Source organism: Vitis riparia, chromosome 7, assembly GCF_004353265.1.
Source record: "Vitis riparia cultivar Riparia Gloire de Montpellier isolate 1030 chromosome 7, EGFV_Vit.rip_1.0, whole genome shotgun sequence".
Classification (NCBI taxonomy): domain Eukaryota; kingdom Viridiplantae; phylum Streptophyta; class Magnoliopsida; order Vitales; family Vitaceae; genus Vitis; species Vitis riparia.
The window spans coordinates 3,817,055-3,949,829 of NC_048437.1; the positions used below are offsets into that span (position 1 = coordinate 3,817,055).

Here is a 132,775-nt window from a genome sequence, read left to right on the forward strand (position 1 = left end):
TCAATTGCCTCCCCTCAGTAGACTGAATTTCTTGAGAGATAATCAGCACTACAAGGAAAAAAGAAGCAATTATGAACATAAAATTGGCCATAGAGAAGACTAAAAGGAGAACGAAGAAGAAAGAAGAATAAGAACTTAATTAGCAAGCAAGCAAGATGCCTAGACCCTTGCATCTCCAGGGCTATTTATAGAGCTGAGAGAGGCATTAGTGGGCCATAAGTCCTAACCAGTGGGAGATTCCTTGAGATAAAAATAAACACAAAATTCACTGGGACTGTAACATTATTATTATTATTATTTCTTTTAACACTCTCAAATAGTGTGTGCAGTGAGAACTAGCTAGCTTAGGTGATAGCTAGCTAGAGGGTTGGTCTGTCAACCATTTGCATGCCCCATGCAATAGCACATTTTCAAATTGGTCACTTGTTTTAATAATAGAAAGCTAAAGATCAAGTGTAAAACACACAGCAGAGTAGTCAGTACAGAAAACTCATATATTATATCCATGGATCCAACCAATATATTCGAATCTGGGATCATTACAGCCACATAAGTAAAGCCTAAACCACAAACATTGGAACATGGTGGTCATGCGTGCTGTCTGGCACCATATACTAATGTGTTGGGAATGCAGTTACTAGTATATATTTGGAAGAAAAAGGACTCCAGCCACCACCATTCAGGTTATTATAACATTGTTTTCATTCTCTTTGCTCTTTTCCTCTGACCACGTTCACATAGAACTTGGTGTTGTCAGTCGGACATGGTCAGCATTCCAACCAGAAATCCTCAACTCTGCTGAACCCTTCTTTTACTAATTGTATTTTTTGCAGGCTTTTGAATGTTAGCAAGTCACAGCTTCAGCCTCTAAAAACCTGAAAGTTTATTTGGCTTTTGGAGCATCTTTGTGGCCAGTTGTGTTGGAACTTCTTTTCCCTTCCACCAAATAAATAGAACTGGAAAAGCTTAACAATGTACTTCTGATTTTCTAAAGCAACTAGAGAGGAAATTTTACTGTGTATTCTGATGTGAATTGGGAAGTTGTGGTTCTTTTTTCACTTATGAGTTGAAGATGGTGAGGCCAGCCCATTGAAAGCCCAAATTTACATCACAAGACACAAGTCCTAGACTGTCTTACAAGTGAGTTGGGCCTTCAAGAGCCTATTCTCTTTTTGCATTAATTTGAAGTTGTAGCCATGCCTACAGTTTTTGTAGCTGCAGTTCCATTTTGTTTGAAGTCCCCGCATTCCACCAATCTAGGCCTTCAGCAATCGCCTTTGGCAACCCAAGTTTCGAATATATAAACTTCCCTAATGTGGGAAAATGAGTACAAACTTCATTTTAGTTTATTTTTTTCATGGATTTTTTGCAGCAGACAGAAATTAATCAGAGGTTACCTTGCTCCTGTTGAATTAATAAAATACAAAACCTAGCTAGCCAACGCATAATTCATCATCAATCTTCTAATGAGTTTCTCGCTGAAGTCCATACAAGATTTCAAGCCATACAACGAAGCCATTGAACAATCCACGCAAAATATGAAAACCGAAACCAGAAAGCCTGCAATAGTTTCAGTAATTGCTTATCTTCATTGAAAATGATCAACTGAAATATACATTGTATCTATATATATTCAGCTATGGTACAAAAAGGAAAAGGGAAAAGTGTAGTGGTCAGCGACTTGTTGTGCAAGGGAAAGTGTAGTGGTCAACGACTTGTTGAGCAGGGAAAAGAGTAGGGGTCAACGACTTATTGAGCAAAATAGTATAGAAGCAAAAACGAAAAAAAAAAAAAAACAAAGGCCGAAACAACATGCCAGCATTATAGCCAAATTTTCAATGGGCAAGTAATCCTATCAGCTTCTGTGATGAGAATTAGCAAAGTCGGTTATTGCACCACTTCATGAGTTAGACGACTCGGTGTTTAATAATCAGCCTGGAGGAAATGCTCATACGAGGTTCCCTGGAGTGTCTTGTTGACATCGTCCCAGTTCTTAATGTGAATTGATAGTTCTCCTTTATGTATTTTAACCTGACGGCTTGCTAGGTCCATATGCGGCAACTTCAGAAACTCTAGAATGTCTTCTGTTTTCTGCAACAAACAAGCAGAACGATGACCAACAAGAGGAGGCATGATTACAAGAAATATATGTGAATATATACAAAGCATCACACTATAGTATTGTATGTTGATGTTCGGTCAGAGTGAGCAGTTAAAGATGGAAGCCATACATTTGATGACATCCAAAAAAGAAGAAAGAAAGAAGTGCTCAGAATTCTTGATAGAATGGGAGTAATACGATTTATGAATAGAGAAACAAAAAAATAAAGAAAGAAAAAAATCTATGAGAATTTGGAAATGTTTCAAGAACACATTTGAGGGAGAGGAGCCACCAAAACTTGTTCCCCAAAAATAAGCATTGGCTTTTACTCAGGCATTGTTTTCAGCATAGTTTGAAATCCTTGTCAGCAAATAAATTATTTGCAGTAAGTAAAAAAAAAAAAAAAAAAGGGACTTTAAAAAGGAGTTCCCCAAGAATTTATGGCACATTTCAGGATAATCCTTACAGTGCGGTTCTTGATAAGATCCTCATAGTACAGGATAATGTGCCGGGTGCTATTAAAGTACTCTAAAGCCTTGGCAACTGTCTTCTCCACTTGCTGCAGATCAGTTATCAAAGTTGTGGCATTGATTGTAGGCTTGTATTTTGAAAGCATATCAGCCTACAAAAATTACCAGCAAAGAATTAGAGAGAGAATAAGCGTGTGTGTGTGTGTGTGTGTGTGTGAGAGAGAGAGAGAGAGAGAGAGAATGAGAAAGATATAAAGGCAGAATGTGTCACAAAACCTCATCTGTTGAATGAACATGAGATTTGTGTGTTCCATTCAATACCCTAGCCTCCCGATCATAAGAGTTGGCAAGCACTGAAACCATCCTACGCAATAGATTTCTGCGGAAGAGAAATATTGTAGAAACATCTCTATTTTTGAAGTAGTCCACTATTTCTTTGTGGTGCTCCATCAATCCCTGCATTAACCATAAAGAAAACTCAGGCTCTTCCTACACATTCAGAATTGTTCTGGTTGTAGAAACAGTGTTTCCTCCAACAAAAGAAAACATGAAGCACTACAATCATATATATGCTATATCTAGGCTTATGTCACTAAATATCCCCGCAAGTATGACACAAGGGATTGTCTCGGAAACTGGAAAACCCACTACCAGTTAGTGTCAAAAGTGCAGAAAGTATGAACAATGACTTAATGAATAGCTCTCAAACTGTTGGTGTGATCGTTGGGTATTGTTAGAGAATGAATAATTTCCTTCCCGTGACGCAAGATAATATGCACCTGATGTTCAAATGAAACAAAACTGGAATTGGCAGCACACAACAGTCCAGTTGAAGTATTTCAACACCTGTCTGTTCAACTATGAACAAGTGATAATAATCATAACTAATCGGCACCATATACCCATATTGCATTTGGTAACACAAAAAGTAAATATAGGAGAGCATAAGAGCATTTGAGGTCTGTAAAGGAGAAACTATAACTCCAAAAAGAAGAGAAAAGAGACTCGCATGTTTCTTTCTAGAAAGAATTCAAGAACGATAGGTTTACTTTGTATGCTTTGACACGCATCACAAATAATATGACATACCATCATCTTATGGGAAATCTCAACAAACAACACAAAGACAACCTCCCCCAATTTCTTTATCATTAGAACAAAGTAGAACCAGAGCAAATCCACTTCCTCATTTATTGCTGTCAAAAAATTGCATGTAAAAGATCACAAATTATCTTCTTTTGTGATGTTTTATAAGGCAACACCACCACTTTATTTTTTTTTTGATAAATAAGCAAGCAATAGATTAAAAGGCAAAAAGTCACAAGGCATACAGGGAGTATACACAGCAGCCTAACCCAAACAACACAAAAAACAAACACCCTCACCAGCCCTTAAGTGGACTCTAGCCACTCCAAAAGGCCTAAGAGAGATAAGGACTCCCCACCAATGTACACCCGAGCCCAACTCCAAAGATTACAAACAAAAGAATTTTTGAGCTTCTGTATAGCTAAAGACCCTCCCCTAAAAGCTAACATATTCCTCTCTTTCCAAACCGTCCAAAAAATACACAACGGGATGGAATTCCAAATCTTTTTCCTTTTTTTCCCCACAAAAGGGTCTTTCCAATTGAATAACACCTTTTTAACTATCTCTGGGAACACCCACAGAACCCCAAACAAGGCGAGAATGATCTCCCAGAGGACCCTAACTACTGTACAGTGTAAAAGAATGTGATTTACAGTTTCTTCTTCACAACCACACAAAAAACAATAGTTAGGGAGCTACCACCCCTGTTTTTGAAGCCTATCCAGGGTGAGAATCTTCCCCCAAGTGGCCTCCCAAGCAAAAAAAGCAGCTTTAGTTGGAACCTTATCCACCCAAATGTTCTTCTTCGGGAAAGTGAAGTCATTGGGGTGGTGATGGCAACACCACCACTTTATAAGCCACATTTATTATCAATACTCCATGAGACTCAATTTTTCTTTTAGTTCCTTATGTATCAAGAAACCTATCATAAAACTTCCTAAGAAGGGAATGGAAAAGATGGTCCACCAAATGAAACTGCCAAGTGTACCAAGAACCCTAAATGAGAGTAAGCTTTTTTATGTAACATATCAATAGATGAGAATTCTAATAGCAATGCTCCAACCAAGTAATAATCTTTGCAACTCACATTTAATCATCTAAAGGTACCATCCTTGAACCTATCTATACCAACCAAATTACAATCATGATTTTGTCTGTTTCAATATGACCTCATTTCCTTATCTCACTAAAACGGGTGTTGTAATGCATCACCATTTTGGCTCACCAATCATCCCAAGTGTCACTGACACTCGAGAATGTGCTCATCTGGTATAGTTTTACAGGGAATAAGGAATAAACACTTAATAGTAAATTTGCGGCAAGCTAACCAGTTTGCCCAATACTAACTATATGGTGCACAAGAGAAATAAAAAACACCCCAACTTTCAGTACATTAGGGATTAAAATTTCAAGGTTATCAAGTGATTAGCTGCAACCTCTCTCTGAGGGGTGGGGAGGAAAACAGGTAGCGAGTATCAAAAAGCAGGGGATTTCAGTTCAGCTGCCATCTAAAGAGCTCTATATTACATGAAGGGCATGGTTTTAAAGATTTGCACGTGAGCTGGAGTACCCTGCAGCAGCTGTATAGTCTTCAGAATCGATTCATACTTGATACCCATCTGGACTAATAAGGCCTAAGAGATAAGATGCATTAGAGGTCAGTAGTTTTGTGATCCAGTTGAGGCTTTTTATGATTAAATTACTTCCACGGTTATATATTTTTCAGATATACATATTTAAGTACTCCTCAATGGAAGCAGCCATGTAAAAAGTTCAAATAAGTGAGCTTGGAACTTAAATTTGAAGAAAGTATTTACCTGATTCAGCATCCACTTGAAGCCAACTGCAGCTGAACACTCATTCTTGGAAGCACTACTGAACCAGTCCAAATTGTAAATTTTATCTAGCGTCTTCACAATTGAAGAAATATTTTTCCTCCTATCATAAACATTGAATATCTCACCATTTGAGCTCACATTAATATGACTATTTAATAGTGTCTCAAACCATCCACTTCCTGATCTCTGTAGTGACACTATAGCAAAGAATCTCACAGGATTATTTGCACATTCAGCCCTGCAAGCACACCCCAAATGAAAAATGAGCAAATTCATTTTCACAAGGGAGCCCAAATTCAAAACCTAATGCATCAATTGTAAGTTACCTGCTAAAAGTTCGAGGTTTCGGATAATGCACATTGGGAATTTCTTTCATGTTGAAGCCATTAACATAACAAGAGTTCTTGTCTCTGGTAATACATCAAAACAAAATTTAAGCAAATTGAGAAAACCCCAAATTCAAAATGGGAGGCGTGTAATCTCAATTACCCGATAAAAGTTGAAATTTGTGGTATTTGGATGCTATGATCATCAGAAGGTCTCTCAACAACCCAAAAGTTTTCAAACTTAGCCTTGGTGTGGATGCTTATCTGTTTTAGACAGATTGAGCAGATGTAAACACCACACACCATTGCAAACACCAGAACAGTCATCCTTAACAATTTTGGAGATTTCTTAGGAGGCTTTATGATGAGGGTGTCCTGTGATGAGAAAAAGAAAACAGACCTTTAATGCCCTAACTTTACCAAAAACAAAAAACCAAACAAAACAAAACAAGAAGAAGAGTGAGATGGGTATTTCAGAAACCAAAAAAAAAAAAAATGAAGTTCCTAATTCGCATTCCAGTTAGATTTGAGCAAGGGGAATTAAAGAAAAACATGAGTTGAAACTGGAAACAGAAGTACTACTACTCAAAGAACAACAGCAGTAAAGAACAGAGATAATAGAATATGAGTATTCAAAATAAGCCCACAAACTATGAATACAAGATGTGTTAATTAATTTAAACACTTTCATCATAAGATTTCTAGCATTATTTCTTCAATCCCACCTGGGTATATCTTCAATACACATTTCTTGGAAAAAAGAACCCTCAAAAAAACTGAAAAAAATTCCAAAAAAAAAAAAAACAAAAGAAGAAGTATGGGAAATGTTTTAAAACATCATACATCCCCCAAAATCGCCTGAATATTCACCATATCCACAAATCAACAACAGAAAGCAAACCCATTGAAAAGAGAAAAAGGGTGAGTTTCTCAGAACAACTCAATCCATTTCTTTAGTCAAAGTCAGGGGATGTACCTTGTTGAAGAAACAGAGATCTTCTGCCATTGTTACTCCAGAAAGGAAAAAATAGAAGAATGAAAGCACAAAATGAGTAAATATCAATGGAGCTCAGACTCTCAGTAAGACAGACTTCTCTGAGCTCATACCCCTCCGCAATACTCAGCCTCGGAGTCTTCCTTTGGAACAATGCTTTGTAAAGCGAGCCTTCCCTCTTGTTGCTGGCCAGTTTCACATTTTTCTTTCCCTTTTTTCTTTTTCAAATTTTTCATTTTTTTATTTCCCTAGTAGCTGCCGTCGTACGTGTGTCATTTGCCAAATCCAATTTAGTATCTTCCGACATGAGGGCAACCCCTTGCCGCAACAGGCCTCTTGTCACTTTGACTTTTGTTTGAATCTCGACGGCCGAATCATTTCAAATAAAAAATATAACGATTTTGTTTTTCTTTCTTGGGTTTTTACCATTTTCTTTGTTTTCTTGTCCTCCAACCAGATTTAAAAGGGCTTAAAGAGGGTAATAAAGGGGTTTCAAAGCTACAAACCTCCATTAAATGCAAGTTTCTAACATTACCCAGACTGATTAAACCACAAATTTTCATGGGTTTTGAACTGAATTCCCAAAAGAAACCACTGGTTTTGTTCTTTGATTTGAATAATGAGAGGATTTTACAAAAGAAATGTGGGAAATATCTTTTCCAGTTATTACGCATGTGATGTCAACATTAAAAATGAAAGGAAAAGGAGAGTTTACTTTTCCAGAGAATACTCAGTATTTTGAGTGGCTCAACAGCCTATTGACTGGTTCTATGGAATTTTATTATCGAGCTTAGGGGAAGAAACAAGAGGGCTCATCCAAATCCCTGTCACCTCCCCACCTCCACCAAAAATAGAGAAGACTTGTTACCAATTTTCTTATTTTTGGAGTTTTTATTTATTTTATCACCATTATTTTTTACCTAAAATAAAAACCCACCTTTCCATACCATACTAGAAAATTCTAATCAATTAAAAAACATATGATTATAAGTCTTTTTTATTATTATTATTATTATTAATCTTAGACATTGACTGGCCAAAAAAAATTTTCCTTTCTTTCATAACAAATTCAATACCTGCCCCAATTACCTGATTGTTTACTAGGAAAATGTTTTTTTGATAGAAAATAAAAAATGAAAAGGGTGTGAAAGTGTGACTTTAGGCGTTATGCTGACAGCTATAATAATCATGTTTGGCTTATTTTTCAAGAAATTCATTGATGGAACGGCTATATTTGGGAGAGCCAGAGGGAGGAGGGAGGAGGGAGGGTGGGGACACCTATAATGGTGACATATTTTTATATGCCCCAGAGAGAAAAAAGCTCTTGCCTTTTTATACCGGCATGTGAGAATGGAATGATTTTGGAATTTGGATGTGGGTGCGAAAATGATATGATATGATCACCAAGTTTAGGCGGGTATCTTCAATTATTGTACTTTACTTCTTTTTTTGGTTAAGTAATGGAGTCTTTGCCTTTGATTAGGAAAAAAGGCACATATTTTTTAAGTGGGTGTGAAAAATGTATGTAGGGGAAGGGCTTAGTATTTTTTTAGCTTTAATTTGGAAAATAATGACTTTTTTTGGTGAGGTTGGTTTTGCAGTAGTGTAGCTGCAGGCTCCTCGTTTAGAGGATCATTGCTAGTGCAATTTGGTGACATGTTACTAAATCATTAGCTTTAATCCACTTGCTTTTTTTATCTGAAAGAGGGAACAGGGTTGGTGATTATGGAAAAGGGTGTGGTAAAATTTGCCCACCATGATGAAAGATAATGTGAAAAGGCACAAAAACAAATGTCAAAATAAAGATATGATATGATCCATTGCTAATTTTAAGGGGATTTTTTTTAAAAAAAACTTTTTACTTAATTAAAATCACATGTGAAATTAAATAACCCCCTTCCTCCTTTTTGGCCCACAATAAAAAAAATTAAAAAAAATTAAAAAGAGAAAAAAGTTTGATAAAGGAAAAGGAAAAAATTGAATTTCATCATGTTTGTTCTAAAAAAAGTAGTAGAGGAAGAAAAACAACCCTAAAAAAATCATATTTAATTTTATTATAAAAAATAAATATAACATAATTAAAATTAATTAAAATATTTTTTAATTTTAAATCTTTTTCTTTTCTTTTCTTTTCTTTACTTTTCTTTCCACCTACTTCCTCTATAATTTTTTATCACTCGCATTTCTCTTTAAATTTTTTAAATTAGGAATATGAAAGCAATTTCATATTCCCTTTTCTGTATCAATAAAAAACAAAATATTATAGGATATCCCTTGTTAAAAATTTTAAAAGACCTATTTTGGCTAATTAATTAGGAGAGTAAGATGTGATCAAGAAATAAAATTAAAATCATAGTATGTCCCACTAGGAACAAGTGCCACTATATATAAACCTATATACGAAGCATATATGAGGCAAATAATAGGTGGTGTTGTACCACCATTTAATGAAACTATCCCATTCCTAACCACATGTCGCAACTTGGTTCAAATAGTGCCGGCACCCCCACAAGGGGCGCCATCCCAAATTTGTATAATGGGGTGACTGGTGAGAGCAATTCATGGCATGAAGAGTACGAGAAGTCCAATCATATAACGAAAAGATGTCAAGCATCTAAGTCCTTGATGTGATACATGTCCTTGAACATAAACATAAGCGCAGAAATTTCATGTTCTTGGGAGGAAAAACATTCCAAGACAATTAATTACTTTGTTCTCATCTTTTTGTTTCTCCTCCGTGGAAATTATTACAAGATGGAAGTCTTCATCCTACAACTGCTCGTTTTTATTGACTTGTTCAACCTTCTAGAGGGCCAAAGCGTTGGATAAGTATAAAATCTGGTGGATGTCATCATCATTTCTCGTGGTAGACCTTTTAGATATTTATATAATCTTCATGATTATAAATAAAATATTTATTATTATAATCCTGTAAATTATGTTAATTATTTTACAGTTTTTTCTCATAGCCCAAAACTATAGAGGTAGAAAATTTAATTTTATAATCTCTAATATCCACAAACCATAAGATAATAATTTATTAAAAGCTATAAAATATGATTTGAAAGTTAGGCATGAAAAATGACTTAGGAAGTGTTTATTTTTTTACTAAGAAAAAAATCAAATATTTCAATTAAAAGTAATCTATTGATATCATTTAACATAATTAAAATAAACTTGATAATTTAATTATGATGATTAATATTAATAAGTTACTTTTAATTGATAAAGAATTCAAATATTTTTACTTTTTTATTTAATAAAAAAACAAACCGCACCTAAGAAAACGGAAACTAACCTATTCTTTATTACTCATAAACTTGACTCAAATTAACTATTATTGTAAATTATAAGCTATGCAATTATTTTATTATTTTTTATTATTAAATTTTTATTTAGTCTTTTATTCCAAATTGAATGTCAACTATAGTTTTGATTAAATTATATGTAGAACCATGTAAAAGATAAAAATAAAACTTTCATAGCGAGCTATATTGAACCATGCAAAGACAAGAAGTTCTCATAACCTGAAGTTATAAAAGACTTTTATGCATCACTATAAAACAATAACACCCTTCTCTCTATACATAGTATATGTTATTATTTATCTGTATATATATATATATCTTTGTATGGAATATGTTATCACTTATCCTATGACCCCCTTCTCTCTATATATAATATATGTTATCATCTATCCTATGATGATTTATATACCTCTCTCTCTATCTCTCTCTTATATGTTAATATTTATTATATACCTCTCTCTCTCTATGGTATATGCTATTATTTATCGTATGACCCTTTCTCTCAATATATATTATATGCTATTATCTATCCTATGATGTTATTTATCCTGTGACCCCCTTTTCTCTCTATATAATATATGCTATTATTTATCTTATGACCCCCTTATCTCAATATATAATATATGTTATTATCTATCATATGATGATTTATATACCTCTCTCTCTCTCTCTCATATGCTATTATTTATCCTATGATCCCCTTCTCTCTATAATATATACTATTGTTTATCCTATGACGATTTATATACCTCTCCGCAGAATGAAACTTTAACTTTATATATTCTTATAAAATATGACCACTCATAGCCTAAAAACTATCTTAATTTCATATATTTTTGCAACCTTCAATTTATGAGTGAATTACATGAGTTTTTCATTTTGAAAACCAAATTATTAGACTTCTTAATTTGCTATAATTTGGATTTGATCGTATCTTGGTATTATATTTGTTAATTATAAAAATAAATTTTCAAAAGTTATAAATTTTATGTAGTGGGAAAATTAATTTAAAACATGAAACAATACAACACTAAATGAACATTAATATTTGTATTTGAAATAGTGTTTCATCTTTCAAAAAATGAATAGTAGCAAGTCTTTTGCATTTTATAAATTTGTTTAATTTTGGTTTAGCTTATGTTTAGTTTGATTCATTTAGTCAATACTTGATTTTCATTATATTATTCACTCTTATATCATAGACTATAAATATTAAATAAACTTAAATTTATAACTCTTGATATTTCAAGCCTAAATTGTTTATCCCAATCTCAAACTGTTTATCTTTTATTAGAGTGCACATATATATATATATATATATATATAAAAGATATATCAATACCAAAACGTAATCTGAAATAATATGGCGTTGGTGGTGGGGAATATCATTAGGCTAAGTTTGTAAATGTCTTTTTTTGGCAATCATTTCATTGAACTAGTTATTTGTCTTTAAAAATAAAAAAATAAAAAAAATGTTCACGTTTTGGGGAAAAGAGAAAAGGAAAAGAAGGAAGAGGAGGAAAAAAGGATGGTAAAAAAAGGAAAAAAGGGAGAAGGAAAAGAAGAAAAATAATTTAAAACAAAATCCATTGAAATCAACCAAGAGAATCTTTTTATAAGTCATAGGTTATGAACTTAAATTGATTTTGGATTATAATTAATATTTAAGCTCAAGTTCAAATAACTTATTTATAGAAAGGTTTTTGTTAGTCTTGAAAATATAACTTTTCTTTTAAGAATTTTACAAAAATATTACAATCATTTAACCTAATTTAATTTAATAATATACTAATTGGTTGAAGTATAATAGAAGAAAAGATATTATATTTTGTTTATATTGCCATCTTTTCAAACCATATATTAGAGAGTAAGTGATACTTGTTTTATTGGTGAAAGATTATCTAATTGGAAGAAGAAATAAAAGTTTAGGGTATGTTTGGTAACAATTTTTTTAATTTAAGAAAAAAAAAACTAGAAAATACGTTTGACAACTAAAAACTATTTTCTGTTTTTTATTATCAGAAAAAGAGTGTTTTTAGACAATATTTTTTAGTTATTTTTAATTGTTTTTACTTGTTTGTTGAGAACGATTTTAAAAAATAATTATACAAACATATATAATGATAAAAACTAAAGTTGTGGATATAAAAATTATTTTTAAAAAATAAAAAATAGGCTAAAAACATTTTAAGTTCTCAAACATGTTTTTATTTTACAAAACATTATATAACAGTTTTCAGAAATTGTTCTTAAAAACTATTTTTTAGAATAGTTTTAAAAAATAATTACCATATAAGATCTTAATGTTTATTTTGGAAGCTCTTTTATAGCTCATAATCAAACTTAGAGTGAATATAAAACCTTTTAGAGTCAAAGTTAACATATTGATTTTTTCTTTAAAAAAAAAATTAAATCATACCAAAGTGAATATTAATTTGTTTGAATGCATTTATTGATTGTGTTTAACGACATCGTGAATTTGAAGATTTTGGTAACTAAAAGGACTTTTTTAAATTTTTATTGAATGAAGATATTAAAGTTATTACTTTAAAAATGCACTTAAAAATCTCAAATTGAAAACACATGAAATTTAAAGGACATTCTCGAGGAAAGATCAAATGATTTTTGTATTACATTACGTGGATAAAAAAAAAAATGCATGTATTTGAACATTTTCCAAGTATCAAGTATTTTAGCAGCACCATTACTATCTCACTTAAGGCAATTATTGAAGGATCATTTTCTAAACACGTGATATGCCCCATTTACACTTGTTTTGTTTTTATTTTAATTTTTTATTCTTATTTCTTTATCACCTTTTTTTTACCTATTTATTATTATTATTATTATCTAGCGAGCGCCGCCTGTCACTTCAGTTCTTTGAGACAATGAATTCTTGGAGAGCACATCAACAATGCAGCTTTTGCTTCGAGGATGACAACCCGACCCCGAGGCAATTCGGTGATGTTGATGTCAAGGCATTGAAAGCTTCGCACGATACACTCCATGCACGCATCTTTTCTCACACTACGACATGAATGCAGTTCAAGGCCAGCCAAATGAAATGAACCTGGCCTGCTGGATGAATATGTGCCCAATATGATAGAAACACTAGTTCGATTGCATTGGGCCATATCAAGGGCCGTAGGGAGGGGGTGGGACAACACCTACCGATGGGAATTACTACTTGTACACTAAGGGAAGTTATGCTATAATCAAATGAAACAATGCTAAATTGTTAACCAATCCACATCCTTATTGAAATAAAAGATTTGGAATATGGTTCAATCATCATTGTGATTCCTATGTATATGGATTACACCAACATTTAAAAATTTATTAATCAAAATAAAAAAGATTACAATGCTAAAAGCTTTTTCTTCTCAATTGGGCTCACATTTTAATTTTTAGGTTATTTAATTAAAAGGGTTTTTAAAATAACTCAATTTTTAAAATTTGATTTCCTATCCTTTTTTGGTCTTATTTGGATAAAAATGTTTTTATTATTTTTTTTTATAAAAATAACTGTCTTTTAAAACTCATCTATAAATATTTAAAATGATAAACAACATTTATATAAAAAATAAGTTATTTTTCATGAAAACACCTGCAGGGTTATATTCACAATTTAAGGATTATTATTATTTTTTAAAATATTTCTAAATTTTTCTCTTTTGAAAAGAAATCATAAATCATAAAGAGCAAATTTGTTGTTCAATAGAAAAAGGCTGCGCTACCCCCTTTAAACCCTTGTAAGCTTACTAGGCATCTCAATTCCTACGAACCAGTGAGAAGCTAGACCCTTGGCATCAGTGCTTAAAGCAATAAGACTAATTTCTAGCTTCACAATCCAACACAGACAAATGAACTAAAAAGAATGATGGGAATTTTTACCTTAATTTGAAGCGCAAGTTGGATATCAAAGGTGATTAAGTTGTGGAATGGTTTGAGAGATAGAGCTTGATAGGTGAAAAGAAGAAATTTCTGAACTCAGAGGGTGGTATCTCATGGGTTTACTGAAATAATGGAGAATTTGCAGATTTCTATAATTTGTCTGGATCTGCGCAGTTGCAAAACTCTACTTTCAGATCCTTCTTACCTAGTGGAATGCTTGATATGTGGATTATTCATGCTGGTTTAGGTATGCATTATAAAACAGGAGTCTAATACGCACAACTGAAGTAGGAAGCCTTTGTGTTGTGACATCTTGTTCTGTTCTCAAGATAGTGAGAACACATGGCATGACGTCCATGGTGTCCCGTGGGGGGCTCTGGCTCAGATTGTGGCGGCGAGTGATGTACAAAAGAAAGCAACAATAAAGCTAATCCCTAGATTGATAAGCTCTAGCAATCAACTTGTAGAGTTTCAGCCTCTGATTCAATATATACGTGACTGAAATTAGTTAGAAAAAGTCTATGGTAAAATATAATTTTTAATAGTTTCACTAAAGTCATAAAAAATACCAATTAAACATTTATATATTAAGAAAAAAAAACATATATAATCTCGTATGCCTCCGTAAGGAGAGAGCCTATAGATAAATTTGACATAATGTAAATAAATTGATATCTTAAAAAAATTAAATATCTTAAATTAATAAATTATACAATTTTATCTCTTATTTATATGTTATATAAATTTATTATTTTAATATTATTAATTTATTAATAAATAAAATATTCATTTATAATATCTTGTATCTATCAATTTATATTTGTTGAAGTAATACTAGATTCTTAAACTTAAATATAAATAATTTATTACTAAAATATATATTTTTTATTTTAATAATAAACTATAATTTAATAGTTTTTAATTAGATTTTAAAGTTAAAAAAAAATAATTGAAACCTCAGTTAACAATGAAGATTTTAGTTCAAAAATGAAGTTTCAATTGATAATTGAGACTTCAGTTCAAAAACTAAAGTCTCAATTGGTAATTGCAACTTCAGGTAAAAAATAAAGCATTAATTGTCAATTGATGCTTTAATTAAAATTTTAAAAAATATATATATTTCTGACATGGTTCTTATGAGGCACCAAAAAAACCAATTTGAACATAATTTTCATAAAATGGTTAGATTTAATAATTTTTTTTTAATACATGGGCCATTTTGACCCAAAATTCCTGGATTTGGCTTCAACATGAGAGCATACTAAAGGTCAGTTCATATATATCGTGCACATGCCTAGAGTTGAACTTGGCTCACAGAGACGTGCATGCTCCAGAGAATGCATCATTAAATGATTGACAGATATTATCTAGAAAGGAATTTACATAAGCAGTGATGTTAGGGCATCATCTATGCATAAAATCATGTACCTTCATCACGGAGTGGGGCACATACTGCTACAAGCCGTGCGATTTGGGCCAGAGAATGCAGGGCCCAGCACTTACCAAAGAGCCGCAACTACACTGTTTCAATATGATGTATCGAGATGTAGAGGTGTATCTCCATAATATGATAGTACTGAAATCCAGAGATGGAGGAGACCATTTAAAAGCGTTGGAGAGATTCCTTGAGAGGATCAGGAGATTGATTTCAGATTGCGCAGAGGTTTCAGTCAAGTTGAGCTTGAGGGGATGACAGAAAAATCAGGGCAACATGGTTTGATGCAAGGATAACACTGAAATTCAACATGAGGGAGACCAAAACCGAAGTTCAATTGCCAATAAGAATACTGGAAAACAGGTGAGCAGAGGCCGCCGCAATACTCGGCCGGCCCATGAACATGGTATTGCTTGGTGTTGTTGGATTTATGCTGTCTGCTAAGTCGAGTTGTGGTGTCACAGCAGCTGACTAATTGGTTTCAACCATGAAAAAAATGTTGGGAAAAAGTGGTGATGTTAAGCATTCTAATGTTTCATCACGCTGGCAGCCATCAAGACTTATACCTTTTAATCATGCTCCAGACTTGAAGTCGAAACCAACAGCAGAAAATACAGGTTTCCATAAGCCGGTATGTTGTCAACCATGCTCTTAAGTCTTAACTTGCATAGGTGGAATGGAGGTTTCAGCTCAAGGCCCAACAATTCATCAATTCTTTTCATTTGTATCCAGCGAGGCAGGATAGGGGTTATTCACTTGCAAATGGGAGCCCACTATAACCCACTATGGATTGGGTTCCAGCCCTTGACCTTGTTCATAGCTTGACTCATATGTGTATATATTGCACCTCAGGTTGACAACCTTCACCAATCAAATGTAAGATATTGTTGCTAATGGTTTAACCATTGATCAATGCACTGTGTGCATCATTACCATTGAAAGCACTGACAATCTGAGCAAGAAGTCTAATGCAAGAATAGAGGGGAGAGATGAAGATCATGGAGAGAGAACACTTGGCCTCAGCAGGGAGATGATTCATGGACTAGTTGTGATCAAAGTCTGAGAATGAGGAACAAGAAGTGCCGTTCCTCAGAAGATTTCATCTGTGAAATGGATGAGAATTACGTGGAGGGTGTGAAATTCTCGCGTAGAGATGTAATGCTATATATTCTTTAATGAATTTACTAATTTTTAAAAATAATTTGAAATTAAAATATAACTTAAGCAATTAAAGTATAATTGTATAAATCAAAACTAATCCAAAATATATGATTGATCTGTAATTAAATATTAAATATATAATGAAAAATTTAACTTTTTATTTATTAAAAAAACTTCTCATTTTCAAATTCATTTTAAATAGAATATTATTAATCATTATTATATTTAAGTTATTATAATACATTTTTAACCAAGAATTAGTTATACATTTATCAATATGTTAATATCTATATTTTATAATACATACTAAAATAATATCATTATTAATAAAAACATATAATTTATGATATTATTATAATATTAATATTTATATTTTGCTAAAAATTATTTATTTTTAAATTTGTTTACAATTAAAAGTATTTTTATTTTCAATAAGTCTTGCATTAAATTTAATTAATATTATATAAATTTAAGTTAAAATGTTTTTACAAAATTAAAATATAAAACTTATTTTAGAAAAATAAAATCTATTTATCCAAACAACTTTTTTTTTTGTTATTTAAAAAATGTTTTTAAAAATTACTAACTAAACATCTTTATTTTTAGGAAACATTAACTAAGATGACCAAGTCAATCTAATTTAGAGCTCTTTAGTAAAAGTATATTTTTTTTCTATAGCGTGAAAAATTCTTATAAGAATTTGGAAAAAGTTTTTGACAATATGTTGCATAAGTAAAAAATGCTTTTAATATGAATAAATGATCAAAATAGATATATAATTTAATTATAAAAGGAAATATAATAATAAACCCAAAACTTTTCGTTACAAAAGAATATATAAATATCTATGTTAAAAGAATATATGAATATTTATATTATTAAAAAAAACTAAAAATAATCATTTTTATGATTATAAGAAAATTTTGAAATTTTTTTTTGGTTAAATATATAAAAATAAAAAATGATATAATATTTTTTTTAAAAAAAATAAAACAAATTATTTGATTATATATTATATTTAAAATAATAATTTTTATCACAAAATGAGAGTGACAACTTCTTAAATTGTATTTGTCTAAAATTTTAAGTCAACTATTGACTTTTATACCCTATTGTTTTTGCTCGGAGATGGAGGGTTGGGTTATAAAATATAATTGAAATTGTAATTTTATGATGATTGTGATATGCATGTGTAATCTAGGTTCATGCACCCATATATGTCCACTATGAACATATGTCAATTTTTTTTCCTTTTGTGAGATGGGAATGCTTGTGGGCATTAATTTTTAATTGATATTTTTTCTACATCTTGTACATAATTCACTTTACAAAACTTATCTTTATAAAATGAAGAGTATGTTGGAACAAAGTTTAACAATGTTGAATGAAGATAACGAAAGCCTTTGAAATATAGAGTTCCCATTTGGATGCAAAGGAAAGGAGGGAGAAGGGAGTAAACAAGGAAGAGAAGAGTGAAAGGGAAAGAGGAGAGGGTATCGAAAAATATTTAAAAGTATTTTAGGAATATTTGAAAGTTTCTAAAATGTTTTTTTAAAGAAGCACCTTCCAATACTTTAAAAATAACTTCAAATATTTTTAACTTTAAAAACACTTTAAAAAATTATAATCAAACAAGTTCTTACTCCTATCTACCATGCATCCCCAAACTAATTGGATAGACTTATTTTTATAATGGGTTAGACATAGAATCATTTTAATATGCCGAGTTTGTGCTTAGCCTTAAACAGGAGAATCGTTCTATAAATAATAATTGTTAATTGATATAATATTATCAGAATTTTAAAATCTCAAAAGTCAATTTATGAATGTTATACTCCATGATTGTTTTAATTTATCTTATGGAGCCTATTGCTGACTTCAAAACATTAGTTTTAATTAGTCTGCATACGTCCCATAAAATATAAGCGGAACCTAAATGCAACCAACAATGTATTGAATTAAAAATCAAAGGATATTTCAGACCATATGATGTTTTTTCAGAATGGGTTTTCCTCTTTTAAGATTTGGAGCTACTCTTCTCTTTTTTCCTTTTTTCTTTTTTTCCCTTTTAATTCAACGGGTCAATCGAGATGTTTATTGATAACCTAAATGTGTTTATTTTACTATAAAACGAGAAGTTCATCATCGTGTCATCGTCATTCGTTCATGCGTACACGACCCACTTTCTTGCCAACAAATTACACATTTGTTTTTGTTTTCACACACAATGTCTTTGTTATTAACAACAATTCTTTATTTTTGTCTTCTCGGGTGCCTTGAAGGGCAAGTTCCACACCCCCCGCCCCCCCCTCTTTAATTCTCTTTCTTCTTTTTAGAAGGGTAAAAAAGCTGGATACATAAAGACTTCTACATTTATTTGAATATTTTGTTTTGCAATTAAAAAGATCTTAAGAGAAAAGTGAGACAAATCGTAGTTTGATTTTGGACATCAATTTCTATTTTAAAAAAATTAAATAAAAGGACATTTTATATCAGATCCAAGAAAGCTTAGAAGAGAGAGAAAAAAAAAAGTGAGGCATATTAAAGTAAGATAGACCAAAAGTCTGGATTAGCATTAGAAAGATGAGTGAAGTATAAATGTATATACTCATAATCATCTCACTTATCTTATCCTTTCCCAAATATTTCAACTAGGGAAGAAAAAGACAGGTCTTCTCTTGTTTGGATTCAGCCAGAAGCTTGAATGCTTAACTTGCGGTGATTTAAATTGTGTACTATATATGTCAGATCACCATCTGTTGGCTTCAATATTGCATATAGTTAGTTAAATATAAAGTCAAGTTGAGAACCAAAAAGTAGGAGCCCATCAATATAATAATTTACTCTCCAGAAAAGCTACATTGGTATTAGTCTGAGCCACCCAAAGAAAATTAATAAATATCAATGTTGAAAGCTCATATTCTTTTCAAACTGATCAAGCAACCATGCGTGCCTTAGTTAAGGTCTCAATTCAAATGTATTTACATTTGAGTTGCCAGTCATGCCCCAGAAGGAAATAACTCTTTGGACTTATTTAAGTATATTGAAATAGTGTTAATAATCATAATATATATGGGCTCGGTATATTAATAAAAATGTTCATTCAAAATTCATCAACGTAGTATGCCTCGAGAGCATATTATGTCTAGAAATAGGTCTACAATAAGTTTGACATGCAATATCATGAAGGTTTGGATCTTTAATGAAAACTTTCATTAGATATCAATAAGTTTTCAGATTATTCGATCAAAACCCCATTTAAGAAATCACATGGAATATGATGTTCAAGTTATTGCAGACACTGGGGGAGCCAGCATACGCCCGAGGAGCAAGTGTCCCCTGAAAAACCAAATTTCTACTAAGTCATTAAGTTAATTAGATTTAAAGGTAAAAGAGACCTAACTATTAAACCAAATTTGGATGCTGAAGACACACTGCCCCCCTGAAACAAATTTTTTCTATCTTGCCTCCCCTCCCAACATTTCTGACTCTGGTTGCAGATGGACATTGTTGCAAACGATTATATGATGGCATAATAATATAATCACATTAAAGTTTTCGCTTTAAACTCACGATAATAATCATTATGGCATTGTTTTGAATGGGCTGGTAATTTATTTTTCCATTATTTCACATTCGAGGGTTGCTAATTTTGACCGGACTGTGCTGGAAGTGGAGAAGTAGTAAAGATCTTGTGCGCAGTTTCACAGTTTAATGAAACCGGAAACCAAGTCACCCTCAAATAGGTTCAAAAAGTCAGTTGGCAGTTGCAAGGATTAATAAATGAATATGGTGTCTCTTTCGGACACTAAGGACTTCATAGAAATGAAGGAATGTGGAAAATGGTTTTTTATTCATTATTAATTGCTTTGCACCTGTGGATTGGGAAAGGTAGCTCTTCATTCTTGGTAATCACGGAGCTGGAATTTATTTATATAAATGATTTTGCAGGGTTCATGAGACCAACCCATTCACCTCTTTCAAAAGCCTTCTGAAAAACTCTCTTCTCCACCAACATTAATTTGCTTATTCTTTTCTGATATAATACAGCTCCTTTGTAGTAAACCATTGATGGGTGAAGGAACATCATCATCCCTTCAAATTAAACCTCCTTCTCGTGGAAGTCTCATCGCAATTCTCAGCATTGATGGTGGTGGAGTTAGAGGGATCATCTCTGGGATTATCCTTGCTTCCCTCGAATCAGAGCTTCAGGTAACATGTTCCAACACAAACAAAAAAAGTTCTATTTTCTATTATGCATGACAAGTATTTGTATAGACAAACACTACTACCCTTGATATTCACGTTATGTGGCTGCAGAAGCTAGATGGGGAGGACGCAAGGCTCTCAGATTACTTTGATGTAATCGCAGGAACAAGTTCTGGTGGCCTGATAACAACAATGCTAGCTGCACCAAACCAAAATAATCGTCCACTGTATGCTGCAAGCGAAATCAAGCCTTTTCTCTTTGAACACTCTCCTAAAATATTTCCACCGAGGAGGTACACTAAAAGATAGAATCACAGTTTACTATATATCAGTTGATGATTGTGACTGACCATCCTAAATGTCCTTTTTCGGGTTTTCAAAAACACAGCGGAATCATTGGTTCAGTTGTGAATTTTTTTAAAATTTTAACAGGACCAAAATATGATGGGAAGTATCTTCACAGCCAGATAAACAAGCTATTAGGAAACACGAAGTTGGATCAGACCTTAACAAATGTGGTTATTCCAACTTTTGACATCAAGAATCTCCAGCCTACCATCTTCTCTTCATATCAGGTTATCTCTTTCAACATTCAACCCTGTGCCTTTTCCATTTTATAACTACTTCTTGCAGTCCATAGCCAGGAGTAGTCGTCCATTTTTAAATTAAGAATGGTCTTAAGATGATGGGAAGAAGCTAGAGGCAGAATATATAAAATGGCTTCCAATGTCAACATCTATGATAGTGGATATTAGTTTATGTCACATTCATAGAATTTATCTTTGGACTAGAATTTTGTATTGCAGATGGCAGCTACCCCATCATTGGATGCTAAATTATCGGACATATGCATAGGAACGTCAGCTGCACCGACCTATCTTCCCGCCTATTATTTTGTAAACCAAGATGATCAAGGGAGCACACGAGAATTCAACCTCATTGATGGTGGTTTGGCAGCTAGTAATCCGGTAAAATGCTTTTACTACTTAAATTGGTTGCTGGAAATCAATTGAGATCAAACCTTCACTAACCAATTCATCCATCTTACATAATGGGATGCAATCCATAATTCCAGACCTTGGTTGCAATCAGCGAAGTGACCAAGCAGGTAACCGACAAAAACCCGGATTTCTCACCATTCAAGCCCATAGATTATGGCAGTTTACTCGTAATCTCAGTTGGTAGTGGATCACCAAAGCAAGAGCATAAGTACAATGCTAAGATGGCTGCGAAGTGGGGAATTTTAGGGTGGTTATATAACAACGGGTCCACTCCATTGGTGGATTCCTTTACCCAAGCAAGTGCAGATATGGTTGATTACCACAACGCTGTTGTATTTCAGGCCCTCGGATGCCAAGAGAACTACCTCCGAATTGATGTAAGTTTTTTGGAATTCTTTCTTCTTTTCAAATGAGACCAATTCTAAAACATGTATTGTATGTACAATGCATTTGATCCAACATCCATCGTAATATTTATGGTGATCATTGTGTTCTTGAATGCAAAACCAGGAAGCTACATTAACCGGGGACCTCGCATCAACTGATATAGCAACAAAGAAGAACATGAATGAGCTTGTAAAAGTGGGTGAGGAGTTGTTGAAAAAACCAGTTTCAAGGGTGAATTTGGATACGGGTGAATATGAAGCCATTAAGAATGGTGGCACTAATGAGGAGGCACTCAGAAGGTAGGGACTGAACTTCCATCCTTACTAGAATTTCACGTTGTAATCAATCATATTTTACCAGTCAACATCTAATTTCTATCGTTCTATCATCTGAACAGGTTTGCCAAACTGCTTTCTGATGAAAGGAAACTACGGGAGTCAAATGCTCAGGATGGCCAAGATTCAAACTAGCGCATGCTCTTTCACTTCTAGATTTTCAAGATTAATTCTCAGCCCAACATTAATATACACGTATTTTTGTGGATCTTCATTACCGATTGATTGAATTTGAAGAATAAGAGGATGTTTCTTTTTTTTTTTTGGTTTTTTGTTGAAAGCAATTTGTTTTTAGAATTTAAAATGTTTGTTTTTATTTTTATTTTTTCATGATTTATTATAAGCTTTTTACTAAATAAAAAAAGTCAAAATATTTAACTTTTTCTAACTAAAAAAAAAATAATATATTGATTTTTCTTTATTTTTTAATACTTAATGAAAATAAAATACTACAAAAACAAACAACCTAATACTTAATACTATTAAGCATTGAAGTTCTATTTAGAATTAAGTAAAAAAACAAATACCACCTAAATTTACATGTTATTTATTTCCGAACTACCTACTTAATTAGAAATGGTTTTGGTGGGATGTAAAATTTGTTAGGCTAATTTTTCCAGCCCATGAAGAGTTTTTTAAGGCCATATATCAGGCCACTCATTATGGGTATTTTAAAGCCCAAACATTGGTGCCATCTAGGGTTTCTTTTGGAAATGTTGAAAAACCAAAATTAATTCCCTGTGGAGAGAGAGAGAGAGAGAGAGAGAAAAAAAAAGGAATAAGAGTTGTTTTTCTGAACACTATTTTAGGGCTAAGGGTGCTGATCAAGATGCGAATGTGAAGCTTTTATGGGAGATTCCTTCAACTTTGCGTGTGGAGGTTTTTTCTTTATAACCTTTTGTGAAAAAGTATTGTGGTATAATCTCTAAACTTTCTGAGTATTCTTTGTATTTCTATGAGGATGAATTTTCACTCAAGTATAGATGTATTTCCACTAATCCCCCTTAGTAGAAGCTTATGAGGAGCTGTATTCCCATTATTATTCAAATAGAAGAAATCTTCTTCATGGCTTTTAATCTCTTTTCCATGTTATACATGATGTCATTTAACTTAGATATTCTTGGATTTTGGTTGTTATATATATATATATATATATATATATATATATATATATATATATATATAAATATATATGTGTGTGTGTGTGTGAAATATTCACTATTCCCATAGGTGCCAACTATTCTCCACCTCATTATTTAACAATTGCTATATACCTCATAACAAATGGTATTAGACTCTGGAATTATAGTAGGGATACTTAATTTTGAAAAGGATAAAAATAGAAGAAAGCTAAACCTCAATGAAAAAAAGTTGGACTATGTAGAAGTTCTCAACGAAAATTTTCTCACCATCAAAATCTATCAAACACTCTTAAAGGGGAAAAAGTCACACCTAAGGATATCTCTAACTTGGAATGAAAGAAATAGGCAATGGATTGATACAAGCTCAAACCACCGTTATATATTCCTACTCAAGGGGGAACCAAAGAGTTTATAGGAAGCCAAGTTTTGTAGAGACAACAATACTTAGTTGAGAGCATTAAAAAATGAAGTGGATTCCTCACCAAAAAAAAGAAAAAAAGTAAAAAAAAAAAAAAAGAAAAAAAAACCGGAACTTCCTAATTAATCAATAATCTCTCTAATCATTTCTTATTCTTTATATTTCTAAGATGATGAATTTTTATCTTAAATATTGACATATTTCTATTATTGTCTCAATTGTGTAGAAGTTTGTGAAGACTTGTATTCTCACTTTTATTAAAATGGAAGAAATCTTCTCTATAGGTTCTTACCTTATATAAGAAGGATTTTTTGTATTATCCCTATTGTTATCCTCCTTTTTTGGATTATTGTTATCATGTTTTATTAAATTATTTATTATTATTGTGGAAAAATTTTAAATCGGTGTAGGTAAAATATTCACTATTCCCCACCTTGAGTTATTCTTTAACAACTGTCAAATGCCCCCACCTCATTAAGTCATTCTTCAACCATGGTTTTCTGCCCCCACCAAATTAAGATAAAAGAAATAAACGCGAGGAAAATAAACAGCATTTGGTTTAGTGATATGGAAAAATTGATGTACATGCATGAGTAGGTCCTGTGTCTTGGCTATATCTATCCTCATATGAAGCTGAAAACCCAAAAATAGGTTTTACTAGCTCTCAAAATCAAAACATTGACCCAAAAGATAATGAAAAAGGAAAAAGAAAAAGAAAATTCACCACAAAAACTATTTACTTTGAAACTTTCTGATTGGTAGTCAAGAAAACTAAGAAAAGAAAGGATAAAAAAAATTATTATATCCTCATGGTTGATGACATCTCCCTGTTGCGATTATGAAGTTTTGATTCCCTTATTTGGTACGTCAGAAGCAACTTTATGTTCAAATTTCTCTTTTTTGCTAATTGATTGACATTTATAGTTGCAATAAATCAATGTGAAGAATATCTTTCTCTCAATAATTTGCTATCTACTTTCATTGAATCCATGTGATTAAACTCAATTCAACATGTCTTAGGTAAGCTATTGACAGGTGATTGAATTATCAAAAAGGATAACTATTCTTGTCTATTCATGCATGTGATCATATTCTCATCTCAATGGAAATTGGAAAAGCTTTTGTGAGTGTCCTCACGATTGATCATACTCAAAGTTCAATAATGGCAATTGGAAAAGCTTTTGTGGATTAAAATGTCGTTGAATTTTGAAAAGTAGAAATACAATGTTTGAAAATAATTATGGGGTGGTTAAAGCATTTTATTATGTAAAACTTATGTTAATAGAGCTTCCATAAAAGCATTTTATAGAAAATCATTTTAAGTGTTGTTTGGATACCATTCTTATTTTTTATTTTTAGAAACAAACAATGATAATAACTTTTATATAAATAAAGGTATTCTTTGAAACTAAGTAAGATATTTACTTTCAAAAATTTTGAAATGTTTTTAATTTCCTCAAATTTATATTCTTTATTACCTCAAATTTATACTAAGTCACCTCAAATTTATAAATTAAATTTATACTTTTATATATAGTTATTAGGTATCTTATAAAGAAGTGACTATTATTTTCTAATATTTTAAAAATTAGAAAATGTATGTAAATGAGTACTTAGTATTTAGTTATTAATTAACAATTGTTTTGATAACATTTTCAGTAATATATTATATAATAAGAAATTATTTTTTAAAATTTATCAAACACCTACTTAGGTATTTTAGTATAGTTTATTTTATAAGTTAATCAAGTCTTGTTTTTCAATTTTTTATTGAAATATAAAAAAGTAAAAATTTTAATTTTTATCTACCAATTAAGTCAACCATTTTTTGGCTTCCATTTTTTCTCAAATTTCAGTCAAATTTGAGCTCATTGAGACTTCTTTGAAAGAAAGATAAAAAGGCAAAACTTGGCATAAACGTTTACTTGGATAATTTAATTTATAAGTGTCATAAAAAACATTATTAATATTTTAGGGTTGACTTCAAAAATATAAAAACTTTGACGAACAATTTATCTTTTAGAATCAAGTTTAGATTGAGTATTTTCTTTTTAAGATTGAGAGTCTTATCTTCTCCCTTTTATTTAGTTTAATGGTTCTAGTCGTGTCCTAAATTTCAAGACGTGTATTGATTTATCCTTATTAAGAAACCAGAATATCAAGTCAGAATAATATCACTCAATTGATCCAACCACGACAACCCTTTCTTGTGAAGAAAGGCTTTGGTTGGTTGAAGTTTTTTAATCATTCCAAATACACCCGTTACTTCCACTCAAAAACCCACTTAGAAGTAAAATTTTCCAAATTCTCATTAAAGGAAAATAAATAAATAAATAAATAATAGCGGAAAAAAAAATAGTAGTAAAAAGAACATCATGGGAATATGAGATTGAAAGCTGTTTTTGAAAATAGATTTTTATTTTTAAGAATAAGAAAATATATATATAATAGTTTTATATTCTTAAAAATATAAAGTAAAGTGTTTTTTGAAAATATATTTTAGTTATTTTTATTTATTTTTTGAGAAAATAGAAAATATTTTTTTGTTCTTTAAAAAAAATATATTTTTTGTTCTTAAATTATTAAGTCATTAATTGAATTTATTAAAAGCTTTTAAATATAATTTAATTTAAAACCATATTAAATTACTAAGCATTAAAGATTAAAGCTTTTTTTATATAAAAAAAAACTTTCATACTTATGTATTAATAAATTTTAAGTTGTAACTAAAAAATTATTATATAATTTTTATTTCAATTATTAAGATTGTTTGATAAAACTCTTTTAAATTTTCAAAATTATTAAATTAACCTATTTATCCTCGTACAACTTCTAGTTCTTTTACCCTTGAACACAAAGCACAGAAGTTAAAAAGGCATTCTAAAGAAGCTAGGCAAAAATTAAAATTATCCAAAATGGGACCTAGCTCATCATCTTTGATATGCTGAGTTGCCTGGTGGAAAGAGAGATGAAATGACCCTCTATCATATGATATAGGAAGAAAGTCAGTGACGTGAAGGCATAATGAGATTAATTATGCAAGCAATAATAATTAATTAGACAGAAACCTGGATTAGCAATGTAGAGAAAATAATAATCAGAGTTGACTAGCTAAAAGCATTCAAAGATCGATCCATGATATCATTTTCTTGTACTTAACCTCAAAAAAACATTACTTGTTCAACAGGAAAGGGCACTGGGCACAGGGCACCACACTCCTTCCTTCGTTGAATTCACCTAAAAGCTCAACGTACGTGCCTGTCATTTCAATTATAAAGCATATATACATCAAACTGGTGGCCAAAGTAAATAAACATCAAATGAATCCATGTCCCAGAGAACAACTGTTGGGTCATGGTGAGTGCACAGCAACAGTACACCTAACCTCTATTCATATTAATTAAGATATATGTTTAAAGTAAAAATAAACGAGCTAGTTCCATCCCATGAATTGTTCAAATCGATGTATACATCCAATAGGTGGTGGTGTTCTTATTGGTTATTACACGAAAACGTATGCCCACACTCATCTGTAAGCTAAGTGTCAGAGACTTAGGTTTCTCATAAGTAATTCATGATGATATAAAATACGTATTCTCAAATTAGTAGGATGGACGGGGTCACTGCATTTACTTGTGGTTGAAAGGAAGAAGTATTAATGGGATATGGTACAAATTTTGGCAATAAAATTTCAGCTAGTATGGTATTGTTTGCCTATGTGTGAGTCATTGCCAATTGACCTAGATCAACTATCATTCTACTATATATTATTTTCGGTTTATTGACTTGGTTAATTTATCGATTAATCTATCCTCTTGCAGCCTTGCTTGAGGGCTTGTTAATTTTGATTGAATCAAAGATGTGTTGGCATCGCCGAAGCATTAAACAAGAAGTGAGTGAACAGTTGCTATGACCAAATTCATGGGTCAATGAAATTGGAGACAATCAGCCGCCTTTACTGTGATCAAAAGGAATAAAAAACATTCTATTTCAACCCCAAGACTTCTATTTATACTTCACCCGTTGATCACAGCAACTCATCCTGCTTTCTTGGAAAATTTCAAGAAAAGAATTAACTGTGTACTTTTGCTCATTGAGTTCTGTTCTGAAACTCCTTCACGTACGATAAATCATGGTGGGTGAAACAACATCATCGTCCCTTCAAATTAATCCTCCTGCTCGTGGAAATCTAATTACAATTCTCAGCATTGATGGAGGTGGAGAATCATCCCTGGGATTATCCTTGCTTTCCTTGAATCAGAACTCCAGGTAACAGAAAAAGAACTTAATGTTTTTTTAGTACACATGAATATTTATTGAACATGTGTTCTGAATAATATTTATTGTGGTGCTGTAGAAGCTAGATGGTGAGGATGCACGGCTTGCAGATTACTTTGATGTGATCGCGGGAACAAGCACAGGTGGTCTCATAACAGCCATGTTAACTGCACCAAACCAAGAAAATCGGCCACTGTATGCTGCCAGCGGAATCAAGCCTTTTTACCTTGAAAACTGTCCTAAAATTTTCCCACCAAGAAGGTGAAAGACTGCAATCAAACTCATCGATTCATGGCTTTCAGCCACGCTATTTTTTTATATTTTTTTTTTCAAAGTACGTACTAACCATTTTTTGGGTTTTGAAAATTACAGTGGAATCTTTGGTACAATTGTGAATCTATTTAAAGTTCTAACAGGGCCAAAATATAATGGAAAGTATCTGCACAACCTCCTAAAGAATGTGTTAGGAGACAAGAGGTTGCACCAGACATTGACAAATGTGGTGATTCCAACATTTGATATCAAGAAACTCCAGCCTACCATCTTTTCCTCATACCAGCGCCAACTTATCTTCCTGCACATTATTTTGAAAATCAAGATGATCAAGAGAACAACGAAGAATTCAACCTCATCGATGGTGGTCTGGCTGCTAACAATCCGGTAAAAGGCTTTAACTAAAAGCCACTTAAAGTACTGGTTCTTGGATATTAATTAAGATCAAGTCCTTGACTAATAGACCTTATACATTGGCATCCAAATCATAACTCCAGAGCTTGGTTGCCATTAGCGAAGTGACCAAACAGGTGTTCAACAAAAACCCAGACTTCTTCCCAATCAAGCCCATGGATTACGGCCGTTTTCTTGTAATCTCGGTTGGTACTGGCCCAGCAAAGGAGGAGTATAAGTACACTGCTAAAATGGCTGCCAAGTGGGGAGTTTTGGGGTAGCTATATGATAATGGGTCTACTCCATTGATAACTTCCTTTTCCCAAGCAAGTGCAGACATGGTTGATTTCCACAACTGCGTTGTTTTTGAAGCCCTTCATTCCGAAGAGAATTATCTCCGAATTGATGTAAGCTTTTGGTGCATAACTCTGATCATTTTCTCAACACTTCTCTAATATGAAAAAAAAATATATTTCAATGTTTGGTCTGATGAATCTGTATTGCCCTAGCTAAAACATTCACTTAAAACCTCAGGATGATACCTTAAAGGGAACAGTGGCTTCAGTCGATGTAGCAACGAAAAAGAACTTGGATAGCCTGGTAAAATTGGGTGAGGAGCTGCTGAAGAAACCAGTTTCGAGGGTGAATTTGGAGACGGGTAAATATGAACCAATCAAGAATGGTGGCACTAATGAGGAGGCACTCATAAGGTAAGGTTAAAGATTAAACCAGCATGCTAAACTTACTAGAAGTTCACGATCTAAATTAGCCGGCAAGCATCTGATTTCTTTGTATCACTTTTGCAGGTTCGCCAAGCTTCTTTCTGATGAAAAAAGACTCCGCGAATCAAGCGCTCAGCAAGCCTCAACTTCAAAATAACAAATTAGCTCTTGCTATATGTACGTACTTTGGTGGATCTGCATTTCTTGTACGTAGTCAATTGAATATCTGGAAATAGAATGAGTTAAACATATTATTTATCTCCCCATTTTCCTCCTTGCGGAAGTGGTTCAGGAAAGAATTAAGGGTGAATCATGTCAAAATTAATTTAATTTGAGTATATAATAAATTGTAAAAAGTTAAGGTTCATTTGGTAACTATTTTTGAAAACATTTCTGAAAAATGGTTTTTGAAAACAATTTTGAAAAATTATTCTCTCACTTTTGTATAACAAAAATCTTTTGAAATTTAAAATGATTTTAACATGTTTTTAAATATGTTTTAAAAATCATTTTTATATCTAGTGTTTTATTTTTAATCATTTTTTATATTTGTATAATTATTTCTTAAAATAATCCTAAAAAAAATAAATGAATACAACATAAAATAATTAAAAGATAGTATCTAAAAATACTCTATTTTTTGTTCTTTTAAAATTAAAAAATAGAAAATAGTTTTTAGTTATCAATTATATTTTCTGTATTTTTAGTTTTCGAGAACAAATAATTATTATCAAAACCAATTTCTAAACATGCCCTAAAATTTCCTCTTCTACGACAAGTTCAAAAAAATCAAAATCAAACCATCAAATGGAACCTTGGTGAGACGTTTAATATATTGTCTTTTGAAAAAACTTTATTCCAACGAAATTTTTGAATGTAATGCATACCTTGGGTAGTTTTGTTAATTAGATTTTTAAAAATAACAGATAAATATTAGCAAATTGACAAAATTTTTGTGAGGAAAGCAAGAATGTATTGTAATACCGAGACCCAAGAATTTTGGATAGATTCATAAATTAAATTCTAAAAAATCATATATATATATATATATATATATATATATATATATATATATATATATATATATATATATATATATATAAAAGAAAGGTAAAAATTCTTAATTATATAGCCTGTTTGAAGCCACTATTCAACACATCGTATTCTTTATAAACTCGTTTGTTTCGTGGGCAAGGGACCTTAATTTTATAAGCAGCTAGCATGAGAAAAGAAAAAGGAAACATTATTTATCTATAAAAAAAAATTCATAAGATTTTCACGTTTAAGGCAAGGTTAATTTATACAAAACCTAGATTATCATATTGACTTAGAGCATAGAGATTGACACCTCTTATTTCATTTTTATTTTATTGGTTCTAACAACTTAATTAGTTTCTTGGGTGTGATATTAACAATATAGTTTCGTATATAATAATAATGATGATGCTGATGACGATATTGAGATACATGATGTTAGAATTAAGTATATATTATATATATATATATATATATATATATATATATATATATATATTATATATATATATATGTAGGTGTACACTTTTCACGTTTATATTATTATAATATTTATGGGCTATGCATGAATATTGGTGCATACCTTAATTATACTATGCTGTTCACCAATTTTTTTTTTTTTTTGTCATTTTAGATTTATAATTACCATAAGGTTTTTTTTTTTAATCAACATGTGTTTACCAGGGATGAAACTGCAAGTAATTGGTGGACAATTACTATGATCAAATTTATTTAATGAAATTGGAAATGTTGGAAAGTTTCTTTCCTTTTTTTTTTTTTTTGAGGATAATTTTCTTTTTTGTAAAATAAAATATTTATTGCATTGGATGTTTCATATATAGTTAATTCCTTGTCAAAATAGTTTTGGTGTAAAATAAGGAAAGTGATTAAAATTATGTCAATGAATATTCAATGTCATGAGAAGAAATTTATGAGATGAAACAAACATTAAAAGCCTATACCAAAGAAGCATGAAAAAGGGTGGAAAAAGTATAAATATAAGTAATAAGAGCTAATTGTATCAAAATTTTCTTTATTTTCTCTAATATTATATAAGTAATAGAAAGGCAACATTGTTTATGATTTTGGGTCTTATAAACTTTCTTTTCTAACACGAATTAAATTTTGATCAAGATGAGAGTGCTTTATTCAAATTTTCAATCATATATTATTACTTTTTTATTTAAGAGTCAAAGATTCATACAAAGTTTCTTGTTTTTTGAATGTTTTATTCAATCTTTTATTTCTTTAGTCAATATTTCTTTCCTAAGTAAGATTAAATTTTTTGGAGGATGAATGTAAATTGAATTTATTTTCCTTAAACTCCATATCATCCAAAATAAAATAGGAATTAAAAAAAATTGAAATTAATTTTTACTCTCTTGGATCGGATTGCTATTGAGTAGGAATAATCCAAACATTTTATGGTATTTGATATAAGAGCTTATTTTAAGAGTCATCATTTGGATTACTTATTCCTAAACTTAAAAGCATCATTATTGTACACCAAATAGATGTATTTAAAGATTTTTATTGGTTAAAATATATAATAAACAACCGGTTTATATTTACATCAAATATTTAATTAATAAGAGCATTTTTGGTGTACTTCTAATTAGATCATCACTCTAACTAAAAGCCCATTTGGTAGTGGTTTTTAAAAGCGTTTCTACCCTTAAAAAGCATTGTTTATATATATTTTTTATTTGATAACAAAAATGATTTTTATTATTATTCTTGTTTGATCACCATCTCAAGTAAACATATTTTACCTAATTTATTTGAATGATCTATGGAGAGTAATCTTTTCACTAATTTTTTTTTCATACATAATTATTTCAACCCTCTAAAATTAAGATATTCAAGTATTAAGTATTAAATTGAAGGGGGATTATTGACACAAGATTTTAAATATTTTATAACATCATTATAAATGTTTAACAAAGAACATTTTATTTCTTGTCATGGATGTTGGTAGGGGTGGGGCCACATGGTGCTCAGGAGGAGGGCAAGTGCCCCTCCTTAAATTTTAAAAAGTAATTGATATGATGGGGTATTGAACCCCTTACGTACGAAAAGGTAAAGAAGAAAACTCATTTGTTACAACTACACCACATGGGATGTTCATTAATTTACACCCTTCTAAAATATGTGCTCATATTTTGCCCCTCCTCAATTCATTTTCTAGCTCTGCAACCTGACGTTGATCTTTCATGTAAACTTTATAACCACTTTCTAAGAGTTGACCAAGACGTTCATATATACATTCACACGTGTGATTATTTGCTCCATGTTAAGATATCATGCATGTGTTTTTTTACAAATTTTTTCCAACTTATTTTGTCTTCTTCCACATCTTTTTAAGGAATATGAATTTGACTTATTAATATATTGTTTAATAAATAAAAACTTCCTTTATTTTACTTGGCCATGACTCCTATACTATTTTTATTAATAAGATTTTCTTCCTTCTTTTATTTGAAGAACTTATTGGAAAATTTTCTTATTCCTTATCTTTTTAATCTCTTTTCATGAGCTTGTCTAATAATCTTATAAACTAATCAATGATCATATAATCCAAGTCTTTGAACTCGTCAATTACAAAATAATATAATCATATTTTGAATCTAAAGATTAATAAAATTTTCAATCACGCAAATATCATTCAACCTTTCATCAAATTTTTTTAATGCTCTTGAGAAATTAAGGGTCTCCAAAAAGCCCGCGGCCCACAGCCCGGCCCAGGCCCGGCCCGAGCCCATTTCTGGATGGGCCGGGCCATGGGCTCCAATTTAGGCTTGGCCCGCTAGCCTGCCACTTAAAATATATATATATATATATATATATATATATATATATAAATATTCAAGAAATAGAAAATGCTACATTAATAAAAATATTCATTGCTAACTATTTTTTTCATTGAATATATACGTTACATTTGAAAATGTGGGAAAAGTTTACATCACTACAAAATAATACATCCCAACTAGGTTGGCACCTACTTATTTGTCAATTATTTGTACTTTTCAACCACACAAAAAAAAAAAAAAGGCATACATTTAGTAAAATATTTTAATCATTATCTCTTGGCGGTGATGGCGAACTATCGCAAATCCATGAAGATCTTGATGATTATAGTTTTTCCATATTGACAAACATATTTTCTTCTTGAATAGAATCAAATATCCTTTTATCTGCTATTGCCCAGTCTTTCACACATATATTTGCTTCAATAAAATCCGGCGCTAAGCTACATCGTTTATCACTAACTACTCTTCCACTTGCACTAAAAGCAGCTTCTGATGCAACTGTACTCACAGGAACTGTTAGTACATCACGAGCAATGATAGAAAGCACAAGATATTTGTGTTGTTGTGATTTCCACCATATTAAAATATCAAAATCTTCATCATCTTCAAATGAAATTAAATCAATATTAAGATATATATCTAAATCAGTTGTGTTGTTTGGAGAACTATTTGTTGTCTTCTTTCGACTTTTTAACATTTCTAGAGCTCCTTTATAAAAAGATGATGAACTTGTAGATGTACGTGGTAATTTAATAGAACTAATATCATCACCATATTTTTCTTTATAATAGTTATATAAATTATATAATAATGAATTTATTTCATTTTTTATTTCTTCAAATTTTATTTGGTAATTAAAATAAATAATTGTTAACCATTCATTCAAAGCTTCAAATTTCAATCTAGGGTCCACAATTAAACCAAGATAAAAAATTAAAGGTATCTCTCCCCGATATTTTCTAAATTTTTCTATCATTGCAAATATTGCATCATTAAATATATCCAAATTTAAATATTTTTGAAGTACAATAAAAATATTAGTTATTTGCATGACAACTCGGTTTGAAGATGGATAATATACACCACAAAAATTTTTTTGTTGAAGTATCAAATACTTCAAAAAGATCTCTTAAAAGATTTGCAATATGTCAATCATAATCATTTAATACATCAATATCTGCTTCATAATCATTGTTAATTAATTGTATTTCATATAGTTTTACTACTTTTCTATATTTTGTAATAGTTTGTAAAAGTTTATAAGTGGAATTTCATCTAGTGGGCATATCCAAATTTATATTTCTTTTTTTCATATTTAACATTTTGCAACAATAAAAAAATAATTCATGTTTTGCTTGAGAACTATTAAGACCCGCAACAATGCCTCTAATTTTTTATAATGTATCATCAACGTGTTTTAATCCATCTTTTACAATTAAATTTAAAATATGTGCACAACAACACACATGAAATATTTTACATTGATCTTCTTTTATTTGCCAATATCGTTTTAATCTAGATACTGCTGCATCATTATTAGAAGCATTATCTAATGTTATTGTAAATATTTTATCACGAATGCCAAAATCTATAATTTCATCATTTATTAAAGATGCTATATTTTTATCATTATGTGAAGTATTTATTATTTTAAATGAAATAATTCTTTTATTTAATTTCCATTCATTATCAATATAATGAGCAGTTATACATAAAAAACTACTATGAGTTAAAGATGTCCAAATATCAGATGTTAAACAAATTCTTCCTTCAAATTTTGAAAAAAAAAAATTTTAATTTTCTTTTTGTGTTTCAAAATTTTTTATAAGAATTCTTTTAATTGTATTTCCAGAGCAACCTTGAAACTGAGGATTAACAGCTCGTTGCATTGTTCCCGTAAAATCATGAGTTTCCATGAAATTGAAAGGTTGTTCTGCTTATTATATAACCAATCATTTCTTCACGACAATAAGATTCATCATAAGAAAATGTTTTTAAATTTCCACTTTCATCTTTACCTAATTGCATATAATTTCTAATATCTACATTATTTTTAGTTTTACAATTTTCATGATGCATTTTTAAATGACTTGTACCTGCATTTGAGCCACCACTAAGAAGTTTGTTACAAATTTTACATTTTGCTTTTATTTCTTTTTTATTATTTTTTAAATTTATTTCTATTCTATAAAAAAAATTTCATATATTTGAAGTAAATTTTTTGCTATCACATGCATTAGATGAAGAACAAGAACCACTTACCATAATTATAATTATTGATAAAATATTATGCTAAAAATAATAAATGTAAAATTAAAATGTAACAAATAAATAAAAGTAAAGGTGAAGTATGTTACTAAATTGGAGAATCGAAGCAGAAATTCCTTCAAATTTGAACTCTTTGAACCATCAATGCTTGTTTTTCACCACCAATAATATTGAATAATTTGAGATAAAATGCAATAATTGGAAATATTGTGGAATGGGAGAGAGCTTAAGAGTTGAGAGAATAGAAAAAAATTGAGGGTATTTAATATTTATAGGGATTTAAATATTAGGATTTAATTTAATTTTTTTTAATCAAGACCGTTCAACGGTCATAATATTGAATTGATTGGCAGACATGTTCAACGGTCATGTGAGTCATGTGACCGTTGAACAGCCAGCTCACTTTTATTTTTTTTCAAAAATCATACAACATTTCTAATATATATATATAACTAATGCAAAATAATTACACAAAAGAAGGCTAGCTCAGTTGGTGGCTAGCTCCCTTATGGATCCATAAGGATCCCCTTCCCTTCAAAACTGAAAACTATTTTAATTTTTACCCAAGTCCGCCCAGGCAGCCGGCCCGCCAAGCCCGCCTAGCTTGAGGGCCCACAGGCTGGGCCACGAGCCTTAGATATACCAAGGGCCCAGCCCATTGACCAGTCAACGGGCTCAATGGCCCGCCCCGGGCTGGGCCTTGGGCCTTACTCCTCCAGGCCACCCAGCCCGGCCCATTGGAAACCCTTAGAAATAATTAAATATTGATTCTAATTCTTTAATACTCAAACTTCTAAATTTTTATTTAAGAGTTTAGAAACAAACATTTTCTACCTTATCAACTCTTTTATATGCATTTTGTAATATTTTTCGCACTTTCTTAAAAATAATTGCACCTGAAATCTTCTCAAAGGTATATTTATCTATTATTTGATGAACATGGGTAAAAACATTTTTCTCTTTTTTCCTAATATTTATATTAAAACAAAAAAAGAAAAATTAATTTACTTTTAGGGTAAATTGGTTTCATCTCATAACTCGTTATACTTACTTCACAAGCTTTTATGCATTTTGATATATACTTTAATTTTTGTAATTGTCTTTGTTAAGTATAGGGACTTAAAATGGATATATCTCATTTGCCTTTTTATTATGATTTTAATAACATATTTGTTGGTACAACATAGTTAAACATATACAAATAGTTATATAAAGAGATAATTAATGGAAAAAATTAAGAGAAATTTATTATGGATTTTAATTACTCTACTTCAACCATGGTACAATATTTTATTGATAGATGCTTATACCCAATAAAATATAAACTCTTAATAATAAACATATGGAAACCTTTGATGATGGATCAATTGCTCAAATATAAAATTTAAAATTACCACTAAAATTAAATTATATTTTAATTAACTTTTAAAACCAAATCAAAACTGATTTTTAAGAATTTAAATTTACTTTCCTAGGCACTATATTGGAGATCAACAATGTCACTCTATGCCAACTCTTGACTATGATAGATTTGGAAATAGGCCTAGGTTGGTTGAGGTGTGAAACATCATAAAAGTCTAGGTTCACACTTGACGCTCTCCTATGATAGCTTTGGGAATAGGCCTAGGTCGGTACAGGTGTGAAGCATGAAATGTCATAAGAGTCTATGGTCACACGTGATGTGGTCCTAAGATAGGTTTGAACATAGGCACAGGTAGGTAGGGTTACGATGGTAAAATGTCGTAGAAGATTTATTAATGTTAGAACTACCTAGCGGAGCCTAATCTGATTTGATTCACCATTTAGAACCTGGTTCAATTCATCATTTGCGTTTAAACCAACGTTGAACCGGATCAACGGTTGGATAGCGATTCGACTGAGAACCTAGATTTTTTTAGGCAAAAACCCAATCTAACAGATCCACACAAAGACATAAAACTTGTTGGATTTTGTTTTCAAGAATAATTTTTTGTTTTTTAAAATAAAATAAAAAATAAAAAATCACATTGGATAATTAAAAATTATTTTTTATTTATGTTTTTAAAAATAGAAAAAAACTTTTAATTATTTTCATTTATTTTGTAAAAATTATTTTAAAAATAATAAATAATTAAAAATAAAATGCTAGACATAAAACTTATTCTTAAAATATATTTAAAAATATTTGAGATTTATAATCAAAATTTTATTTTACAAAACATAAAAAAAATAATTTTCAAAAACTACCACATTTTCCTTTACTAATTTTTATGCACCCTGACCCAATTGGCCTAGGCTATAGATTGTACCCACAAGATGTTATATGCACCTTAATAAGTAAATATTTTAAAGTGTTCTTTATTACCATATAAAATATATATTCATGATATCATTAATTTAATCTCAATTTAACTATATAACTAATCATTGAATAGTAAATCGATAATTTTTTCAGTTCAATAATCTATCATGTTTTGACCTATTGATTACATTTAAATAATAATTATTAAATTTTTCCAAAAAAAAAAAAAAATTCAAGTTAAGGATGTTAAACCATATGAGAAAAATTTTCAAGAATGCCCTTACATTTAAAAATTTTCCGAGTCCTCCATTTTATTTTAGTCTAATAAGTCTAATTGTGCCCTTGATTCAAAAATTTTCATTTATTTCTTCTTGTTGTCGGCAAGTCAAAATTTCTAACATTTTTTTTTTTTTGGTGATGATCAGTGATGAGTGATGTGATATAACTTTCCAAGGAAAATGTGAAAATGGAAGAGAAATATAAAGAATACACGGAGTACGTACACCTTAAGATAAGATCAGGAAAACCCTAGATTATCATTTGAAAGGATGAGTTGCTTAAAAGCATACACATAGATACATGTGATCTCACCCTAATTTACTGGTTTCCATAAGATGACTTCATTAATTAGCTAATAGCATCCTAAATTATATGCATATCAAGCTGGCTGCCATGGGTAACATCCAATGAATGATGATATTCTGCTCCAGAATAAACAATAATCATCTCATGATCTCGACGTAAACGACCTGTCTTCATCACATTGACGCCATGGGAGCAACATGCATCCTCACAATTCACGAGTCTGTTTATTACTAGTCATAATCAATGCAGACTTCTAGTTGTGTTATTTAATTGATTATCATCTACCAGTCAAAAGGGATCGATCTCCAAGAAATTTTATATATACTTAGTGGTTGGTCACAGCAACTAATTCAGCTCTTTCTGAGAACTTCAAGATTTCAAATTATAATGTCTCTTCAAATCAAACCTCCTGCTCAAGGAAATCTCATTACAGTTCTCAGCATTGATGGAGGTGGAATCAAAGGAATCATCCCTGGAATTATCCTCGATTTCCTCGAATCAGAACTCCAGGTATGAAGGAGGACAAAGGTGCATGTTTTTTTAGTACAAAAATGACTCATATGTAGTACGGTTTTTGTAATGGATTCAACATTTTGGTGCTGCAGAAGCTAGATGGGGAGGATGCAAGGCTTGCAGATTACTTTGATGTGGTTTCAGGAACAAGCACTGGTGGTCTCATCGCTACCATGTTAACTGCACCGAACGAAAATAATCGTCCATTATATGCTGCAAGTGGAATCAAGCCTTTTTACCTGGAAAACGGTCCTAAGATTTTCCCACAAAAGAGGTATGAGATGTGATCCAAGTCTCTAGGCATGATGCTTGGTTGCTTACTGTCCCTTTGTAATTATGACTGGCTTTCATTTTCTCCTTGGTTGGTTGAAACCACAGTGGGATCTTGGCTTCGGTTGAGAATCTATTCAAGGCTTTCACAGGCCCAAAATATGATGGGAAATATCTACACAGCCTCCTCAAGGATAAATTGAAAGACACAAGGTTGCACCAGACCTTGACAAATGTGGTTATTCCCACTTTTGACATCAAGGAACTCCAGCCCACCATCTTCTCCTCATACCAGGTTCTTCTTTCATTTGTGACTTCGTTAAGAATTTAATTAATCGCTTACAATATTTCCAAATGAGAAGGGCCATACAGGTGTTTGATTAGAGTTTCCTCATGCAGGTGACAACCACCCCATCCTTGGATGCTAAATTAGCAGACATATGCATAAGCACATCGGCTGCGCCAACATTTTTGCCGGCCTATTATTTTGAAAACCCAGATGAGAAAGGAGGAAAAATGCGAGAATTCAACCTCACTGATGGTGGTGTGGCTGCTAACAATCCGGTAAAATGCTTTAATTACAAAATCTAATTAAAGTGGTTGTTGGAAATGAATTTGAGATCAAAGCCTTTACAGATACATATATATATGACCTTAATTCTGTTTTGGCATGTCTAAATCATATTATTCCCAGACTTTGCTTGCCATTAGTGAAGTCGCGAAACAGGTATCCAACAAAAACCCGGATTTCTCCCCATTCAAGCCCATGGAATATGACCGTCTTCTGGTAATCTCACTCGGCACTGGCTCAGCAAAAACGGAGCACAAGTACAATGGTAAAATGGCTTCAAAGTGGGGATTGGTAGAGTGGTTATACAATGGTGGAAATACTCCATTAGTGGAATGCTTTGCCCAAGCAAGTACTGATATGGTTGACTTCTACATCTCTCTTGCTTTTCAAACCCATCAATACGAAGAGAATTACCTCCGCATTGATGTAAGCAAACGCATGCATCCAGATAAAAAATTACATGAATTTCCATCTTTCTGTCCAATAATTCTATTTTAATTAGTGATTTGTACACATTATTAATTCCTTAATTATAGAATTTATGCACCTCCATGAATATTAACACCCAGGATGATACCTTAACCGGGACTTTAGCTTCACTTGACGTAGCTACAACAGAGAATTTGAACAACCTTGTACAAGTGGGAGAGAAGCTGTTGAAGAAACCAGTTTCAAGGGTGAATTTGGAGACAGGCCAATATGAACCAGTCAAGAATGGCGGGAGTAACGAGAAGGCAGTCAGAAAGTAAAGATTAATGAATTGGATGCAAACCAATATCCTTCAAGAATTCATATATGATTTCCAATATCTTCTTGTATAAATGCTAATTAATCATCCTTTGAATCACTTTTGCAGGTTTGCCAAGAAACTTTCTGATGAAAGGAGACTCCGTGAGTCAATGGCTCAGCCCGCCCAGGATTTAGAATAATATGAAATGGATGTTGATCTATCATTATTGACCAGTTCTTCACCGCACATGTGCGTGCTTGGTTAGTTGGATTTTATTGTTTGTCAATCCCACGTGGCCAAATTTTTATATGCAACTTGGAATAACAGCATCAAATAAACGACGAGATTTGGTTTCTCGCTTTTTAAAACCACATCGTTTTGTTTAATGTTCTTTAAATTGCTTCCTTCTTCTATTTTAATGTTGTGAGACAGTTTAGATTGTTAAAAACGAAAATAGATATAATGGAAGTTTTTCAGCTTCAGATATTTTTGTTTTGAGAATTAGTCTCCGACGGATAAATGGAGATGCTTAGTTTAATATTCTTCGGAGTATTTTCAGTTTTTGAAGAGTTCTGATTTTGTCCTGAATCCAATCCCATCTTGAATGACATTGAACAACTTAATTTATGATTTGGATTGAATTAAGAATGAAACATGTCTAGCCCGGATTCAACTTAACAACCTGAAACACTATTGACTATTTACATAAATTTTATATCTTAGATATACATATTATCCACTCTCTACAAGATTTAAAATTCTCAACCCGTCAAATCCACAACAACCGATGAGCACCAATAGGAAATTAGAGACTCAAAACAGTTATTGAGTACAACTTTAAAAACCCAAATTCCCATATGGCTGTCGAGAAACAAGCACCCATCGCACGCCTGCAATTCTAAGATTCCAGAGATCTGACGGTACCGGGTGTGATTCCCACTACATCCAAGAAAATATCAGAAAAATCACATTTCACAGAAGCAACCAAAGTTACCAAATACACAAAGGCCAAAACAGAATGCCAAGGTGGCCACATTCATCTGAGCACACCCAATTAAAAAACCAAAAAACCAAGGCATAAAAAACAGACTACGGCATGGGGCTCCATTCAATGTATGGGCCATTCGCAGAGGTAAGAGCACGGGAGACATAGAAAGACATGCAAGGGCAGCCTTTGACCAAAATTTGATACGGCAAAGAAAAAGAATCGGAGTTGTCATTCCAAATCTCAAACAAACAACTGTAACGGAAAGAAGGAAATGACTACCACTTGTCTCATTCCCTATAAAATGAAATACACGACCCCGCATCTCTTAGTTTACTTGATTATGAGTTAAGAAGACTCCTCCCAAATGAAGATTGGATAAAAAAATTTCAATTGAGAAAAACTGAGAAACGCAAGGCAAAGGATTTCATAAAAACAAAAATCAAGCCTCCAGTCCCACTTCCTCCAATACCATTCAAATCAATCCAATTAACTTATTTCGTTACGGACAGCTTCCCTGGCAAAAACACCTTATGATATTGTACAAAGGAATATGTGTTACAACTTCCTTATCTACAACGACAATCTTTGGCTCAAATTGAATAAAATAATGCTCTGATTAAAATAAAACAAATAGATCGGATTTTACTACACTTTTACAAAACAAACTAAGAAAATATTTGCTGAATAACAGTCTCGGCATTTCCATTATACTGTGCAAGAAGATGGATAGCATCAGCCCTAGGCAAAGCAAGAAACTCCTGCACCAACCAAAACAACACGAATTAACAACTGAACTTGATAGAAGCAGACAACTGTGATAAACCTGGGGTCGTAAACCTTGAAAAATTGGTTCCAGATTTAGGACAATGTAAAATGATAGACACAAAAAATGATTTCCAAAGTGTATATATGCTTTTATCCTTACAAACACATCTATCTTTTGCTCCCACTCTTTCTTGTTGAAAGAATAAATTAAAATCTGAGAATATTATATTGAAGGTATTAAATACACCTGTCTTTCCTCTCTCTATGCCCCCCCTCATTGAAAAAAAGCAAAAAGGAAAAGACGGGTGTGGAGAGAGAGAAGCTGGGTGTTATTTAATCACTCTTATGTCAAAATGAAAAACAAAAATTGACCATGCTTATAATTTCAGATTGCACAAGAAAATTTTAACTTTCAAAGTAGTAAAATACATGGATAACTCACCATTACTTTAAGTATTGCATTTTCATCACATACAACATCTCTAGATGACACTTGAGTTGGACTGCTGCCATCATCCACCATCCTACCACTTGAAGATACTGTAACTTGGGAAGATCCATTGGTGGAGGTGTCTGCATTAGACTTTGATACAGCATTTGAAAGCAGTGGGGTATTCATTTCTTTCAAGGAATCTATCTTCAAAAGACCTTCAAAACGATCTTTACACATTTGAATTTTAAACCACTCATTGTGCGTATGAAGAGTTGCTCTCATTATCTTCATAAGCTGGGGCTCTTCAATACCAAGCCGCCGACCAATAACAACCTATGGAGGATCATAGTCAGTATGTTTCATTGAGATATGATAAGCATGTTAGGAATTCTGGTTGTCCCAATTGAGAACAGCTACCAAACAAGATAGGAGGAAGCTGGGAAATAATTTTGTCTGAAATTTAGCTCAGATAATACAGTTATCAATACATCGGTGGCTTAGAATATGACTACAGCTGCCATTTTCTTTTAGCATGTTTCAAATACAGAAATCAGGTGCTTGTAGATGGACCAGAAAAAGTATTTAGCTTCAACAATGATGTTCATAGTATATTTCTTGTGCTGTATAGATTTCATGTTTTCTGATTCATTATGTAAAATGCATACCATATCTTTCTTTGCCTTTGCTATTAAGTTTCTCTGTTATGTTATGTGCCATTGTTATCTTGATAGCTTTCAGTCACTTTCCCAACTTAATACTGAAAAAAATGAAAACAAATCATATTTGCCTGAGCGTGCACTGACAAAAGTAATTGCCAACTTGTTTGTATCAGGTTATTGGGATTGACACCATTAACACTCCCGCTTTACTCTGCAGACACCTAGACCTATGTTCCACTTGGCTCTCTCGCTCATGTACACACAACAAAAATTGTTTTCCATTATAAACTTCAGTATTTTCATCAGATAAAATATATTATATAGCAACCTATAATATACTGCATTAGCAACTAACTTTGAAACATGCAATTTATCCACTTCTGAGCAGCATCCTTGGAAATCAATGGTTACACCATCACCTACCAATTTTGACATCTATGCTCATGACATTTTGTGTAGAAAATGTGGATGAATGAACCAATATGAAATCAGCCTTAACTAAACCAGTGAGAAAGCAGACAAGAAACCACCCAATAATAATAATAATTAATTAATTAATTAAACATCACTCCCATAGAAAAGCAACAGCTACTAATTATTTATCAACAGCCAAACAATCAACACAGCCATGCCAATGTGCCTTGACACCTATGCTCAACAAATGCTGCAAGGAAGAGGTGAACTACCAACTCAAAATATGCCTCAGTGGAAACACTAAGCAAACTAATGAACACTTGCAAAAAGGAATTTAATCAAAGCATCAAGGACAGCAAGGAGAAACAGACTATCATTTTGGTGGTTTGAGCAGTAAATGAGCCTCATAGATAATAAATATTATTGAGGAAAATCTCTGAATAAAAAGAGAATAGAAACTATTTGTGAAAAAACAGAGGAGTCAAACAATGTAAATCCATGAAATTTGTTCACTTAAAATTTGAGATAACAGTACAAACATTAAGTATGCTAAAAGTCAAAACAAAAGACAAACAAAACCACTTGATCCTCATCTCAAAAGGTTTTCCATGCTTAAGCTAATAAGACATATAACCTTCGCTTTCCAACCACCAAAAATATAAAAACCAAAGTCCAGGACTGCAAATATTGGAATTAAGACTACTGTCCAACCCCAACACGAGAGAGAGAGAGAGAGAGAGAGAGAGAGAGAACAGCACAAGGAACCAAGATGAAGACAAGGAGCACGAAGAAAAAAAAAATCCACAAATGAAAAAATTGCAAGTGAATCCATTTTCCAACCCTATCAAGAGAGATGGTGTGGGCAGGGAGGGAGGGAGGGAGAGAGAGAGAGGAAGAGGAGGACAAGTGACAAGAAGACAAAGAAAGTAAAACCCAAAGAAAGAAGATCAATGAATGAAAAAATTTCAAGTCAGTCCATTTTCCAACTCCAACAAGAGAGATGGTGAGGGGAAGGGGGGGAAGGAGAGAGGGAAGAAGTAGGAGGAGAAAAAGGAGAAGGAGAAGAAGATGACAAGGAACAAAGATGAAAATTCAATATTCAAAGATAATAGGGAATTCTAAATGTTCTGTAATCTCATCAACATATACAGAACCATATCAATGCATGTTATTTATTAGGAAGAGCTAAAAGTTATCGAATGCAATTGTTTGTTCCAGTTAAATCTGCTGTACATGAAAATACTTTAACTTCCAACTGTATTCACATCTTCTAACAAGTCTATCTATAAACTAAAATTCTTGCTCAGAAGCATAAGAAAAGAAAAGACGAATAAATTGAAAAATGGAAAAACTATGATAGCAAGTAACACAATACCTGAAGTGAAGTAGCAAGAGCATGTAAGGGCAAGCCTTTTCCAAGGGCATCTTCATTAGGTCTCAGCAATGCCAACAAAGTCTCCTTCAAAGCCTTCAGCAACAAAGGGTCATTAGCTGCTAAAGGACCTAAATGAGAGCAGGCAACCCTTAGAGCACTAGAATGATCACCCAAGCTGACAAGCTTAAGAAATTCAACCTGAAACCAGTAAAGCTATCAGATTGTAGCATTCAAGTAAAACTTCATATCACATAAAAATCAGCATCAAAACATTACCTGCTTAAGCTGGAATAGCAAAACAGGATTTTGCACAAAAAACTCTGGGTCTATACCGTTGACTTCTTCCACAACCTCAGCAGCCATCCCTCTGCTAGCTAGCTCCTTCATTGCCAGCACAGTCTCATACATATTCTCCCTATTGCCAATAGGATCTACAGTGGAATGATTTTCCAGGCCCTGCAGAGCAAAATGAGCTCTCAATGATCAACTTGTGACGTAAAATAATAAAAAGCACTAAATAAATACCTGTTGTCCCCCTAACAAATTTGTGCCGATAGCCAGGGTAGTAGCAGTAAGTTCTTGCTGAACATCAGGAACATAATCATGTTTATCATGTCTCCCCCTCCATCGTTTGCGTTTGCTCCTTTCTCCAGTTCCATGACTTCTGTGTCTTTGCAGAACCCTTGAATTTTCTGGCCGATGTGTTTCACTGGTGCTGCAATCATCACGGTTGCCTGTTGGCTCACAAGAGTATCTTATTTCAACATCAATTCTCGGTGTGCCCACCACATCAGCATTAATTTCAGGAGAGTTATTCATATGAGCATTGCTGATCGAACTTTCACCATCTGAATGTTTATTGGTTTCACAATCCACTTCTAAAGAGCAGCTTCTTGACGATGAATACCCAGGATCAGGCTGATCAACTTTTAGAGGTTCAGAAAGGGTTCGAACTCCTGAAACTGGAGAAGAAATCATAAATGATGCTAAAAAGGAAAATTGGATTTAAAAAACAAATAACTGAAGGAAAATGGCAAAGTTTTGAAGTTCACCAGAAGAAGATGCAAGTCCAGAGTCCACAATACCCCTATAAATGCAATATTCTCGAACAAGCTCATCAAGCATGGAAACATCCAATCTCACCCGGCATAATTCATTCTGCAATAGACAAGTACAAGAAATAAAGACTTGTAAGCTCAAAAAAATCCAGTTCTAGCCAACAAAATAAAGTAGGAAAATTGGACCACCCTGAACAGGACCACATTAACTGAGAAAAAAAGAAGTTTGAAATGTACTACAAAGTTCATAACTCAAATGAACAGAAAATGCATAAGTTAAATAGATAGTAAAAATTAGCCACTTAAACTATAAAAACAATTTTAGTATACAAAAGACAGAAATTAGTATCACAAGCTTCATAGTACCACAGGGTGTAAAAGGAACTAAATCAACCTAATATAAATAGAAAATCAAAACCCTTTTCAAGCAAGAAAGGCTTAATGTTGTGTCTATTGGAGTATAGTAACTTGTCAAAAAATTAAGAAAATTGAAGCAAGAAATGAATGAATGGGATGATCCTATATTCAACCAATTCTTGATTATATATAGATAAATTAATAATGGAAACTGAAAGGCACTACAAGGTAAAATCACTGATTGGAAATTGCCTAGTAAAAACTCTTATTATTAGTAAGTGTGAGTGTTTAGCTAGGTTGGCAATTCCGGACAAAATTCCTAAGTGTCCCCTAACTCGGCTTCCCTATTCCTATTCGGACTACTTGACTTTGAAGACTAAGACTTTGCTAAGAGGCCGAGGTATGTAGCCGAGTGTGTGGTGTTTGGATGTGAATCAACCCGGTTTTTAATCTTTAAATGTGTTAGAAAGTTGGGAAAAATGGTTTTTGGTGCAAGGCTTTCATTCCTCTGTTTCTGGATCGATCCAAGTGTAGGGGTGGATCTATCCGACTACTGTTTTTTTGATCAAATCTCAGCCATTAGATTAAGGGTTTCTTTTTACACTTTAAAAACCAATCTTCTCTCATTTTCTGGGAAGAGTGACTGCAGAAACGTGGAGAGAGCAGTCACACTCCTTGTGTTCTTCATCTTCTCATTTTGTTTTCCCAATTTGGGGTTTTTGATTGCAAAGAAAATCCACTTCTCTTAATGTTTTCCAAATTGGTTTTTAATGGATTTTCTTGAGCAACAAATGGGTTGATTCCTTCCTTCATATCTCAATCTCTCATTCTATTTGGGTTTGTGCAAAAACTCATTTTCTTCTTGTGTGGATTCAAGAAGAGGCCGAGATTGAACTTGGTGTGGACTCCAAGTGTGCTCCAAAAGGAGAAGCTAAAAATGAAGGTACTAGTCAAGTATTCCGGGAAGGATTGGTTAGCTTGAGTTAGGTAAAACCTTGTACTAAGTTTTTATTCTTCATAGTGGAGTTTTTAATCGGTGATAGGCCCGTGGTTTTTGATCTCTTCGGAGGTTTTCCACGTTAAAAATCCGGTGTTCATTGTCTCTTTCTCTCACTCTATATTTTGATTTATTTTTGAGGAGTGTTGAAGCATTTGCATGTGTTTTGCATTTATAAATTGTTGGGAGAGTGTTGATGCATACATTATTGCTTGTGGATGTTTTGCTTTGTTGAAAAGTTATTGGAAGAAAAATTTCTTGACATTAAGATAGTCTAAGGTTAGGTAATCTTTGTTGGGAGAATTTTTAAATTGTTCTACAACACCTATTCACCCCCCTCTAGGTGTAGTTCATTATTGAGATTCACATTTTCAGTAAGTTAAACGAAAGGCCAACTATAATATGAGGCCAAATACTTCTGTATTTGTGGATGGAAGATATGAGATCAGACTGTCTTCCTCCATATTTTTTAAGGTATTCAGATTTTTAATGACTTCAATTACCAAATTCAAAGTCACTTACCAATTGCCTACAGAAGGCAGGCATAAAACTGGTATTCTTAATTGCAGTTGACTACAATTACATTTCCAGTTTGGTGCTAGCAACAAATGGCATGAAATTAGAGGAAATAATGTCAATCCTCTAAAATGCAACCAAGGAATAAATCTGGTGCTTTTAACAGCAGTCAAGTGTAATTAAACTTCAAGCATGGTGCTAATAACAGCTAGAATGAAATTTGAGGAAATGATATGAAGCGTCTAAAATGCAACTATGTATAAATCTAGTGCTTTTAAAAGCAGCCAAATGCAACTGAATTTCGGATCTAGAGCTAATAAGAGATGGGATGGACTTTGAGGAAATAATAAATAATATTAAAAATGTTTGATTGATAAAATAATAGAATACACTGAAAAATATGAAATAACCTGAAATGCCTGAAATAAATCACCCTTAGCAAATCTCAAGCTATCAATAGCCCCTTGTCTTGTGAGCTCTACAGCATGTGCAAGTGCTTGTATGTCCACCTGGATGTCAGAATAGAACATGCAAAATTGAAATATATATATGAGAGATCCACTTGGCATTCTAGACAACAGATGTTATCAAACATGATGTCCCAACAAATAATGGACAAAATACCACAACGATGATTAAGGCCACTAGAACGCCAACATTTGAAGTATACTGCATCTTACGTCCAATTAAAACCAAAACAAAATTGGCTTTACTCCAAAAACCTTACCTCATCAAACGGAGGAACCTCATATAGACTCTCTTGGGGGGTTGCTGGGGGATCGCGTTCCTCAAGGAGCAACCTCTCAGTAAGATCTGAAATGGGTGATGACATTCCTTCACGAAAGCAAAATCCTTTGTGTATGCTGCGCATGAAGGGCGGAGTATTAAACAATGATGACAGTGAATTTCACATGCACGTACAGACAATAATGAGTAGATATATTCGGTGAAAGTTGATCAACTAATGAAGAATAACCTTATCAAATATCTCAATGTCATTGAAAAGAGTGGATCATATGCATGCATGTGAGCTCTTAAAACAGAGGATATTAATCCAGCAATGTCAAACCTCCTCCTTTCAGACCACTGAAACATATAAAGCAAGTGAGATTACAGAACTAAGAAATTCACTTCATGGAATTACTTTTCTCCAAAAGCCAATATCAATAAAGATATATCCAGAATTATAAGTGCACAGATTTGATCTTTATCTAACTGAATAAAGTCAGATGAATTATGCTATTATTTCTAAGCCCAACAACCAAAAGATTGCTAAGAAATATTTTATAACAAAACTATGGGGTATAAGAAAATAAAAAATAAAATAATAAAATAAAATAAAATAAAAGTAACCATATCAAATAATTAAATCTGTAGCATATCCACAAAAAAGCATGAACCTTAATATGAGGCAGCAGCTGTAATGGGAACATCATTCAAGCATATCAGATAGCAGAGAAATTTAGAAAATTGGGTTTACATGGTCCAAAAGGGAATCTAACTAAAAATATTTTGACACCACATTTTCATCAAATGCTCCCTTGTAGGTTTCTTAAAATTTAGTCTCCTAATTCTATAGAAGAATAGATGATGTTTGCAAACTATACAAGTATAATAACACTATATTCAGCAGTCCAAAAGCATCCTATTTGCAAATAATAGTAGTAAGGATGTCAATGGAGATTGTCCCATCAAGAATCTACCTAAAAATTTGATCATTCGCAAACTTGATCCATATCCACATTCAGATATCCACTATTAACATTTTTTCTGAACATAACAGATTCTAGGTTTCATTAACAGATTTTAATTTTAAAGATAAAAGTACAGAACAATCAAAGATTCTGACCATTATTGGGCAGCCCATCCTGGGATTAACATGTGGATACAACATTCACAGATATCACACACCTAACAATATGAGTAATCATGAAACCCACTTGTCTGCAAAAACCTATAGTAACCCACCTCAGGTGCCACAAGAGAAGTTGGATCATCTTTATCATATATGAATGCAAGAAGAACATGCTTAAATTCCTCATATGCTTCCTTGAACATAAAAACAGACACCAGTCAGAATCCAGAAGTGAATAAAGAGAAAAGTGAAAGCCAATAACTTATTTTTCATGAATTTATTTTCAACAATAATGTGAATTCCAGAACAATTGCATAATGCTCAAGTAAGTATTGAATTCCAATCAGCATTTAAAGTGTATGATACCAAAAACTAGCTCAGAAAATTAAGGGATTGTCAAAATTAATAAGTTACAAAAGAACTTCTGTTTAATATTACAAAAGAAGATAATAGAAAAAAGGATATTAGTCTACTCACAGCACAAGATTTTTAAACTAGTGAACTTATGAACTTAAATTATTTTTTAACAGTATTGATATCAAGCATCACCAAGAAGAAAAATTCCAAAAGGAAATAAAATTTATAGTCATTTTTTGAGTTCTACATTAATTTCATATGGTCCGTAAACCATAACACCTAGATATTGTCAACCAGACACATATCAGCAATCATGTCCATATAAGATTGACTATAGGTTTTACACTAGTGTATCTATCACAAGCTCTCTATGTTATATTTATCCTTGCATCAAATAACTTATGTTAGCTTTCCATCGCGTAAGTTGCTTATTCTAACCACTTCCCACATACCAGGCTCAATTTTTGTATCAACTAGACTCAAAAATTCCTCTTTGCATAGTGGACAAAAAGCCTTAATTATTATCTCCCACCATAGTGTTAAACGAACTCAAAAGTGGAGTGAAAGCAGTAGAAATTTAATATAGCAGATCCTCTTAACGCCATTTCCAATATCAATTGATACAGATTAGGTAAAACTTGTTTTGGTGGTGGAGATACCATAACAATAACACAGAAAGAAAAAGAACAATGCGTAAAAGAGGGAATCTGTAAGTACCGGGTAAGCATCAAGAGCACAAGGAGCAAGAACAGTCCTTAGACAGTCGATCGCAGAATCACGAGCCTCGGCAGTTCCTCTCCTCAAAAGCTCAATAAATTTCTTCACAAAATTTAAAACAACAAAAATGAACAATTTTAATTCAGAAAACGGAAAGAAAATATAAATAACACGTTACGTTTTCCAAATAAATTTTCAATTCATTAGCGGCGGTCTCAAGAAAAAAAATGAAAATTACAATATTCAGAATTTCATTTTCCTACATTTTCTCAGAAGCCAAACAGAGCGTAATAATAACCTGCTTCTGCAATCGAAACAGAAACCGATGATCGTCGAGGATGAAAGGAGCGTGGACCCGAAGAAGATCCGTGGCGGCATCAATGTCGCCAACCTCTAATGACCGTCTGATCTGACGAATTATCAGTCGCTGATGATAAGACGATGAGGAAGGCGAGGAGGAAGGCGAGGACGATGAAGTGCACGTGACCGAGTCTTCTATTAAGTTCTCAGATTTGGCGAAATCGATGATTAGAGTATCGAGAGCTTCCCAATTCACTGGCATGGAGTCCATATTTTCTCGGGAAAATTTTTGGAAACGTGCGGTCTTACAGAAAAATTTTTAGCGAGAGAGAGAAAGGGTGTGTTTGGGTAGAGGAATTTTCCATTTGAAGGAAATAATTCCCTAAAAATGCAAGAAAGGCGGCGATCTATGGTAAATGGTGATTGGAGATTAAATAGGTGCCAAGTGTCATTCATATAGGCAAGCGTGTGCTTTGCTATTTTCACCTGCTGGATGAGGTTAGAATCTCACCCGCACCAACGTGGAAAGAGTTGAATCACACCGAATCCCCTCAGCCTCCTTTTTCAGATTATAATATAATATCAATGAATTTTTCCATTTTTGTAAATTCAATCCTTATTAGAAATTTCGAACAACAAGATATCAACGTTACAATTTTATCAATTCTATAAATGTTAATCTGCGATGCTGCAATGTTGATCCAAACAGATATATATAAAAGTTTTAAAATTATTAAATAATATTAGAATTAAAAAAAAAATGAAATCCATGCAAAGACCACTATCAAGGGCCAAGTTCTGGGCCTTCGATTTGGGAAAAGCAGCCCAACTCAAATTTTTCTCTCCGAAAGCCCGTTTCCTTTTCTTTCTTTTTCTTTTTCCTCTCCCAGTATCAAATACTGTTGTTGTGATGGCACATCTAAGTTGGCAAGGCACTTGATTGATTGATACGCAGTAGCCCGTGTGGCAAACAAGAGCCCACGCTTGGATGCTCCTCATAATCATGATCCATCCTCATATTATTCAAAAGGGAAAGGAACCATAACACCTCATAATTCAGTGTCTCAGAAAGAATTGACAGGGAATTTAGAGAATGGAAAGGGAGAACTGAAAAGTGGGATTGTAAAACTCACAGCTGTGGGGGTTGTGGGGCTGGAGGAGAGCTTATAATCTGTAATCTTTTTCTTTTTATGACATGATGCTGATGCCCAAAGGTGACCTGAATCTCAGGTTTCAGCAAAAGAGACTTGAGGGCAGGAGGAGAAAGCTATTAAAGCATATCTAGGAGCAAACTTTGATATTCAAGCAAAGGCGCCCGTGGCCTCATGGATAAGGCGTCTGACTTCTACTCAGGCTGGGTTCGAGTTCTAAAACATATTATTTTCCTTCATCATTTCCTCTCATCACATAGTCAGCACTCCCCTGTAACACTTCCATTCAGGACTTTCAGATACCAACCAGTACCATGAGAGACTTCATCAGATTTAAATTCCTGATACACACTCTCATGTGAAAAAGATCATTATGAACCTCTCATATAGAAGCCCTCTGACAGGAAAGAAGGGATGCTGTTAAAGCACAGAATTAGACTTGGAACTCCACAATAGGTACAAACTCCCCCAGAGTTTACGAAGAAATAGATGCTGGTCATGCTCAGAACCAAGAATCAGTAGTTAATGTCTCAGTCAGTGTGATTTTTAATAACTTAGATATCCATGAATAGCGCCCGTTTCATAAAGGATAAAGCATCTGACTTCTAATCAGGCGATCCCCATTTCCTAATAGATAAAGCATCCGATACTCCTTTGCCTATCAAAGCCACATCATTCATATAAAACATTTTCCATATACCATAATCCTTTGCATATCAAAGCCATTTCATCAATATAAAACCATTTTCCATATAAAAAATATCAAAGCTCGGTGCCTATAATGAAACATGAAATCATCCTCAAGTGTTTTATTCAAAATTAGAAACAATGAATGATCTATCGATATTAAACTTCTTCCACATTAAATGGAATGCAGCTTGTAATCTCTGAATGTATTTTACTTTCCCCGATCATAAGTAGACAAATCTGCAATTGAAATACTATCTATGAGCTATATCTTAAATAGTTGGATTTACCATTTTGCTAAAATCACAATCAAATTATCTGATGGGAGCTTGTCTATTAGTGCCTTCATTTGCAATGCGGTGGAAGGCCAACATTGAGATTCACCCTCAGAACAGGTTCCTGAAAGGGCATCTGACTGAACTGTGTAAGGTTCTCCTTGCTCTTCTAGGTCACTTCATTGGTGGAGCAGACCTTCGCACTCAACAGGCCATCTACATCCAGAAGATCAGGCAGCTGACAGAGCCTGGAATGTCATGCAAAGAAGCATTCTGTTAAAAAGATATCTAAATATTGGTATCATTAATTTTTACTTTCAAAAATCAAGAAAAGTGTACTGTATTGCACCTGCAGACAGGTTGCCTTAGTGTTTGAATTGTTGTTCCATTTTTCATGAAATGAACAACACTGACTTGGCTTCAGAAAGAAAACTAACAAATGTGACACCTTCCAAACCAGCGGCGGAGTCATGCAATGCCCAGAGGGGGCAAATGAGCCCCATGAAATAAAAATATATATGGTTACTAGTAGGTTGTGCAAGTATTTTGGTATTATTTTAACCACCACCCCTACAAACTCCTTCCCTGGTTCTGCTGCTGTTTCAAACTATATATAAGCTTTAGAAGACCATATAAAAGATACTTGGTCTTTTGTTTGTTTAATTTCCAATTCAAATCCAACTATATCCTGATGGCTTCACCAATCCTCTATCTTCCATTAGCTTCCGGACTGCTACAGCATCATCCCATCTACCAGCCCTTGCATATATATTTGAGAGTGTCACATAGTTTCCCGCATGTTCAGGCTCCAATTGAAATAACTGTTCTGCAGCCAGCTTTGCAACACTAACATTTTGTTGGGCTCGACAGGCAGCTAGCAGAGCACTCCATATATGCTTACTGGGCTTCAAAGGCATTTTTTCAATAAATCCAACAGCATCCTCAAGCCGATCAGCACGTGCTAGTAAATCAACTACACAAGAAAAATGTTCCATTCCAGGGGTGAACCCAAAGTCTCTAGTCATGGTGTGGAAGAGCTCCAGCCCCTCATCCACAAGACCTGAGTGACTACAAGCAGAAAGTGCAGAAGTAAAAGTAACAGAGTTTGGGCAAACATCAGAATGACTCATATCTCGTAGAAGCTGGAGGGCAGATTGGCCCAGCCCATGCATTCCAAACCCTCCTATCATTGTGTTCCATGATACTAAATCTCTAGAAATCATGTTAGAAAATATAGAGTATGCAGTTCCAATGCACCCACATTTGGAGTACATGTGGATCAATGCATTCCAAACAGGAATGACAGAACTGAAACTATTTTTGGTGATGTAGGCATGAACTTGCTTCCCAGATTTTAGATCACACGCTGGCAAAACAGTTGATATTGTAATTTGATTGTTCATGATCCCTGATCTTTGCATTTTACTAAAACATTCAAGTGCTAAATGTCCCATTTCCAGATCAACAAAACCAAGAATCATGGCATTCCAAGTAACAACATCAAATCTGTCCATTAATTCAAATACATTTACCGCATCTTGTATCCTCTTGCACCTAACATACATTGTCAACAAAGCTGCTCCAGCTGACTTATAGAATGAAGAACTGTCTACACTTCTAATCCCATATCCATGAATTTCTTGACCACATACTAGAGCCCCCAAATGCCGGCAAGAAACAAGGACACTAGAAAGGGAATCCAAATCTGGGAAAACCACTCTTCTACTCATCATTTCCCTAAAAATCCCTAAGGATTTTTCATGGTTCCCTATCCTTGAATACCCCGAGACCAAAGTGGTCAATGAAATGATATTAGGCTCTTTAATCTGTTCAAAAATTTCCCAAGCCTCATCACAAAGTCCCATTCGGCAATAAGCATCCATGACAGTGTTCCAAGTAACTATATCAGGCTCAAAGCCTCTGATTCTCATAGAAGCCAACAATTCCACAGAGAATTCAAGAAACCCATTACACACATACCCTGAGATCATCGAATTCCAAGATAAAACATCTCTTTCCACCATCTCATCAAAAACCCGCCTACCACTCCCAACATCCCCGGATTTCGAATACATATCAATCAATGAATTACAGACTTGTAAATCAAACTCACACCCACACATAACCACATCTTTGTGGACCTGAATCCCCACTTCCAACCACAACAACTGTCCACATGCTCTGAACACCTTAGGAAACACATACTTATCGGGCAGAACACCCTTCAATTTCATTTCACTATAAGTCCTCACACATTCATCAGACAATCCATTCCTCGAGTAAAAACCAAGAATTGCAGTCCATGCAAACACGTTCGGTTGCGACAATTTGTCGAACAATGCTTGTGCGGAGCCTAGGTCGCCGCAATCCGCGTACATTTGGACTAATTTGGTGAGCATGAAAGGGTGGTGGTCCAGCCCACAGAGGATTATGTGTTGGTGAAGTTGTTTTCCCTGGTGCAGTGCTTTTGAATTGCTACAGAGTTGAAGAAGATGGTTGAGCTGGAATGAAGAAAGGAGGTTGGGATTGGATGTGGGTAGAGATGAGATTGCCCTCTTCAACAAAAAAACTTTCATTTTATTTGATCTCTTCAAGGCCTGACATCATGCGAAGTTGAGAACCAATGCCAAGGGAAGCTGAGAACGGATGTTGACTATTGGAGAAGTAAGGTATCTGAAAGGGAGATGCCTTCCCAATTTCACATTTCCTTCCGGGGTATGTTTGGTTGGAGGAAATTGGAAAGGAAAATGAAAGGAAAAGTAAAAGAAAATAAAAAGTGAGAAAGTTAAAGTGTAACTTTAAAGTTAATAAATTATTTATATATATATATATATATTAATAAATTTTAATTATTTTCTTTTATAATTTTTATAAATTAAATATAAAAAAATTAATTTTTTAATATTTTTTATTTTTTTTAAATTGAACATAATATGTACCATATAAGCATCCACTCCAACAAATTCTAAAAATGAATTATAAAACTTGTTAAATTTATTAAATTCAAAGGAATAAAGATGCTCAAAACTAAGATTACAGTTCGAGTGATCGGAATCGAGATTGTTGAGGTGCACCATTTTTACAAAGGTAAAGAAACTTGCAGCAATTTCAACATCAGCATGAAGATATATCCTCAAACATTTATTCTATTGGGAAATATCCCACAAACATCTAAATTTCTATAGAAAATCGATTTCGCTATTCTTGATTCTTTGTCTTCTCAATCTCCTTTCATCTGATAGCAATTTTGCAAATCTGCAGTGAAATTAATATATACATACAATTCATTAATTTAAACGCTAAAAATATCAGAGTTAGGGTGGAGAATGTTATCAAAATCATATGAGGAGATTGAATGATCACCTTGTGAGAGCTTCTTCATTGGTGCCTGCATTTTCAACTGGTTCAAATATGCCATTGTCAAGGTTCATCCTGGAAACCGGTTTCTGTAGGAGCTCTTTACCGATCTTCACAAGAGCCTCCATGTTCTTCCGGGTGGCTTTGTCAGTTGATGATGTGTCCCCACTCAATGTGTCATCCTGCTTTCCATAATTAATCAATCCATCCATGAACAACTTAATGCTGTGTGAATGGATTTTTTTTTTTTTTTTTATCTCTAACAAAAAAATATCTAATTATTTTTCAAAATTTTGAAAGTTGTTTAATAATTATTTCCGAGAATAATTTTATGTTCTTCATAACAGAAAAACAGGAATATGTGTTTGTTAACAAAAAAACTGTTTTATGTTTTTTGTTCTTAAAAACAAAAAACAAATGTTTTTAAAAAATATTTTTTAGTTTTTTTTCACTTGTTTTCTTAGAATTATTTTTAAAAATAATTATACAAACATGTAAAATATTTAAAATAAAATACTAAATATAAAATTATTTTTTAAAAGAATTATTTGTAAAAATAATTATATAAATATGTAAAATATTTAAAATAAAATACTAAATATAAAATTATTTTTTAAAATATTAAAAACATATTAAAAATATTTTAGGTTTCTGAACGGACTTTTGTTTTATAAAACATAAAACAAAAGTTTTTAAAAACTGTTTTTAAAAAATTGTCTTTCATCGTTATTTTTAAATACAATTACCAAATAGATCCTAAAATTTCATGTCAAAACTGTTTTCAAGTAATTTTATAACTTACAAAATATATTAAATTGTTTTTTTTTAAGAACAAATTAAGATCTTTTCAATTGTTATTTAAAGAGTATTCTAAGCAGCAATTAAAAATGATAAAAATATATAATTTAAAAACTTTTACCTTGTATATATTAATGTTCACATTATAACACAATATGCTTTAGAATAATTGATCCACAAAATTGCTTTCTTATTTAAGTTTATAAATAATAAAATCATTTCTAAAAAAAATTAAAAATTTAAGAGTGTATTTGACAATCTAAAAAAGACTAGAAATATTTTATAAAATTATTATCAAACACACTTTAATTACCTATATAAATTTACTTCCTATTTTTTGTTTTTAAAATCAAAACTTCCATATAAAAGTAAAACATTTGATAAAAAATATATATATAAATTTATTTTATATTTTCAAATTTCACTTTTAATATTTAGAAATCACTTCCAAAATTTTAAAATTTGAGGACCTAATTTTTTTAAATAAATTTTAAAACCATCCTTTTAAAGCTACTACTATCTTTTTTATTTTAAATTTAGTGGTGGGGGGTGAAATTACCTGAATACGAAGGTAGTTATGCTCACATCTAATGGATCTGAAAATCAAGGACATATGAAGGTCAACCATGTCTCCACTGGCAAAGGTGAACGCATCCACCAAAGGCGAATGCCCTTCTTTGTAAAGCCACCCTAGAATCCCCCACCTTGCTGCCCTTTCCGCATTGTATTTCTTCTCTATCTTTGAAGTTCCAGTTCCCAGTGAGATCACCACATAATTCTCATACTGCAAAGCTTTTGATGCCAAGTGCTCTTCTGGCCCTCCAGGAAACACTGCTCCTGTTGGCTTCATAGCCAGCAATGCCTTCAATAATTCCAAACAATTAAACATCACACCCATCTGTTATATATATATTGTGTTGGGTCAAACCAAACACCCATGAAAATATCTGTCTGTATATTTTTATCTGAGTCGACATTCTTACAGGGTTATTTGCTGCCACCCCTCCATCAACAAGATGGAATTCTCTTTCATTTCCATCCGAATAATGGGTTTTAAAGTTATAAGCTGGAAGGTACGTTGGAGCAGAGGAAGTGCTGATGCAAATATCTGACAGCAAAGCGTCTTTAGAAGAATCCATTTCCGCCTGCAATGTCATTGAATTAGAACTTATTAGAACTTTCATCATCAAGCAGCTTGAGTTGTATGAAGTTCTTCTAAGTCAAAAGGCCCAAACCACAAAGCTTGAGAAGATGGTGGGTTGCAGCAATTTTATATCAAATGTAGGTATAACCACTCGGGTTAGAGTCTCATGCAGTCTTCGAGCTCCGAGCATCCTGCGAATTAGACTTCTCAGATACTTTCCATTGTATTTTGGGCCGGTGAGAGTCTGTAGCCTGGTTACTGTAGAACTGCACAGCCCATTGCAGGTATATAATCACCATAATGATGAAGAAAATACAGTAGATAAAAGTGAAAGTGGTGGAGAAAGGCAATTCAGGTGTGTTTGATAGTATTATAGTTACTGGGACTGAGGAAATATTCTGGGGCAATGCTGGAGATAGAACGGAACAATATCTCTGGCCATGAAGAGTGGACGCTGGTTCTCATCGGGCGCAGTTAACATGCTTGCTATCAGACCTCCTGTGCTAGTTCCTGCAATCACATCAAAGTAATCTGCAATGCGGGCATCTGCTCCATCCAGCTCCTACACAATATTCTTCCAATTTATAAGTCATGCATGTATTTATGTACGTACAACCAGTCGAACATGCATAGTTTAAAACTGCTTTTAGCTCTCTCATTTACACGGAGAGTGGTGGTGGTGCACTTACCTGTAACTTGGATTCCAGAAAGCTCAAAATGCTTCCTGGAAGAATGCCTCTTATACCTCCACCATCCATGCTTAGAACAGTAATTCTTTCACCGTAGCTTGGTGGGTTGGTTCCATCACTAACAAAACTTTCTTCCATGCTCAATTTTTTGCTACCACTAATGTATGAAGTTATGGGTATATATATATATATAGATATGAGAGAGAGAGAGAGAGAGAGAGAGAGAGAGAGAGAGAGAGAGGGATGTAGAGGGATGTGGAGATCATTTTCATGATTACTACTAAAAATTATGAACAAAAAGTAAAGTCAAGGATAACGAGTGATCGCCTAGTATTTGGATAACTGATTTGAAACTCTATGGACATGGAAGATGAGAAATTAAAGCATGAAAGTGAAACAAAAGCAAGGAGAAGGCGTATAATTCAATCCAAATATAGGATGAATTGCACAATGGCATGAAGACGTATGAACACTTGTACATTTCATAATCAAAGAGGAAAATTAAGCCCAAAACAGCTTCTGCTAGGTGTCCTTCATGATCCCAATGGCATGAAATGTTAGGTAATGACAGGTCGGAGGCAATTAATTGCTTGCACGTAAAAATCAAAATAAAATAAAATGAGGGAAAAAAAAAAAAAGAGAATTTATTGTGTCAGCTTGAGAGAGAGAAAAAGGACCCTTTGTTGGAAGGATATATATGTTTTTCTTACACGGAATAAAAATAATAATAATAATAATAATAATAATAGAATATTTGCGAAATGTGCAAAATGGGAACAAATGAACGTTCGTACGTGGAGAGAGAGAGATGAGATTAGCTAAAGTTCAATATCATAGTTCTCTTTTTAATTGCTATCTTCATGTCTAGGGTTGCCATCTTATATGCTTTAGGTTCCAAAAAAAAAAAATGGTATTAGAAAAGAGAAAAAATTTCAAAAAATAATAATTTTTCCATATTTGAGTTTATTTTTTAAAAGAAAAATATGTATAATTAAAATAAGTAAGAAATTTATTTTATATAAATGATAGAGTTAAAATAAATGAAATAAATTTGAATTAACACAAAAAATAATTTATTCACTTCAAATTCTTTTTTCTTTTTTTTTTCCTTTCCTTTTATTTTTTTTTCTACACAGGGTATGAATCAAATAAATATTGGTCTTTTGCTATACAAATGAATATATTTTCAAATAATATTGGTATATATAAGGAATATATTTCACATTGATGACTAATCAAATATATTAAGAAATATTTCACCTTCTTAGTGAGAGAAGGTCGGGATGTAAATAACAATGTGTTATTATTCAAAGGCAATGTTTGGTTTCTGGAAAATCCTTTAAAAAAAAATATTAGAGAAAAATAATTCATTATGAAAAATATGAAAATAAAATAAAATATAATATAATTAAATTTAATTAGAAATTTTTGCATTTTAAAATTATTTAGGTTGTGTTTGGTTCTAAAAAAATATGAAGGAAAATAATAGGGAAAAATATAAAGAGAAAAAAACATAAGAAAAGAAAAAAAAAAAAAGATTTAAAATCAATAAATTATTTTATATGATAATTTAAAATATATAAATTTTTAACTAATTTTAATTATATTTAGGTTATCTTTGGTTCTTGAAAAATTTGAGGAAAAATACAAAGGAAAGAAAATAGAGAGCAAAAGTAAAAGGAAAAAAAAAAAGTGAAGGAAAATAAAAAATAAAGTTAAAAGATGATAAATTATTTTTATTTGCTACTTCAAACTCATTTTATTTATTTTAACTCACCAATATAAAGATTAAATAATTTTAAAATGTATTAGTTTTTAACCAATTTTAATTATATTTAATTTTCTTTAAAGCATTTGATAGGATAACCAAACATCATAAAATAATTTTTCTTACCATTTTTTTTATTTCCTTTGTAATTTTCGGAACCAAACATAACCTTAATTTTATTTCATATTTTCCATATTGAAACCAAATATGAAAAAATTATTTTCTTTGACATTTTTTGCCTTTTCTTAATACTTTCTAAAAACCAAACATTTTCCTAGTCCTTATCTAATTAAGGAAAATGAGTTAAATAAATTTAAAAATATATATAAAAATAATTTCTTGTCTTTGAATCTATTTTTCACTTTCTTCCCACTTTTATTTTTGTTTTCTTTTTCCTCAAATTTTCCAACAACCAAACTTAGTCAAGTACAATGTATTAAGAGAAAAACATGGAAGATAAATAGTCTCTCCCTTTCAATCTACCCAAAACTATATAATTTTTATCTATTTAAAATAAAAATTATATTGCATTCAACTATTTATTATTAAAAAATATATGAAATTATTTTTTATGTTTAATAATACTTTTTATTAAAATATTTAAATTTTAAAATTTATTTTTTATATTATATTATTCAATATATAAAAATAATTTATTTATATTAAATAAGACATGTATTAATATTATTTTATAATATATTCTATAAATATTTTTTTAGTTCTTTTTTAAACAACAAATTTAATTTTTTATTTTATAAAATAAGTGATATAAAAAATTAAAATTTTGATAAAAATAAATAAATTTATGATACATGTTATATTTATATCTTATATTTTAAATATGAAAGAAATACAAAAAAAATTAATAAATAATATATTTCAGACTGAGAATAATGAATAAACCATTTCTTATGGTCGTCGCAAAAATTAATTATAGAAACAACAGTTATTCCCCAAATGGACTTGGAGATGTATAGGTGCAATGGCACATTCAACATTGAGTTAGTATCTCGGCTCCATTCTCCGTTATCAGGATGGTGTGCTCGAACTGTGCTGAGAGGCTTCCATCTTCTGTGACGACTGTCCAGTTGTCATCCCACATTATAGGATTAATGCTACCGATTGTCAGCATCGGTTCTGCAAATTTAAGCAGAGTGTAAAGAGATACATTGTTCAGTCATGAATACACATGAGAATAAAAATAGAAACAGGCATGATCCAACAGTTTAAATAGAATTATAGAAGCCCAGAACAGAGTCTGTATGATCGTATATATGGAATAGCTTCAAACACCCTTAAGGGAATAGAGATCACAATACCAAGAAAATTGTAAATCTGAACAATTCGAGTAATATTCGACGATATTCTTATTATGGCTGTGCTTGTGCGGATGTCACCAATATGTGTGAACTCTAGATGCGTTGTTCAGAAGTCCAATTCTCCCTCTGATTCCTTGTATTATGGAAATGAAAATTACATTTTTGTACTCAGTTTCCTTTTTAGTATTGAGAAGAAGCGGCCTCAAGAGCCCTGCTCTAGAAGGTAGAGTAATATTTCTCACTCAACAAATACCATTCCTTCCTCCATGAAGGGTCAAGGAAAACCGACCAAGCAACAAAAGGAATTTGTCATTATTCCCCTCTATCCTTGTTCCTTTTGATTCGCCCATAAGAAACAGCAACTATGAAAAATGAACTAAGATGGATGTAGGTAATGCACTCATAAAAGAACAATTATTTCTCCACCACTATAATTGCTGCTTTCTATCATCTTAAAGAAGCATGTCATATATGCACATTTGAGGAATCACTTTAATGGAAATATCATTGATCCGAGTAAAACACAGAAAACCATGATACTCCCATACCATCCACAGACTAAAATTTGTTGAGTAAAAATTTTCTGCAACTTTGCCAAGATTCAAGTTTAACACACAAACTGAACTAACTTTGATGTTGGGTTTTGAACTATAAGTGAGAATATACTTACTTTATACTATTCTCGTGTAAGATATCTGAACAGATCCGAGAATAATTTTTAGTGGTGTCATCATGAACATATGGTAAAAGAGAACACAAATCTAAGTTGACTTTGCAGGGTGTCAAGAAAAATTAAAGAAACAAAAACAAATTGTCTAAGCTCTCAACAAATTGATTAAACGTTTTTTGTCTTTGGCCTTTGATTGTCATATTAGGTTGTGTTGTTTTGCATTTCCTTAGTTATTTGAGCTACCAAATCACTTCAACTAGGCCAACTGTGGATTTGAGACATGTACATGCCAGGTTTTTCATCAAAAAAGTGCTCATACAATTTAAATGAAAAGAAATATATATCCTAAGCATTATAGTTTAAATGAAGTAAAGTTCAAGAAAGAAAATGCATTACCAATAGTGAAGGTTTGATTCAACACCATGTGTCCACCATCATTGTTCCCTAGAAAGAACCAAAAAAAAATAGTCATGTCATGCAGAATTTAATGGACTTTTGACAGAATATGTGTATATAAATATTTATGCATGAGGGGAAAGAGCATATATTGGGGAGGAGCAATTTCTAATTTTTTCACTTGAAGAGATCACAATATACATGCATATATTTTTGTATATCGATACTGTCAGATAAGGCGATATTTTCAAACTTCCTACATAGGTAGGTGTCTGTTAGCTTGGGTGCCTCCAATTAAGATGTACCATGCAATCACAATATCAAATGGCCCCTTCTTTAGAACAGGTTGTTCATCCCTACATCTCATGAGACAGGTGCTATGTCACAGACTGCAGGAAGCAAGGAGATTCCATGTTTTGACCTAACCGCCCTGAACCATGCCAAGTTGGGGCATCCAAAACAATTAGCTTGACCCCTAGTTAGAAATCTGGCAATTGAATGCAGAATTTGTGTACAAGGCTCCAGTATTTGATGAACTGAAGCTTCATGAGTTCAGTGGTTCAAGAATCTACTACGCCTGGCCTAGCTCAAGTAGTAAAGGAATGGGGAGAGTTTGTGGGAGGTTTCAGGTTTAAATCCCAATAGGAAAAAAAATAAATAAAAAATAAAAAATAAAAAAAAATAAAAATAAAATCTACCACATTGGTTAACCACAAAGAGATTTGTTAGCAATAATAAATACAACCAATGCTAACAAAGGTTTACTTCAACAATGTAAAGAAGAATAAGCATGCTATTTGTTAGAAATCCTTTAGATTGGAGAACGACAGCAAAGTAATCTTCCATCGAGAGAGAATGCAAGAGAGAGAGAGTGTGAGAGAGGGCGAGAGAGAATGCGACGGCGAGTGCGACGGCGAGGAGGGGGAGGAGAGCTCGGCGCCGCGGAACAGAAGAAAGGAGTGCAGCTTCTCAGTGGAATCCAAGGAGTTCGAGATTGTCGTGGAGGATAGAAGAGGAAAAATCCAAGGTTTTATTGTGGAGAAGAAGGGAGGGGTGTCGTCATGGGTCCGATTGGGTTCGGATAGCATAGGGTTTTTCTTAGAAGGGTTGAATCTCCGTATTAAGGATGAGAAAGAAGCAAGATGGGGAAGGGAATGGAAGGAGCAGGAGAGAACGTATGCTATGATACGAGGGATGAACAAAGCGGGGGAGTTTATACGGCTAGGGGTCTCCGATATAGAGGAGAAGAGGTTCTGCATTTTCATCCCGAGAGGTAGAAGGGATAAAAGGGGGTGGATGACCATGGCGGAGAAGCTTAATCAGATGGTAGGGCTTCTCGGTAAAAAACCAACTAACCAGGAAGAAAAGGTTGTGGAGAAGGCTGGTGGGGGAAGATCGTTTGCAGCAATGGTGAAACGATCAATGTCGGGTACCCCAAATGTAGTTGCAGTGAAGGTGAAAAGGGAGGAATCCATAGGACTTTTACAGAAATTGGATCATTGTGCTGTGGCGAGTTGGAAAGATAGGTCAGGGGGAGAAGATGACCTTGCGAAGTTGGGGCAAATCTGGGCAAAGTCGTGGAATCTCAAAGGTAGTTTAAGGCTGGCTAAGCTGGATAAGGAAAGAGTGTTGCTGGAATTTGAAAAATTGGAGGAGGTCAGACGCGTTGTTTCCTCTGGGCATCGCGCGATGGAAGGAAGCCAGGTAAGGCTGGAATACTGGAGCCCAAGGAGTGGATGTTGGGCAGAGGAGGAAGAGAGAAAGGAAGCCTGGGTGAGGATAGTTGGGCTTCCAATCTTGTTTTGGAGCCCAGAGATATTGAAGAAAGTGGGGGACGAATGTGGAGGGTTCATCGCAATCGATGAACAGACGAAGTTGATGGGTGAACTCCAATGGGCCAGAATCTTGGTGAGATTGAGAGGAGAACTTAGACCGAGCATTCTGGAGATCGAAGCGGAGGAGGAGATTTACGCGGTGTCCTTATGGTGGGAGTGTTGGCCGGTGTTGAGGAGAAAACGCAGAAACGAAGTTAGCCGTCGGAGCAGTGAGGTTAGGATGAGGAGATGTCACGCGCGGGGCAGCGAGTGACGAAGGAGTGGGTGAGCGTGAGGCCCAAGGTGCAGAACCTGTCAGTCGATGGGATGGACGTGCAGGGGGCGGGGCCGGGTCGGGTTGAGGTCAGCCCTGATCTAAGCCCGACATCACGGACCTGGGCTTCTAATGGCAAGATTCATTCTTTAAGTCCATGTGTGGGCCCAAAGTTGAGCGGGTCCATGGACTTGAAAAAGAAAGGTGTGGATGTAAGTGATTATGGCCCAGAGGCAGGCCCGTCACTTAGAATGGAAGATGTGGGCTGCTACGCTAAAGGCCTAGCTTCGCCTTTAGTCCGTCCGTCAAACGAAGGCCCAAGTGGTTCAAAGGGCTGCTCCCAACAGCCCGATCCAGGTGGTAATCTAAGGGAGGGCCCAAAATCATCAGTAGCCCAAGAGGAGATGGGCTCCATGCTGCAGTGTCTTGTCCCCAGTCATCCTCCTGCACCAGAGCCTTTCATTGCGAGGGAGTCTGACGACACAAGGAAGCTTCAAGGTGGGGTCAGGCTGACAGAGACGAATAGGGCGTTCGAAGAGGAAGCAATGAGGTATGGAATGGGGTCTAGTTCTTGGGGGAAAAGGATTTTAGGGGATTCTCATCTCAACTCTTTTCTTTTTGATCGGACTCCGGAGGGGGAGTTTTTCGATCATTCTGGGGATTTGGGTGAGGCAGTTCGGGCTGATAATTCAATGTGGCTTACAGTGTATGAGGCTAGTAATGAAAGGATGAATGGATGCAAGGAATTGGGACTATCCAAAAGCAGTAGTGATAAAGGCAGGGGGATGGATGGGGTTGGGGACATATTTGATGCTCAAGTTGAGGGAAGGGAGCTGGAGGGCAAATGAGAAGAGAGTGGCTTGGCGAGGTTCAGCCAGTTCCTGGGATTCCCCACGGAGGGGTTGGAGAAGGAAATATTGAATTTTTTGACCAAAATCAGAAAAAGACGGGAGAAAATTCATAGCAAAGAGCTACTGGAAAAGTCTAAATTTGAAAGGAAACTAAGAAGATTGGAATGCTCCATAAATTATGAGGGGGGGATGAAACAGAAAGGCTCGGTACAGGGCAAAGGGCGTCAAATTGTGATTGTCCAATGAAGGTGAAAATTCTGAGCTGGAATGTGAGGGGAGCAAATGATAGCTCCAAAAGAAAAGTGATAAAGACGTTTATAAGAAATCAGAGGGTGGACCTAATCTGTATTCAGGAGACAAAAATGCAAATTATGACGGATAGCATAGCGAGAAGTTTAGGCTCTGGGAGATTCCTAGATTGGAAAGCTGTGAATGCGGAGGGGGCTTCGGGAGGAATTTTTATATGTTGGGATAAGAGGACTTTGGACATTATAGATTGGGAAGAGGGACAGTTTACGTTATCTTGCAGATTCCGGAACATAGAAAATGGGATTGTCTGGGTGTTTACGGGAGTATATGGCCCGTTCTCTAAAGTGGAAAGGGATGCGTTATGGGAAGAGTTTGAGGCAATTAGAGGGCTGTGGGAAGACCCCTGGTGTTTAGGGGGGGATTTTAATATTACTTTGTTTCCGAGGAAAAGGAGCAGACAAAGGAGAATTAGCGCAGCAATGAGGAAATTTGCTGAAACTGTGAATGATCTTGGGCTGGTGGATCTTCCTCTTCAGGGGGGAGAATGTACTTGGAATGGGGGCCAGAATAATCAGACCTGGGCGCGTTTGGACAGGTTCCTGGTGACTCCTTGCTGGATAGACCAGTTCAGTGGGATTAATAAATGTAGACTGCCCCGTCCGGTATCTGATCATTTCCCAATAATGTTAGTGGGGGGTGGGATAAGACGTGGGCCGACTCCATTCAGATTTGAAAACATGTGGCTTAAGGCTGAGGGCTTCAAAGAGCTGGTGCGTAGCTGGTGGCAAGGAATTGATGTAAGGGGCAGTGCTAGTTACAAGTTGGCTACTAAGATGAAGGAAATAAAAAAGGAGCTGAAAGTCTGGAACAGGGAAGTCTTCGGTAAGCTGGAGAGCAACAAATCTGAAGCCTTGCAGCAGGTGGAATTCTGGGATAGGGAGGAAGAGGAGAGAGTTCTGACTGTGGAGGAAACAGAGTTGAAGAAAGAGGCTAAAGAAAATTACAGAAAATGGGTGATGATGGAGGAAATTCACTGGAAACAGCTTTCAAGGGAAATATGGCTAAAGGAGGGGGATAGAAACACGGGGTTCTTTCATCGTATGGCAAGTGCTCACCGTAGAAATAATTCTATGGAGAGAATTAAGATCAATGGGGAATGGCTTCTAGAGGAGCAGGAAATTAGGGAAGGAATAGCTAATGCGTTTAAAAATTTTCTCTCAGAAGATACGGGGTGGAAGGCGGATATTGGGAGAATTCAGCTTGAACAGATCAGCCATCAAGAGGCTGAGAATCTGGAGAGGCCCTTTTCAGAGGATGAAATCCATGCGGCCCTGATGGAGATGAATGGGGATAAAGCCCCTGGCCCGGATGGCTTTACTCTGGCCTTTTGGCAAAGCTGTTGGGAGTTTATCAAGGAGGAGATTCTAGAAATGTTCAAGGAATTCTACGAACATAGCTCTTTCCTTAAGAGCCTTAACAATACTTTCTTGGTGTTGATTCCCAAGAAAAGTGGGGCTGAGGACCTTGGAGACTTTAGACCCATTAGTCTACTGGGGGGGCTATACAAGTTATTGGCTAAAGTGCTAGCTAACAGACTGAAGATAGTGGTTGGAAAGGTGGTCTCTACTTCTCAGAATGCCTTTGTGAGGGGAAGACAAATTCTTGACGCCTCCTTAATTGCAAATGAAGTGATAGACTCGTGGCAGAAACGAAAAGAAAAGGGTCTTATATGTAAGCTAGATATAGAAAAAGCTTATGATAGTATCAACTGGAAGTTTCTGTTGAAGGTGTTGCAAAAAATGGGCTTTGGGCCTAAGTGGGTGGGGTAGATGTGGAGCTGCCTATCCTCAGCCAAATTTTCAGTGTTGGTTAACGGTGTGCCTGCAAGTTTCTTTCCTAGCACTAAAGGTCTTAAACAAGGAGATCCCCTGTCTCCTTATCTCTTTGTTATGGGGATGGAAGTGCTAGATGTTCTTATTAGGAGAGCTGTGGAGGGGGGTTTCTTATCAGGGTGTAATATAAGGGGTGGCAGTGAACCCCCTCTGAGTATCTCTCACTTGTTTTTTGCTGACGATACAATTATATTCTGTGAGGCCAGAAAGGAGCATCTAACCCATTTAAGTTGGATTTTATTCTGGTTTGAAGCGGCGTCAGGCCTAAGGATTAATTTAGCCAAGAGTGAAATCATTCCAGTTGGAGAAGTGGTGGAGATGGAGGAGTTGGCTATTGAGCTAGGTTGCAGGGTGGGGTCCTTACCTTCTCAGTACTTGGGTCTTCCCTTAGGGGCTCCTAATAAAGCGCCTTATATGTGGGATGGGGTGGAAGAGAGAGTCAGGAGGAGACTAGCTCTTTGGAAACGGCAATATATTTCTAAAGGGGGAAGAGTCACTTTAATAAAGAGCACTTCGACTAGCATGCCAATCTACCAAATGTCTATCTTCAGAATGCCCAAGATTGTTGCTAGAAGACTTGAGAAAGTGCAAAGGGACTTCTTGTGGGGAAGGGGAAATATGGAGGGGAAAATTCATTTGGTAAATTGGGAGGTGGTATGCACAGACAAGGATAAAGGTGGGCTAGGCCTTAGGAAGTTAGCTATGTTGAACAAAGCTCTGCTTGGCAAGTGGATATGGAGATTTGTTTGTGACAAAGAAAATCTTTGGAAACAAGTGATCAAGGTGAAGTATGGGCAAGAGGATTTTGGGTGGAGGCCAAAGAAGGCTAATGGGGCAGTGGGAGTAGGGGCTTGGAAAGAGATTTGGAAAGAATCAGATTGGTGTTGGAATAACATGACTTTCAGAGCAGGAAAGGGCAACACGATCAGATTTTGGACAGATGTGTGGTGTACAGAGTCAGCGCTGTCCCAATGTTTTCCTCATCTCTTTGGTATGACGGTTCAAAGGAATGCAACGGTTGAGGAAATGTGGGATCAAAATTCAGGGCAAGGAAATTGGAATCTAAATTTTTTGCGGGATTTCAATGATTGGGAGATGGAATTGGTTGGGGATTTTCTACATATTTTGAGAGGTCACAAGCCCTCTCTGGAGGAAGATTCAGTCCTGTGGAGAAAAGGAAAAAGAGGTCAGTTCAGGGTCAAGGAAGCTTATAGCTTGTTGGCGAGGTCTGCTGATACAGGTTTTCCTTCTAGGAGCATTTGGGTGGCAAGGGTGCCAACTAAAGTTGTTTTTTTTGCATGGGAGGCGACATGGGGGAAGGTGCTCACTTTGGATAGACTTCAAAGAAGAGGGCTTCAACTTCCAAATCGTTGCTTCCTGTGTGGTTGTGAGGAAGAAAGTGTAAATCATATCCTTATACATTGTACAGTGGTTAGAGCTCTATGGGATATTGTTTTTGGTTTAGTTGATGTGAAATGGGTTTTTCCAGAAAGTGTAAAGGAGGTCTTAGCTAGCTGGAGGGGCTCGTTTGTGGGAAAGAAAAGGAAAAAGATTTGGGACGCCATTCCGTTGTGTATTTTTTGGACGGTGTGGAAGGAGAGGAATAGATTAGCTTTTAGGGGAGGTGTGTTGAATGTGCAGAAGTTAAAGAATGTTTTTGTTTGTAATCTGTGGAGTTGGGCCAAATTATATGTAGGTGAGGAGGCGTTCTCCCTTATAGGTTTCCTAGAGTGGATAGCTTCCATTTAAAGGGAGGTGATTTCTTTTGTTGTTGTTTTTTGAGGCCTTAGCTGCCTTGTATACTCCCTGTATACCTTGTGGCGTTGTGCCTTTTGAATGAATATCCTTTACTTATCAAAAAAAATAAATAAATACAACCAATGATTTTGAAACCAAACCGTACCAGCCAGTCAGATCAGTTGAACCGCCAACTGGTCATGTCTCTGGTTCAGTTCACTTATTGGGTCATTTTTAGAATCTACCAGCAAACCGACCAATTAACTGGAGAACCGACTAACTGGACCGGCAGTTTGCCCCCTTGTATTCTCAAACAGAAGCAGGTGAGGGGGCTCAAACCTGAGCCTTCTCCAAATCATTGAAGCTGGTTTACTGGTTTACCACCAGGCCAAAGCTGTCTTTTGTTACATCGGTTAATTATAATAAATATATTTAAACCAATATTTGTACCAAGATAACAAAATGATAAAATATCAAACTAATTAAATACTAATGAAAATGATAAGTATAAAACTAACAAAATGTAAGTAAAATAAATAATGAAATTTTATTCCATTCTTTGATAGATGATATATCTTCTCAACAATTAAATATAATAAATTAGTTATTTATTAAAATATGATAATATTAAATATAAGATGATGAAATATTTTAAGTTTTTTAATTATTTATATATAATTTTAACTTCTTATAATTATTTTTAATCTTACAATATATTAATTATATATTTACAATGTCATGCTAATATCATATTTCAACCACCAGTCCAACCATTGAACATTGAATACAACCACCTAAAACCCAAGAAATTTAATGAATGAAGGAGAATAAAACAACCAACATATGAATGAGATTGAACTATAGCCTAACACAGAAGTATATGGCACAAACAGGAATGATATTGTGTAAGTTAGGATAATTACTGTAGTGTAGGATAACTGGATCGGCATGAAAAACACGTCCAACTCCATGCCCAACAAACATTCGCACAACACCATAACGATGTTTATCTGCATGGTCACTTCAAAAGAGAACATTAATTGTAAAAAAAAAAAAAGAATTAAACTGGAACCAAACATTCATATATATTCATATGCAAGCTGTAAGTTATTGATGCTGCCTTTAACCAATGGCAGACATTAAAATGAGAATATCGTTGTTTTTCAACATCTAGAGTCAAGACAGCCAAGACCAAGAGAACATTGTACTGTAATTGGTAACCAGAAGAGTTGGTTAAACAGAAGGCAGTAGATGCAGAAAAAGAAAATGGCAAAAAAAGAAACCTATTGGGCTGTTTGGCAGCAAAAATGAAAACTGCTTTCTGTTTTTTTAGAACTGGAAAAAATAAAAATGACACATAAACACACGTTTGTAAAACAATTTTAAAATCCATTTTTGAAAACATTTTCTGAAAAAAGATCATTGTTAAAAGACGTTTTTTTGCACTTCCAAAAAAAGTACACAATTTAACAATCGAAAATAATCTGAAAGTAAAAATAAACGTGTTCCTTGTTTTCAAGAAATGTTGCTGAAAAAAAAAAAACATTTTCATTTCCGCTGCCAGACTGGCCCCTCCGATTCCCAAAATTGTATTTATTAATGTAACCACACTTTTTCCCAGCAAAGGAAACAGAAGGGAACAGAAGAACAGAAAGCAAAAACTATAGTTAAATGCTTACTGTATGGTTTTTCCAATTTTCTTGAACTCCACCCCAGGTGCACATATTGATATTGCTTTGTCTAGGCATTCTTTGGTTACCTAAGGCATGAATACAACACACCATTTTCATGAGCATAATTGAATAAAGGAATAATTAATTAATTCTTCCACAGTCACCATTACAATAGATAACAATGACATAAAGTTACTAAAATTATCAGTGAGTGTATGAGGAAAACTAGGCTAGAAGATGTGCCAAGTAGAAAGAACCCTATAACAACAACTACAAAGAAATTGAACGATTGACAAACCAAACATTTAATTCCCAAATCATATTTTTTTAGCATCTAGAGCTCCTATGGCTTCAATGTCCAACCAATCTAAGATCGAAAGTCAATGGAATCAAGATAGAATCTTTTTATCGGGTCTATTCAAGGCAATTATGGCAAATCCTTTTTTGTTTTTCCCTTTTTAGTAAGTTAATTCCAATGATAATCTTCAATTAGATTATATTTAGAGTAACAGTCTGCCCCTGTTTGCTTGAGCACACTGAATAAGAGAAAGAGGGATTTATGAAATGGTAATGGTCTTCAAAAGTCTGCAGCTGATATAAATTTATGGCCACCTAATGTAACATTCCAATTATTTTCATAGTTAGATTAAATCATGGCAACAGCTAGTCTAGCACAGCTTTCTAGACAGAGTAGTACAGAGCATAAGGCCCCTGGCTCCCTTGGATCATGAAAAGTTTGAGGGAAATTATGAAAGGGAAAAATAAGAAGAAAAATAAAAAAGGAAGGAAATAAAAAAGCGAATGAAATAAAAATAAGTTTAAGCTCAACCACTTTTCTTTTTTACCATACTTCTCCCATATTACTCCTTTTTTATGTAAAGAATGAAGGATATAAAAATAAAGATATATAAGTTTTTAAATAATTTTCATTATATATTGTATTTTCCACAGATAACCAACAAGTGAATTTGATATCCGTTCCTATGTTTTCCTTTCTCAAGTACTTTATATTATGTAAATGAAGCCTTCAGTTCATATAGAGAGAAAAAGAAATTCATGCTCAGCTTGATCAAATAAAATGGGCATACATTTGGTAGCATGGTACAATGTTAATTACAGTTTGAAAGCTTGGGAGGTTTGGGTCATATAGTTGTTTGATGAGTATGGATACCATCCTAGTGAGCAAATAGAGCCTCCAAGGGGAGAAAAAAACCCTTCAAATCAGATGCAATTTATGGACAAAAATGAATAAAAGAGTTGTCCAAAATTCAAGAAATAACTTGAGCAGGGATTTTAGCCCTTTTGTTTTCCATCAATGGTTGCCATTGTCTTGCTCTTGTTTCTTAATGATGCCTTGTCCTCCATGGTTCTCTTTCTCCTTCAATAAATTCATTTTCTTATCAAAAAGGAAAAGGAAAAAAAAAATAGAAATGGTGAAAAGTGGAGTGTCCTTGTCAAGTAGCTCTATGATAATTTAGTTACCCACAAATTGGAACAAACATAAAAACATCAAAGAAATCTTTTACTGGAATTAGAAGAGATATTAAAGATTCAAAGTTAGGTTTGCAACAGTAAATTTCAATTTTTCCATCTTGTAAGAAAACTGATCTATCTAAGTTCCAACTATGCATCTCAGGTTTGTCAAGCACTTAAACAGAGCTCAAACCCATGGTCAGATCATAAGCCCCAAGCTTATCAAAACTCAGATGATTGGCATCTCTAAAAAATGATAAACACTAAGTCTTTGACACGAGTTTCAAATAATTTTATTCATTAATACACCAACTTTGCTAACAGCATATGAATGGTTCTTGAGGAACTAAGAAGGAGCTTATTTGCATCTATTCAGCTGCCCACCAATAAATTATTTTTATAAATGGAACAAATCTAGTGTTCATCAATGCCTTATGTCAAGAAATGCACGAACATGAAAAGATACATGAAATTTTATTGAGGTTAAAGTTCCAGAACACTACCTCTACCAATTTTCTGGCTTTATCATCAACATCTCCACAAAAAAAAGTTGCAGATGTATCACCATGATAACCCTGCATAAGACAATCAGGTTGCATGAATGAATGCAATACAGCTTAAAATGGCAAGCTGCAGAATATATGTAAAGTTAATTCATTAATGAAAAAAAATGTGCAAAAAATATATAAGCAGGTAGACCAATAAACCATTACTATTGTAAACTGCACATGCATCACATATGATGAAAAAAGAAAATGTCACCAGCTGCTCAAGGGAGAAATTAGAGGTTCAGACCCTACTCTTGCATAAAACAAGACTCCATACAGGAAAGAGGCTGCAAGTTTCTCTTTCTTAAAACAGAAACAACACAAAATATGAAAAAATTTAGAACCTTCTGGAGAATAAAATAGAAAAAAAACCAAGTATTCCAGAATAGGAATTAATTTTAAAAAATAAATAAAAATAAATAAAAATAAAAGAGCTTAACATGACAAAAACAGTGACAAAGGGCAAATCGATTAGACACATGAACTGAGCAATATGACCTGTTAAATGATATTTTTTGGAAATGAAGTTAAAATAAGCAAGAAAATTATGCTAATAATTTTTTACTTTTCACTATGGAATATAAGAAGGCACTCCGCCAGTTCAGTAAACAATCATAATGGTTAAGCTTTTTGTTATCTTCTCCCACTCCTAGGCCTTCTACCCATGTCCTATGCATTCTATACTAAAATTCATGTACTCATAAAAAGGACAACAACAGAAACCATTGTTTAGACACAGTAAATGAGGCAAGAATAGCTGTGCATAATTTATGACAAAGAACAGTATTAACCAAGAAAGTAACCCAAGATGCACATAGAGGAATAGCAATACTCCAAATTAATGAACAAACTTGAAAAGATTATCTGAGCACAAAAACCAAGTTATACAAACATATAATGAAATCATCCAGACAACAAGAAGAAAGAAGGTATGAACTTCACATGGACACCCATAAGTTATTTAGAGTCAGAATCAAATAGACCTTTTCATTTAATTTAAATTCACAATGCTCGAAAACTACAAGAACCAGAAATGCTTACATTTAGATAAACGGTAACATCAATATTGATTATATCGCCATCCTGCAAATGATAATTTTGTATTAGTGATTTGACTACTTAAAACACAATGACTTAACCACACTGGCTCAAGAAATGTAAGTCCTTAAGTAAAATAGACCTCAAGTGGACGGGAATCTGGTATTCCATGGCAAATGCATTCATTCACTGATGTGCAGACGCTCTTTGGAAATCCACCATAGCCTAGGGGGGAAGGGTATGCACCATTATCAATAATCATTTGGTGAACTGCTTCGTCAATTTCATCCGTCTTTATGCCTGGCTGCCAATTGAAGCAACAATTAAAATTTTCAGACATAAGAAATGTGCCTGCGTCCTAAGCCATGTATATGCAATCAGTATTCCATCTTATTTCCTTCCCTTATTAGCTAATTACATGAATTTGATGCTAGTATTTCAGCTATATCAAACATGTAACTTGATAGTTATAAGATATGTTTACAATGGCCACAATGAAAACTAAAAGACTAGTAAAATAAAAAATTATAAAAAATTTCAACACTCTGTATCCAATTTATGCAATCCAAGTGTCATGAACTCAGAGAAAGCAGGCAACCCAGAGCACACCAGAAGAGAAAAGTGGAAAGAACAAAAAGGAAAAGGAAAATGAAAAATCATTCCCAAAAGTTCAATGGGAGTGAAGTGAAAGAGGGAAGGGGGTTTGCCTATCAAAAGAAAGAGGGAATGAGATTGAGATGAAACAACTATGATGTCACCTTGACTAAAGTCCCAGCATATTCAAGGACCTGTGCTGCAAGCCTTCCAGAATTCCTCATGCATTCTATCCCCTTCTCATCATGCACTTCTGGTCCACTCACAATTCCAGGAGGCTTTTTAGAAGTTACATAAGAAGGCCTCAGTATGTGACCTGGAACCGGTCGATGAGGAGAAAGTTTTCCGGGTCTTAGACGTTTACGCTTGCTGTTTGGCAATCCCTCAAGATTTCTGCTATTTTCAAAAAATACTAAGCTGTTATATATATGCACTCAAGTCTTTATATCATGTGTATAAGTGTCTATATATATGCATAGACACATAAATACATGTGTCCATGTCTACTGCATGCAAACATGTAGCTTTAATTTGAGGTTAAACTCAGTATGGAATCACACCCACAGCCATATCATTCTTGCAATTTGAATCTTTGACTGATAAAACACACTCCAACAATAGGCAGCTATTTAAAAATGATCCTAATTGTCATTTTCCATTCAGTTTATGGATGGTGAGAATGGCAAGAACTGATAGGAATCATTTTTAATATAATTTAAGATGATGAACATCTTTCTTGCATAAAATACTAAACCATCTGGCCTACTAAAAACTCCTGACAGACCACATTCAACAAAGGAGTTGATCCTATTAATTCCAAAAACCCTTTGACATCGGAAATTCAATCAACTCATTGTGCAAACACAGTATTGGAAATGAGTCCATCATGCTATTTCTAACAGCATATGACGGCGTCTATATCTCTTTTGTGAGCAAATATAAGACTACACATACCAAAATATTTAACAGTAATAATAATAGAAAAATAAAATTGGACCTTCTTTAGAATAAGAGATAGGTTATTTCAGAGTGCACCTTCTATTGAATAGGAGATTAGTTAAGCCAGAAAAAGTTCTTGATAATTGCATAGAAACATGCTTGTTTCCTGCAATTAGGAACGGAAATAAGCCAAGGAGGCAAACTCAAGTCAGGAATCAAGCAACCAAATCGGGAGCACATTTCATAAAAACTGGTTTCAAGGAAAAAATTATCACTTGAACGAAAAGTAAAAACTGGAAATAAAATAGCAGATAAATCACAAGGATTCTTGGATATACTCCTCCGATTCTCGGAATCTTCAGAAGATTGATGCAATAAATGATTATATGCATAGTGAGAAAAAAAAAATCCAAGAAAATGAAGGAAAATGACCTGGATTGCAGCGAAAGAGTTGATGAAGAGGCCTCTGTGACTGAACAAACCGATCTCCTACAAAGGAAGAGAGAAGTCGCGGTTGCAGTGACGAAGCGCCCACCATTCTTGCTCTCCACTTATCCTCCACGCTCTCCCTCCGTCGCTACTTGCTAAACAGGCCTCTCTCTTCCAGAACGACGCCGTTTTCCCTCTCCGTCAGTCATATTGAAACGCACCGTTTTAGCCTTGCTCCGACTCCGGACGTTGCGCTTGGGCTAGGGCTTTAAAAGGGCCAGGCCCAGCCCGAAGTCAGATTGACTTGCTTTTAACTTGAGCAACCCAAAAACCCTCCTGAACACTGCGGGATTCATCTGAGATGTAACTCTAATCACAATAATACTAATAAATCAATAAAATTGAAAAAAAAATTATAAATTATATCATCCTTAATTGGGTTTCATACTATAAACTATGTTGTACGAAAGTAAAAATGTCGTAATCGCATGATCATTTATAATAATAGATGACTAATAAAAATACTTATCATTTGATTAAGATTCTAGTCATGTTTACTATTGATGCAATAATGTTCCAACAAGCTTCTCCCCAAAAGTTGTCACTTTGCAATTTTGTCGATAAGTGCAGTATCTCTATCCATCGCTAAATAGAACTACTTCTTGCAAATAAAGAAAAATGTCGTACATGGTTGATTCATTGGATCCCTCTCAAAATGTTAAATCAGCACTTAATAGTGGAAGAGCATGAATAAGAAAGAAGAAGGTGGGGAATATTCTAAGTAATGGATTTCTCCCTTGGCATTAGTTTCAATGCTAATCAATTATATATAGCCAAGAACCAACCAATGGGTCATTGACACATGGGTTTCATTAGGGATTCGAAAACGTTAACAAATATATATTGATGGTCCTCATGCAATGACAACATGTTACTTTCTACATATACCTTTATTAGCATAAGCAAAGTATTTCTCCATTCTCCACTAAGAGGGACAAAGGATGATAATCACAAAAGAAGCAACAATGACTTTATTTCAACCACCAAACAAGATAGACGTTAAACCAATGAAGATATAAATGAGTTTCAACCTTCAATGATATACAATAAGATCCTTCTAAAATGCTATGTTTAGGTCATAGGGGATAGATTATGGCTCTTTCAATGCCCTTTGTCTTCTCTTTTATATGCCCAAAAGGGGCAAGTGGCCCCTGAAAAAAAAAAATTCTATTACCTTGAGATTTAAAGGCAAAAAAAAGTTCTAGCCATTAAACCAAATTTACATCTTGATAAAATATTGCCCTGAAATAAATTTATTCTATTTTGCTCCCCATGCTTTACATTTCTTGCTTTAGCACTGTACATAGGCCTTTTTTCATTTGTTTTCCACGTGTATAATAGTTACATGTGACATGTAGCCACTTATTATACCTTTTATTATGATTTTTCTCTCTCCATGTTAATTGCATTGCTAGTTGTCCATGACATTTTTTCCACTCACGTCCTTACCAAAGTCATTTCAAACACTTTACACATCCCTTGGGCTTTTTGAATTTTTCTCTGGTTTCCTAAACTTCCATTTTTTATTTTTAGCATATAACTTTTCTTTTTTTTTCATTCATCTCTTTGTCTATACCTTTTGACTTTAGCACATTTTCTTAAGTTTTATTCCTTTATTTTTCCTACCACTTGATTGCTTAAAAATATTGAATTATATCTAAAGACAATAGGGTAATTTGGGTTATTGCGCCATGTGATAGTGCATAGGTAATACTTAGGAATCTTTTAGATATTTAGCTTTTATGTGCACTTTTTTTTTATGATATTTTAAGGATTGTTCACAAATGTCTAGTAAGTTGACTATTTTGAACCCTCCAAAACCTCTACAAGTTTGGAACACCAAGAAAATGAATGAGATAATTTAAAGGTTTAAATGAAGAGTTTTCATCCACATCACTTTCAGAAGATGAAAGAAATGATCTATCTAATTTTCAATGGTTTAAAAACACTTGTTCTATGTTTTGAATATTGATGTCAACTTTCCAACCCCATCAATTTAGTCAAGGAGTACTCATAGGTTAGCTCAATACGGGATTTCCTTCATCTCTCAATAGTTTCATATCATTCATAAGCTACCACTCTCATTACTATTATTCAAGGTTTTTTCAATTTTGTTAGAGTTCATCTAGTCTATTACCACTAAAATGTTTATCACATTTTGATGGATTGTGTTTCTTCACCCTCAAATATAATTTGGTCATGGGTTTGGAGGATATTATTTATTTACTAATTCCGGTTGTCCCAAGGGGTATTTTTATTTAGGATCAAAATGTGATACCTTCAAGATTATTAAAGGATATTCCGATCGTAACGAAGAATGGAAAATGGACTTAGTGTTAGTTTTGAGTTACTCAAAGTGTCTACAAAGTGGCACCTTTGTAGATACTAGTTTTTGTTATCTTGCCAAGTAGTCCATCTTAGTGACACCTTCAAGATTATTGAGGGTATTCCAATCGCAATAAAGAATGGAAAATGGAGTTGATGCTAGTTTTGGGCTACTCAAAATATTTAAAGAATGACCATTTTCAAAAGAAACTAGTCTTTGTCATCTTGCCAAGTAGTCCATCTTACATTCTATAATTATACTTAGGATGTTATATGGTAATATTTTTTGTTAAATATAATAAAAAAGTTGAAGTTACAATAGTAACGAAATTTTATGTCTTTTTTAGTGTATTGATTTCACTTTTATTATATTTAATCTTAATAAATCAAAAGAATTGAAAAGATTTAAAGAGTAAATTACGTTTAATCTAATCTCATACTACAAATCATGTTACATATAAGATAAACATGTCATAATACCATGATAATTTATAATTGATTACTAATGAAAATAATTATAATTTAATTAAAATCCTAGGTCATGTTCAAAATTATGAATTAGCCTATTTTGACCTTCAATGTAACAAAGACAAAATTAAAATATATTTTCTGTGGCTAAGTCTGAAGAATGCAATTTTGACCAGTTAAATTATACAAGATGATTACTGTAGTTAATATTTTTTTGATAATTAATGATTGAAGATCTTGAGGAAGTGACTAGAGCACCACCTGCCAAAAAAAAGGTTGAATCCTAGTAAATGTTTAAACAATAAACACAAACAAAGCAATAAATTATTACTATTAACTAATCAAGGAAATAAGATTTGAATATAAATAAACTCTCTTTATACCTCTTCAAATGATTTTTTTATAAAATAAAAAAAAAAAATAGCAAAGATATCACCACAATAAGAATGAAGCGAACACTCAAATAAAGATGACAACACAACATAAATTTCTTGTATCAAAAACTCTATTGTAGTCGTATTCTTAAGAACATGAACCATTAAAAACATGAACCATATGTCGTGTTCTCAAGAACAAGAATCACCAAAAACGCGGAATAGATGTTGTATTTTCAAGAAGACAAACCAAATATTGTGTTCTAAAAAACACGGCTATGTAAGTCCATAAGGCATCTTTTGTATTATAAGAAATTATTCACTTCAATTAGGAAATGATGCATGGACATTTAAAAAATATTTAAGAACACGACAATGGAAAATTAGTATACCTACAAAGGGACTTTTAGGACTTAATCCATCCAATCCCTTATAAAATGGGTTTGCAAGAGTCCAATCGAGAAGTGGGGTAAGTGTGGAACTTAATTTAAAGGCTCAAGTTTCTTTTTAGTTCCATACCTTTCCCACCTCACTCTAACTTAATTATATACAAAATAGCAGTAAAATTAAATTTAATGTAAAAGTTGTTTTAAAACAATTAAAATATTAACCCTTTTTGTTTATCCCATTTTAGTTCTAATTTGACATTAGAGAACTTGGGAAGATTGTAAATTTTGAGCGGGCCTGGTTGGCAGTCCAAAGACATAAGCCTGTAGTTCTGTCATTATTGAGGAGAACTTGGAGGAGGCCGTGAGACAAAGAGTTAAAATTCCAAATAATTTGAGAGAATTCCACAAAAAAAAAAAAAAAAAAGGATGGGAATCAGTTCATTTGCATTCCCATTCCATTTTCAACCTAGGAAAGAAAGAAAAATGGAAAAAAGAAAAATTGGGCATATTCTACCGACAGAAAATCTCATCTGACCTGATTTGAGGGGTGTACTGGTACCAAAGGTCAATAGGTAAAAGAATCAAAGCCCATCGACCAACATGAATTAATGTATTTGGGTAAGATTAAGGTGTTGCAGAGCAGCGTTGGGTTGCTAGCAAGCTAGTGCCAAAAACCAAATGGTCCCACTCAAAAAACCCCCATTCCATGCCAAGTTTTTTGTACCCTTTCCTGAATCACACAAACGTCCAACCGAATAAAAACACAAAGACAAAGCCCCAAGAAGACGAAAAAGAGCAAATGAAGGCAAAGAGTGAAGACGTCTTGGGATGGGAATTGCCGTTTTGCTTAGAGCCAGCATCAAAGATTCAAAACAAAACAAAGCCCCTTTGTTGTGGGGGGGGTGGGTGTGTGGCTCTTCCGGCCGTGGAAACCGCATAGCCAATAGGCCCGCCCGCATAAAATGGGGTTCGTGGCCGATGCGACGACGACCTGTCGTTTTCCAGCGCCTGGCGATAGGGGACAAATTTTGGAATCCGAGGCATGTGGATGGGCCCAGCATTTGCAAATTGCAGGAGGGCGACGGTGTGTGTAGCGTGACGTGCTGGAAGGAGGGAGTGTACTACATTCCTGTCCCAGCCATTGCCTTCTCTTACAATAATGATTGACCATTTGCTGCACGTTATTGTGTCTAAATCATTGCTCCTGGGTCAGTGTCCACGAAGACGCTGGGCCGTGGAGTAATTACTAATTTGTAAGAGAGCCATGGATAAGAAGATACAAGAAAAATACAGAAATCACAGCATCATGATTGTCCATTTTGAAAAATTTCCCATATCCAAACCCAGTCCAACCTTGAACTGGGACCGATCCTTCTTTTTTAGTTTTGTTGAATTGCAGCTTCATCTTTTTCGTTAGAATGGGTGGAGGAGAGGTGGAGCGTACGTGGAGGTCATTGAATAGAGCAGCGATATGATACAAAACGGGTCCTGCGCGGGTGTGACGGAACCTGGAGGATATGGAGGAGGCGTGGACTGTCTGCCTATCTGTCAGTCAGTCTCGAGGTGCGTGTGCGGCTTGTTTCACGGCTTGAGACGTCGCTCTCTCTAGTGCTATCTGCATCAGCTGCCGTCCATCCTTCAACCACTCTGATTGGTCCAAAGAACGTTCTACAACGTGATTGCGTCACTGATAAGTGACTTTATAGTCCATCCACACTGGTACACCACTCACTCCTGTCAACGGGTCGGGTTAATTTTGGTCCCAATGGAATATCCCATGTTATTCCTTCCTCTTTCTTCTGTACAACCTAATTTATTTTAGTTTCTTAAATGTATGTTAGCTATTAAAGGAATCACATAGGACGGATGGTATTCATGTGACACTCATGCCAAGGAATTTTCCTAATGTTTTTTTGTTCCGAATTCGCTTTGGTCAAATAGAATATAAGGTTTAAAATACAATTTTATTTTATTTTTTGCTTTAAATAAGTTTGAAATCTTAATTGAAAATGTGAAGCATAGTGATTTCAAAATGTGTATTAAAACCATAATCGAAATATGGACTTGTTCGGAAACTGTTTTCAATAATAGTTTTTTGTTTTGTAGAATAAAATAAAAATTGAAAAATATGTTTGATAATAAAAAACTATTTTCTATTTTTTTATAATAAAAAACTGTTTTCTATTTTTTTATAATAGAAAACATAAAATAAGATGTTTTCAAATAACATATTTTAATTATTTTTCACTTTTTTTTTTAGAGTTATTTTAAAATATAATTATACAAATATATATAATAATTTAAAATAAAGTTATGGACATAAAAAAATATTTTTAAAACATATTAAAAATAAGTTAAAAACATTTTAGGTTTTCAAACAAACTTTTACTACAAAATATTAGAAAACGACTTTTAAAAACTATTTTTTCAGAATTATTTTAAAAAATAATTATCAAACAAGGCCATGATTTCTAAATTTGTATGAAAATTGTAATAATTAAAAAATTGAAAAAAATAAAAGATAAAACACATTGCAAAAAAGACAATTTTGAATAATTGTTTTAATACTAATTACCTGTTTAAATACATTTTTATTTTTTATTTTTAAAATAATAAAATTGTATATAAAAGTAGAACATTTAGTGGGTTTAGTAAACAGCTTAATAATTTAATTTAAATTATTAAATAAACTAAGTATATTTGATAAAATAACTTAATGGTATAACTTAAAATTAAAAACAACTTTAAGTAATAAATAAAAAAAATTAACTTATTTTTAAATCCACATCTTTATTTTAACTTTTTATCCATATTTGTCCTGATTATCTCAACAACATCTTTTGCTACTCCACAACCTCAATTGTTACTTAACTTTCTTTGCTTTCATTATAATTTATGAAAATAAATATATCATTTTAATGATTTAAAATAAATTTTAAGTTAATTTTATCAAACAACCTTAATACTTTTACATAATAAAATTTTAAATCAATAACTTAAGTATAATTTAATTTAAAGTCAACTTAAATTATTAAATAATTATTATTAGATTTTACCAAATACCCCTTAGTAATTTTAAAATTTTTTAAATTTAAGATAATAAAATTTTAAAATTATTACTTTCTCAACTAAATCTTTAATAATTCTTGTATCTTATAGAAAAGTTATCACTACTTTTTTATGTTAAAAATAGAAAGCATGAAATATATTCACTATATGGGTAATAATCATTGCTTTGTAGGAGTGTATCAAATATTACTATGTTACAATTCAAGCATCATGGTCTTACTCAATTTAGTCTTGATTGAATGTTCATAGCAAATTGATTGAACTCTTGCTTAATGGCAAGACATGTAGTGAGAAAATGGGCATCCAATGATCACATGTGTATTGACCTTGAATTCAAAATCCATTTTGTTGCTTATTAAGAAATTATACACAAGTTTGTAGATGCACATGGCTAATATAATAGGTAATACAACTATTTTCTCCTTTGCTTTCACACCATGAAAAATGTCTTTTGTTCAATCCTCCTACTTTTATACTAATAAAAAGCATCATTAGTTTTTATGGATAGTCATGAGACATCCAACATTGAGAATGTGGCAAAGGATTTTAGCAAAGCAACAAAAAACTTGATAAATGTGGAACTAGGAGGTTGGGAGATGACCCAAAAAGTGGATGGAGGTGGGAGGTAGGGTTAGTTGAGCCAAGGACAAAGGCATTCAGACCCAATCCTCCATACAACATGCATCCAAACCATGGAGTGGGACTTAGAAAAGCAACAAAGCAAGGTGTCTTATGCAAGGGCACATGGTCCTAAACTCCTAATGTGATCATGAAATGGTCCTTTCTGTTGTTCGCTCTTTTGTCAAACTCTTTATAAGTTCCATAATTCGAGCAATGTGGTTTGTGTAATTCTTGGGTGTTGGACCGCTTGAACTAATCCGTCGGTTGCCATGTGCTCAACCTTGGTCAAGGCCTCAAGGGATCATGCCCTGTTTCTTCCTTTTCTTTCTTTTCTTTTTTTTTGTTTTTAGGGCTCATAATGGTACGGTGGTCAAAGGTCCATTTTAAATGGTGGTTTTGTTCCTTTTTTTTTCACAGCCTTTCGCCATCTTTTAATTGGATAAGGTTCTCAATACGTATAAGAAAAAAGTGCCTGCTGCACGATTTTCTAAGCTCTTTGATTCGACAGCCTACCATATTTTCAATCCCCACCTTCATCCTTCAAATTGATTTCCCTCCCTATGCTGACATTAAGAAAAGTTGTTACCAAGTCAAAATATTTGTAATCATTTTATTTATTTTAAATAATATCCTGTTAACAATCATAAATAGATATTTTTAACCTCCTGTCATATATTAATAGTAGACATATATATATTTATTAAAAAAAAGAAAAGGAAAAACCACCACTTAATGTTAAACTTACCAAAATGTGTTAATAGCTATAAAAATCAAAGATAAATTTGAAATATATATATATATATATATATATATTCAAAAATAATGAAACATAATATATTCAAATTATATCTTCATGTAGACAAATTATATATCACCGAATAGATATTAATTACTTCCTCTTATATGCCAATCATATTATATATCACTTGTTATATTTATCTTTAATCATATTCTTACTATTTATAGGCATGGAAAGAAGTCCTATCAAATAGAGATTTTTTCTTTTTGATTATATTTTGATTGTTAGTATGATATATAAAGATCATCACTACAAATACTATTACATCTTTAATCGTGAAATATCGATTATTTGTTAAACTTCGTGAATTGTATGATATATTCAAATGTAAATTTTTATTAACTCTTTGGATTCTTAACAATGTCGAATTTTCTTAAATGATATCATAAATTTTTATTAATATTTACCAAGTGGCCGACCAATTCCCATTTCATGCTCGACACATCGTAAAACTCAAAATATTAATATCACATGTGGCAAAACTTGAAAGGCGAATAAGTAGATTTTGATTAAGCTAAGGTTATACAAGTGATTCAAAAGAGGGCATGGAGCCCAAATTTTGGTATGGCTTTGAAAAGAAGCAAAAGACGTAAGCCGCAAAGTCTTGCTTTTAAAAGGAAAAAGAAAAAGAATTTTGGGGTAGCAAAAAAATTGTGATCCAAAGGCTTAAAGTCCTGACTTTGGAAAGAAAAAGGAGTAGCTTTTGAAATTGAAAGGACCGTTTGAACTTTGAAGCACTATTGTGAGAAAACATGTCTTGGACATGGAGGGGCATCCCCCTCTTTGAAAGCTCCCTTCCCCCCATTCCACCTCTCTCTCTCACTCATCTCTATCATTAGATTCCTCATTTTGCTTTTCCATCTTTCTCTTTTCTTTTCCTTTGATTTATATCTTTCTACTGTTGAGTAAATTTGTTTACTCCTTTTGGATTGTAATCATGGCCTATGGAGTCTATTATAAAAATTTTCTTTCCTCCATTCTTTGGATTCTCTGTGGGGTATGTGGAATAGGGGTTCATCAATCATCATGTTGGTGTTGGTCTTGTGGGTGTGTGGGAAATATTCTCAAAAGCACTACCTCTTTTATATATTTCTTTTCACAACCCACCATCCCATTGTCTGTTTCTTATAATCTATGAATAAACAATTTATGTAGGCATCCATAGGTAAAATACCTAGAAGTTCTTTAATTGTTTTTGGGTTTGAGAGAATATTTGAGGTGTATATATTACAACTTTTTCAATGAAATTTTTTGAAATTTTTGAGACAAGCATGTGTTGGAAAAAGTTGCTTTAAAGTCAATGATGCAACTTTTTTTTACCGTAAAAGTTTTATTTACTTTATGGTGTATTTTTGTTTCTTACTTATAATGTATCAATGTTGGTCTCTCTCTCTCCCTCTCTCTCTCTTTCTCTCTTTCAGTCAAAGAAATTGAAGCATATAAACAAAAGATACCTCTCTCTCTCTCTCATATAAACAAGACTTTTTACATTGAGATTGATTTTTGTTTCTTACTTATAATGTATCAATGTTGGTCTCTCTCTCTTCCTCTCTTTCAGTAAAAGAAATTGAAGCATATAAACAAAAGATACCCCTCTCTCTCTCTCTCTCTCTCATTCATATAAACGAGACTACTTTTTACATTAAGATTGATTTTATATGGAAAATTATATTTCATATTTCCATAAAATAAAATAAAAAGAATACCGCTAGTATCAAGAAAAAAAAAAAAGAATATGGCTAAAACATCGTCCAAAAGTAATTTTAAAGAAATTAAGAATTTGACAAAATTTAATAAACATTTTTAAAATTTTAAAAAATCATTTATAACATTAGAAAATCATTTATAGTATTTTTTTTTTAAAACAAGTTATAAATAATTTTCTTAAAAACACTTTTACAAAAAATATTTCAAATTAAAATACTGTCAAATTATTTTAAGAGTATGTTTGATAGTAATTTAAAAAAATATTTTTATTATTTTTAATATTTAAAAAATAAAAATATTAAAAACACTCATTTTCTAAAACCACCGCTAAATACATATAAGTCTTTCTCATCTTCATCTTTACTCTCTCTTACTTATCTTCCTCATCTTCCTTGATAATCAAAGTCATTAATGAGGCATTTTAAAGTCACTCGTGTAACTGTGGACAACTAAACAAAGCTACCAAAATAGAAAAATGAACGGAGAAAGTTAAGTTGGGAATATTTAGTGAGCCCACCACCCTCAAATCATTCATTGATTGACCTTTCGTAGTTACATCAACATGTTATTTAAAGCATAAGGGTTAAAAAAAAAAGACCAGTTTAACTGTTGGAAGTTGAATATGAATGAAGCCTTTGGCACACACTTCATATGAGAGCCGCTCAATATATCTATAATATATTCCATTTGCTATGGTGATTGAGGGTGAAATCTATTCTAGTTTTCTGTGCCTGCCCTTGCAAAAAGTCCATGTGCCCTTGTCTATTCCCTTTTCATTATCTTTGTTTCAGGGGAATCTTTCTTTCTTCTTTATCTTTGATTTAAGGGTCATAAACCATAATGGTAGGTGCCCTTTAGTTTGAACCAACCATCAAACATTCACTTGTCCTGGTTTCTTGTTGTAGATTTATTCTATCATTACTTCAATGCTTGATTTAACTCCTCTTTTGGCACTTGATTAATCTCTGTCTTGGATTCCCATCTCCTCCTTCCCTTTTGGGGAATTCTTCAATGCCATCTTTTTAGTTCTTTATCATTATGCTTTTGGGATGAAGCAAATCTCAGATGATATGTAATGAGGCTCAACCTCATGGCCTCTGTGCCATTACTCAAATACACCCCCAAAAGCTTAGCTTTGAAAATAAATAATAAGAAATTTGTTTTTGTTTATTTGGTGGGTTGTATAACAACTTTCAAGAAGGGTCATGGTACCTCTCACTGAATGTGGGGTTCACCTTCTAAAGTTGATAGATGGTATTATATATGTTGTGGGCATATAGTTATGTTGTGATGAAGGAATTCTAAAGAACAAGGTTTTCTTCTAAAAGGAAAAAGAAAAAGTTTCAATGGGGGAAACATTGCAAATGTTTGATTTTGTTTTGTGCCAAAAATCAATTTCAAAAAATAAAACCAAACATACCCATTTTTTTCAAATATTCCATTATTAGATTTTCTCTTTCATAAAATAATTTTAACCCTCCATATTTTTCATCCTACTTCAAAATAAAATGATTATCCTTTTTGTTTGTATGAACTTTTTTACTTATGATTAAGAACTATGATCAAAATGAAAATGTTACACGACGCCAGAGGATACAAAATCCCAAATTATGAAATTTAATTGTAAAGAAACAATAATTTAAAAATACGAATAAGATCATTCCAATCATAAGATTATTTATAATTAACAATGATTCATTCTTTCTCATGAAGATATTATTTACTTTAAATATAATAAATCGTTATAACTTTAAAATGTATTTATATATAACGAGAGTTAGCAACTTCTAGAACATCACAATTACTCTTATATAAATACCGTATTCTTATTATGTCCGATATTTAAAACATTTACCTATTAGAATCTCACATTAAATTCGAAATTTGACTTTAATAGTATTAAAAACATCTCATTCCATAAGCTCTTGGAACATTAAATACCCAACCAAATATCGCAAAAATAAAATTTCAAATCATGTCATGGTGCAATCTCCCATTATTACATCCTTCAAAGTCGTCAACAACACAACAGCACCCATCATGGTACCTTGGGGCCGTCTTAACTATTCACGTGAAATGGATGGACCCTTTGAAACAGAAAAATTCGGAGAGAATCCTAAGTTGGGTCAATCCGTGGAACTTGAAAGGAAAATGTGAATCAATTTCATGAACCTTGTCTCAGCTACGGTGCCCATGGACCCTTATGCTCTTTTGTTATAACTGCAATCTCAACACCATGATAAATGAAAAAAGGTAAAAGAGAGAATAATAAGATTATACGAAATCAGTGTTGCATGGTTGATTTGGGAAAGATCAGGAAGTTGACACGGGTGAGTGGCTGTGGTCCTGTGTCGGTTACCAAGTAGCCATGGACAATTTATTGAAAGCCATGTGGCACGTGTAATGTGTAATCTCGTTGTTACTGCTTACTACAAGGCATCTTTCAAACAGGATTTTTTTCGCATTCATTCGCTCCATTACTTACCTAACGGTTAGGCCGTTATGGCCCTAAATTAAATGTCCATGCGTCTCATGTCCCCCGTCCTCTCCCATGACAATCTGTATTCCCACCGTGTCTTCAAGAAAATCGATGTGGGTCCCCCGGTCTCTGCCATTACATTTTGTATTTCTACCGTGTCTTCAAGAAAATTAATGTGTATTAAAATTTCTAGGAGTTTTTGTATTTCATATACAAATTATTATTATTATTATTATTAAATGAAAAATGGAAAAAGGAAGACAAAAAAAAAAAAAAAGAGTTTGGATTAAATAATTTTAAAAAAATTATCTTTCTAATTCTTCTCATTTTTTAAATAAATAAGGGTGAATAATTTGATCATTTTTGTTTAATTTTTATATTACTATTTCTTTTCATATTCTAAGTAAAAAAGAATGAATTGCACAACCATTGCGAATAATCTCTAAGCTTGTGTCCATCTCGTGTGCCTTAAAATTTGCTTAATGCAAGCAAAGTCATATTTACCAAAAAGCCGATCATATCAGTTTTACAAGTATAAAATTAAACCCTTTGGTTTTTACTTAAAATTATTTTAAAAATTATCTTAATTAACCACTTTAAGATAAAAATATTGTCAAATTTGATATAGTCAGAGGTAAGAGGGCAAAGGGATGACTCATTCAAAAGATAAAGCTCTTCTATTAAAGTGAGTTTGAACAATTCAATCACCCATGATAGGGTCCTCTTGAAAAGTTAAAATTAAATTTCTATTACAAATATGGAATATCTTAAAGCTTAAGAGTACCAAATTAAGAATATTTCTCATCAAAGGTCTATTCCATCACAAATATAGAATATCTCACAATGTATGAATCAAGTTTCCCAATGATATAAATAAAACTAAGAATACTTCTTATTCAACGTATATATATGATCTAATTAAGACTATTTTGTCCATCACTTTTGGATATTATTTGAAATTACCTCTCTCTTATCGTGTGTGCTTAAAAAACTAAGGTATATAAAGATTATTTGAGGATGGTTGTGTAAGCCAATTTGATGCCCTCCATAATCAAGCTTTTATTCTATTTCGAATCTAACACCCGTTTTACATGTTTTCACTTTTCCTCTCCCTCTTTTAATTAAGAACAGTTCTCCTTTCTTTGGTCTAATTAATTACATAAATTCATCTACTTTTATTGAACAAGCTTATTCATCCAATTTCAAGATTTTATTAAAGATGATAATGCAATAAATTAATTTTTCAATATGTAAAATTGATTCGAGATTAAGAGTAGGTTGATAATATATCAACCTTTTTATCTAAAGAGGACTTCTTCACTTATGTTATTTCGATATAATTTTTTATTTTTTAAAAATAAATCTTGTTGATAATTATGTAAAATAAAACCATTATAAAAGGTCATATATATTTTTGAAAGAATACAATGAATTATTAATAGAATATTAAGTTACTATTTACTTTTTAATTGAACTTTATGTCTACATATTTTATGTAAATATAAAACTAAAATTTTTAATTTTTATCTGCAAGTTGTTTAAAGGGGAGTTCTTAAAATTAATATTTATATTTTAGACAAATTTAGTTGTGTTTAAACTCCACTCAAAGAAACAAACTCATATAAACCGGAAACAACGGAGGAAGGTACCATCAAGGAGTGTTTTTGTTGTTTCTTTATTAATAGAGGGTAGATGGGTAATTTCATCCAATGCACAATAATTATGGTTAAGACCAGTTTCGCACCAAACGAAACTGGACTCCGGTTTGGAATGAGTAAAAGCCGTTGTAATTTTCATGTAAGACCGGTCCGAACCGGTTGGTATAAGGCGGGCCGTCAATAATTAGGGGCACAGCCGCACAGGAACGGCGTTATCCACAAAGGCCACGATCTGCGCAACGGCGCCGTCAAAAACCCCGTTGTTGAGCGTCCGTCATTGTTAACAGAGTTAGGACCACCACGATGGCATAAAACAAATCCGAACCGTTCAACGGAATCAATCTCCTTCCCACCTTCGTCTCCCTCATTTTCTCTCTCCGGAATCAACAGAACAAGAGAAAATTATGGGAAAGTATATCAGGAAATGTAAAGGGATCGGGGAAGTTGCAGTGATGGAGGTGGCTCAGGTGGCCGGTGTGAAGACCAGAGCGAGAGCTCTTGCCTTGGCGGCTGCTGCAGACAGCTCAGGGACAGTGAAGAGGAGGAAAGTCAGTGGTGGTGGGGAATTGAAGTTCGCTTCGTCGTACGAACAGCTCAAGAATCGCCGTGGCCTCGTGATTTTGCCGGAGAATTCGGTTTCCGAGGCACCGTCGGGAAATTCTGGACGAGTGGTGGCGGAGGAGGATCAGTGTTCCAGTCCTAGCTCGGATCACGTGTCGGCGTCGTGCTGCTCCAGTAACGGATCAAGCGAGCTAGTGAAGGAGAGATTGAAATTCGCAGATCTGGAGGTGAAATTGAGCTTTGGAGAATAATAATTTAATTCCGTTTCTCAGCGCTTTCTCTCTCTAGGTTCTTGAATTTCCGTTTCTCGCGCTGTAATTGCTTCTCCTATTTATTTGTCATCTCATGTACAAAATTTGAATTAATTTTTTTGCAGGAGGAGAGTGTAGAAATTGAAACGTCCGCATATTCCGACTGCAGAGAAAGGTTTATATGCATACAATTAATTTCAATTTTAGTGCAAAATTAATTTCCTCACGTTTCTTCAAATTCGAAATTTAAATTGAGTGATTCAAAACGGCCCGCATTTAATTTCTTTTGGTCAAGTCTCTCCGTGATTCTCATATCTTTATATACTATGTATTATGTAAATTCTGTATTTCTTCATCTCCTTGCACGCAATATCTTAGCAGGAGAGAAACGACGCCGTCGAGTGAGCTTCGTGCAGAATCTGACGACCTGGAGTCAACGGCTAGACCATCGGAGGCGAATTACCGCCACAGATCAACGGTGGAGAAGATGCCGTCGGAGTCGGAGCTCGAAGAATTCTTTGCTGCCGCCGAAAAAGACGTCCAGAAACGATTTTCAGAAAAGTAAGTTACACAGAAGCTTCACATTCTCATCTCAGGCTACAAGCCAACCGTAATTCACCTAGACTGTCCAGTGTCCATTTCACAAAAAAACCAAATGAAGCATCACTGAAACTAGAACTCAACCACTCTTCATTTCATTTCCTCTTTTCCAATTATTTCTCAGCACCCAAAGGAAACATTACAGTAACTTCAAATTTATCATCTCAGGTACAATTATGATATCGTCAAAGACGTGCCAATGGAAGGACGTTACGAGTGGGTTAGATTAAAGCCATGAAGCCACAAAAACACAAGCAATGGCAATGGCTCCCTGAATTATTTTCAGGTCTAATAATTTAATTATTTCTCTCTTTTCTAGCTTCTTTATCCTTCATGTATAGCTCTTCATCGGTAAGAAGAAGCTCCGTTTAATTTGTTCTGAGCGGGTTATACACGGAGAAGCTTCTGAAACCCCCCTGTGGAAGAACAAACGATTCAATAACAAGTGTTATTTCGTTTAACATCTGATAAGCCTGCTCCTCTGGTACGATCATAGGAATCGGTCAGTAATTTTAGTTTTTTTTTCTTTTCTTTTTCTTTTTCCTTTTCTTCTTACAGAGGAAAAAGCTTGTTTTTGTTGATTTGTTATAAGTCATTTTCCTATTTAATTATGATTCTTTTGGCGATATTTATGAAATATCGCGAGATACATTATTGGATTCCATATGAATACGGTGATGGCGGTGTTGAAATTAGGCAACAACGCGCTCCACAGCGTGTCGTGTAAGTCACGGACACGTGTTGAATATCGGGAATACGATCTTATCATATCCCATGTGGTGGATGAGTGTTGCAGGCTCAACCCGCATGTACAAGTACAGAAAGAATTTGGAAAATCTGTCAGTCTGTTTACTTTAATTTTTACATTAAAGGTGGATAATTGTATTAAAGTCCATTTGAGTGGAGTTTCTATAGAGGAGGAGGTCGGCGGACCTGACCTACCCTACTCCTGATAGGCTATGTTTATAAATTAGTGTGAGAAGGTTTTGTCACCTGGCGTTATTATTACCTGGATATAGAGTGGAGGGGAAAGAGGGGAAGCATATTAACAGTAAGCACATGGGGTTGAGATTCCTGCGGCCTGCACTTTGATACGCCTGAGTCTGCAAAGTGTTGCTGCTTTCAGTTTTAAACGCTGTAATCATTGAAGAATTCGTAGTTCTTTGGTGAGAAAAGACTGTTATAACTTCCCTCTTAGCTCGGTTCTTGTAATTAATTTGTTTCAAAATTCAAAGGGAAAGGTTGAATTGTAGAAACCAGCAGAAAATGAAGCATTTCTCAAAATTGATTCATCATCCATGAGTTTGGCATACGACTGTAATCCTTAATTACTTTTATCAATATAATAAGGAGCAGCCCAGTATTTGGTAGGAGTAGTCCTCGTCTAACAGCTATTGTTTGTCTTTAGATTTCTTTCTTCGATTACAAATCTATGATATAATCTGTATGCCTTGAAATAATTCATGTCTTTTATATAATGTTTACGAGGCCATCTTCTCTCATAACTTAAAAATATTTTCATAATTTTTTTTATGAAGAAAATTATTTTTTTACATCGAGTATGTACCAAATATTTCTTAGGTTTAGTAAAATGAGGTTACCGAACAATTATTGTTGTAATTTAAAGTGATCGGAGATGTTGTTTGACATTTAAAGAATTATCCAAAAATTTTGATAATTCAATTCAACAAAAGCCTTGATTTTCCCAATTATTTGAGTAGATTGCAAAAGGTATACTATTTATGCTATCCATTACCATAAATAAGTAGACATATGGATAAGAGGATCTTCCTCCTTGAATTGTAATCCTATTTTGAATAATCGGGACAAGATAATTAATTCCTTTCTCAATTTTGTGCCCCACCTTCATGTGGTCCTCTAAGTCAAGCTAATCATCTTAAGATGTCTTTATAGTTTACTCTCAATTCTTGATATCATTTTATGATAAACACTCTTTATTTGAGTACGTTGATATTAAGAGTCCTTTTACTACTAACTAACTAACATGATTTAGTTGGGTCCTATCGAAATCAACAAGATGAAAAAAATACACAACCAAATGAAATGAAAACAATTAACCATGACTCTTAGTCTAGAAAATGTCATAGGCACAAGGGAGAGGCATTATTCTTTTGGGATATAGTGGACTTAAGTTTAATTATCATTATAGCCAAAATGGAATTCCATAAGGGAGGGACTCTAGGAATAAGTTATTGAGCAAAATGAGTGATTTCTCTTTCATGTCAAACATTGATGAGCAACACAAGACTGCTCAAATTGAGTAATATTTCCTCCATTCCTATCTTCCTAAAAGCTAGTATGACTATGAAAAACAATATATGCACTAGTGCCATACACTATCAAGGGTACATATATTCAAACATTATGAGGTATATATATATAAGATCTAAACACACTTTATTTCGTTTTCTCTTTCATGTCAAACATCAATGAGTAACAAAAGACTATTTTAAGGATTTGAATAGTAACTCCTCTAACTTTACCTTCTTAGAAGTTAGTGTAAATGTGGAAAGTAATATTATGCACTAGTACCATACACTATTGATGGTACATATATTCCAACATTATAAATTATAAAATTTTCACAATACTTTTTTTCATTGCATCTTCCACAAGACATATATTCCTTCTTTAATTTTTCTTCCCACTTTATTACCAAGAGATAATCATACAATTGTCTTTTCTTTTACATATACACATATTACTGTTAGATTGTTTAAATTTTTTACATGACAAATTGGTTGAGTCAACTAATTCAAGTTGAGTGGGTATCAAAATATGGACAAATCATAATTCTAGTATCAAAATTGTCTTGGATCGACCAAGCTGATGTAAATACGACCCACTCAAGTCATATCAGACTATATCAATGCTTTAAACCCTATTTTTCAATTTTACGTTTACATTTTAGAGTTAATTTTCAAAAGTGTTTCACACCAAGATCCCCTGAATGCGAAAAACTTTTCTTTGATAAGTTTTGAATCTTTTGATACAACATCTGACCCCATTTTTAAGTCCTTTTTGGTCCATCAGAAGGTTACTCAGTACGCATGCATCTTCATTCGATGGAATCAATCTGACTTGTTATCCACCTTCCTCAACCTTAGCTTTTGGCTAATGCATAGATAGGTATCAGCCTCTACAACTTTGCATGCCCAAAGAACCACAGCCCACTTTGTACAGTTTCTCAAAGAGACGACAGCTTGATTCTCTCGTCTTCTAAGCTAATCAGCTTAATTTTCTCATGTCTTTGATACAAAGATTACTAGAATGATAATAGGTTATCACTTCAAGGTATGTAGATCAGAAATTAGTATATTAATGCAGGCAGCACATTCTTCAGAGATTATCACTAAAGTACAAGTATGCTGGTGGGATGGGTGGAAAAGTTTTTAGGCGGTAGTATCATGCATTCAAGTTGGGCAAGATGATCGGTATGATAACTATGCCATGGGAGTAGAATGATTCAGACCTCAAGACAAAACTCCCCTCATTCTATGGCACCGGCCTTGGAAAAAGGACAGTACTTATGAATTTATACATGGCCATGGAGAGCGATGGTCTCAATCAAAAACTAGTATGATAAATATATAACATGCCTTCTTCGGAATTCCGATGAAGTATCAGTTTATGAAAACTCTGAAAGGGTTGGCTTCAAGACCCAAAATCAATGCGGATTTTGGGTACCAATGCAGCTGTGAATTCGAGCAGCTGACAGAGCCGTAGGCAACAAGCAAGGGATGATGTTGGCGTGACGCTGCCATTAATTCCCCTTGGATCTGGTGCCTGCCCAACACTCCATTGGTAGTACGGTGCGCGTCACCTTTATTTTGTAAAATGTTGACTTGTCCAGACGTGGTTTCTGGTTCAGTACTACTCTTCCTTCTTCCCCCTCTCCTCCTCGGGTCATCAAAATCTGATCTGGAGGTATCTGCTTGACTTCCCAAATAGCTGGTGTTTCAAACATGGGTTTTCGGGTAAAATGTGAGAACTCATATTGATTGATATGACAGCATTGCTATTGTTACAGTTGAAATGTTAATAGAACCCAGAAAATGTGGCATGGTGACATAGCGGCTGGTGTGTGTACAACCAGAACTGTTGGTCGTCTCATGAATATATACATAGAATACATGAAATGCTGCTATTCAAATTAATAGTTTATTGCATGCCTTCAAAGCTTTGACTCGAAAAATGAGAAAAGACAACTGGGTTTAAAGAATAAAGGGCCTTGGCAGGAAGTTGATTCTTCTTGGGAGTGGTTTTAGCTAATGTCAACTCTTTTGAGCATGTATATATATCCTAACTCTTTTAGTGGGTGTATGATATTTTTTTTTATAAAAGGTTTTCTACTTTAATTTTGTAAATGCATTTTAAAACAGTAAAATCTATTGGATATAGAGTAAACAATATCTACGTGAAAGGGAGTGATGAGTAAATTATAATATCACAAGCCTGCACACAATTTGGTTAGAGGGAGAAGTTTATGAGACTATACGTGTAGTACACTTCTCTTCACCATGTGTTCAAGAACACAGAGCCGATCCATCTCGAATTCCCATACATGAATTGTATTTTCTGCCAGCCTAATCCTGCTGAATCAGTTGATGCAGTTTCCCCTCAATGCCATGTTGTGGTTACTGGTTTTGACACAGTTTTCTACATTTATAACTGGAACCACTTTCAGGCTATGAGAGTTTGAAGGCCTTGGCAGAATGGTCACGTATCAGTTATACCTGTGTTATATTCCCTTGGTTTTTTGCCTCAGGGGCTTATATCAGATTCAACAGATTGTTGGCTATTGGACTGTGAGAGAACTAGCCAAAGATTAATTGATCATTCAACCAACTGGACAAAATGTTATCATTGTCAAGGTACTACTGGAAGATGAATTTCAATCTCTTCTTGTAAAGGAGCGGATTTTTTTTTCTTTAAATTGAACATTGCTACATTGAGTCATAGGTCGAACTCAGGATCAAAAAAACTTATAAATTTACAATGAAGATATGATTCTAACCTGATGGATGTCAGAACCTTAAATAATTTACACGAATTGAAGTCCATCCTACATAAATTAAATTGAGGCAACAGATCTTGCTGAACTGGATCTGATAGTACCGTCCTTCTCAAAAGAATATGCGATCAAAGCCTTCACAACATTGCGAAATTTTCTTCTATATGTGGGTAACTTCGACACGCTTCTTACAATTCCTATCATCCTGCCAATGGATTCATTATCAGGAGAGAATACCAAAAAGATGGTTATCTTTCAACATGAAAACCAAAAAAAAAAAAGAATCTGTTTCGTCCTCAGAAACAATGAGGGAAAGAAAAAGGTAATGCTTCAAAATGGCTTCCCATTTTCCTTTCCTTTCCTTTCCCTCATTCTTTCTGAGAAAGAGAGGGAAACAGGAAAGATTAAATAAAAAAATGCACCTAAATTATAGTCAAATATAATAAGGTTCCCTTAAAAGATTAAAAATCAACCATTCCCTTCTTAAATTACTCGCAGGGGTGATGCAGATAGAGTTCATACCTTCTGGTGATGCCCTGGATTTGAGCAGCTCTGAGAGCATCCTCAGGTACAAAACTGCCATTGTTCCAAGACTCCATTCGTTGGGTATTGCCTCCAAAAATAATAAATTTCTCCAAATATCTTATTTCACCCTCTCCAAGTGCTATGACCTTGATCTGTTCCTTAAGGACCATTATAGGTTGAAAGAACCAGTCCATCAATCTGTCCTGGGGTACGTTCAGATTGGTGACTTCAACGCCATCAAGCATCACTAAACCAACCGACCCAGATTTAATGGAGAAGAGGAGATTCTGAAAAAGTGAATAACAAGGCAAACCAACACCAACAATAGCTGCATCATTACTATTCTTCTCACTTAACCATTCGTAGAGGTCATCTGGAGCTATTACATTGGCATCCAGTAGTTCCTTGCCCCTCATTTCACAGCTCCTCATCACATTTTCCCATATCTGTTGTATTTTGTGTAAAACAAAATGAACTTTTATTCATGTCAAACAACAAAACGCAATGATGACTTGTTAATGAAAATGAAAAATTCAGAGAGATGCTTAGTTCCATTTTGATTCTTCTGTATAGAGTGTTATTGGGATTTAAATCTTGTCATAACTAGCATTACCAATGAGAGAACCGAAACCAGAACCAGCAAAGCTCTTTTCCAACTACATGAAATCAGCAAAGCCGTATTCATCAAGATTCAAAATTAGCTAACAAATGCCCCCGGACCTGCCACCAGCCATCTATGAACTTATGCCTGATTCCTGAGAGGCTCCTTGGTGGATACTGTTAACTTTATACACAACCAGTCAATTGATATGGGAACCTACCTTATTAGCAATACTAGGGGATTAATTGCATGCTGCTCCATTAATTCAGTGATAAAACTGGTTTTAGTAAGGCCTTTAAATTGTTCATTTCTACAGATGCTTTGAGTTGAGACATCTTTCTCTTAAGTGGATGGTAACTTCGGCTATATCATTTGGCTATATCATTGACAGATTTATATCCACAAAATGGCAAGTGACAGAAGCCAAGAAATGTTGTTCTCTGTATAACATTTCTCTGCTCTCTGTCACCTCACTTGCCATAACTGCATCCAATCTCCAAAAAAATCCCAATTGTTTCTATTTTTGGAATGGAATATTTACAGAATCGCCATGAATAGGATATAAGAGCATACCTGGAACACTTGCACTTCTTGCATTGATTCCCTAACTGATCTTGAAGGAGCTAAGCTTGGCACAAGCATTCCTCGTGGTTCCACAGAAATGGAATTGAGTCTGCCTCCAGCCCTAAGACTTGCTCCAACAGAAAGCTCTGATAAGTGAGAGCCTTTCCTTCGGTACCGGGGCCTGGCTGTGAGCAATGGGGTTTCTATGGTCAAAAATGAAAGAAATCAAAGGGAACAGAACTCTAGCAGCACTATTTTAACAGGCTGATAATGCGCATGTTTGAGAATGAAGAGAAAAAATGATGACCTTGGAAGGACAGTCCCTTCTCGGAGATAGAGCCAATCATTTGTGTACTCATCAAATTCTGCAACCATTGCAATGACATAAGCTACACCCTTACAGAAGGATTTTTCCTGCATTGAAATGGAGGCTAAGAGGCTAAGTCCAATTCTAATAAATTGCAAAGTTTATGAGATAATGGGATATTGTTATACAAGTATAATCAAACCTGATAAACTATAACTGCTCCATACAATCCAATGAAAAAACTGGAGAAAATAGCCAGTAAGATGCTCCCAATAACAATAAGAGGCCACATAATGATTGTCAAACCCGCAATAGGAATGCAAGCTGTTTCAAGAAATGGGCCTTCTCGGCTAATGAGATCATGTATGAGTCGATGCCAGCCCTTGAACAACATGTATGGACTCTTTACTATGGCAATTGCAGTATAAAGAGGAATCTCCACAACAAGCCCCAAAATCCCAATAATGATACATCCAGGCACATGAACCAACCTGCCACAGAGCTTCCAATGAGTGATCTCTCAAAGAAATGGCTGCTTTCACAAGGTCTGAGCCACATTCATTATTTTGCATTTTTATAATTGTATCATACATATGTTAGTTTGAACTTCTTAGTTCTTTCCCATAAAAATATTTACCCTCTTTGATTTTTGTTATCAAGAAACTGCAGAAGAGATCAAAGATCTTTTTTTTTTAAAAAGACCTACTTCTTCCATTTTACCAAAAAATTGTTTTGGTTTCAGATTAATGGGAGGTTTCATTGTTGCTAACTTCTTTTTTTTCTTACATTGTTCTCAGTAAGGAAATTAGGGATGATGAAACGATCATATGATTTTTCTTCTTTCCTCTCAAATAGAAAAAAATAAAAAGGTTTAGAACTTAAGCACTAACTAAGAGGCCATTACCTAAGAGTGTGAACCTCATCTGAACTAGAGCATTCTCGTCTCTCCTTCAAGAAGGCTGGGTATGAATGGTAGCAGATATCTGCATAATCTCGAACCACTGTACAACTTCCTCGAATAGTTTCCCATGTTCCATCCTAAGAAAAATGAAAAACCAAAGAGATGGTAGGAAACTTAGACAAGAAGTAAAGAAACCACAATTCGAAATCTTACCACAATGCAGTGCCAGAACCTCTCATTTTCGTGTCTGAAGGCCTCAAAGGCCGAAACCCAGGGAGTGAAAAAACCATAGCCCACTCCCACAAGAACACTTCCAGCTATGCTTAGAGCCAGCCATATGGCGAATAAAACTGGCAAAGCAAACAGGAAAGCGACCTTAAGGGGTGCATCAAGTCTATTAGTCCTGCAGTTCATGGAATATTTCATAAGAAATTGAAAACCCCAGAGAAACCAAAGACCTCCAAACTCAAATTCAAGAAACGAAAACAGGGTCATTGAAAGAACTGAAAAGGGTTAGTTGAAGAGGCATTTACTTTACAAGGGTGTAAACTGTCCAGGCAACATGGAAAGGGAAGAGACCAAGAATCACCCCAACATTCCCAATTATTATAATCAGGCCAGCAATAGGACCCACGAGCATACCTGCAACAGGGAATGAAAAATCCATAAAAGCTGAAGAATTAACCCAAAACAATCAAGGGCAAGCATCACAGGTCAAAAACAAGACAAGTGCCCCATCATCAAACTGCAAAAGAAAATCTAAAGGAAACCTTTGAGAGCACCCAAAGAGAAAGCAGAGCAGAATGCAAAAATCACATAAACGATCTTCAACCAATCTTTCAAAGTGCTTGCCATATCGACAATAACTACAACACCAACATTAATTAGATTCCACACCCAAAAGAAAATAAGAAGAATCAAAGCCTTCCATACAAATTGTTAGAATTTACAGACACAGGGAATGAGACGTGAGCTGCAAGAAAATGTCCGAAAGGCAGAGCGAGACTCGCAACCCAAACCAAATCAACGATCAGGTGGCTATCTGGAACGAAGAATAATAACAATAAATACACAACAGGACAAACCAACGATGGCATATGATTAAAAAGAAAAAATTTTAAAAATGGTTTTGTTTCTCTGATTTCTTCTTTCGTGATGTTTACATATTGGGCCCACTGTGCAGCCCTCGCGCAGCCCCACCTTCAATGGCTGATTGTGAAGGTTGCAGGGCATCACCATGCACCCAACATCAGAGGATAACATTTATTTCAGAGTACACAATATCTAAGTCTATTATCTAATCCAAACCCAAAATCGTTGGCCCAAAGTGCAGCTGCAGAGCAATACCATGTGTGTTCAAAGTTCAAACTTCAAATTTTAATATAGCCAGTGACCAAAGACTCAAAAGCATGTCGATATCCATGACGTGTGCGTGCATGCATTTGAGAAGTTCTTATCGAAGAAGATCATGGCGTTGACTTTGTGGGGTTTGAATTAATGAAGGCTAAGAATGTTGTCGCCGTTGATGGCGACGAGGTCAGCACGAAAGTTTTGGAACTTTCGCCAAGTCGTCTGCCCTTTTGGTAAAAATACAGTGAAGTGGAGGAAGATTGTAACAGAAGCTTCGAGTCTTCTGCAATGCACTCTGCCCATAACCCATGTCTTGGAATAGGAAGCAGCTCTTAGGATAAACAACAGCTCATTTGGACGCATGTTTTCCATATTTCGATATAAAGCATTTTTGTCAAAGCAATTTTTTTTTTCTAAAAATATGTGGATTCTAAAATGAATTTAAAATGTTTTTATTTATTTTTTGTTAGGTGTTTTAGGCAATAATTTAAAAGTTAGAGAAGATCTAAAATAAATTTATTCTCTATAATACATTAGAATACCTTTAGACAACTTTTCTTTTTCTTTAATTTGAGTTATTAAATAGAATTTTTATTCTTGAAAATAATTAAAATTTGTTTTTAATTGTTTTTGAGAAGCCACCAAACAAGTGAAAGTATTTTTAAAAAATGTTTTTAAAAATGGTATAATCACGTGAGCATCATCTTAAAAAAAATATCACTTGTTCAATTTTTAAAGCTTAAAAATAATATTTTTGAATGTAAAATTCAATAATGAATAATTTTGGAAGTGAGATTTTTATTTATTGTCCGTTTGACAATGAAATTTAAAGTGTTTTTTTTTTTTATCAAAAGAAAGTTTTTAGAGTACGTTTAAGGATGATTTTAAAAAACGTTTTTAGTATTTTCAACACTTGAATAATAAAAATTTCAAGTTTTAAAAAGATTAAATGCGTTTTTTAAAATTACTATCAAACGAGTTTTTAGTAAAATTTAAAAAACATTTTTAAAAATTTTAAAAATCATTGGTATTGTTTTTTGGAAAAAACACTTGAGATATAATTATTTAAAAAATTTTTTTATTAGAAGTATATTTGATAATGATTACAGAAAATGTTTATAACACTTTTAATATTTGAATTATGAAACTTTTTAAGTATTATGAAAATTAGAAATATTATATAGAATCACTACTAAACGAACTCTAAAAATACTTCGAATAAAAACACTATAAAACACACTTATACCTCAACGGTTAAAATATTAAAATTACTTTTATTATAGTAAAAACAATTATAAGGAAAATTGTAGGTAGAAATAGAAAAGAATAGGTTGTATACCAAAATTTCATACTATGGCCTTAGTATAGGTACCCTTTTGTTTTCAATCCTAATAAAGTGATTTTTACGTGGTCATGTCTCTCATGGTCATAACATTTTTTATACGATGATCCTACTTTTATTTCAAATATGTCCAAGTGACATTAGTACTCAAAATAATAAAAAGTGCTTCACATACACATGAAGAGTTTGTTTTGTGGTGATTTTTGAATGGTTAAAAGCATTTTGTTAATGTTTGAAAATGTTTTTCTTATAAAAATTAAATATTTGATATAAGCACTTATTGATTTATATCCAAATATTAATTATTTATTTATAAAAATTAATAAATGTGATATTTTTTTAAAGTTAAAAAAAAAAGTCTTGTGCACCATAGATGATACAATATCGTCATATAGTATAAATTCATTTTATACAATTTTCGTATCTTTTGAGTATTATCGATATCATGAGAAAATCATATCAATTAACTTAATTATAATGTTTACTAACTTTTGGACTGAATTTGACATAATTTTACACTTTAGGCCCTTTATTTGTCCATAAAGCATATATCCCAATTTTTATTTGGTTTATTATAAACCTTCTTATCTAATTTATTGTGTATAAATTTGATTTAAATTATTTTAAATTTATTTGGAATGTATTTTTTATGTTCTCTAATAAGAAACAATATTAAAAATAATTTATATATTTTTATAGTAAAAAAACTAAATAATATATTTTTATAATATAAAATTATGTGGAAATCAAATTTAATGATAAAAAAACGAAAAACATTTCCTTTTATTCTATAATAGATTTTTCTATTCTATTAATCACCTTTTTTTTTTTTTAACTTGGGAAGTGGCATCCGATTAAAAGCAACACTTTATATCTCAATAATATTTCCATTTCTCTCAAACTATATTTGGTTTTCAAATAATTTAAGGAAAAATATAAAGGAAAAAAAAATATAAAAGACACTTATAAAAAAATAAATTAAAGTTCATAAATTATTTGTATAAATTATTTCAAACTTATTTTATTTATTTTGACTTTTTGTTATAAAGATAAAATATTTTAAAAATATACAACTTTCTAATTAATTTTTATTATATATATATATATATATTTGTATTATTTATAAGAAAATCATTTTTCATGTTGGTTCTCGAAAAATAGTAAAAAGAAATATTAAAAAAATAAAATTTTCATATTTGATTATCTTATAAATATATATATATATATATATAATCAAATATAATTAAAATTAATAAAAAAATATTTATTTTTAAATTTTAAATAAATAAAATAAATTTAAAATAACATATAAAAATAATTTATTTATTTTAATTTTTTTCACTATTTTTTTTCCTCCTTATTTTCTTTTATTGCATTTTTCTCAAATTTTTTTTATAGAAAGTTTATAACCCAGGATTTTTTTCCTTTCTTGATAGTTTTATGGAAATGAATATAACCTAATTTTTTTACTTGATTCGAATTAAATTTCATCTATTTAGATTTAGCCAGACACACCTACTTTAGCCTAGTAATATGAAGGAAAGTTTTGGGTGGGCCGTGGTTCAGCCATTGTACGCTCCAATCCCAAATTTTCTATCGAACCAAACAGGGAAGCGAGGACGCTGTGACTGGACAACACGTGTGCACCACCAGGTGGCCCCAATTGGTTGTAAGTTGTAATAAACCCATAAGGGCTTCAGAGTTCAGACAAGCCTTTTATTCACGCACAAAGCACGCCATTTCGGAATCTGAGGATAAAATTTCGGTAATTTGCCCTAGAATGACTTCTGTTCTTTTTTCTTTTTTTTTTTCATTTTTTATGGGGTTTTATTTCAATGCTAATCTGTAATGGGAGACGTGTTCTGATGTGTTGCAGGCTCGGTAATGGGCGTGGATCAAAATGTTGTTAAGCAGGAAGTGGAGGATGAAGTGTTCAGAATGGCGTCGTCTCGGGAGAGCCGAAGGTCCAGGGAAGAAGACGTGACTCTGGCTCAGTTGTCCCAGACTGTGCGGACCTTCGCTCCCTCCACGCCGCAGTCACTAACAAAGACCAAGCTCAAGTCTTCTACTCGGGTCTCTCTTTCAGTCTTTCTCTCCGTCGCCTGTTTGGTTGCTGAGAAATGTAGGAAAAGAAAAGAAACAATTGAACTTTGGATCTTTTCCCCCACTTTTTTTGGTGGCCGAAGAAATGAAAAACAGAACTCCTCTTAGTGAGCATAATGAAACTGTTCGAGTTAGCTCGACCTAGTTCAAGTTTTTCATTTTCTTTTACTTTCATCGTTTTATCTCAGAAACCAAACGGGGGTGTCGATTGACCATCGGTTTTTTCGTTATTAATTGAAAGCTTACGTTTTGGTTCATAATGGGCAGACTAAACAGAAAAAGTGTGTAGAGAAAAAAGAGAAAGGTTTTGGGATCAAGAGGAGGCGTTCGACTTTCAAATTGAAGCACGTGAGACTTCTTCTTGATTTGGTTTAGAAAACTCACTTCCTTAATTTGTTTGTTTGTACTTCTCTCAATATTTGCAAGGACCAGAAGCTGTGTGAGCAGAAATAGAAGATGAGAATTCAACTATAAAACAAAGAATTTGATTTCCAATTCATCTTCTTGTACAATAGAAATGTTTAGACAATTCTTTTAGAGTCATCCGCATTCCTGGAATGGCATCCATGGTGTTTGAATTTTCAGCCCCTTACCCTGTTGCGCATTCATGAGTTTAGAAACACATTCTTTTGATTTTAGGCATGCTCACATAGTCTTATATGAGTGGAATAAGCATGGTTTGATAGTGATGCTTGAATGAGTTCAAGACTGTCAAATGGGTGTGAAGTTAATGATCAAGGGTTACTTCTGATGACTGCAGAGTGATGCCATCTGCATGCATCAACGGAGGGCAGAAACCACTGCCCACTTCCCTCTTTACAAATCAGTGGGCAAGAGTAATTTGATGTTGTGTTTGTTTTTATGTGAATTGCTAGCTAAACACTTGGACAAAAGTGATTTGGTGCTCAATTTGTTTTTGGACTTGAGAATCAGTAGCTGTTATGTAGTTAGGTGTTTTTTCTCTGTTGGTGCTTATATGACTTGGTTGCAAATGGAAAATAAAAAATCTTCTGACTTTCAAAGAGAAATTATATTTGCTTTGGTTATTTCCATTGTAGTTTCTACTAAATCAGTTGCTTGATGAGGTGTTTTCTTGAAAACTTGTTTTTTCATTGTACATTAATCACAACATTTACCTATAGAAATAATTATTTTATGGCATTTTTTGCTTTAAAAGTTATGTGAAACATTCACCATGGCAGCCCCCCATGGAAAAATTCATTCGCTTGGCCCTGCCTCACTTTCCAATTACGCCCTACACATCCTAGTTTGAAGTAATTCTTGCCAATATCTCCTTCATTGAAATTTGTTGAAGCTCATTGGACTGGTGATTGCTTTTCCCATTTATTTCTCTCTTTATTCTTGTTATTGGCCGGTTTTTCTTGCCTGTTTGGATTAATTGGGACCAAAACCAATGATATGGATATTTCTGTGTTTTATTGCATTTATACTTGCAGTTTGACTTAATCAGTACCATCAGTAATGGCATGGATTTAATAGCATTATTCCTTTTTTTACAAATTTGAGTCCTCTATTAATGGTGAAATTTGATACATTGTTCAACAGGAGGCATCTGATCATTCACCAAAGTCTGCAAGGTTGGTGGAATATCTTCAAAGCATTCTATGTATTGCAATCATGTCCATTCTTTAGGTTGCACCAGTTGTATGGATTGGAGGCCTCAATTCCAAATCCACTGTAGGGCTGGTTGGCTTGCATAACAACTATTTTGGAACTGGATTTAAATACACATCCCATGCCCATAATAACAAATTCACCACAAAATCAAGAATTTTAAATTCCAAGAAATTGAAAATCCAAATCAAGTTCAATCCTGAACAGCCAAACTCAGCAATGGTATATTTATTCTATAACAGTACTATTTCTATGCTTTCTTTACAGCCGTAAACGAAATAAGGCTGCAGTTGATGGCTCATCTACTCCTCTTAAAGCTAAGACATCTGCTCTGATTCGAGCAGAGGAGGTTCAGTCAAATCTGGGCCCTGAATTCCCTAGCTTTGTGAAAGTTTTGGTCAGATCACATGTGTCTAGTTGTTTTTGGATGGTAAGTGCTGTTAAAAACATATGAATTTGATTGTGGCTAATAGCTATATTGTAGAGCAGTGGTCTTCACCAACTTTGTCGTAGCAGGGGCTTCCTGGGCCATTCTGTGATATGCACCTACCAAAAAAGGATGTTATCATTACTTTGGAAGATGAAAGTGGGGCAGCTTCTCAGATTAAATATATCGCAGACAAGACAGGACTAAGTGCTGGGTGGAGACGGTTTTCCATGGATCACAAGTTGCTTGAGGGAGATGTTTTGGTCTTCCATTTAGTTGAGCCAACCTCATTTAAGGTGAGGATTTGAATTACTTGTCGCATCTAGGTTGATATGTTTTCTATGTATGATTTTGTTAAATTTTGCCATGGATAAAAGCATGACCTAATGGATGTCTAGGATTTCTCTATTGTATGTAGACATATATAGGCTAAGTATAAATTTTCATGTAAAAGTTCATATAGTTTATGTAAGCAGAGTAGCAAATTTAGGGCTAAATTAGGTACTAATTTGGAGTTGAGAAGTTGTTTGGGAAAATATCAAGAACAATTCATGTTGCGCTTGAAAAGCCCTAGTACCACTTATTGGGTCAGTAGAAGTTCTAATACCACTTGTGTTAGTGGAAGGTTTGATATGATGTGTGCTGGAAAAAGCTCTAATACCATTTGTTCAGCAAGCGAAAGCTTTAAGTCAAACATATTAGTGCAAGAACATAAATTAAAATTATAAATCATTCATATTAAAGGCACAAGAGGATTTAACATGATTCAATCAATTATGCCAACATAATGAGGTACACAAGGTTTTAACTTGCACTATCAATTAGATGAAGATTATTTGGTACAAATGCCTTTACTACGCATCATCTTGTTTTGGTATGAATGCCGGCCTTGTATTGCAGTTGAATTGTGATGGATACTGGATTATGAGTAACTCCCTTGTGGAATTTGTTTGACTAGTTAGTTTAACTGTTGCATCTCACTATTTAAGTAAAATGATGAACAAATAAACAGCCCTTTAGAGAGAGGGAAGAAACTGAGAATTTTGGATTTCTTCTTTGGTAATTCTGAAAAATTATTAGCGAATTTAGTGTCTATCATCTATATCTAGCTTCTCACTTTTGTAGGTGTATATAATAAGGGCAAATGATTTGACTGAAGTCGATGGCGCTCTTGGCCTTCTAGAACTGGACACTCATACAAAAAGTGATGCCGGCAAGCTGGTTGCTGTCTCTGGTAATTCCAATATCACCCATGCATCTCAGAGGACTTGTTTTTTTTAACTTTATTTGTTGTTATTTCCTCCATTTCCCTTGCATTTTATATTTTTAAAAAGTAATTGCAGATCTGGATACAGTTGCTTGTAAAAGTTCGAAGAGGAAGCATTCAAAATCTCTTCCACTGGTTGTTTTCCAAAAGAAGAATAGGAACACAGGATCAATTCCGAACCTTATGCTGAGAGAACAATCTGAAAATGACAGTGAAGGGACTGGTTCAGAAGTTTTGGAAGGTTCCAAATTCTTTGAGCCTGCAGTTCAATTCAAAGACATAAGTTTTGATAATTTCAACATTTTGGTGGATGGGCTGCTTATTGATTCTGAGCTCCCAGAAGATACTAGAGCGAAGTACTATGAGCTTTGCTGCAGTCAGAATGCATTTCTTCATGAGAAAATTGTCGAGGGCTTAAATTGTAGGTTGATTGCTGAAATTATTTCTCAGACAGTTCAGATTGCTGATACCCTGAGAGCTTGCAAGCTTACTACTTCTCGGGTTGAGTTTACAAATTGGGAGAGGACTTTGAAAGCCTTTGAGGTTCTGGGCATGAATGTTGGATTTTTACAAGCTCGACTGGACCATCTTGTGAGCCTTGCCTTTGACTCAGAAGGTGCCATGTACTCGAGGCAGTACATGGAGGTCACGATCGAACGAGCTCATGCAGAAGATGAGATGAGAGATCTCGAAGATAAGCTTATGGAACTAAAAGCAGCATCTGAAAGGATGGATGCTGATATAGAGACTCTGAAGGAAGCAGTTGAGAGCCATGTAATCAGGTTCCAAGAAGAGGTTGTCGCACCCTGGTAACGTGCCATTTGTTATGTTCCAACTCCATATTTTGTATCCCTCGGTTATGGCTGCTTGTGTTTTATAAAACTGCTGACCCCTTGCTTTCATGAAAAATGTAGTTGTGCAGAACTGCCATTCTAGGCATGTTGTAATTTCTCAAGGACTTCATTATTAGAAAGAAGTGAAGTTAATCCTATTTATATGGTTCGACATTCCACTCATTTATATTCATCCTAGGGTTGAATCATTTAAAACTATATTACACACTGAACCCACCCATACCGGGCCTTGACTCATCCTCAGGCTCACATAGGGTCTAATAATCTCCAATTTTATAAGCTCATGCCGGGTTGATTTTTCAACCATTGTTTTTCCGGGCAGCATTGTTGTTTGCCTAACATTTATATGGATGGAAGGAATTATTACTATATTGTATCTCAAAAGTCGCTTCATAAACAATGTATTGCAAATCATGCAATCCAGCGTAAACACAATTTGGGTCCAATTGAGTGAAATAAGTTAAGAGCCTAGGAAGATTTGTGAGGCACTAGGGCCATTGGGTGCTTATAAAGCTGCTTCAGCATGGGAGCAGAACCAATTATAAAACCTAGATGAACCAGAGTTAATTGCTTGCTTTCCATTTAACATTTGTATGGATAGAGTGGGCCATCTGCAATGGGGGATGGTTCCATTTTTAAGTTGCCTGAACCCTAGTGGAGACTCCAGCTTCTGCCTCCCATTAGATAGCCCTTTGCAGTTTGCAGTAGTCAAAAGGCTAATCAAAAAGAGAAAAAAGAGGAATACTCCAAATTCTTACCCCTGAGCCATCTGGGACAAGTTTGAAAATGCCAGCAAGATCAGCAACAGCCCCAACCCAAAAATGAAAAGACCAAAAATTTATAGTCAGTTACTCCAAAGAGAGGGCTTTGGGCCCAGCCACGAAAGAGTAAATTGGTGGAGCAGGTACATGTGCATGCTTCAGAGATGCATGCAGGAGGCTCTCCTTTGAAAGGATGGCATCATGGCCATCCAGGTTACACCAAGTTAACTGTCTGACCATTTGAGATGTATAGACCTTGACTGCACCGTCCGCTCATTTATGCCACAGATCCAAACTTAAAACTGCGCAATTTTCTAGTAGATGCACAGCTATGGCTTAGCTGTCATCTTGACAGCCGACCACCTGTCAAAACTATCCACGCTCAAACCCTATCTACCTAGTCCTTGATTCTCCTCCTTATACCCAAGAACTAAAGGGTACCACTAGTCACTACCACCTTCTAGGCTTATGAAACCCTGGAATCATTTGGGGAGTTGGCTCTGAACGATGCAATGATCTTCATCTCATTCTCTCTTCCAGACTTTCACACAATGCCACAAGCACATGTGCGCAAAAGACCAAAAGAAGAGGAAAAAGAACAGAAGAAAAGGTCTTTTTCACCTCTTGAAAGAATGAGAGGTCTCAGTCAATAATAATAATAAAAGATACAAATTAAGCAGCATGATCGAAGAAGGGAATATTAGTGCTAAACATCAAACAGAGGCTCTTTCAACTGCAAACATTTTGTACAGAAAACAGCCAAACATCCGACTACTAGGAGATCCAAAAGGGAAACAAAGAAGAGCAGTGAGACTCTAAACCAACATCAGAAAGATGAATCAAAGTTGAAATCAAGCAGCTAATACAAATCAGCATGGCCTCTAAATTTTTTTTATCCAAACCTCCGCTAAAAATTAGAAGAATCCATCCTCACTTCCGAAAAAATGCCCACCACCCTCTACAAATCCATCACCATCCATAATGGCATCATTATGTCCTAAACTCAACGTCTCTGCAACTTGACCCTCCATCATTCAACATTTCCTACAACAACCAAGAAAGAAAATCAGACCAGCGCAGATGGAATCAAACTGCAAAGCTATAAAGAGACCAAGAAGCCTCTTCACCTCATTTTATTACACTCACCTGTGTCGAGGTCTTGCCAACATGAGCCTCTTCATGAACCAAAACAGACCTCTTGCCTTCCACCATGGGCCCATCAGTCTTATCAGTTTTCTTGGAGCCAATGTGGGTTCTCTTGAGACCCAGAAGCCCCTTCCATCTGGTGGAGCCCTTGGGCGGCCGGCGTGAAACTTCCTCCTCGTCAACCACAAGAAGCTCCTCTCTGAGGGTCGTCTTCTGCGAGTGATTGGTGCAATTGTCCTTAAAAGGCAGCAACCTACCCTTGAAGAAAAGCTCATCAGCACTCATCATGGAGTAGTTGGTCACAGAGAATTCAAAGTCTGAAGACACTGGAGCCTCCCTGGAGCTCCTTTCGTGCTTGATCATCTGCTGGGACTCAACAAAATCATTGGAGAAAGAGATTCTGGGGCTCATTGGAGCGCAAAGACCTTTGTGCTCGGAGTTGTACATGTCTAAACATGCCATGGGCATTCAAAACAACATGGAAAAGACTAATAAATTCTACCCCAGACCCCCACCCTCTTTCCACTGTTACAACCCCACTAGTAGATGTTTGTATTTATATCAAAAGAAGCAGTGAGCTTAATGTATGTTTTTGACTTCATGCATGTCATGTCATGACGCGATGTTTTGTCATGACATGTTAATTGGCATTCATCCATGACCATTCTTGGAAATACAAACCGGGAAGTTTCGCTGCGCCTGCTTCCCACTAGTTGAGGACCTCTACCACCCGTGGGTGGTGGGTGTAATTTTAAACCCCGAAAGCTTAAACAATACTTACCACGTCCCCACTACTGCCTTTGCTTCATATGTAATCCCAACTTCCAAGAAGCTTATCTGGAAACCCAGATGAAACTTGCCCGCAAAAACTGATATTTTCATCTAGATATCACCCTTGACCACGTATAATTAATTTCTGCTAACAATTCAACTCCATTTTTTTATTGGTGAAGAATGCATGCATTCACATGTCACAGATATATATATATATATATATATATATATATATATCAACCAAGATGTTCTCATATGGGCATATTTGGTGGGGCCACCATTAATGGTTTACAACAGAGATTAAATGAAGAATTGATGGGTGGCTTTGGGGGTATGGTAACAGTTGTTCCCTTTGCTGGCATAAAAAAAATAAAAAATAAAAAAACAACTGGAATCATATTAATGGGCGGGGTTGGGGGCATTGTGTTTGTTAAAAGAGGTAAAAATGCTTTAAATGTTTTTAGCTAAATAATTAATATTATTTGAAAGAAAGAGAGAGAGAGAGAGAGAGAACTGGGAAGCAAGCAAGAAGCGCAGTGGCAGAATCCAGAAGAGGGGGTCGGCATGCATTGGCCTGGTTGACCGTGCTTTGACTTGTAAGTTATCGGCAGTGTATGAGCTGGCGATGCCGACGCATCGAAGGGGCCACGTGATCTGGGCTTGCTGCCATTTTAAAAATATTGTCACCAATAAAAAAACTGAATAGGTTGGAGTGGGGAGTGTTCCATTTAACATACATTTTGGGTGGTGAAGTGGGTAAGTCATCATGAGTCTAATCTCTTTTGAAGCTATTCCTTTATGTTAATATTGAAGGATATCACGTGGTCACGTGAACCCATCTTCCCTTTTCCATGACAAAGAACTCATCCGCCCAAGTTTTTTAAGCAATCCATAATCCATTCGTGCGACACTTAGATAATTCAAATCAAATGAAGTTTCTAGGGATGGAAACGGGTTTTAAGTAACTTGAAAGATACTCGTCAAAACAACTGCGAACATGGGGAATTTTTGCAGAAGGGTACGAAATGAGGGGTGAGGAGGATGCTGCTTCAATACAAAGCAGGCTGGCCAAGAGAGAGCCAGAACAAATTGAAGTGGACAACAGCGATAGGGGTACCCTGTATCTCCAGTATCTCCAAACCAAATCTATGATAATAGACTGGGAAGGGTGTCCAATTATTGTGCACTTGAATCTAAAAATCAGAGAAAGGCCATTAGATTCACATTTTTTATATTGGATCTGGACAATGTCTGCAGCCTGGAGGCTACCCATTGAAAGCCCAGGTCCGGACAAGAGAGATAGGGGGGGCGAATAGTTTAGGGCAATGGTAGGTTTTGAGGACATGTGAGAAGAATAAAGGGGACTGGATTGGACTGGTCTGGACTGGACTGGACTGGTGGACTGGGGTCCTTAATTTTAACTTCCACAGAAAGGACACCGTTGTCATTCACATGCTTTAACTTTTTTCCACAGGTAAATCAAATGGGGTTGTGACACGTGGTGGATTCTCCATGGATATGAAGACCAGTCAAAACCCATGGCCGAAAGGCTTTTTAGGCTTGGTCTAAGGTTGCTGTCTCTGCTTTGGTCTCCTATATTGTTAGCAAAACCTTGAGCATTATGGACTGTTTATCATAAAAAAAACAACTAACATACTGAGTATTATATAGTGTTTATTGATTTGTGTATCTGTTGAATTTGATCAGTTCCCAATGTCAGATCAGATGGGGGGGAGAAGACTCAAGCTTTGTAATTAATCCCAGTGTCATCTTCAACAGACCCTGGCTCCGTCACCCCGCGTGAACAAAGTGTGGGTGGTCAATTGGGTCGAGGCGTACGGAGGTGTACGAGCCACTTGACTCTGGTTTGATTGCTCGGTGTGCGTGTCAGTCTCTTTGAATATTTGGACAAGGGATGATGATGGTGTTATTGGATTGGTTGAAGATTATCGCGTGATTCATGAGTTCATTTGATTTGTTACCGTTGGAAGAACTAGGACCTTAGTGGATTGATGAAGAGAGATGGGCTCAGGCTAAATACCAAGAAGCACTGTCCTTGGAGTTGGGATGATGACCATGACTTGGCTGGCATTTAGCCTTCGATCGAAGCAGGCATGGGCCAGCCCAGAGTTATAATTTATGGGTCAAATCCTCGTACGATCCGTTCAATTGACCCAAAAACCAAAAAAATAAAATAAAATAAAAAATAAAAACTTATTAGGGATTAAGCCAATAATGTATATCATACTAATTTGAATTAAGTTTCCAACCTCTACCACCCCATCTCAGAGACCATCAGCCCACGGCTTCAATAAATGAGAGAAATTGTAACATTTTTAACGTGCACAAAAAAAAATACATGATGTATATTAGACATTTAAAGCCACAAAAGAAAGAAGGATACACAAAAAATAACACCCTTATCTCATCTACACCCTACTCAATCAACAAAGCAAATAAAGATTATGAGCTAAGACCCACATATGCATCCTCATCCATTCCAATCAATCAACAAAGCAAATAAAGATTATGAGCTAAGACCCACATATGAATCCTCATCCATTCCAAGAACATATGCAAAAAGAATCATAGAATAACTTAAGCATTTGTTATAATATATTGATTGAATTAAAAGCTTGAACCCTTAGGTAATAAGCCAAAGCTGTCAAACTACAACCCTCTTCACATTTACAAATTTCATAATACATTATTCATCTTGGTCTAATTAAATTATTATTTTGACTTAAAAATTTAAGTTATTAAGTAATATGCCAATAATATATGGAACATGCACTTAAACTTAAAAGGCCAGACACCCCCAATTGGCCCAATTGATTGACCTCCTTAAATTTCCTACGACATCATTTCTTTTATTAATTGCAGGAAAATTTGGAACAAAGGGTATTTCCTGTATGAGATTATAAGCTGCAACGACCCACTTAAAAGAGTCTCTGAGCTATATGACGATAAATTCAACATTCCACTAGAATTAAAGAGGTGGCCATAAAAGTGAAAAGTAATATATGTATAGGTATAGGTATCTTTCAATCAAAATTTGATTGGTGAAACGTGCGGGCAATTTGAGGTAGATCTAATTAATAATTTAAATACGCAGGGTTGATGTGCATGAAAATACCTCAACCGTGAGGTCTGATGATGAAAACATTATTATTACATATCAAAGCAATAGTTATTAGTTACATATGCTTACGACATATGATTGTTTTTGGGGAAGGGAATTTATATACGCAAATCACACAAGAAGATGAGAACATATATCAAACCACCCTCAAAGCCACAGATATTACGTACCCAGACACAAATCATAAAACCAGTGGTTGAGCAGATTAATAATCAATCACCAATTGTTCTCAGAAATTTTCATATGCAAATGGTGTTGGGCATACTGCACCAGCTTTTCCATTTCCTTGGTATTGTCTATACGCCCGCTGTGATCGGTATCAGCTTCTTTCATCCCTTGTCTCGCCTTCCACCACCCGAACCACACCTGCAGGCTGCAGAGCGCCTCTTGCAGCTCCTCCCGGCTGATTTTTCCGTCGCGATCGGAATCGAAGCGGCGTAGCCACGCCTTGAATTCATCCACTGTCATCTCTGCGCTGGGATGCGCTTGAATGCAACACATAATCGCCATATTCTCTCCACCGCTCGCTGCTATACTGTGAAGCCAAAGGTGGTAGGGTGCAGTAGTGGGTGTGGGTGTTGTTAATTTAGAGTGAAGTGCGGTGGAGAACCGAATCTGCTAGCGGAGCAATACAACTTGACATGCACTTCCTTTATATTCCCATCTTCTTTACATTTATTTCTTTGTTACTTTTATGTAACTTTATTCTATCATTTCCACCGACCTTGTGAGTTGTGGCATCTTACTACGAATCGGGACCACTAATCTATCCATGTCTCTCGTATTCAGATCAAACAAAAGAACAAGGAAAACTAGCATTTTTTTTTTTCTCAATATTTCCAAAGTCAAATTAAGGGAGCCGAATTTAGATGAAAGAAAAGTAAAAATGCTGGTAAGTATCTTTCAAAATATCAAACCCGGACTAAAAGCTTTTCTTCACGTGTAAGAATGCCTTTTTGAATTGGATTCGGAGAAAATCGAAAGTTTTGAATTAAAACTGAGTCATCAAAGTCAAGATGATTGTTTGTTACAAAAAGTTGTTCAATGTTTATCATACGGATATTTTTCCTAAGAAATCATGGCTTTGGCTTCCCTTCAACCTTAGTTTTTTAATCAAAGTTAAAAACAAGAAACTATTCAAGGTGATCGATGGGCCTGAATTTCGAGTGTATGGAGAGGAAAAGGGGTCAAATACCTGGGCCTAAATGGCAGGCTCAAACAAACTTTCAGACCACAACATAGGCCTTTTTCCATATGGCCGAAAGGAAGACACATAATTGATTTAATTAGTAATCCACAAGCTTGACTGGTATTAATTCTTTGGGGGTTTTACTTCCTGCTTCGCAGTCCATATAGATACCAGTGAGCGCTCTGGCTCTGTGGGCTTGTGCCACCCAATCTGTTCTCAAAGTCACAAGCAGCATGACTGATGCACACACAGTCTGCGCTCCAACAAGGCCCAACCACAGACCCAATAAGCCCATGTCCATGAAAAAGCCCATTAGCACTGAAATGGGCAGACCAATAGCGTAGAAGGAGCCCAAGTTGATGTTGGCGCCAAGAGTGGGCCTGGCACTGCCCCTCAGGACCCCACAGCCAGTGGTCTGTGGGCAGTTCCCAAGCTCACAGAGCCCCACCACCGGCATTGTCATGGCCGTTAAGGATACAATGGCTTTGTCTGCAGAGAAAGCCTGTCCCCAAGCGTTTCTCATGGTTGTCATGAATGACATGGCGATGAAGCTGGTGAAGATGGCACAGGAGAGTGCAACGAGAGCTGAGACTTTGGCTTTGCCAGGTTGGTTTGCGCCTAGCATGTTCCCGACACGTGTTGACACGGCAAGGCTCAGTGAGGAAGGGAAGATGTAGACAAGTGAAGTTGCTTGTATGAGAATTCCCATGGCGGCCACTGCCTCGGCCGCGTCCCATAACAGCCCTGAAAGGACTATCATCAGCTCGTACCACCACCACTCTAAGCAGACTGAGATGCAACTGGGGATGGCCAGCATAAGAATTGGCTTCCACTCATCAAAGCAGCACCTGAGCGACCAGCCTTGCCATGATTTTCTATATGTCCCGGAAAAGCAGAGGTAGAGAAGGAGTATTGCGAGGAGATTAAGGTCTGTTACAGCCACGGCCATGGCCACGCCTCGAATGCCGAGGCCGAGATGGTGGACGAGGAAGTAGTTGATGGGGGCGTGGAGAGCGAGTGAAAATAATGCGCTGATCATGAGAGGGAGAGTGATGTTCTGAGATCTCAAGTAAATTTTGAGAGGACTGATTAGGGATTGGAAAAGGAGATCAGGGAGAGAGAATGCGAGGTAGGTGGAAGCAATTGAAGACATGGCTGGGTCTTGGCCGCAAAATAGAAGGATGCGTTCCACGTTTAGCCACAAGAGGGAGATGGGTATGCAAGCAGAAGCCAGAATTGCAGTTGTCCGCTGTAGTGTTTGGGCCATGAGAGGCCACTGTTTGGCTCCACAGGCTTGAGAGGAGATGGCTTCCATGCCCATGGCAAGGCCAGAGATGACAGAGTAGCCGGTGATGTTAGCAAAGCCAATTGAGAGAGACCCACCTGCCAATGCCTCCTTCCCTAGTTTCCCCATGAACAACATCGATATCGCTGATTTCCCATAGATGAGCAGGCCCGTGATAATCATGGGTAAAGCTATGGAATAAAGCTGCTTGATCTCTTCAAAGACCTGAGACACAAGTTTTGATACATGGAAATCCTTGTAAAAGCCATACCGAAATAAACGAGGAAGTGTAGAAGAGCGAGATTGGGTACTGACCTCTGAAAGGGTTGGTCGCCAGGTTAGTTGATGTTGGGAGAACTGGGAATCTTCTTCCTGGCCCATTAAATCCTTATTAATACTTTCTTTTGATTTGGGTAGATTATTGGCATAGCACAATAGAGGAGCCGAGGATGCAGGTGCCTTATCATAATCCATCTTGACAAAAACCCAGTACTTCCCTTCTGATTTATTCCCTTGTTTCAGCTTCACTGCTCATGCACTGACCATTTTTTTTTCTCTTGAGAAGAAAACATGGAAGAGAAAAAGCAGCGGAAATGGAGGAAAAGGGTCCTTGAGCAAAGAGGATTAGTCATCGGAGATGAACATTCCTTTTTTGTATCACCTCACAGAAAGGATTAGTTTCAGTGTACCACTCTCCTCTCTCAATGCGAGTCGACCCACTCCTCCTCCACTACTTGGATCATCTCCCCCTCTCACAACCCTTCTCGCCATGATCTGTCAAGGGTTAGTTAGGGTTTGGTGGTGAGGAATGGACGAGTGTGGGGAGGATAAGGAAAGAGATGGCCATGCGAATGGTTCGTCTTTTTGTGAAGGGGGTCCATGCAAATGCCAAAATTGGAAAGCTGTTATCACATCATCAGAATTCAATGTAATGCCCAAAACTGCTAGTGTTTGTTTTTCACTTTTCATGGTCCCCCATGCCACCTCAAAAAAAAAATCTGGCTGCCCTTCCCGGGTCGGGTCACTATCACACGTGATATTACCCTGCTGCTGCTCCCGGGTCTCCTTCTTGGAACTGAATTGTCCGTGGCGAAGAAATGCAGAGATTTGTGTAAATACTAAATATATTAGAAAAGCAAGCACAAGATGGTTGCAGTGTGAAGTTCGCTTTATGCAATGCCGTGAGGAAATGGTGTGTTTGGTGAGGTTGTTGCTTGTTGCTGCCTTTGTTTTGGATTTTTCAGTTGTACGTCTCTTTTATAGTTATGCAATGAATTTCCGTGTGACGTACTATATTACATATAGAGAATAAGAAATGGGAAGAAAGAAAAATAATAAAAATGAAATACTGTACAACCAGGGTGCTTCTTTAGTTTTCTTTTCAAAGGACAATGTTATTGATAGACATACTTTATTACCTCATGCATGAACTATGAACACTTTTTCAAAAGAAATATATATATACATATCTATTGCCATTACCTCACAGGCATCTAGAAGTGCACCAAATCAAATTGGAATATGATTGGCGCCAACCTGTAGTTTTCATGTTTTTGTTTTGGACTTGGGTCTGTCAATACATGGGTAATAAGGCTTTGCATGTAGGAGAGTCCACTGTTTTGAGGAATGGCTATTACATAGGCGCCAATTGTTTTGCTGGAGTGAGACAAAACAATCGCTTAAGCGTCTTCCACCTCTCACCCTGGTTATCGTAAGCTGATTGATGATTACCATCATCTTCATATGCTTAAACTGCTATAGAATACTTGTTAATAATCTTTGTTCGGTTGCTTCAAATGGGGGCAAGCCAAGCTTCACGTGACAATGATGGTCCATCTCAAACCCCCCCAATTTTGCAATGCTCCTTGGGTGAGTCGCCTTCCATCAGAGAAAAAGGGAAAAATGTTGGGCAGGGATGTGTAGCGACCAAAGCTTGGGTACTGCTTGTCCTTGAAGAGAGGCTAAACATGTATCAGGCTGAGTCAAGTGGGTCTATCATTGACCACTGTCAGAAAACAACCATGAAACTGCCTCCATTTCCGACAGGACAAGAACATGTTAGTGGGTCCCAACCAACCGCTCTCTTTGGGGCACCTTGATGGGTACTTTTCCGCACCAAGGTTTCGTTTAGTTTGTTTTTTTTTTTTTTTTTTTCTCGCCCATTTTCTTACGACTTGGCCAAGCAATTCTGTTTCCAGGGCAGGGAGTCAATTTGATATTTGGCTTTCCCAACATCAAAAGAAGCAGGTTCATCACAATCATCATGCCATGTTCCATACTCATATTTTCCAATGCCTTAGCTTGGTTGCCAAAAGAACAACAATTTCAAAATTCAGAGTTTTACTTGGTCTTACTTCAGAACCATGCGATTCAAGAATTTATCCATAGAGAAGAAAACATTGCAGAATTCTGAAAGAAACATTTTTTGTTGCAACTAGAGTCATGGAGCATCTCAGTCCCATCTCAGTGATGTATACATATTTTTTTCCACTGGAACGAGTATAAAGCAACTGAGTCTACTGGCATTGAAGGAGATCGAAAACTTCACAAAATTTCAGAAATCTGCATTGTTGACCACAATTTGTATTTCATTTTAGATCCTTTTATGTGTCATGGCATCATGATATTTTCTAATCGACTACCATGGATGCATTAGCAGATAATAACTTACATGCATGGGCATTTCAGCAACTGTGAGACCGCTACTTTCTTCCACGCTTTTGAGAGTCACCACCTCACCTCCAACGACCATGTTGATCACAATCCCATCTGCAGATATTTACCTAGAATTATGCTAAAAAGGCAATTGCCACTAACAAAATGTCACTGGATTAAGGAAAAGAACCTGCTCCCAAACAAGTCGCCATGCGTCTCATATATGTTTCCTGCAAGCAACCATTCACCAAACTAAGTAACTAGAAAGGAACCCATTAATAGATAGTATTGATATGAAATGAAAGGCATACCTAGACATCTAAACAACTTTTTTAGAATTTTAATCTTACATTGTTGTCAACAATCCTGAAGGTTGAATGTGATAAAGCTCTAAACCATTAGGTCCTAAATCAAAACAGGGACAATTCTTGTGGTAGGAAAATTCAGAAGAAAGTTTCTCTCCCATAGGTAACCTTACTTGCATATTAAATTAGTAGATGATGAAACTTTAGGTAGATTTAGTGCTAAGTAGAGCAAGGCATTCCTGCAAACCTCCAAAGACACCATATGGTAGAAGCCTTTTGTAAATGCTGAATTACTTATGTCAGTTGCAAGAGACAAGCCATGGAAGTTAGATCTACAATATGAAGATCAAGCATGGCTGAAACCAAGTATCTAACCTAGTCAGTAGTCTTATCATTTGAGAGGAAAAACTAGTCTTACACCTTGCTGGTAACTAAGAAACCATTTGAAGTGCCCTCATCAACAATTTAATTCAGCACCTGAATAAACCTTCTCATCTTTTCCCTGAACTAGAAAGAACCCTTTTTCTAAATTCTAATATCAAGATCCACCATCTTTTTGTATAAAAAAATGTACCATATCCTTTTCAAAAGTCACCCAATTGTTTACTTATATGCACACCACTGCCCAACAGACTTATCAAAGTAGCCACACAGGCACAGGCTTGGAGCATTTATTGAGATGCATGTTATTCTGCATTCACCTTCAACTAAAGGCTTTAAACCCACCTTTGCAAATTAATTCATATTGATTTAGACCAAGGCCACACATCAGGACCTCTATATCAAAACTCAGCTGCCAACAGGCATGACAATTTCAAAAATCATAGCATAATTATATGTTAACCAGGTTATACAACACATGCTCACAAAAAAAAAAAAAAAAGTGTATTGGTCATAAAGAGATCATTTCTCTTGAAAGTTGGGGAAAATAGATGGTACAATTAAATCTCTTTTAATTTTGATTTTAATTCTTCTATTTTTTATTCATAATCAATAATTGTAAAGCAAAGGTAAAGAAAATAAAGGAACATTTTGAAACATATTCAACTAGGAAAAATGTATTAAGAAATTACAATAATTCAAGTTCTGTGTATTTCACACACTGGGAGAAACCACTTGCTTCCAAATTTATCGTTTAGTTAGTGGGTATTAACTGTCCACTGTGCTCTAAGCTCAAACTATTCTAAATATAAATTAAGAAGTGATTAGTGTGCACTTATGAGCTAGATGGCTACAAACTATATCTAAGAAAATCCTTAGAAAATTAGAAATACAATTTAAAAAAAATTAATAATAGTATAATATATTATAAACTGTTTAGGTGATTAGTATGCAACATACATGCAAAACTTATCATCTTCTTAATCTACAAACCATGTAGGATTCTAGTGTTATTAGCATGCATTTGAACTTATTAAGTCTCTCCTAAGCATCCATGTGGAACTTAGACAACTCGAGTTTGCTTGATGTTGCAAAATTTGTTTTTCCCAATCATATTTAGACTATATTTAAATACTAACTGAAGGAAGGGAACACTTTGAAAGCTTGAAACAATACAATGGTATGGTACTAAGTAACTATATAGGTGTTGTTATTTGCAAGTCTTGGTGCCTTGGCCAAATGAGAGTTGCTTCCATTTATAGGCACCCAGAGGATGAAATAAATCTTGAGGTTTCTAAAGACTCTCCAGAAACTTTCCTACAAACCTACATTATGTACCTACTTTACAATGCTCTCATAGTAGTGTAGATACCCATGGTCCCTACAAACACTAGAAAGTTTCACACAATTTCAAAGTACTCCAAAGCCTTCCACAATATTGCAAAAACTTCCACCCAACTTTGGATGGATTCATGAACCACTCCACACTACAACTTTTGGAAAATGTCTTGAGCATAGGCATAGTGTCCAAAACCTTTCTGCTCCATCTTATATTAGCAAGTGAAGGTGTCATTTGAGTGTGGTGTGACATTATGCTATTTTCTTCATCCAAATCATTAGAAAGCAAGAATTAAAATTCTTAATAAGGAAAAGATGTGAGTGACAAAGGGAGGCCAAGAATCAAATGAATTGTAAAAGTGAGAGCAAGATAAAAGTGGGCCAGAGAAGGGGCTGATTAAAAAAAACCCAAAACAATATTTAAAAAACATAGTCAAACGTGTTTGTAAAAATGAGGTGACTACATCCACCATGATTATAAATAAAATCCTAATATAAAATTGATAGGCAACCAAATAATGGCGAGAGGATGTAATGCTGCTTCTGAAATGGAAATGCAAAAAGAAGAAAGAGAAAAAAAGGTAATAGTACTAATAAATGGAAGACAATGGTATATATGAAGTCCTTAGAAGAGAAGGAGAGCTCCACCTTCTTTGTTGGTAGCTCATAATTTATCAAAACACGAGCAGAAATTGATGATTCCCCTGAAGCAAGAAATGGCAAGCAAGCGTCTGTTACAACAACCATATGAGACTTGTCTTCCCCTTTTTTAATTTCCTTGTCCTCTCCCGATTGAGCAATGACATTTTGGTACCTCATAGTTGCTTGGCGAAAGTTCTCTAAAATTAGTGCACGTTCTGCTTCAGCAAGATCACTATACTGGATACGGATAACAAGTATGCATGTTATACCAGAAAATACTGAAATTTAGGAAAAAAATCAATCAAAAAATCAATTCTAAGAATATCCATGACATGGATCTTTGTATCCAATATATTTTTCAAAGTTGCTGACAAAATTCAACACCTAAAGCAAAACAATCTGGAAATGAGTGCCAGAACCATAAATCTGACATTAGCAAAAAGTAAAAAGAAATTGTTAGCTTAAATGTAAGAGTGGTAAATTATTTTAAAGAAATGCTGGTATAATCTAGTTTAATCTAAAGAGGCCCAGAGGAGAAACTCTAAAACTAATAATTCAATTCTTAAAATTAGTCCAATCAAACAAAAAGTTAAAATATGAATTGATAGTGCTAGTTTTATCAAATATGGGTCACAATTCATACAGGCATCTCGTATGAAAAAAAGAAAAACAACAAACTGGATGCTTCAAAAGCTAACTCACATGCTGAGATTCATGTAGCAAAAAGAAACAAAATTCAGTGTTGTCATGACTTCTTATAAGATCTGGAAAGAGACTGGTCTATGCTATTAAGCTTAACTGCCACTTTATTATGATTGGATAGATTATCTGTGTAGAATTTAGACTCAAGTAACCTATGAGATCTCAACTAACATTGATAAGCTCATAAGGACATTAACTTTTGTTGATACTCCAAAACTACGAAAATTATTACCACTCATTCATTAGTAGTGAACACAACATTTCACAACACTGAAAGGATTTATCAAATGCAGCACTACAAAATCACCATTGAGAATCAGTAAATAATAAGGTGAAGATTTCAGCATGTAACAATTATAAAAAAAATCTGGAAATACATGTAATGGACCCACTCAAGTAGCTACTTTGATAAAGAAAAAATCTTCTTTAGATAAATTGGTTTGGTTTAATGTATCGGCTAAGAACAAAATAGAGCTAAAAATGTCCTATTTTGCTCCTAAGACGTGGCTCATGTGGGCAAAGGGCTGAGCTGGGGATGGGGATTCTACATTCAATTCCATATCAATGAAAGTTACCTAAAACAAGTGTCGTATTCTGAATTTCATGACAAGAAAGTCCCTAAAAAAAAAATCTAAATTTCAGTTTTTTAGTTATCTTTTAACTCCCGGTATCTCCAAAACTATCTAATAACGACACTGACACAATTGGTTATTGCCTCACCAAAGTCAAGGTTTCCAAAACCGCTATGTGGGAAATGAAATGAACTGCCAAACAGATGCCTCTCCTGAAACATTGCCGACACATATGCTGAAAAATAATGAGTCCTTTTTACAGCACTAACTAATAGGTGTCATGAAAGAAGTGGGAACCGGATTCCCAACTAGGAATCAATATACTGAACAGAAGATTTAGTGCATTCCATTAAATCCAACACACAGGAACAATAATTTCAGCAACAGTCATCCATTTCCCATTCAACAGATGCTTATCATTAAGAAGTTAGTGTCCAAACTTTAGGGTAAAGCTCCTCGTCTAAGTGACTAAACCATCCAATTAATTTGAATTTATCAACTATATTTTATCAATTAAACCAAGTTCACAAATACACTCTGCATACTGTCATGCCGGAAAATCTCACATTCCCACTAAAATAAAGTTTCCCCGATTGCATTTTTAGCATAATTTTAACAAACAAATCCATCCAATTGCACCTCAAGTACAATTACCCCTGATTTTCCATGGAGCACCCAAATAGGTCCTCACTAAAAAATAATGGAATAATTTCAAGAGCAAAGCAATACCAGCGAGGCCAAAGAAATGAAGGGAAGGTTGGAGACGGCCGAGCAGACCGCATCAAGCTCATCTCGGGAGCTACAGCACACCGCTATCGGCAGGCACGGACGATGACTTGCCAGCTCCAACAGATCCACCAATGTCTCCTGCCAATTCACATCTCCAAAATTTTGTTCTTCAAATCACTTACATATGTATAAATACAGACAGAAAGGTACCCAAAAATGTTGGGAAATAATATAGGATGAAATTCGAAGAGTACCATTTTGAACTGGGGTCTGTCGACGGCTACGTAGAAGTGGCGTTGTTGACTGCAAGAGAAACAAATGCAGCAATCTTAGTCATAATTGTAAGTTATATACAAATTAGAGGAGTGTAAAAAGAAAGAATCAATGATTCGACTTGCCCGGAATGAGAAGGGGAAGGGGAGAGAGGCGATGAAGCTTCAGCAGCGTCTATCCCCATGTCCTCTGACCTTTCTCTCACTTTCACTCCGTCCCTACACCTGTTTGTTAAAATGCCTTACCAGGCTTTTATTTCTTTCTTTCTTGAGTGGCCTCCCGGAATACTTAAATCCGTTTGGGAAACCTAGCAATTGCAAAATAATATATATATAATTTTTTAAAAATATTTTTAAAATTTTAAAAAGTCATTTAAAGGGATATTCTTTTAAAATTTATTTTCAAAAATGTATAAATTAAATTCGCTTTAATAAAAAATCATTTCAAACAATATCTACTTTAATATTATATTATATGTTATTAAAATATTATAATTATATTTATGAAACAGGCCATTTGTATTATTGAATTTGTATGATAGGATCTAAGCTATTAAATAAATAAACCCGTGTACATGAAAACTTAAAAATGTATACATACATAGCACCCTTGATTAATGGTACCTCTTCGATAAGTATCAGAAAAATATATATTGAAGGTATTATAATCAAACCATATATATCAATACATTAATTTATAAGAATGGCATGTAGTATAAATTATTTTATCCCAGCAAACCCTCATACCTTGGCCAGGAACCCTTATAGCTTTAAGACACATTTATAAAATTAAAAACAACTCATACTTATATAGTATTAAAAATTTTGTTTCTGTCGAAAAATTTATTTTTTATTCTATGCGAGATATCATATTTAGTTTTTAAAATGAATAAAAAAAATGAAATTTATCTAATGTCTAATGATATTTAAAAAAATTTCAATAATTTAAAATTTAGTAAATAATTGATTAGTTATTTATTAATAATATTCATGATTGAAATATTTTAAATTTATAAATAAAAACTTTATATAATTTCATACAATATTTATAAAATAAATCATATTGTAGACCCCTTCAAACTAAAAAGAAAAAGAAAAAAAACTAATAGTTTTTCCTTAGGTTTTGGGACCACCCGGGGAGAGGGGAATTTTCTTTGTTTTTTTTTAAGTGAGCGGGGGGAGGGAAGGGGGGGACACCTCCCATGAAACCAACTGCATTAGACGTGTAGCAAAAGAGGATGGCTGGCCATGGTGGTGGTTAGAGATGGAGACTTGCTGAGTGGTGCATAGTGAAGTAGGTGGTGGCTTGGGAAGCAAGGCAAGAAAAGGAAGGGAACGAGAGTATTTGGGGTTGGCTGGAGAGGTGGAGACCAAGGGGATGGAGTTCGGAAGAGGGGATTGGTCAAAGAGAAACTAGGGAGGACATCTAGTGCATTTACAAGTATACTCATATTTAACCATTCTGTTATTCTGAGTATCACTCCCCTGGATGTCTTTGTTGATTTACTTGACGTTTTTCCACTTATGTTGTTGGTGCCTTATCTGTTGCATTAATTTGGCTTGAATAATGGATGAGGGTCTCTACCATATTCATTGTGGGACATCCAAATATATGTATGGTATTGTTTTTTTTTTTGTTTTTGTTTTGTGTTTTGGAATCCATTTATGTTTCTTCTCACCAACATGAGCATTGAGGACCATGCAAACATGGCTACATTATACCCATCTTCCACTTCATCACTCACGTTTCCCATCCACTTTCCCCCCATGCTCACCCTTATCTCACCCACGTTCCTCTCCTTCTTCAATGGGCGGAAATTCACTCTGCACCTCCTACGAGCTCCTTCGCGGCCGACGCGCTAAGGACTGCACCTTCATCCCCCCATTTCCCTCGACTTCTCTTTCTCTTCCTCTTCCTCTTCATGCGCTTATTCTCCGACAGTGCAAGGTGTGCGGCGCTTCCGGACATTAACGGAGGGCGGCGTCCGCCTGGAGCTCACTCCCACTACCACCTCCCCGCTGGCCATTGATGTCACTGAATCAATCGAGATGAGGATCCAACACCTCATCTCCGAGAACCCAATCATCATCTTCAGCCCGTCCCTCCTGCTACATGTGCCATGTCGTGAAGCGCCTGCTCTCCACCATCGGCATGCGCCCCACCGTCATCGAGTTGGACGACGAGGAGATCAGAGCCCTCGCCACCCACTCTGCCGACTTCACCTCCACCACCCCCGTCGCCCTCGCCGTCTTCATCGGTGGCACGCGTGTCGGAGGCCTAGAGAGCCTTGTGGCCCTCCACCTCAGCGGTCATCTCATCCCTCGCCTCGCTGATGGTGGAAGCTTTCTCTGGGGATGATACTCAGGTGGAGAAGCAGGTCGTGATGGGGATTGAAGGTTTGGGTATGCTTATGTTAATGGACGTGAGCGTGAGATGGAGCTTAGACTCGAATGTGATGATGAAAGGCCTCATGATCTTTACGTTGACCACCCTTGTTGAGTTGGCCCATACCCATATTAAGTTGGCCCATATACATATTAAGTTAGCCCATACCCATATCAAGTTAGCCCATTTGATTGCTTCAATTTTAAGTAATTATCACGTTTCCAATTTTCGTAATATATTTTTTTTAAGGCTCTAATTTCTCAATAAATTTTCTAAATTCTAAATTCTAAATCCTACTTTCAAAATTCATGTCTTCAAGCAATTCTTCAAAAATCCCAACTTTTAGATTTAATCTTCATGGTTTCAAATCTCACATAATTTTCTAAACATTTCCAAATTCGAAATTTAATTCTTTAAGAAATCTCATTCCTCAAACATTTTTTTTAAGTTCTAATTCTTAAGTTCATTTTTTAAAAATTCCGCCTTTAAACAATTTTTCAGAATTCCGACTTCCAAATTTAATTTTCAATTTCAAAAATTCCACTATTCACGTTCATTGGTTTAAATATCATTTTCATTATTATTATTTCATATTTATTTATTTATTTATTTCTTTTAAAAAAATCTCAATCATTAAAGTTCAATTCTTCAAAAATTTGATTTCCAAATTTAATTTTCAATCTAAAAAATTTAATTATTCACGTTCATTCGTTTAAATATTATTTTTGTTATTATTATTATTATTCCATATTATTAATTTATTTCTTTTAAAAAAATTCAATCATTAAAGTTCAATTCTTCAAAAATCTGACTTCCAAATTTAATTTTCAATCTAAAAAATTATACTATTCTCATTCATTCGTTTAAATATCATTTTCGTTATTATTATTATTCCATATTTATTTATTTATTTCTTTTAAAAAAAAATTCAATCATTAAAGTTCAATTCTTCAAAAATCTGATTTCCAAATTTAACTTTCAACCTAAAAAATTCCACTATTCACGTTCATTCATTTAAATATTATTTTCATTATTATTATCATTATTTCATTTATTTATTCGTTTATTTCTTTTAAAAATTCCAATCATTAAAGTTCAATTTTTCAAAATTTCGTTTTCCAAATTTAATTTTCAATTTAAAAATTTTCATTATTCACGTTCATTCATTTAAGTGCTATTTTTGTTATTATTATTATTATTCAATTCATTTATTTATTTATCTCTTTTAAAAAAAATTATGTCTTTAAACAATTCTTAAAAAATCTAACTTCCAAATCTAATTTCCAATCTTAAAAATTCAACTATTCACATTCATTTGTTTAATGATTATTTTCGTTATTATTGTTATTTCATTTATTTACTTATTCACTTATTCATATATTTAAAATCTCATCTCTAAATAATCCTTCAAATTTGCAATTTCTAAATTCAATTTCCAATTTCTAAAATTCTAACTTTCACAATTATTTATTCAATCGTTATTATTTTTGTTATTCTATTCATTTATTTATTCACTTGTTCGTTTATTTAAAATTCCATTTCTAAATAATTCTTTAAATTTCCAATCCCTAAGTTCAATTTCCAATTTCCAAAATTCTAACTTTCGCAATTATTTATCTAATCATTATTATTTTGTCATTATTATTATTCCATTCATTTATTTATTCACTTATTCATTTATTTAAAATTTCATCTTTAAATAATTATTCAAAATTCCGATTTCCAAATTTAGTTATTTGAAATTCCAATTTTCCTATTTCCGAACTTAATTTTTAGTTTCCAGTATTCCAATTCTCGCATTTATTCAATTACTCGTTTATTATTATCATTTTATTCATTTATTTCTAAAAATTCCATCTTTGAATGATTTTCAAGATTTCCAATTTTTATAATTCAATTTTCATAGTTTCTACTTCTCAAATAATTTTCAATTTTGATTTATTTCAAAATTTAATTTCCAAAGTCCTAATTTTCGTAATTTATTTATTTATTTTTTAATCCCAAACTCTCAAATAATTTTCAAAATTCCAATTTCTTTCAAATTTAATTTTTAAAATTCTCATTCTTACATTTAATTCATAAAACTCCAATTTTCAAATGAATTTCAAAAATCCAGTTTTCCCTCGAATAATTTTAATTTTTGTTTGGTGATGTATGTGATATATTTTGTGCTCTTTATTATACGCTGACCCCATTTTTATGATAGTGCATTGCTCATTTGTGGCCCAGATATGCATCCATTCCCATTCTGGTCATTCTTTATGTATATTTTGGTTCTCATATGTGCATAATCGATTTGAGTATCCATTGATTTTCTTATTAATTGTCACGTCAGCTTCATTTTATTAATAGAGATCCGAATTTAGGGACTTAGAGGGGTGTTACGGTCATTACCGTATCTTTCCGATAAGTAACCTGACCCTCGAGCCCGATTCGGTTTTTCATAGACCACATTTTTCAAAATAAGGAGTTACACTTAGAGTTTTCTTTTTTAATTTATTTACCATTTTAAAAATAAAACAAAAATAAGTGACGACTCAAAGTCATTTTTTTTAATAAATAAAATCATTTTCAAATAAAAATCGAGCTTGTCATCGAGTGGAAAACGCATTAATCGAAATACGGGATTCACACATATATATTAATATTATTTTTTAGTTATTGTTTTTCAACTATAAATTTAAAATCTTAATCATGATTTTTTATTTTATAAATTTGGTAATATAAAAAAATTAATGGAAAATAACTTTACAATTCATAAGAATGAAGGGTGAATAATATAGTATCCACTTATCCTATTTTTATGTTATATTGAATATATCATAAAATAATAGAAAAAATAACTCATTATATGTAACGCCCAACATTTTCTTTTAAGGGTAATTTAGGAAATTACTAATAATAATTAATTTAGTTAATTAATTAATTAAATAAAAAGGAAGAGGGGTAAAAGGGTAATTTTACGAATAAATACCCTAAGTATAAATTAGAAATTTTATTCTTTCCGTTCTTTTCTGAATAGAGTTCCTGTTCGCAGAATTCCAGAGAACGTAGGTTGGAGTCAGATTTCAGGGTTGAAGAACAGATCTCTATAGGTAAGAGTCTAACCCCTAGTTTAATATTTTAGATTCATTGATTAATTTTAAACACATTAGATATATTTTTTGGAAAACCCCAAATCTAGATTAGGGTTAGATTATTTTTTTTTAAATTCGTTTTAATATCAAATAGTGAAAATTTAAGATTTTGATTTATTATTGGAATTGGGGAGATCTTAAGTTTTGTTTTATTAAAAAAAAAAAAAAAAAATTTGGAAGACGCGTGTGCACACTGTGGAATTGGAGAATGGCTTAAGAAAAAAAAAAAAAAAAAAAGGGAGGACGCGTATGCACACTGGAATTTTAGAATGACAAAAAAAAAATAATATATGTGGGTGTGTGTACGGATGGAGGGAAGGATGGTGTGTAGTTAATGTATATATATATATATGTATATATATTATTATATTGATAATAATGGATAAAGTTTATGTTTGAAAAAAAAAAAAAAAAAAAAAAACTTGTTTTTTTTTGGTTTGGTGTACCCGAGACATGAGTGACTTTTGAATTGGTTAATTAAAATAATAATAATAATAATATTTAGTTTTAGATTAATAAATAAGATAATAGTAATAATGGTCTTTTTTTTTTTGTAATAAATAGAATGAGAGATTTAGCAAAATATATATATATATATATATATATTATATATATAGAATTTTATAATGAAATAAAATTGTAATTTAATTAAATTAGTAATGTGTTATTAGAAACAAATTGAGAATTTATTAATTTTAATTAAATAAGGAATAGAGTAATTAAATTATTACTTTGTTAATAAAAAATATTAATCTTAACATTTAGAAATTTTTAGGATTATCAGATTTATATTTTGAGGTAAATAGTAATAGTGGTCTTTTTATTGTGTTAGGTGAAGAGTAGACTTTTCAGGGTTATTTTTCCTTCAAGGTCTTTGCATATTTTGAGGTAAGGGAAGTTAATGCAATATTTATAAAATTAAATTATTTTATATGTTATCTTGAATTGTGGAAAAGAAAATGATATTTTGTTACCATGCATGGATCAAACTGTTTTGCACTAAATATTATGTTGGAATATTTTGTTTTATTTATGACACAAAATATGGAGATATTATGTTGTGTAAATTTGAATACTTGAACAAAAACATCACTCTGGTTTATTTGGCCCTTGTCAACGGGATATAATAGTTGACTATTCGGCCCTGTCAACGGGATATAATAGTTGACCTTTACATTTCATGGTGGGAATGTAATTGATTTGGACCCCAGCCTCTAGGGGTTTGGTTAGAGGTTACTAGTACTAGTAGTGTTTGGTTCCTTCCACCAGGAACAATTTGAGGCTAGCCACCCATTTGAAAAGTCCCACCTAACTGGGCATTTGATATTTGATAACCAGAGTAATGAAAATTGAATGGATTTGATTGAATCTTATGTGAAAGTGTTTGAATTTGATATGAAAATGGTTAGTTGAATTTTGAATATATTAGTATTGTTGAAACTCTGATATTTGATGAAAAAAAAAATGATATCTCCTATTTGAAATGAAAATATTTGATCCATGAATTGCATTAATATTCCTTATTGGGCTGTGAGCTCATTCCCAATTGTTGAAAATTTTTCAGGTACTCTTAGTTCGGGTGAGGAGTGATGGCTAGGCTGAGGAATAGTCATCATTAGAATTTGACTTAGGATTTTATGTTGGATTTTGTTTTAACTGTTAGTTATGTTCATTTGGATCATTTGATATTTGAA

General features: G+C 34.1%; 13 protein-coding genes and 2 pseudogenes across 22 annotated transcripts; 6 read left to right on the plus strand and 9 right to left on the minus strand.

The window, feature by feature from the left end:
- Positions 1-1,569: 1,569 nt before the first annotated feature.
- On the minus strand, positions 1,570-7,024 carry LOC117917426. The gene is made up of 7 exons (XM_034833704.1): positions 6,798-7,024; positions 5,985-6,196; positions 5,822-5,905; positions 5,475-5,733; positions 2,848-3,027; positions 2,568-2,723; positions 1,570-2,091 (listed from the first exon to the last, which is right to left on the minus strand). Exons 1-7 carry the CDS (start codon positions 6,825-6,827, stop codon positions 1,924-1,926), a joined length of 1,089 nt encoding a protein of 362 aa, XP_034689595.1. The 5' UTR covers positions 6,828-7,024; the 3' UTR covers positions 1,570-1,923.
- A 13,559-nt stretch (positions 7,025-20,583) lies between these two features.
- LOC117917859 (patatin-like protein 1) lies at positions 20,584-22,809 on the plus strand. Its single transcript, XM_034834298.1, has 7 exons — positions 20,584-20,825; positions 20,934-21,115; positions 21,211-21,397; positions 21,629-21,790; positions 21,898-22,200; positions 22,334-22,509; positions 22,608-22,809. Exons 1-7 carry the CDS (start codon positions 20,685-20,687, stop codon positions 22,678-22,680), a joined length of 1,224 nt encoding a protein of 407 aa, XP_034690189.1. The 5' UTR covers positions 20,584-20,684; the 3' UTR covers positions 22,681-22,809.
- A 5,354-nt stretch (positions 22,810-28,163) lies between these two features.
- LOC117919013 lies at positions 28,164-30,029 on the plus strand (annotated as a pseudogene).
- A 9,084-nt stretch (positions 30,030-39,113) lies between these two features.
- Positions 39,114-41,250, plus strand: LOC117917711 (patatin-like protein 1). The gene is made up of 7 exons (XM_034834076.1): positions 39,114-39,263; positions 39,359-39,540; positions 39,645-39,831; positions 39,936-40,100; positions 40,231-40,533; positions 40,677-40,852; positions 40,964-41,250. Exons 1-7 carry the CDS (start codon positions 39,141-39,143, stop codon positions 41,034-41,036), a joined length of 1,209 nt encoding a protein of 402 aa, XP_034689967.1. The 5' UTR covers positions 39,114-39,140; the 3' UTR covers positions 41,037-41,250.
- Positions 41,251-42,251: 1,001 nt separating this feature from the next.
- LOC117918750 lies at positions 42,252-52,013 on the minus strand. Of its 2 annotated transcripts, XM_034835624.1 has the most exons (12): positions 51,627-52,013; positions 51,329-51,430; positions 50,368-50,448; positions 49,376-49,485; positions 49,127-49,262; positions 48,810-48,908; positions 46,524-46,629; positions 45,997-46,433; positions 45,748-45,927; positions 45,472-45,669; positions 43,033-43,356; positions 42,252-42,583 (listed from the first exon to the last, which is right to left on the minus strand). In XM_034835624.1, the coding sequence occupies exons 1-12, from the start codon at positions 51,897-51,899 to the stop codon at positions 42,491-42,493; spliced, it is 2,139 nt and encodes a 712-aa protein (XP_034691515.1). In that variant the 5' UTR covers positions 51,900-52,013; the 3' UTR covers positions 42,252-42,490. The 2 variants fall into 2 exon arrangements, with proteins under 2 accessions (XP_034691515.1, XP_034691516.1); XM_034835625.1 differs by lacking the exon at positions 49,376-49,485 and having other exon boundaries at positions 50,368-50,444.
- A 1,540-nt stretch (positions 52,014-53,553) lies between these two features.
- Positions 53,554-56,431, minus strand: LOC117917922 (pentatricopeptide repeat-containing protein At5g39350-like). 2 transcript variants are annotated; one of them, XM_034834391.1, is made up of 2 exons: positions 54,091-56,431; positions 53,554-53,989 (listed from the first exon to the last, which is right to left on the minus strand). In XM_034834391.1, exon 1 carries the CDS (start codon positions 56,315-56,317, stop codon positions 54,413-54,415), a length of 1,905 nt encoding a protein of 634 aa, XP_034690282.1. In that variant the 5' UTR covers positions 56,318-56,431; the 3' UTR covers positions 53,554-53,989; positions 54,091-54,412. The 2 variants fall into 2 exon arrangements, with proteins under 2 accessions (XP_034690282.1, XP_034690283.1); XM_034834392.1 differs by having other exon boundaries at positions 54,081-56,431.
- Positions 56,432-56,767: 336 nt separating this feature from the next.
- On the minus strand, positions 56,768-60,205 carry LOC117919080 (patatin-like protein 1). Its single transcript, XM_034836128.1, has 7 exons — positions 59,730-60,205; positions 59,421-59,602; positions 59,132-59,306; positions 58,880-59,041; positions 58,456-58,758; positions 57,105-57,280; positions 56,768-56,996 (listed from the first exon to the last, which is right to left on the minus strand). Exons 1-7 carry the CDS (start codon positions 59,865-59,867, stop codon positions 56,921-56,923), a joined length of 1,212 nt encoding a protein of 403 aa, XP_034692019.1. The 5' UTR covers positions 59,868-60,205; the 3' UTR covers positions 56,768-56,920.
- A 2,143-nt stretch (positions 60,206-62,348) lies between these two features.
- LOC117918738 (methionine aminopeptidase 1D, chloroplastic/mitochondrial) lies at positions 62,349-77,569 on the minus strand. Of its 2 annotated transcripts, XM_034835599.1 has the most exons (10): positions 77,397-77,569; positions 77,061-77,130; positions 76,190-76,418; positions 75,574-75,735; positions 75,435-75,476; positions 74,349-74,420; positions 72,379-72,458; positions 71,623-71,720; positions 63,883-63,930; positions 62,349-62,634 (listed from the first exon to the last, which is right to left on the minus strand). In XM_034835599.1, exons 1-10 carry the CDS (start codon positions 77,500-77,502, stop codon positions 62,489-62,491), a joined length of 1,053 nt encoding a protein of 350 aa, XP_034691490.1. In that variant the 5' UTR covers positions 77,503-77,569; the 3' UTR covers positions 62,349-62,488. The 2 variants fall into 2 exon arrangements, with proteins under 2 accessions (XP_034691490.1, XP_034691491.1); XM_034835600.1 differs by lacking the exon at positions 77,061-77,130 and having other exon boundaries at positions 77,397-77,504.
- A 14,046-nt stretch (positions 77,570-91,615) lies between these two features.
- On the plus strand, positions 91,616-93,500 carry LOC117919220 (cyclin-dependent kinase inhibitor 7-like). 2 transcript variants are annotated; one of them, XM_034836353.1, is made up of 4 exons: positions 91,616-92,130; positions 92,280-92,329; positions 92,533-92,715; positions 92,923-93,500. In XM_034836353.1, the coding sequence occupies exons 1-4, from the start codon at positions 91,747-91,749 to the stop codon at positions 92,990-92,992; spliced, it is 687 nt and encodes a 228-aa protein (XP_034692244.1). In that variant the 5' UTR covers positions 91,616-91,746; the 3' UTR covers positions 92,993-93,500. The 2 variants fall into 2 exon arrangements, with proteins under 2 accessions (XP_034692244.1, XP_034692245.1); XM_034836354.1 differs by having other exon boundaries at positions 91,619-92,130; positions 92,536-92,715.
- A 4,163-nt stretch (positions 93,501-97,663) lies between these two features.
- Positions 97,664-101,729, minus strand: LOC117917625 (uncharacterized membrane protein At3g27390). Of its 3 annotated transcripts, none has more exons than XM_034833956.1 (10): positions 101,642-101,729; positions 101,458-101,553; positions 101,221-101,329; positions 100,901-101,090; positions 100,691-100,824; positions 99,989-100,277; positions 99,787-99,893; positions 99,489-99,660; positions 98,312-98,760; positions 97,664-97,994 (listed from the first exon to the last, which is right to left on the minus strand). In XM_034833956.1, exons 2-10 carry the CDS (start codon positions 101,540-101,542, stop codon positions 97,850-97,852), a joined length of 1,680 nt encoding a protein of 559 aa, XP_034689847.1. In that variant the 5' UTR covers positions 101,543-101,553; positions 101,642-101,729; the 3' UTR covers positions 97,664-97,849. The 3 variants fall into 3 exon arrangements, with proteins under 3 accessions (XP_034689847.1, XP_034689850.1, XP_034689849.1); XM_034833959.1 differs by having other exon boundaries at positions 101,638-101,713; XM_034833958.1 differs by having other exon boundaries at positions 101,621-101,704.
- A 3,269-nt stretch (positions 101,730-104,998) lies between these two features.
- LOC117918980 (B3 domain-containing protein Os01g0234100-like) lies at positions 104,999-109,827 on the plus strand. Of its 3 annotated transcripts, none has more exons than XM_034835980.1 (8): positions 104,999-105,144; positions 105,256-105,452; positions 105,750-105,830; positions 107,049-107,080; positions 107,385-107,547; positions 107,634-107,840; positions 108,670-108,778; positions 108,879-109,827. In XM_034835980.1, the coding sequence occupies exons 2-8, from the start codon at positions 105,264-105,266 to the stop codon at positions 109,622-109,624; spliced, it is 1,527 nt and encodes a 508-aa protein (XP_034691871.1). In that variant the 5' UTR covers positions 104,999-105,144; positions 105,256-105,263; the 3' UTR covers positions 109,625-109,827. The 3 variants fall into 3 exon arrangements, with proteins under 3 accessions (XP_034691871.1, XP_034691872.1, XP_034691873.1); XM_034835981.1 differs by having other exon boundaries at positions 105,000-105,144; positions 108,888-109,827; XM_034835982.1 differs by having other exon boundaries at positions 105,000-105,144; positions 108,900-109,827.
- A 1,216-nt stretch (positions 109,828-111,043) lies between these two features.
- Positions 111,044-112,094, minus strand: LOC117918981. The gene is made up of 2 exons (XM_034835983.1): positions 111,573-112,094; positions 111,044-111,470 (listed from the first exon to the last, which is right to left on the minus strand). The coding sequence occupies exons 1-2, from the start codon at positions 112,038-112,040 to the stop codon at positions 111,417-111,419; spliced, it is 522 nt and encodes a 173-aa protein (XP_034691874.1). The 5' UTR covers positions 112,041-112,094; the 3' UTR covers positions 111,044-111,416.
- A 4,414-nt stretch (positions 112,095-116,508) lies between these two features.
- LOC117918779 (protein DETOXIFICATION 49-like) lies at positions 116,509-119,317 on the minus strand. Its single transcript, XM_034835669.1, has 2 exons — positions 118,278-119,317; positions 116,509-118,187 (listed from the first exon to the last, which is right to left on the minus strand). Exons 1-2 carry the CDS (start codon positions 118,434-118,436, stop codon positions 116,775-116,777), a joined length of 1,572 nt encoding a protein of 523 aa, XP_034691560.1. The 5' UTR covers positions 118,437-119,317; the 3' UTR covers positions 116,509-116,774.
- A 780-nt stretch (positions 119,318-120,097) lies between these two features.
- Positions 120,098-125,823, minus strand: LOC117918780 (eukaryotic initiation factor 4A). 2 transcript variants are annotated; one of them, XM_034835670.1, is made up of 7 exons: positions 125,685-125,822; positions 125,541-125,589; positions 125,287-125,424; positions 123,290-123,520; positions 120,808-120,847; positions 120,634-120,731; positions 120,098-120,524 (listed from the first exon to the last, which is right to left on the minus strand). In XM_034835670.1, exons 1-7 carry the CDS (start codon positions 125,741-125,743, stop codon positions 120,507-120,509), a joined length of 633 nt encoding a protein of 210 aa, XP_034691561.1. In that variant the 5' UTR covers positions 125,744-125,822; the 3' UTR covers positions 120,098-120,506. The 2 variants fall into 2 exon arrangements, with proteins under 2 accessions (XP_034691561.1, XP_034691562.1); XM_034835671.1 differs by lacking the exon at positions 120,098-120,524 and having other exon boundaries at positions 120,634-120,745; positions 125,685-125,823.
- Positions 125,824-126,806: 983 nt separating this feature from the next.
- On the plus strand, positions 126,807-127,917 carry LOC117919436 (annotated as a pseudogene).
- Positions 127,918-132,775: the final 4,858 nt, after the last annotated feature.

Bases quoted from the DNA above. Each gene is read 5' to 3' on its own strand.
- LOC117917426 (XM_034833704.1), bottom strand. From the start codon at position 6,827: ATGGCAGAAGATCTCTGTTTCTTCAACAAG. The intron at 5,906-5,984 runs GTAATTGAGATT...ATGTATTACCAG, and splicing joins CAAATTTCAACTTTTATCGG to AGACAAGAACTCTTGTTATG. The intron at 2,092-2,567 runs GTAAGGATTATC...TGTTTGTTGCAG, and splicing joins ATCTTATCAAGAACCGCACT to AAAACAGAAGACATTCTAGA.
- LOC117918980 (XM_034835980.1), top strand. From the start codon at position 105,264: ATGGGCGTGGATCAAAATGTTGTTAAGCAGGAAGTGGAGGATGAAGTG. The intron at 105,453-105,749 runs GTCTCTCTTTCA...CATAATGGGCAG, and splicing joins AGCTCAAGTCTTCTACTCGG to ACTAAACAGAAAAAGTGTGT. The intron at 107,841-108,669 runs GTGAGGATTTGA...TCACTTTTGTAG, and splicing joins TTGAGCCAACCTCATTTAAG to GTGTATATAATAAGGGCAAA.
- LOC117919220 (XM_034836353.1), top strand. From the start codon at position 91,747: ATGGGAAAGTATATCAGGAAATGTAAAGGGATCGGGGAAGTTGCAGTG. The intron at 92,131-92,279 runs GTGAAATTGAGC...ATTTTTTTGCAG, and splicing joins TGAAATTCGCAGATCTGGAG to GAGGAGAGTGTAGAAATTGA. The intron at 92,716-92,922 runs GTAAGTTACACA...TTATCATCTCAG, and splicing joins CAGAAACGATTTTCAGAAAA to GTACAATTATGATATCGTCA.
- LOC117919080 (XM_034836128.1), bottom strand. From the start codon at position 59,867: ATGGAAGAAAGTTTTGTTAGTGATGGAACCAACCCACCAAGCTACGGT. The intron at 57,281-58,455 runs GTAATTTCACCC...TATGGAAAGCAG, and splicing joins ATAACTACCTTCGTATTCAG to GATGACACATTGAGTGGGGA. The intron at 56,997-57,104 runs GTGATCATTCAA...ATTTCACTGCAG, and splicing joins AATGAAGAAGCTCTCACAAG to ATTTGCAAAATTGCTATCAG.
- LOC117917922 (XM_034834391.1), bottom strand. From the start codon at position 56,317: ATGAAAGTTTTTTTGTTGAAGAGGGCAATCTCATCTCTACCCACATCC.
- LOC117917711 (XM_034834076.1), top strand. From the start codon at position 39,141: ATGTCTCTTCAAATCAAACCTCCTGCTCAAGGAAATCTCATTACAGTT. The intron at 39,832-39,935 runs GTTCTTCTTTCA...TTCCTCATGCAG, and splicing joins CCATCTTCTCCTCATACCAG to GTGACAACCACCCCATCCTT. The intron at 40,853-40,963 runs GTAAAGATTAAT...TCACTTTTGCAG, and splicing joins AACGAGAAGGCAGTCAGAAA to GTTTGCCAAGAAACTTTCTG.
- LOC117917859 (XM_034834298.1), top strand. From the start codon at position 20,685: ATGGGTGAAGGAACATCATCATCCCTTCAAATTAAACCTCCTTCTCGT. The intron at 21,398-21,628 runs GTTATCTCTTTC...TTTGTATTGCAG, and splicing joins CCATCTTCTCTTCATATCAG to ATGGCAGCTACCCCATCATT. The intron at 21,791-21,897 runs GTAAAATGCTTT...CCATAATTCCAG, and splicing joins GTTTGGCAGCTAGTAATCCG to ACCTTGGTTGCAATCAGCGA.
- LOC117918780 (XM_034835670.1), bottom strand. From the start codon at position 125,743: ATGGGGATAGACGCTGCTGAAGCTTCATCGCCTCTCTCCCCTTCCCCT. The intron at 125,425-125,540 runs GTACTCTTCGAA...GTGAATTGGCAG, and splicing joins ACAGACCCCAGTTCAAAATG to GAGACATTGGTGGATCTGTT. The intron at 120,732-120,807 runs GTTCTTTTCCTT...AAATATCTGCAG, and splicing joins GGCGACTTGTTTGGGAGCAG to ATGGGATTGTGATCAACATG.
- LOC117917625 (XM_034833956.1), bottom strand. From the start codon at position 101,542: ATGGCAAGCACTTTGAAAGATTGGTTGAAGATCGTTTATGTGATTTTT. The intron at 100,825-100,900 runs GTAAGATTTCGA...CATTTTTCTTAG, and splicing joins GGTTCTGGCACTGCATTGTG to GATGGAACATGGGAAACTAT. The intron at 98,761-99,488 runs GTATGCTCTTAT...AAAATACAACAG, and splicing joins AAGAAGTGCAAGTGTTCCAG to ATATGGGAAAATGTGATGAG.
- LOC117918779 (XM_034835669.1), bottom strand. From the start codon at position 118,436: ATGGATTATGATAAGGCACCTGCATCCTCGGCTCCTCTATTGTGCTAT. The intron at 118,188-118,277 runs GTCAGTACCCAA...CTTGTGTCTCAG, and splicing joins GGCGACCAACCCTTTCAGAG to GTCTTTGAAGAGATCAAGCA.
- LOC117918981 (XM_034835983.1), bottom strand. From the start codon at position 112,040: ATGCCCATGGCATGTTTAGACATGTACAACTCCGAGCACAAAGGTCTT. The intron at 111,471-111,572 runs GTGAGTGTAATA...TGGTTGTTGTAG, and splicing joins TTGGCAAGACCTCGACACAG to GAAATGTTGAATGATGGAGG.
- LOC117918738 (XM_034835599.1), bottom strand. From the start codon at position 77,502: ATGGTGGGCGCTTCGTCACTGCAACCGCGACTTCTCTCTTCCTTTGTA. The intron at 76,419-77,060 runs GTGCACTCTGAA...TGAAAATAGCAG, and splicing joins AATCTCCTATTCAATAGAAG to AAATCTTGAGGGATTGCCAA. The intron at 75,477-75,573 runs GTCTATTTTACT...TATCATTTGCAG, and splicing joins CAGATTCCCGTCCACTTGAG to GATGGCGATATAATCAATAT.
- LOC117918750 (XM_034835624.1), bottom strand. From the start codon at position 51,899: ATGGACTCCATGCCAGTGAATTGGGAAGCTCTCGATACTCTAATCATC. The intron at 51,431-51,626 runs GTTATTATTACG...AATTTTGTGAAG, and splicing joins TGTTTCGATTGCAGAAGCAG to AAATTTATTGAGCTTTTGAG. The intron at 48,909-49,126 runs GTAAGGTTTTTG...TCTGACATCCAG, and splicing joins AGGTTCCTCCGTTTGATGAG to GTGGACATACAAGCACTTGC.